Genomic DNA, 144,179 nt, shown 5'->3' with positions numbered 1-144,179 from the left:
AGAAATAGTTTCAGCCTGTCTTTTCATTGTAGCAGTGTTTCTTTAAACTGCGCCTTTTCCCTTGAGGTGGGTCTGAGATGGATAGGTGTTGCCCAAGGGGTTTAAAGTTTCTTTAATATCGGTTTGCAATAAGTTGGGAATGGGTATCCCAATAAACATGCGATTTTTGGGGAGGTTTGATGCTTGCATATTTCCGTAATTGACTAGGGTGTCTTTGTTCCTGTTGGGGTCTCAGGGGGATGGTTGAATTTAATTAGCTCTGGGTTGGAGCTCCGATCATGGGAGTCTGCAATGGGTGGATCTACTCTGACTGCACTTTCAATGCTCTGGTGAGTCATCCAGCTGCTGCTTACTTCAGGGTATTGTTGTTTCCCTTTTCTCCTGACTGTAAGGAAAGATTATTTGCTAATCTTCTCTTTGTCCTCTGGAACATTCCTGCTTGCAGATATTTGTCCAAATTCTACTGCACTCCCTTGTGGCACTTTGACTAGGTGAGACATCACCGTCACTGGTTCTCAGTCCTCTTGAGGACTTTCTTTGTCCCTGCAGGTTTCTGCAAATGCTGTTAGCAGCCCTAGTAGGATACTTCTATTGTCTGTATTTACATGGGAGGATGTGGGGTCAAATTTTTCCAACATTTCAGGGTTGGCTGACCAGACAGTAGGGGTTTTCATTTGGGAATCCTCCCAGACCTCCTTTAACCTGTCCTCTTTGTCCCTTTTTTCCTTTCCTTCTCTAACTCTCTGCCAGACCTGTGCCTGTCTGTCCCATTTTGTTCTTAGCAGGGGTCTCTTACAGTAGATCAGCCCTCTGCTGGAGGTTCCTCCAAACACCGGTGCAGGAATTAGGGGTGCAGACTTCACTGCAGGTTGGGTATTTCTCACAACCTGGCACATGTGGCAAGTTGTACAGTACTCCACTACATCTTTGTGGAGTTTTGGCCAGTCAAACTGCTGTCTTATGCGGGCTTTGGTTTGTCGTATACCGACATGTACAGCCATTGTCAACTCATGGGCCATTCTTAATGTTTCTCTCCGGTACCTCTGCGGCACCACCAACTGATGAACCACTGTCTACTCTTTGCCCTCAGGTTTGCGAGGAGAACTCCATTTCCTCATCAGCAGCTTATTCTTCAAATTTTAGCAGTCAGGGACTCCCCCTGCTTCAATTTCAGTCTGGGCAGCCTGTGCTAACTTTCTCAATACTGGGTTGGCTCACTGAGCCTCAGTGAGGGAAGATTCATTTACTTCATTCACTGAGTCCTCTAACTTTCCAAAGGTAGTTCAGACAGACAGACCTCATGGTCATCTGTCTGCAGTGCCAATGGGGGAGCTGGTTTGGCCCAGGTCCGATTCACTACACATTCAGGGGAACTGCAAGGGACCGTCTCTCTGACCTCCTTCGGTCTCGCTATCACTACTGGGAAAACTACCACCTTCTCCCCACCAGGTCATTACCCAGGAGCAGGTCATTGGTCCCGAAACTAGGTTGCACTCCAAGTGCACCCAATGTAAAGGTACGGGTGTACCCTGCCCCCCAATACTATTTACTATTATTCTGGTACTTACTCCACTCTCTGGAGGAAAGGTCATGCTTTTTCCCAGCAAAAGGGATCATGTGGCCCCTGTATCCCTGAGTTTGACGATTGGCTTGCTTGCCCTACTCAAGGGGTATGGGGTTACTCTCCCTTTGGATACAAAATCCTGATAACCTTCAGGGATCCTATTAAATTTTCCTGCACCCACAGCAGTATTTTATCTGGGTCTTAGTGCTGCTGCAGTTAAAGCCATAGCCTGCTTTGCTGTGCTTTCCATTAGGGTCCCTTTTCCTGCACTGAACGGGTGTGCCCTGATTAACTCTGCAGGCTTTCCCCGTCGTTTCCAGCAGTCAGCTCTGAGATGACCTGCCTTATTACAATGGAAGCACACAGAGCTCCGTGTCTCACTCCTGCTTTCAGCACTTTTTGGCTGGCGGAGGGCCAACTCTGTGTCCAAATTTTCTTTCTCTCCCAGAACTGGTTGGGCTCCCATTACCTTCCCACCCTTTGTCCTTTTCGGGCGTTTGGGGATGACTAGGAAAGGTTTTCCCTGGGGAACCGACTTGTATGTTGGAGTGAACTCATCAGCTAGAACTGCAGCTTGCCTCACTGTATGTACTTTTTGCTTCTCCACATAGGTCTTTATGGAGAGGGGGAGAGAGTTTTTAAATTCCTCAAGGAGAATTACCTCTCTGAAGTTTCATACGTGGGCTGTAATTTAAGAGCCCTCAAACACTGGTCAAAGTCAGCTGCTTACTTCTCTCAAACTCCAAGTAAGTTTGATCAGCTTGTTTCCTGAGGATTCAGAACTTCTGGTGATCACCTTCTGGTACTAGCTCATATGCCCCGAGGATAGCATTTTTAATCAGTTCATAATTTGATCAACTTTTGTCTGGCAGGGGATAAACCTCATGGGCTTTTCCTGTTAACTTGCTTTGTAGCAGGAGGGTCCAGCTGTCAGCCGGCCAGTTTAACTGCCTTGCAAGTTTCTCAAAAGTTACAAACAATGCTTCCACGTCTCCCTCACTGAACTTTGGAATCAATTGGGAAAATTTCAAAAGCTCAGCCCTCGACCCTGAATTACTTGTATTCGCTGCCTTTTTTGCACCTTCACTGGAGCCTCCATGTCAGTTTTAATAAGGAAACAATAATTGCGCACAGTACTCAAGTGTTGTCTTTCCGAACTTCTGTACAGGTTTAACATGGCTTCTCTGCTTTTCAATTCCAACCCTCTAGAAATGAACCACTGTGGTTGTTTTGCCTTTTTTATGGCATTATTAACCTTCACAAATACTTTTAGTGTAACTCTACCTCTAGATCACTTTGCTCCTCTACCCAATTTGGACTCTTATTATCCAAGCAGTGTACAGCCTCCTTATTCTTCCTACCAAAATGCATCAGTTGCTCCACTATTTTCCAGACCCAGGATTTACACTGCCAATTTAGCATTAGTGCAAATAAATTTGGCATTGATTCTAAATTGCATCTTTAAACCTCATCTCATCAAAAATTAATTCAACTTTTTTGTTAGTGATCAGTTGTTGCATTGTTAACAACGCTACTGCTCTCTGAAATGTCATTCACGTAGTCCCAATAAAGGTAGACTCCATGGTTATCCATTTTCCTGCATCAAAGTCACATCTGTTTATCCAGTTAACTGAGAAATCGATCTGTCCATTGCAACTGTTTGCCTTTTATTATTAGCTCTTTATTCAGTGTCTATCAGGGAGGTTGCCTACTGTAGAGCTGCCTTCCTTTCCATCTAACTCTCTTCTGTTGTCTCTGCACTTCCAGTCGCTGCAAATTAAAAAACTAAAATTTATGTGAATTCATATGTCTTCAAAGTTTTAGCATGTTTGTAGTAAGGGTCTACAATATAATGTTAATAATTAACTTAAAGGAATGCCAGCTGAGGATTTTATTATGGAACCATAAAGGTTTGCAGCACAGGAGGGCATTTGGCTAGGTCATTCCAAAATTGATCCCTCTGCCCTTCTCTCTCCACATCTCCATATCTTCCTAAACTTTGAATTTTTGATCCAATTTACCCTTAAAAACTGAACTGGTCTTTGGCTGAACCACTCCCTGTGGCAATGCATTCACCATGTTACTGAAAGCACTTTCTGATGTGAATTTCCAATATTTATTCCACTATCAATCTCTGGCTGTGTGAAGTTGCACAGTCTTTGCATGTGATTGTAATGTAGTATTTTTGTAACACTGCACCTGTCTTTCAGAGATGACTAGATGTTTTCTCTTTTTTAAAAATAGAGTTGTGCTATATTATTACTTAAAGGGACACAGTCCTGGTACAAAAATGTACAGAATTTTTAATTGTTTTGATTTTCAAAGACACAATCTACCAATAATCCATTCTTTTTCAAATGTATCACCTTGTTTATACATATTATATTCAACACCTGCTCTTTTCACCTGCTATTGGGAATATTTAAAGAGGGACACTTTTCATTGATTTTAAGTACTTGGTGTGAGGGCCGTAATGAGGCATAATTTCTGGAACCAACATCCTGCAAACCAAGGACAAAATTGGATCAGACCATTTTTTGGGCATTCCTGGCGGCTGTCAAGAACAGGTATTAGGTCCCTTATACGTGTAAATGATGGGCCTATTGTATTTTTTATGTCAGCTCACAGAAATTGGATTATGATGAAGGAGTTGCATGTTGGGCCTGCCCTGCTCAGGATTCTTCAATAGCCTGCTATAAAACACTTTCCTATGGAGCCAGCAGGAGGAGCAGGGGTGATCCTCGCCATCCCCACCCCACCGCTAACTCCACAACATTTCCCCCGCTATCCTCCCACCCGGCACTAAACTTAGTCTGCGGCCAGTGAGGCAGGTGATCTCAAAATCTCCAAAAGGGACTGCTGCATGTAGGGGTGCAAAAGGGCCAGTGGCTCACCCAGATTATTTAGATGAACATCAGGCCCAATTTTAGTCTGGTCTCGGGCCTCCGACTTCGGGCTCAAGTTGTGGCTCCATTTCCACCTTCCTGCCTGTAAAAGGGTGCTGATTGTCAACTGTTTCTTAATTGTGTTTAATTGTATGCAGCTGGTGGTCATTAACTGGGGTTTTACTTGAGAACATATAAAGACACTTATTGAAACTGTAGAGTGATTGAATTAGGAGGTATCTGCTTGTAATATTTAACTCTGAAAATAAATGTAAGTCTGAGGAAAGATTGGTTCCAGTATTATCCTTCACCAACTGCCTGTCTAGAAAGGATCATTGATGAATTTTCGTTTCAGTAACTCTGAGATTAACAGTGCGGATGTTGCTGATAGATCACTGGAGGTGAGGACATAATGCAGCTGTGAGGTCCTGATGGCAGGAGGTGTCATGGGCAAATTCAGCAAGGAATGTAACAATTAAACTAATGGTTTTGCTGGCAAGATCAGAACAAAAAAGGTGAACTTCAGTTACGTAAGACTTTAATTACCACCTGGATGATTGAAGACATTGATAATATGAACACAAATAATTAACATTCCATTGTATTTTAGAATGATAAAAAATGATTATTTAAAATATGCAAACGCATTCTCCACCCTGACATACATGACAATTGCATATTGTTAATAGAACACTAAACGGTCCCTGATAGGAGAGAGCATGTTGCAGCAGACGCACTCCAGGGTCTCCTTTTAAGTTGGCCCGGATTTTGCCGTAGTAATGATGGTGAAACTGTAAGCGTTCACCATCATTAATCTTCTGAAACTGACTCCTTTGGAGTTCGCACATGCACTGTTAAACATGGAAGTTCAGAAATTGTTGTCAATGATTCTATGCTTCCCCACAGGGTACACAGTTGAAGTCTCCCCAGTCCTCAATCAAGTAGAAGTCACTGGACCTCAGTAAGGCTTTTGATAAGGTCCCGCATGGGAGATTGGTCAAGAAGGTAAGAGCCCATGGGATCCAGGGCAATTTGGCAAATTGGATCCAAAATTGGCTTAGTGGGTGATGGTGATGGCAGAGGGTGATGGTCGAGGGTTGTTTTTGTGAGTGGACGCCTGTGACCAGTGGTGTACTGCAGGGATCAGTGCTGGGACCCTTGCTGTTTGTAGTGTATATTAATGATTTAGACGTGAATATAGGAGGTATGATCAGTAAGTTCGCAGATGACACAAAAATTGGTGGTGTCGTCAATAGTGAGGAGGAAAGCCTTAGATTACAGGACGATATAGATGGGCTGGTAAGATGGGTGGAGCAGTGGCAAATGGAATTTAACCCAACAAGTGTGAGGTGATGCACTTTGGGAGGACGAACAAGGCAAGGGAATATACAATGGATGATAGGACTCTAGGAAGTACAGAGGGTCAGAGGGACCTTAGTGTACTTGTCCATAGATCACTGAAGGCAGCAGCACAGGTAGAAAAGGTGGTTAGCAAGGCATATGGGATACTTGCCTTTATTAGCCGAGACATAGAATATAAGAGCAGGGAGGTTATGATGGAGCTGTATAAACACTAGTTAGGCCACAGCTGGAGTATTGTGTACAGTTCTGGTTGCCACACTATAGGAAGGATGTGATTGCACTGGAGAGGGTGCAGAGGAGATTCACCAGGATGACCAGCATTTCAGCTATGAAGAGAGACTGGAAAGGCTAGGGTTGTTTTCCTTAGAGCAGAGAAGGCTGAGGGGGGACCTGATTGATGTATACAAAATTATGAGGGGCATATGAGGTAGATAGGAAGAAACTTTTTCCCTTTGCAGAGGTGTCAATAACCAGTGGGCATAGATTTATGGTAAGGGGCAGGAGGTTGAGAGGGGATTTGAGGAAAAGAAATTTCACCCAGAGGGTGGTTGGAATCTGGAACACACTGCCTGAAGAGGTGGTAGAGACAGGAACCCTCACAGCATTTAAGAAGTATTTAGATGTGGAACATGTGAAATGCCACAGTATACAAGGCTACGGGCCAAGTGCAGGAAAATGGGATTAGAATAGATAGGTGCTTGATAGCCGGCATTAACATGATGGGCCAAAGGGCCTGTTTCAGTGCTGTATAACTTTATGACTCGATGGATCTATGACAGGAACCTGCCCTTTTATGCTATTAGTCTTGCTGTAAAAATCCTTAATAAAGTTACACCTTGTTGAATGAGATGTAACTAGGTTTGTAACAGAATCCTAAGTTCATAATTATTGCTGAAAACCTTTCTGGCCCTGAAAATAATAATTTTATATTTCTGGAATGTCAATTTTCTCTTTTATGGTAAAAGAACTGACATTTTTAACATAATATATTTTTAAAAGTTTGTTTCTGATATTTCAATTTCTACCTTCATACCTTCTTCTTCTTCTTTGGCCTCCATGTCTCGAGAGACAATGGGTAAACACTTGGAGGTGGTCAGTGGTTTGTGAAGCAGCGCTTGGAGTGGCTATAAAGGCCAATTCTAGAGCAACAGACTCTTCCACAGGTGCTGCAGATAAAATTGGTTGTCAGGGTTGTTACACAGTTGGCTCTCTCCTTGCGTTTCTGTCTTTTTTCCTGTCAACTGCTAAGTCTCTTCGCCGCGCCACACTTTAGCCCCGCCTTTATGGCTGCCCGCCAGCTCTGGCGATCACTGGCAACTGACTCCCACGACTTGTGATCAATGTCACAGGACTTCATGTCGCGTTTGCAGACGTCTTTAAAGCGGAGACATGGACGGCCGGCGGGTCTGATACCAGTGACGAACTCGCTGTACAATGAGTCCTTGGGGATCCTGCCATCTTCCATGCGGTTCACATGGCCAAGCCATCTCAAGCGCCGCTGGCTCAGTAGGGTGTATATGCTGGGGATGTTAGCCGCCTCGAGGACTTCTGTGTTGGAGATACGGTCTTGCCACCCGGTGCCAAGGATTCTCTGGAGGCAGCGAAGATGGAATGAATTGAGATGTCGCTCTTGGCTGACATACATTGTCCAGGCCTCGCTGCCGTAGAGCAAGGTACTGAGGACACAGGCTTGATACACTCGGACTTTTGTGTTTCATGACAGTGCGTCATTTTCCCACACTCTCTTGGCCAGCCTGGACATAGCAGCGGAAGACTTTCCCATGTGCTTGTTGATTTCTGCATTGAGAGACAGGTTACTGGTGATAGTTGAGCCTCGGTAGGTGAACTCTTGAACCGCTTCCAGAGCGTGGTCGCTGATATTGATGGATGGAGCTTTTCTGACGTCCTGTCCCATGATGTTCATTTTCTTGAGGATGATGGTTAGGCCAAATTCATTGCAGGCAGCCGCAATCCTGTCGATGAGTCTCTGCAGACACTCTTCATTGTGAGATGTTAATGCAGCATCGTCAGCAAAGAGGAGTTCCCTGATGAGGACTTTCCGTACTTTGGTCTTCGCTCTTAGATGGGCAAGGTTGAACAACCTGCCCCCTGATCTTGTGTGGAGGAAAATTCCTTCTTCTGAAGACTTGAACGCATGTGAGAGCAGCAGGGAGAAGAAGATCCCAAACAGTGTAGGTGCAAGAACACAGCCCTGTTTCACGCCACGCAGGATAGGATAGGGGTCTGATGAGGCGCCGCTATGCCGAATTGTGCCTTTCATATTGTTATGGAATGAGGTGATGATACTTGGTAACTTTGGTGGACATCTGATCTTTTCTTGTAGTCTGAATAGACCACATCTGCTGACGAGGTCAAAGGCTTTGGTGAGATCAATGAAAGCAACGTAGAGGGGCATCTGTTGTTCACGGAATTTTTCCTGTAGCTGGCGAAGGGAGAACAGCATGTCAATGGTGGATCTCTTTGCTCGAAAGCCACACTGTGCCACACTGTACCTTCATACCACATATATCGAAATTATTTATCATTTATTTCATTCTCTGCAAAATTTAAGAAAAGGATAATCAGTGCATTTTACTTCCTGCTTTGCTATCTGCAAGTATTCTTCAATGTGATTGGTTGCTTACCCTGCTTGATGACATCACTGTTGCTGGATGCCTGGAGATCCCTTTGACTTGGCACCAGATTCAAACTATTGTTGGAAATGAGAAATCCACGTCACAGCGATCGCTAAATCTTTTTGGGAAGCTTTCTTAGAAATCAGCAGCGAGTGCTGCCACTTCACTGATGACTGTGAAATTTGGGACAATGTATGTTACATTTAGAAAGAATGCTCCAGAGAGTCTGAAATGGAAGTGTTCATTATGTTACCACCCCAGGTGAATGCTTAGTGGGCTTAACAGTTGGGAACAAGGAAAATGGAGAATCTATTGTTATGATGATCCACATTGGACCTCTTTGTTACTAAGGTTATGGTCAACTTCATCAGTGCAATTTTATTTTATCATGTTAACATTAGTTGGAAATATCGAGGAGTACCAAATGGGATCTAGCTGGAGTGAACATGTGGAAAGTCTTAATTTTCATTTGGAGGCAAATGACTTTATAACATGCACCAAAGAAAAGAGCAGTTTTGTTGACTATCTGCAGACCTGCAATATATACGTTGATTACAAACCTTATTCTCTCCTGAAGACAAAACATACAAGTGCAAGTGGTCAAAGAACATCGAAGCCTGAAGCCACTCATTATTTTGGAATGCTTCAAGTTTAACCAGAAGAGGCAAAGTGATAAAAGGATGATAAAAATATTTCTAATTTTGTGGTAGAGCTGAAGAAAATTGTCCGAAACCATAATTTTGGTGAATTATATGGCAATATTGTCATGCAGGCCCCCACCTGCCAAGAATGAGGCATACTAATTTTGTCATGTGAACATTGATTTCAAACTGTTGCTGTAGTGAGGAAATGACTTGTTAAACAGATCAACCATGGCTGGTAAAAACATTTGCATACTGAAAGACAGTGCTTGGACGGACAAAGGGCCTATTCCCTGCTTCAATTTAACCCACAATGGAGTTTGAGCACCAGGTGTTGTGTATAAGAAGAGACATTCCAGGGTCGGCTAAGACAAGAGAATCCACAAGCAGACGTGGTCAGACCAGCTAGTCACATGACTACCCTGCTCGGTAACCTGGGTTTTTCTAAATTGTACAAAGAGTTTGAACTGAAAAATACTGTTTGCTCCTGGAGTGAGAAGACCTCTTCTGTCTGCTCCCATCTCTTTCTCACAAACCTCTGGACCCACTGAGAACACATGAACTTCAAGAGAGAAAAAAGAGAAAAGTCTCCTACATTGAACAAGGTTTAAGAAGAATACTAGGCCCCAACGAAAAGCAAGACCCACCTACAATGAAGGACTCTACAACGAGCTCGAAGAACAGTAACTAAAACCATCTTCAGAGATTGCCTCAAACTTTTCCACTTTGTTTTTTTCTGCTCTTTTCTGTCTCTGTCTGCATGTGTGTATCGTGTATGCATGCTAGCGTGGGTGTATCATGTATCCGTAGGCGTTGACCGAATTAGAGTTTAATAAAGTTCAAACTTTTTCTCTTTAAACCTAAGAAAACCTGTTTGGCTAGTTTCTTTGCCTTATAATTGGAAGTCCGTGAACAAGGATTCACTAACGGGGTGCTAAAAAACAGTGTGTTTAAAATTAAATCAGGTGAAGGCTGATAGGGAACCCCAGCCCCCTTTCTAGTCATAACAATATAATCAGAATTCACTTTGTCTGCAGTTTGCAGTAAATGCCAGTACAGAGGTAACAGTCAGTAGAAGACAAATGCATGTCTGCTGCAACTCTCGAAATAGTACTTGGCAAAGGCATACAAAACCATGGCAACATATTCATGTTGAGTTAGCCCAGGGATGGGCAACTTTATTACCTGAAGAGCCTTTAAAAAAAAACTTCCTTAAATAAAAACTATTGGGAGCAGCAAGATGAAAATTTGGCATTTCTAAAACCAAATACATGGAAAATTGCCAAGTGTCTCTGGTGGAATGCATAATTTGCATATATAATAAATAAAATTGAATTGTATTGAATTTTTGTATCAATAACAAAAGGAAATTAAAATAGACCTAACTCTGAATTATCACATTTTTTGATATTTGTTGTGCCTTTTTTGATATTTTTTCTTTGTATCTCTAGTATCTGCATGTTCAGGTTTAATGCATCAATTCGCATGAATTATGTATAAGTATTGTTCGAAAAGGAAATGTAAAAATGGTGAACCATATGAATTTAATGGAAAAACAGCACATTTCCACTTTGAATAAAAAGTAATAAATTTACATTTAAACCTGAAAGAATGCTTTTTGTCTTTGTGTTTTATAACAGATCTTGTAATAATTGGATTTTTTTACAATTTTGTCAGTAAAGTCATCTTTAAAGCAATATTTAATTTGAGATGCATAGAATTAGACAATTTTTTCAGCTAAATATTCTCATGTTAAAAAATAGCACATTCAGAATAATTTATCATCGCAGCTATATTAGAAACAATAAAACAGCAACCAAAGAGCCTGTTCCTTGAACCATATCTATAACAATGGTGTAGCGATACCACTCAAACAGGCTTATTTATAACATGATGATATTTTATTTTAAAATAATCATTTGAAACCATAAAATGCAGCTTAATGATGAGCTTTTTATCCACACAATAAAAACACAGCTCTTACGTTTCTTGACTTAACTTTTTTTAGTTTTTTCCATGATAATACGATCCAACTGAAAAAGGCTGGAAGCCGCAAAAGAGATGTTAAAGAGCTGCATGCAGCTCCAGAGCTGCAGGATACCGATCCCTGAATTAGTCGAACTGAAGACATGGAAATTTAAGACTTATTTTGGATTCTCATTCTAAATGGCTCCAAATGGTTTTTGATGTCATCAACAGGTCCAAATGTGATGTCTGATATGTTTTATATTTGATATTTGTTTGCCCAATATGCACTTTCTGTAGAGTTGGCCTCTGACCATAGGCCACCATTTCAATTATAGACTTCTTTCAGTTGATGAATAAGAATGGTGTGTTTCACACTACTTTACGGTCTGGACATTCACAGTCAAAACTCCTCCAAGAAATGGTTCTGCAAGATCCTGGTATCACACATCAGAAATTACTTGTACCTTCCTCGAGTTATCATATGACATCTCATACCATGACATTTTCTGAGTTATTCTCTGGAAAGAGGTTTTGCACTTGTTTTTAATTGCGACTTGGAAACATCAGTATCGAGAACGAAACTGCATAATGTTGCATTGGCAACTTCAAAACTTGTTTGGTAGAAAGAGTATTACTAAGTGGAGTACTGGTGTTATTGAACAGAAGATTACAATTGTTATGTTTTTCATTTCAGTGGATAGTATTTTTTCTGGAAGTGTCATTCGGGTCAATTACAAGAACTGCACTGATGAGCTGCCTTTGATGTACCAAATGGTAACATTGCATGTGACTCACCACAATGCCTAATTTCACCTGAGCAAGTAGTTGTTACAAGTTCTCAGAACGTTTCAGATGTTTCACCTATTCCCATGTGTAATGAACCAACCACGTCCTAGGACTGTTCCTGATTCTTTGTTAGCTGTCCAGGACAGTCTTCAAAGGAGGTTGTGAAATTCGATTGTTTTGCAACTGATTCTAAGAAAGATACCATCCACTGCTCCTGTTATTAGTCTCTGTTCACCCACTGTCGAATCAACTCGGAGATGTCCTCAAAGGTTGAGGAAGTCTCTCAATCATTTGGATTTATAGATAGTGATCAGTGTAGTGGCTTTCATTATGATTCTACTGCTGGCATATATGATGCTGTTGTGGCCATTAATTGGTCATTTAAGGGCCTCTTCCCGCCTCTGCTTCAATTAAATAGAAGGCGTAAGAGCCCGACACCGCAGGGAGACACTGCCAGGTAAAGCCTGGAAGCCTCCTAGCAGGGCTGGGGGGGTCCCGCCTTTGGGGGCAATCCAGGGACCTGGAAGCCCCCCTCCCAGCAGTGATCACCACCCCCCTGGGAAGACCCCCCCCACCCTCACTAACCCCACCTCCCAACCCGTCGCAGGGGCCTGCCTGAATGGTCCCAGAAATCCTGATCCCAATCACCTCTCCCAGGGTCTTCAGACTCTTTGGAACAGCAGCTCTTGGGGATGGGAGCTCGTCCCTTAAAGGGGCGGTGTCCCTGATGGTGGGCAGTTAATTTCCTGCCTGCTTTGAAATAGCACCAGGGGTCCGATGTCTCCCCCCACCTTCCAGCCTTCTGCTGGGACCTCCGTCTTCAGAACATAATGCAGCCCATAGTTATCATAGTCAATTATCAGGAGTCACAGAAAGTGTGAAGGAAACAAAACTGCTCCAGAGGAATCTGCCTCTGCTCAAGAATTAAAAACATTTAAAATTTGCAGAATCAAAATTGAATAGTACAGGCAAAGTGCAACTCAAAATTCAACAGATTCTGAAATTATAGTCGATATTTTGAGTAATTCTGCAGACAATATATAATTCTTTAGAGCAGAAAATTCAAATTTTGATTGAAATGTAACGACGAGTTCAGAAACAGTCAAAAGCTACATTATGAGCAGACCTCACTACACTTTAACGAATGACTACTGATTTCCAGACAGACTTCACCACTAATAAAAATTTTAGATTCAAAATAGTTTTCATGGAAAGCTGTAAAAATAATATAAATTGCAAAGATGGACCTAATAGAAGTTTGCAATATAATGAATGTACACAGGCTTAGGCAGGAAAGTAAATACTACCAGACAACAGGGTTGCTAGATTGATTGTCCCTCCATGTTGCAGATGATGCTAGCAAATGAAAAGCAGCTAACATTTGAGTAGCTGAGCAAGAGCATATTATATATGATTTCACAAACAGCAGTAAGATAGTTGACCAGATAATCCATTCTTAGTGCTATTGCTTGAGAGTCAAATATTAGCCTGGGCAATAGAAACATTTCCCCACTCTTCTTCAAATAGATCTTCAAAGGGATCTTTAATTGGTCTACTCCTGTTCCTATGTTCCTCTGTATCTAAGTACCAAGGGGGAAGATAGAACCCCAGTGTAACATCATATAGCATTAAGGCGGAATAATTCTGCATAAGTTTCTCATGATTAGCCTTTTTAAAATGCTTCACTAAGCTGAAGTGGCCTTTTAAAAAAGAAACTTTTCACTAATGTTTGTGAATCTATTTTTGGAGGATTAAGAATCCTTAGAGTACTGTTTAACAGAACTTTCAGTCATATTTATGCTTGTCAAGGCATTCCTCCATTCTTGCTCACATTAATTTTCACACAGAAATGGCTTAAAACAGTGGAGTCATAGAGTTATACAGCACAGAAACAGGCCCTTCAGCCCATCGTGTCTGTGCCAACCATCAAGCACCTATCTATTCTAATCCCATTTTCCAGCACTTGGCCCGTAGCCTTGTATGCTATGGCGTTTCAAGTGTTCATCTAAATACTTCTTAAATGTTGTGAGGGTTCCTGCCTCGACCACCCTTTCAGGCAGTACGTTCCAGATTCCAACCACCTTCTGGGTGAAAAAAAATGTTTCTTCAAATCCACTCTAAACTTCCTGCCCCTTGCCTTAAATCTATGCCCCCGGTTATTGACCCCTCCGCTAAGGGAAAAGGTTTCTTCCTAGCTATCCTATTAACGCCCCTCATAATTTTGTAATGTCTGCAGAAACAGTATAAAATAATAGAATCAAGTTGCAAAGATTTCTACACACAAAAATAAATCTATACTTTCACAAGATATGGTTGAATAGAAGAAATAGAAGTTTCCATGTATTGGATGAATAAGACAAGGGAAATTAATTAAATGGTTCACTGTGATAGCCCGCTTTTTCAATTGACTTGCTTATCTTCAGCTTCCTGGTGCAGAACATGTAGCTATCCATCACTGCTTATCTTATTGGTCATCCACTTTTTTGAACATGCACTAGATTTTTACATGTATTTTAATGTCTCATTTTACTGCTACTTTCAACTGTAGTACATTTATCAAATTGCATAAATTTTCTCAGCTTCTTACCTGGAGTTATCCACCTAAAACAATGGATATTTTAAAATAAGAATAACAATATATTGGTAGATAATACAATAAATGTCAGATATAGTGCAATAAATAGAGACATGCAGCCGTATATTATTTATCTGCACTTATAAAGTTATAGAACCAGGCCATTCAGCCCATCATACCTGTGGCAGCTCTTTGAAAGAGATATCCAAATAGTCCCACTCCCCTGCCCTTTCCCTATAGCCCTGCACATTTTTCCCTTCAAGTATTTATTTAATTCCTCTTTGAAAGTTATTACTGAATCTGCTTCCACCACCTTTTCAGGCAGTGGATTACAGATCATAACAACTCGCTAATAAAAAAAACAACCTTATTTCACCTCTGGTTCTTTTGTCAATTATGTTAAATCTGTGTCCTCTGGTTACCAACTCTTCTGCCAGTGGAAACAGTTTCTCCTTACTTACTCCATCAAAACCCTTCATGATTTTGAACAACACTAATAAATCTCCCATAACCTTCTGTGCTCTAAAGAGAATGATCATAGAATATCTAGTCTCTCCATGTAAGTAGCATCCTGCATCCCTGGTACCATTCTAGTAAATTTCCTCCGCACCCTCTCCAAGGATTTGGCATCCTTCCGAAAGTGTGTTGCCCAGAATTGAATGCAATACTCCAGATAGGGCCTAACCATTGATTTCCAAAGGTTTGGCATACTTTCCTTGCTTCTGTACTCTAAGCCTTTACCTATAAAGCCATGCATCTCGTATGCTTTTTTGACAGCCTTCTTAACTCGTCCTGCCACCTTCAAAATTTCAAAACTTCAAAAGTTCCTACATTGATTTTTAAAATTGTATCATTTAGTTTATATTGGCTCTCCTCATTCTTCCTACCAAAATGAATCACTTCACACTTCCCTGCATTAAATTTCATCTGCCATGAGTCTGCCCATTTCACCAGTCTATGTCCTCCTGAGGTTTGTTACTGTCCTCCTCACTGTTTACTTCATTTTCCAGTTTCCTGTCACCTGCAAACTTTGAAATTATGCCTGATATACCCAAATCCGTGTCATTAATATATCAAAAAGTACAGTGGTCCGACTACCAACCTCTGGGGAACCCCAATGTATAATTCTCTCCAGTCTGAAAAACAACCTTTTTTTATTCATTCATGGGATGTGAGCATTACTGGTAAAGTCAGCATCTATTGCCCATCCCTAATTGCCTATGAGAAGGTGGTGGTGAGTCACCTTCTTGAACCATTGCAGTCCATATGGTGTAACTACACCCATAGTGATGTTGGGGAGGGAATTCCAGGAATATGTTGCAGTGACAGTGAAAGAATATATTTGCAAGTTAGAATGGTGTGTGACTTGGAGATGGTACACACTGCAGCCAAGATGCGCCTGTGGTCGAGGCAATAAATGTTTAATGTGGTGGATGGGGTCTGTTAAGGTGGGCTGATTTGTCCTGGATGGTGTCGAGCTTCTTGAGAGTTGTTGGAGCTGCACCCATGCATAAAAGTGGGGAGTATTCCATCACACTCCTGATTTGTGCCTTGTAGATGATGGACAGGCTTTGGGGAGTGAAGGAGGTGAGATACCCGCCACAGAATTCCCAGCCTCTAATCTGCTATTTTAGCCACAGTATTTATGTGGTTGCGCCAGTTAAGTTTCCAGTTAATGGTGATCCCCAGGATATTTTTGGTGGGGGTTCAGCGAGGGTAATGCCATTGAATATCAAGGGAGATGGTTGTATTCTCTCCTGTTGGAGATGGTCATTGCCCGGCACTTGTGTGGCATGAATGTGACTTTCCACTTATCAGCCCAAGTTTGAACGTTGTTCAGGTCTTTCTGCATGTGGACACAGGCTGCTTCAGTGTCTGAGGAGTTGTGAATGGTACTGAACACTGTGCAATCATCAGCAAACATCCCCACTTTTGACCTTATGATGGGAGGGAGGTCATGATGAAGCAGTTCAAGATTTGGGGAATATGACATTGCCCTGAGGAACTCCTGCAGCAATGTCCTGTGGCTGAGATGATTGGCCTCCAACAACCACAACCATCTTCTTTTGTGCTGGGCATGATGTCATGTGGAGAGTTTTCCCACTGATTCCTATTGACTTCAATTTTACTAGGGCTCCCTGATGCCACACTCAGTGAAAAGCTCCCTTGATGTCAAAGGTAGTCACTGCTAGCTCACTTCTGGAATTCAGCTCTTTTGTCCATGTTTGGACCAAGGCTGTAATGAGGTCCGCAATCCAGTGGTCCTGGCAGAACCCATACTGAGCACTGGTGAGCAGGCTATTGGTGAGTCAGTGTCGCTTGATAACACTGTCGACAGCATCTTCCATCACTTTGCTGATGATTGAGGGTAGACTGATGAGGCTGTAATTGGTTAAATTGGATTTGTCTTGTTTTTTTGAGCAGAGGACATTCCTGGGCAATTTTCCACATTGTTGGCTTATAACCGTTCTCCATGACTCTCTACTATTTGTTCCATAGCCAATTTTGTATTCGTGCAACCACTGCCTCTGTAATCTCATGGACTTCAACTTTGTGAATATGTAATTATGTGGTGGTTATTTGCCAAATACCTTTTGAATGTATACACATCATCAACTGCACTACTTTCATCAAAACTCTCCATTACTTCATCAAAGAACTCAAACAAGTTAGGCAAACATAATTTGCATTTAAACAGTCCATACTGGCTGCTGTTATTAACCCATATTTTTAGAAGTGCCAATTAATTTTGTCTTGGATTATTGTTTCTAAAACTTACCCATCACCAACATTAGGCTAACTGGCCTGTAGTTGCTAGGTTTATCCCGCTGCCCTTTTTTAAACAGGGGTATAACACTTGCTATCCTCCAGTCCTCTGGCACCATTCCCATATCTAAGGAGGATTGGAAGATTGTGACCAGAGTGTCTGTTATCACAATCCTTACTTCTCTCAGTAACCTAGGGTGCCTCCCATTTGCATCTGGTGACTTTTCTACTTTGAGCACCACCAACCTCTCAAGAATCTCCTCTTTATCTATTTTTATCTTACCCAGTTTCTCTACTATCTCCTTCTATATTGCTACATTGCCAACATCATCTGTTCTAATATCGGCAGATGCAGAGTTCTCACTTTGTACCCCAGCCACTGCCTCCCTGAAAGTTCACCTTTTTGATCCCTAACTCTCATGGGCTCCACCCTTCCTTTGACTACCCTCTTACTATTTCTATGTTGCTCAAAAACTTTTAGATATATTTAATTTTGAGTTAATCTTAATTTTGCAGTACCTAAACTAATAACATTTATATTAATATAATGGTGTTTTGGACATGCCACACACATGCACATGTTTTCACCCTGAGTTGGGAGCCATCTATAATTGTCAATATTCTAACTGCAGTTCAATGAATACTCCAGGAGGGAGGAGAGGGGAAGTATGTTATGTCTGAAAAACTATGTAATTGGTGTGGCAATGTAATGGTCGCCTTTATTTTGGTCTCTTTGGACCATTCTCTTATTGTTGTGTTTTTTCTCTGCTTAACACAAACACAACCACACGAGGAGGATTGATAACTCATATAAATGGGCCCTTTACCTGAAGGGACGAAGCTCTGTAAAACAATAACTGGGAGGTTAATTAACATGTCTGGTCTCTAGGACTGCTCCTATCTTCTGCCCGCTGACTGCATGAGTATATACATCACATCCTGTCTGGTGATATACAGCAGTTTTAAACTCACCCCTTTAAGGTATACCATAACACCCCCCCTTTGTTCTAACCTAAAGTTATAATCAGAACTATTTACATTACATCAAGATAAAACTGTTGTGCTTCAATATATGATTGTATAAAGTGATAAGCTTATAAGTCTCTGAAGGGTAGTGGGTGGTTTGCTGATACGCCCAGACTTTGTTACTATGAATTTGGTTTGAGATTGCTGTATGTTCGCACAATTCTGGTTGTCTGTAGGAGTTTTGTACTAGGATCATGTCTTAGGTCATGTTCAACGTCTTGCTCTGGTACCTCCCTGATTTGGCATTGGTTTCTTCACAATGTCATGTCATTGGGTGTTCGTAAATGATGTGATCATGGTTCTGGACAGATACTTATGATCTCTACTGGATTCCATGTTCTATCGGTTGGGTGTTGTATTCGTAACTTTTGTCTGATGTTTATGTTGGGTAATTCTTTCCCCGCATGTTGGTTGTGTGTGTCCTTCATCTTCCACTGTTTTTCAATGAATGCATCTTGTACCCCTGGAAGTATCGACGAATGATGAATGGGAAGGGTTGCTCACACTTGTCTGCTGAACAATAATTCTGCTGGTGAAGGAATGGTTGCACTGAGTGGTGCCGCTCCAAGGTGTAGCATTGTGACATGGAGATCATGTTTGGTTTGCTGACATTTAATGATTAAGGACTTTATGGTATGTACCATATATTCTGCCATGCCATTGGATCTGGGATATTGTGGTGATGGGGTAGAATGGTCAACTACCACGTTTCACACAATGCCTTGAACGGTTTTCCAGTGTCTTGGGATCTGTTGCCCAAAAAAACTTCTTGCGGTGCCCCAGATAGGCTAAAAATTGCATTCAGTGTGTTTGCAATGGTTGTGATGGATGTGTCATGTAACTGATGGATAATGGGCGACTTCGAGAAGTAGTCAGTCACAACCAAGAAATAATCTCCACAGATGGTGAAGAGATCAGTTGCAATTATGATCCATGGATGTGTGGGTACTTTGTGATTAATAGTGGTTCTTTTTGGTGACTGGGCATGTCGGCCTGGTATGCTTCGCATTCCCTCATGGCTGTTTCAATGTCTTCATTCATCCCTGGCCAGTGTAATGTTTCTCTAGCCAGTCTGCTGGTTCAGTCTATCCCCATATGCACTTAGTGCAATTGTTGTAGGATGTCAGGTCTAAGGGATTCTGGAATAAGGACTTGCTTGCCCTTATAAATAACATCCTAGGATATCCCGAGCTCATTACTATAAGGCCAAAATGTTCGTAAAACCTCTGGAACGTTCTGGAAGAACTCTGGCCACCCATCAATCATGGTCTTCCATAACTCTTGTAACATGGGATCATTGGACATTTCTTGTTGCAGTTGCTGGCATTTACACTGCCCGAAACTAATGAGGTCGATATGTAAAACGTCTTCTATTTTGGTATCTTGGGATTTAGTTCCTCAAGGTTGGGAATTTTATGAAGCATTGTTTCAGTGCCACATTCAGGCACCCTGAATCCAGACAAACTCATATAGAGCCATCTTTTTTGATGACGCATGTGATGGAATTACACCAATCGGTGTGGTGCTGGACTTTACAGATTCTGCCACCTCTTTCCATCTTATCCAGTTCTACTTTCATCTTATTCTGGATATGGATCCTACACTTAAATAGAGGATCAATGGAAGGAATAGCATCTTCACATATCTGCAAAACTGCATCATCTTTGAAATTTCCAATCCTATCAAACCTATCTGGGTGTAATGATATAAGGTTGGCCATGGAGGCGATAGGGTTGTTCTTGTTGTCTGTTATCTTTGCCATTGTCATGTCGATGTTGTGAATGGTAACCAAGGTTAGGTCTCTGCACGCTGGTAGGCATACAATTGCTGGACCTGTAGTGTCCACAATAAAGAATATCTGGGATGACGATGGTGAGTTGTTGTAGTGGCATTCAAGTATGATGGATCCCAGGGATGGCATCTCCAAGCCGTTGTAGGCTGTGAGCTTGGCAGTGGTTGATTGAGCCATCACTTTCCACGACTGTATGTACATGCTTTTCAGTATGCAAAGTGGAAGAATATCAGCACTCGCAACTGTATTAATTTTTGTCCACAGCGTAAGTTTCCCAGGCTTCTGTGGGCATACAATGTGAATAGTGGCAAAGGCTTCAGATGGTACAATGGTGTCAATACATTCTGTGATGCTGACTATATGGAATGACTGATCACTGTGTGTGTTAATGCTCTGGCACCAAATTAAGAAGCAGAATCTCAAAGGTAATAATCTCTGGATTGCAGTAGGGCAAATGAGACTAGAGAAATGAATGCGTGGCTCAAAGACTGGTGTATTAGAAGTGGGTTCCAGTTCTTGGGACACAGGCACCAGTACTGGGGAAAGTGGGGGCTGTACAGTTGGGATGGTCTACACCTGAACTGTGCTCGGACTAGTGTTCCGGTGAGCTGCGTAATTAGGGAAGTTGAGACGGTTTCAAGTTAAATAGTGTGGGCAAGGGATCAAATTTGGGAAGATGTGGTAAATCAAAGGGTAGAGACAAGGCAAGAGAGAAAGGTATTAATATGGGAAAAGATAAACAGACTGTGACAGGAAAGGACAGTGAGTACAAATCTAAGAGTAAATCAGTAGACAAGGCTAAATGTTACAAGAATAATAAAAGGACAAAATTAAAGGCTCTGTATCTGAATGTACGTGGCATTCAAAACAAAACAGATGAACTGAAAGTGCAAATAGAAATAAATAAGAACGATCTGATGGCCATTACAAAGACATGGCAGCAGGACGACATAGGATCTGAATATTGAAGGGTACATGACATTTAGGAAGGACAGGAAGCTAGGAAAAAGATGGAGGGGTGGCTCTGTTAATTAATGATGTTATTAGAACAATAGAGAGGGATGACCGAAGTTCAGGAAACCAGGATGTCGAGGTGGTTTGGGTAGAGATGAGAAATGGTAAAGGCAAGAAGTCAGTTGTGGGAATCGTGTACAGGCCCCCTGATAGTAACCACACATTAGGACGGGGTATAAAGGAAGAAATAACAGGAGTTTGTCAGAAAGGTATGGCAATAATCATGGGGGGTTTAATCAACATATAGACTGGAAAAATCAGATGGGCAAAGGTCACCTGGATGAGTGCATAGAATGTTTTCGGCATAGTTTCTTGGAACAGCATGTTCTGGATCCAACCCGACAGCAGGCTATACTAGACCTGGTATTGTGCAATGAGACAGTATTAATTAATGACTTCATAGTGAAGGAGCCCCTAGGCTGCAGTGATCAGAATATGATTGAATCTTACATTCAGTTTGAGGGCGAGAAGAGTGGGTCTAAGACTAGTATTTTAAACTTAAATAAGGGCAATTGTGAGGGCATGAAAGCAAGGCTAGCAAAAGTGAATTGGCAAAGTAGGCTAAGGGATAGGTCAATACAGATGCAGTGGCAGACATTTAAGGGCATATTTCAGAACACACAGAATAGCTACATTCCAACGAGAAAGAAAAATTCCAAGGGGAAGACTCACCATCCATGGTTAACTAAAAATGTTAAAGATAGTATCAAACTTCAAGAAAAAGCATATAATTGTGCGAAGATGGGAGGCAGGTCAGAAGATTGGACAGCATATAAAAAGCTGCAAAGAATGACTAAAAGATGAATAAGGAGGGAAACATTAGAGTATGACAGAAAGCTGGCCAGAAATATAAAAACAGATAGTAAGAGTTTCTATAGATATTTAAAAAAAGAAGAGTTAACAAAGTGAACATTGGTCCTATAGAAAGTGAGTCTGGGGAATTAATAAGGGAAAATAAGGAGATGGCAGATGAATTGAACAGGTGTTTTGCATCGGTCTTCACCATAGAGGATGCAAATAACATACCAGAAATAGCTGTAAATCAGGAAATGGAAGGAAGGGAGGAACTCAAGAAAATTACAATCACCAGGGAAGTAGTACTGAACAAATTGTTGGAGCTGCGGGCTGACAAGTCCTGAGGTCCTGATAGACTTCATCCTAGGGTCTTAAAAGAAGTGGCTGGTGAGATAGTTGATGCGTTGGTTATAATTTTCCAAAATTCCCTAGATTCTGGGAAGGTTCCAAAAGGGAAGGAGACAGAAAGCAGGAAAATACAGGCCAGTTAGCTTAACATCTGTTATAGGGAAAATGTCAGAAGCTATTATTGAAGATTTTATAGCAGGGCACTTAGAAAAATTCAAGGTAATCAGGCAGTCAATATGGTTTGTGACAGGGAAATCATGTTTAACCCATTTATTGGAGTTCGTTGAAGAAGTAACATGCGCTGTGGATAAAGGGGAACCGGTGGATGCACTGTACTTAGATTTCTGGAAGGCATTTGATAAGGTGCCACATCAAAGGTTATTGTGGAAAATAAAAGCTCATGGTGTAGGGGGTAAGATTTTGGCATGGAAAGAAGATTGGCTAGCTAACAGGAAACAGAGAGTAGGCATAATGGGTCATTTTCTGGTTGGCAAGATGTAACGAGTGGTGTGCCACAGGTATCAGTGCTGGGGCCTCAAAATTTTATGATCTATATAAATGAGATGGATGAAGGGACCAAAGGTATGGTTGCAAAATTTGCTGATAACACAAAGATGGGTCGGAAAGCAAGTTGTGAAGAGGACATAAGAAAGCTACGAAGGGATACAAATAGTGTAAGTGAGCGGGCAAAGATCTGGCAAATGGAGTATAATGTTGGAAAATGTGAAATTGTCCATTTTGGCAGGAAGAATAAAAAAGAAGCATGGTTTGTTTATTCGTTTCGTGGGATGTGGGTGTCGCTGGCCAGGCCAGCATTTATTGCCCATCCCTAATTGCCCACGAGAAAGTGGTTGTGAGCTGCCTTCTTGAACCGCTGTAGTCCATCTTGGATAGGTAGACCCACACTGCTATTAGAAAGGGAGTTCCAGGATTTTGACCCAGCGACAGTGAAGGAACGGCAATATAGTTCCAAGACAGGATGGTGTATGGCTTGGAGGGGAACTTGCAGGTGGTGGTCACAGAATCATAGAGTCACAGAATTGTTACAGCGCAGAAGGAGGCCATTCGGCCCATCAAGTTCCCAAGTATTTGCTGCCCTTGTCCTTCTAGGTTGTAGAGGTCGCAGGTTTGGAAGGTGCTGCCTGAGTAGCCTTGGTACGTTGCTGGAGTGCATCTTGTAGATGGTACACACTGCTGCCACTGTGCGTCGGTGGTGGAGGGAGTGAATGTTTGTGGATGGGGTACCAGTCAAGCGGGCTACTTTGTCCTGGATGGTGTTGAGCTTCTTGAGTGCTGGTGGAGCTGCACTCATGCATAAAAGTGGGAAGTATTCCATCACACTCCTGACTTGTGCCTTGTTGATGGTGGACAGGCTTTGGGGAGTCAAGAGGTGGAGTTACTTGCCGTAGAATTCCTAGCCTCTGACCACCTGTTGTAGACATGGTATTTATATGGCTACTCCAGTTCAGTTTCTGGTCAATGGTAACCTCCAGGATGTTGATAGTGGGGGATTCAGCGATCATAATGCCATTGAATGTCAAGGGGAGATGGTTAGACTCTCTCTTGTTGGAGATGGTCATTGCCTGGCACTTGTGTGGCGCGTATGTTACTGGCCACTTATCAGCCCAAGTCTGGATGTTGTCCAGGTCTTGCTGCATATGGACATGGGCTACTTCAGTATCTGAGGAGTCATGAATGGTGCTGAACATTGTGCAATCATCAGCAAACATCCCCACTTCTGACCTTATGATTGAAGGAAGGTCCCGTAAAATACGGGACGGATCCCCAGGTTGGGCGGGAGCAGGATCGGCACCGACATTTACGACGGAGTCCAGCTCCCGTCCACCCAGGGTAAAACTCCGGCCAATGTTTCAGGTCAGTAATCTTTCATCAGAACACTGTAGGAAGATTATGCTTCAGTGATACCGGGCATTGGTGAGACCACATCTGGAGTATTGTGTACAGTATTGGTCTCCTTATTTAAGGAAGGATGCAAATGCTTTGGAAGCAGTTCAGAGAAAGTTTACTAGACCAATACGTGGAATGGGCAGGTTGTCTTATGAGAAAAGGTTGGACAGGCTGGGCTTGTATCTGCTGGAGTTTAGAAGAGTAAGAAGAGACTTGATTGAAACATTCTGAGGGGTCTTGACAGGGTGGATGTGAAAAGGATGCTTCGTCTTCAAGTCATCGAGTCATAGTCGTACAGCATAGAAACAGGCCCTTCGGCCCACCGCGTCCATGCCGACCATAATGCCTACCTATACTAATCCCACCTGCCTGCATTAATTCCATATCCCTCTATGTCTTGCTCATTCAAGTACCTGTCCAGATGCCTCTTAAATGTTGCTACTGTTCCTGCCTCCACCACCTCCTCAGGGAGCTTATTCCAGATACCCACTATTTTTGTGTGAAAAATGTACCCCTTTGATCGCCTTTAACCTCCTCCCCTCTCACCTTAAATCTATGTCCTCTAGTTTTAGTCACCCCTACCATCGGTCTGTTCAGTTGTATTATTTTTTGATGTTTCTGAAGTGGTTTGGTACAAATGAATGGCTTGTTAGGCTATTTCAGCTGGCAGTTAAGAGGCAACAACGTAGAAACATGGAATCAGCCGATAAATAATTCAAGAACTGTTTGACTCTTGAGTTTTGTGGGGGAATCTAGAAGTAGGGGTCACTGTTTAAAAAAAGAAGTCCCCTTTTAAGACAGTGATGAGGAGAATTTTTTTTCTCTGAGTGTCGTGAGTCTTTGGCACTATTTTCCTTATAAGGTGGAGGAAGCAGAGTCTTTGAATATTTTTAAGGCAGAGGTAGATAGGTTCTTGATAAGCAAGGGGGTGAAAGGTTATTGGGTTAGGCGGGAATGTGGATTTGAGGTTAAAATCAGATCAGCCATGGTCTTGTTGAATGGTGGAGCAGGCTCGGGGAGCCGAGTGGCCTACTCCTGCTCCTAATTCGTATGTATGTTCGTATGTACATGTGGTCATCCTCATCATCCAATCATACAGTCTGGCTGGTCATTTCGTGGATTTGCCATTTGTGATATTTGGCACACTTCTTTTGTTTGCTGCAATGCTGTACCTGTTTTGCATCCGACTGTTGCTTGTCCTGGTGTCGAGCCACCTGTTCTGCTTTTGGTTTCCTGCATTGGTGTTTCCATTGTCCTCTGGTGCCACATGCCTTGCATATTTGGTGAAAAACTGAACAAGTTCTGCCTGCATGGCTTACCAGGTTTGTTTGATTGGACTACAGTGCCAGTGGTGGATGTAGTGCACAGAGCCTATAAACTCAGTCCATCAATAAGGATTGCTTCATATTTACATTTGCTTTTGAGCAATGCTTCCAGGCTGTAATCTTTGGGATGGTCCAAGAGATCCTTTTAATATGCTTCAACAGGGGTAGAAGCCATCACAAACTTGATGATTCTATCAGCCAGTTCTGCCTCTGTTAAATTGCAATCATGCCCCTTATCTCTGCAGCGGCTCACAAACTTATCTATCGCCTCCTTGGGTTGCTGTCTGAAAGATGTAAATTTGAGACCGTGTATGTAGAAATTCAGCTTAACTCTTAACTGGGTTTCCAGTGGAGACTATATTTTGTTTGGGTCTTTGATATCGTCCTCCAATAGTCCTGATGTGTTCAGTCACGGAGACCTTCATTTCCTATGGCTATTTTTACTTAGAAACTTATCTGTCTGATTCAGAGACAGCCAGGTTCAGGAAACATAGCTCCATACGTTGCCTGAATTTAAATTCAGTAAGGAGGTCTGTCACCTTCCAATTCAGGGATGGAAATTTTTTGGTCATCCCGTCAGTATTCACAGAAGTTTCAATGAAATCTGAAATCTGGCAGAAACAAATATGCAAGCTTGCACAGTCATTAAGCGGTTAAAGTCTGGAACACACTGCCTGAGGGGGTACTAGAGGCAAGAACCCTCACATCATTTAAGAAGTATTTAGATGAGCACTTGAAACAGCATAGCATGCAAGGCTATGAGCCAAGTGCTGGAAAATGGGATTAGAATAGATCGGTGCTTGATAGCCGGCGTGGACATGGTGGGCTGAAGGGCCTATTTCTGTGCTGTATAACGCTATGACTCCACTGGCTTGCAGTACTCTAGACGGCCACACTTAGTTGTCGGAATTAGGAGTGATGGCACTGTTGCTGCTGTCCCATGCTTTTTGCTAGGCCATGCCCACGAAGCTGCATTTTGGCTCCAAAACTTTTAATGGCGATGAAGATCTTTTTCAGTCTTCGCAAATCTGTTGGAGCTGCCGCTCGACAGACCTCTTATTACTTTTTTATTTTCTGGCCCTGTCATAAATGTTTGGTCACTCCCCTGGCACTCCTGATCTGGTGCCCAATATCCTGTGCCACACCTCATGGAGTCAGTTATCTAAAATGTTTTCCTGTGCCAGCTGCATCGGCTGTTAGACTCAGACTAACGCTCCCCCAAATCACAGTTGTTTTACCGGGACCCAATGTCTGCCTGTTGAAGCAACAGCTGGATTTTACCAAGCCCTTGACCACATGATCCGTGGTGGGAGGCCTGAAGATGGGTCCGGATGAGGCCTGCCAGGAGGGCCTGACCCGAGACTCTGTGGCAGAACCCCCCCACCACGGGGCGATGGGACCTCAATCCAAATATTCAAATCAATAAAATTTATAAATTTACATATACTTATCTCCAATCTTGAAGGCCCGCCGTGACCTTCGGCATGGTAGCCGGCACTCTCCCGCCTTCAATTCCCGGTCCGGGGAAAGGCAGCATGACACTGGTGGGGAGGGGAAAGGCGGTAAAATTTTTAGTGCGTGGATTGGGGAACAGGGTCAACTGCATGTAATGGATGTAGGGGATGGTGTGAAGGTTTGGACTTCAAACTTTGTGCAGTTTGCGAGGGGATGGTCAGATGTTAAAGGTAAGTGTTTTGGGGGGGGGGAAGAGCAAATAGTTAATGTAATCATTATTAGGGGGGTAGAAAGGGGGCATAAGAAATGTATTTATTTAACTTTGAGGGTCTGTGTTTAAAAATTTAAATTAGGCAGCAGCGCTGGCTGCCCTTTAAAAATGGTGGCAGCACCTGTGCACAGGCAGATGATGCCATTGCCGGGGACGAACAACCCACACCTCCATAAGATTGGGGGTGGTGGAGGAACAGGCCAACCCAGCTTTTTAAATGAGCCGCCTCGCTTGAGATTGTGCAGGCCGCCATTTTTTGAGCTCGACACCTATGGCTCTTAAAAACTAGCCCAAGGTGTGGTCTCCTGACCAAACAGCTCTGCTGTGTAATGGATGCCTACACTGTTGCAGATTCACTTACACAGAACCTTCCATGCTGTAAGTACTGCAGAGGAACTTGTTGGGTCTTCAAACTGCCACACATCCGAGTTCTGTTGCATGTGGAGGGGTTCAGTGCTGCAGGTTCTGCACAATCTTTAATGCAATTCTTCGAACACCACCAGCTGCCACCATATTGTGTTTTCTCTCTACTTAGCACAAACACAACAACCACATGAGGAGGATTGGTAACTCAAATAAGTGGGTTCTTTACCTGAAGGGATGAAGCTCTGTAAAACAATAACTGGGAGGTTAATTAACATGTCTGGTCTCCAGGACTGCTCCTAGATCCAAGGGGGCGGAGCAAAGCATTCTCCGCTGCGTCGCTTTACGTAACCCTTTTTTTTATCGAAAAGAACTAAACTCCATTTTAAATGTTTTTTGGTATCCTTAGGATTTTCAAACAACAAAATCTTTAGTAACATTATTAACTTCAAAGGAAACCATCTCCATCAGGAAAGACAGCATTTTGATTAAACTCCAATTGTTTCCAAACTTTTAGCATCTTTTGTAAGAGGTTTCTAATCCAAGGATTTTTTTATAAAACAAAGATGATTCCAAATTCCAATTCACTGCAATAAATATTTAAAAATCAAAACTGCCGATGTTATATGAGTGAGTCTTATGTCCGGAACTTAAGACTCCCCCAAAACTCGACATGTTAAACCTGAAAGTTCATTGTGGTTGCAAATGACATTTCCAGTTTTTTTTTCAATTTAACGGGTCAATTAACCTTAACAGTATTAATTTAATTCAGACTTATTAACTTTTAATACTTATTAACTACACACAGAAAAGAATAGCATGTGGTTTTTTTAAAATATAGGTAAATTACGTCATTTTTCTTGTTCTTTCTTCAGGCGCCTTTACAAATGACTGTAATAAAATCAAAAACTAAAGAAAAAGTTATTTAACATTCTTATAACAAAAGATTTAACACCAGCTTTTTAAACAGACAGAATTTTTCCTGTATCTCCTTTGTTTATCCATCTCTCTCTCAAACCAATATCCAATTCCTGACATTTGCTACTTAAAACAGTCAGTAAAACATGTCTTTAATTTAAACTCCAAAAAAACTAGAACAGATTTTAAACTGGAACTCCGATTAAAGCAGGAATTGTAAACTTCAAATTGGATTTCTGCCAAACATCTTCAGACCTTCAAGGCTGAAGCTTATCTCTTAGAAAATTGTTCATTGCCTTTTCACAGTTGCAAAACCAACTTTGAAAATCAAAATAAAATTTTAACTTAAAATATAATTCAATTTTATATCCCATTCCTGGGTGCACAATCTTAAATCGAAATGAACACACTCAACAATCACTTTTCACACTCATTCAATTCCAAACAACTTAATCGACTCATGCTTTCAACATTAAAGCCAGACAACAAAGAGTTAATGACAGTCAGTTCTACAGAACACAAGCTGTACATCCCAGACATTCAATTCATTCGTGGACGCTTCCAACAATCACACATTCGAATCAAAGACACAGTAACTTGTTTTTACTCTAAAACATAGTCTTTTGTGTCACTCTGCCATAAACTTAGTGAATGCTTTTTTTTCCTTTTTGTTTCTCTGCCAGTTGGCAGGTAATGGACCCCTCCGGTCCCCACTCGAGCTTCATCTTTTCACTGGCCATACTTGGGTAGGATTAGAACCGTTAGAATCTACTCTCAGAGGTCCGCTTTTAACCTAGCGCAACTTGTAGTAGACCGTCTCCTGGCTAACTGTCGGGTCACAAGTCTGTCCGTATTTCATACAACAAGCTTATGATATATATACGCATACATATATTCCAAACCTTCTCAACAGTGCCTACGTCTCTTAACGAACTGCCTACCACCGTTTGACCATTGGTCAGATCCTGTTCACAAACTTGGCATTCGTCAGTCACGAAACACCACCTGGCCCCGGGATAAGCTTTAAAGATACTCACCCGGTATTCCTGATGGCATCAAGCGACCGCCGAATCCTGTTCTCAAGTTCGGGATCAGGCTCCAGCCAACTCCCCCTTGGCCCCTTCGGGGTTACAGAAGAGCTGACTTACACCTGATCCTGCCGACTACGCCAATTGTTAGCGGGAATGAATCTAGAAGAATCACTCGACACTCAGGTCTGCTCCAATGTCAAACAGTTTATTACGCCAGCGGGGAGCAGGTCACTAGTCTGTCCAGATGCCTCTCCACCGAACAAAGGAAAATCATCCATATTTATACATTTTTCAAACAGTTACTCAGCCCATCCTGGCTGGGCATGATCCAATCATAACGGTTATTGATTACATACATTACACATATTACCAATTAGATTACTCATTAGGCATCATGTGGCTATGTGATCAGCTCATAGCAAGCCCCCTGATCATCTTGTGATGTTTCCCAGACCCCCTTATCAACTATCCTTGAGTCTTCACAATTAATCCTTTTACCTTTATCAAGCTTGCATTCCTGATTACTTCGTGCAGTCTGCAGTTACACAACGCAGCTGTCTTATACACTGATATGAGGGGCCCTTCTTGGTCAGGCTAATTGCCTGTGCTAAGCAGTACCATGCTCAAGGCTGCAAGCTAACTAACTTGTCCCACAATGCCTTGGATAAATACTCCATTTTGTAACAATATGTGGCTATACTTTCATCTTATATATATATATATGTGTGTGTGTGTGTGTGTGTGTCTATTTAGCTGCATCGGCCACAATATTTTCCTTCTACAGCATTGAGAAGGCAAAAGGCACTCTGCCCTGCCTTATGACGCAAATATTATGCGTCGCCCCCACCCCCCCACCCCCCCAACCTCCCTTCCCGTCCTGAGGACACACATAAATTTCAGGTCTATGTCTCTAGAATTTAAGCATCACAAGTTTGTTTCTCTAATTCCCATTTATATGTATCTCATAATTCTTCATAACTTTGAATACATATAGTACAATTCAAGGATTCATAAGGTCATGGCAAAAAATAAATAATTTGTTTAATTTAGATTCTTTTCCTTACATTTGCTTTAATGTATTCTGTTTGTTAAACATTGGGTCAGATTTTTCTCTGAGTAGCAAACAAACACCAGTAATTTCTTATATTTGCAGTTGGCTGTAGACCTTCTATGGGCTTATATATACTGGAGATTTTTCTCAGCCAACCATCCAAACAATGCAATGATATCTAAAGGGCACTGGGGGCAAGCACTGTGTACCTCCTCAATCAAATTAAAGATTCGTTAATGAGCAGTGCAGAGTCTGAACTAGGAAATCTCAGTTAGAGTAGTGAATTTAATGTCATATTAGGTGGTGTCGGTTGGCCCAAGGGTAGTCTGCTGCTCTTTTTCTCCACCCAAGAGAGATGAGCATAATTAGAGAAGAGGGTATCTGAGGTGGTTTTCTATTGCCTCCCTCAGACCAGAGCAGGAATTGAACCTGTGCTATTGACATTGTTCTGAACCACACACTAGCCATCTGAGCTACTAGGTCCCCATTCATATTAACTACAGAAAGCAAAAAAAGTATAAGGAAAGAAAGATGGGATTGAGGGAGAGAACAAAAGAGACAATGAGAAAGTTAATAATTTTCATTGTCAGAGAGATTCTTTGACAGTAATTAAGAATTATCACACTGTTAAAAGGGTACTTAGACTGGAATAGACAAGTCCTAAATTTTTCTGGCACGTTTAGTCCGTATCTGAGTTAAGTTTAGCAGCTTCACAGCATTCAATGTGGCAAGTTTAGTCCGTATCTGAGATAAGTTTAGCAGCTTCACAGCATTCAATGTATTGAGTTGTGAGCCAGATAACAAGATGCTGTTTTTGAGAAGTTTACAGAGGAACGTCACATCTTGGACAGCAACTTCCATGTTTAAATGCGCAATTCGGTCTCTAGAAGTCGCTATCCAATTTGCATATAAATAACAGTGAGTGCTGTTCGCATTTTACAGAAAAGTCCAACCTATTCTACTTTCCAGCAGGAAGTTATATTTTGTTATGTTTCATAGCTATCCTATATATATATATTTAAGCCCCTTTGAAACAGACATTAAGGAAGCATTACTCGGTTGGAGTGCTTTTGTTAATTTTTAAATTAATGTTTACTATTTTAATTGAAAGTGAGATAGAATTGTTAAAACATATCATACTGTGGACTGTATCTTCCTTGCAAAATAACAACACTATTATTAATGTGAAATTGCCCAACAATCTCAGACAATTACGAGATATGCCTTGAGTTGCGAATCTCCAGAACCTACTCGACGATTTATACCTCTCCACTGTTAGTTTTGCACAACCATCATGTCATTCTTAGCTGCACAGATATTTTTTAAATCCTTGCTTGACTTGCACATTAGTTGTCCATTAAAGTCGCCGCAGAAGTTTATATCTGGTAATTAATAGTGCAAGGTTTAGATCAGCAATAGAGAAGAGCAAGGCACAATCTAAAGCAGAACTTTTAAATTGGAAGAGGGTTAGGTTCAATGGGATGAGAGGGGATCTAGATAGGGTAAAATGGAACCAAAGATTGACAGGAATAGCTGCAACAGAATAATGGGTGATCTTTAAGGTTGAAATATTTCTGGTATAGGCTAGGTACATTGCAGCAAGGGAAAAAGGTAAGAGAACCAAAGTCAAGACTCCTTAGATGACAGGGGAGATAGAGAGTATGATGAAACAACAAAGAGGTTGTATGATGCATGCCAGATGAATTCTTCAAGCAAGAACCAGGCCGAGTACAATAAGTTGAGAGGGGAAGTGAAGAGGAAAATAAGACTGGCAAAGAGAGAATGTGAGAATAAAATGGCTGTTAATATAAAAGGGAACCCAAAAATCTTTTGCTGTTATGTAAATAGCAAGTGGGTAGTAAGAGGTTGGGTGGGGCCTATTAGGGACAAAGAAGGTGATATATGCTTAGAGGTGCAGGGCAAAGTTGGAATACTTAATGAGTACTTTGTATTGGTGCTTACCAAGGAAGAGGATGCTGACAAAATATCAGTCGAAGCAGGGATGGTAGAGGTCATGTATGGGGTGAAAATTGAAAGGAAGGATGTTCTGAAAAAGCTGGCTATTCTTAGAGTAGATAAGTCACTGGTCTGGGTGGCTTGCTTTTAAGGTTGCGAAACAAATTGGATGTGGAGACAGCAGAATGTCTTGCCATAATCTTCCAATCTTCCCTCGATACGGGGGAGGTGCCAGAGGACTGGAGAGTGGCAAATGTGACAGCCTTATTAAAGAAAGGGTGTAAGGACATTCCTAGCAACTACAGGATGGTCAGTTTAACATCAGTGGTGGGTAAGATTTTAGAAACAATAATCAGAGAAATATCAACAGCAATTGGAAAGGTATGAGTTAATTAAGGATAGCCTGCATGGATTTGTAAAAGGCAGATGTCCTTGACTAATCAAATTGAAATTTTTGATGAAGTAACTGAGAAGGTTGATGAAGGGAAAGCAATGGAATTTGTCTGTATGGATTTTCAGAAAGCGTTTGACAAAATACCTCATAAAAGGCTGGTTAACATAATTGAGGCTCATGGAATAGGTGAGTCAGAGTCAGCTTAGATTTAAAAAAAATGGCTTAAGGACAGAAAACAGCGAAAAGCGGTAAATGGTTGTTTTTCAGACTGGAGGATGGTAGACAGTGGTGTTCCCCAAGGTTCAGTGCTGGGGCCATTGTTTCTTTGATATTTTATGTATGACATGGATATTTGGACATGGAGTAAAATTTCGTAATTTGCCGATGATACCGAACGTGGAGGTGTAACAGATAATGAGGATGATACCAATCAACTGCTGCAGAAGATAGATGGGCTAGCATTATGAGCAGACAAGTGGCAGATGGAATTTAATACAGAGAAGTGTAAAGTGAAGCATTTTGGCAGAAGGGATATGGAGAGGCAATAGAGATTTAATGGCACAGTTCTAAAGATTGTACAGGGACAAAGAGACCTGTAAGTTCATGTGCATAGATCTATGAAGGTAACATGACATATTGAGAGAGTTGTTAGCAAAGCATATGGGATCTTGGGCTTCATAAATAGAGGTATTGAGGACAAAGGTGGGGTAGTAATGCTGAACCAGTATAAAATTCTGGGTAGGCCACAACTAGAGTATTGTATCCAGTTCTGGTCACCACATTTTAGGATGGATGTGAGTGAGAGTCCTTGAGGGGGTGCAGAGAAGATTTACCAGAATGCTTCCAGGGATGAGAATTTTAGCTACAGGGTTAGGTTGGAGAAGTTGGAGTTGTTCTCTTTGAAGCAAAGGAAGTTGAGGGGAGATTTGATAGAGGTGTACAAGATTCTGACAGGTTTCACAGAATCGCAGAATCGTTACAGTGCAGAAGGAGGCCATTCGGCCCACCATGTCTGCACTGGCTCTCTGAAAGAGCAACTCCCTCAGTTCCATTCCCCTAACCTCTGCTGATAACCCTGCACATTCTTCCCTTTCATTTAACTGTCTAATTCCCTCTTGAATGCTTCAACTGAACCTGCCTCCATCACGTTATCAAGCAGTGCATTCCAGACTTTAACCACTCGCTGTATTGAAAAAGTTTTTCCTCATGTCACTTTTGCTTCTCTTATCAAATACTTTAAATCTGTGCTGTCTCATTCTCGATCCTTTCACGAGTGGGAACAGTTTCTCTCTATCTACTTTGTCCAGAACCCTCATGATTTTGAATACCTCTATCAAATCACCTCTCAGCCTTCTCTTCTCCAAGGAAAACAGTCCTTACTTCTCCAATCTATCTTCATAACTGAAATTCCTCATCCCTGGAACCATTCTCATGAATCTTTTCTGTACTCTCTCCAATGCCTCACGTCTTTCCTGAAGTGTGGCATCCAGAACTGGACGCAAAGCTCTAGCTGAGGCCGAACTAGTATCTTAGACATGGTCAACATAATTTCCTTGGTCTTGCACTCGATGCCCTTATTAATAAAGCCCAGGATACTGTATGCTTTATTAATCACTTTCTCAACCTGTCCTGCCACCTTTAATGACTTATGCACACATACACTTAAGTCCCTCTGCTCTTGCCGTCTTTTAGAATTGTACCCTTTATTCTATATTGTCTCTCCATATTCTTCCTACCAAAATGAATCACTTCATCTTTCTCTGTGTTGAACTTCATCTGCCGCCTGTCTGCCCATTCCACCAACTTGTCTATGTCGTTTTGAAAGTCTACACTATCCTCCTCACAGTTCACAATGCTTCCAAGTTTCATATCATCTGCAAACTTTGAAATTGTGCCTTGTGCACCAAGGTCATTAATTTATATCAGGAAAAGCAAGGGTCCCAACACTGATCCCTGGAACACTCCACTACAAACTTTCCTCCAGCCCGAGATCCTGTCAGTCAGCCGATTTCATATCCATGTTGCTACCATCCCTTTTATTCTATGAGCTACAAGTTTGCTCACAAGTCTGTTGTCTGGCATTGTATCAAATGCCTTTTGAAAGTCCATGTACACCACATCAACAGCATTGCCCTCATCAACCGTCTCTGTTACCTCCTCAAAAAACTCCAGCACGTTAGTTAAACATGATTTTTCCTTAAGAAATCCATGCTGGCTTTCCTAAATTAACTCATATTTGTCCATGTGACTATTGATTTTGTCCCAATTATTTTTTCTAGAAGTTTTTCCACCACCAAAATTAAACTGACTGGCCTGTAGATGCTAGGCTTATCTTTACACCCTTTTTTGAACAAGCGTGTAATGTTTGCAATTCTCCAGTCTTCTGGCACCACCCCTGAGTCTAAGGAAGACTGAAAAATTATGGCCAGTGTCTCTGCGATTTCCACCCTCACTTTCCGCTGTATCCTTGGATGCATCTCATCCAGCCCTGGTGCTTTATCCAGTCTAAGTACAGACAACTTATCTAATATTTCCTCTTTATCAATTTTAAACCCCTCCTGTGTCTGATTTACCTCCTCTTTCAACATTGCCTGGGTTGTATCTTCTTCCTTGGTAAAGACAGGTGCAAAGTATTCATTTAATATCTCAGCTATGCCCTCTGCCACTATGTGTAAATCCCCTTTCAGGTCCCTAATTGGCCCCACTCCTCCTTTTACTATTTATGTGCCTATAGAAAACTTCGGGATTTCCTTTAATGCTAGCTGCCAGTCTCTTTTCATGCTCTCTCTTTGCCTCTCTTATTTGCTTTTTCATTAATGATTAATGATTTAGACTTAAATGTGGGAGGCATGATTGGGAAATTTGCTGATGACACAAAAATTGGTCGTGTAGTTGATCGTGAAGTGGATAGCCGTAGACTCCAAAAAGATATCAATGGTTTGGTTGAGTGGGTGGAAAAGTGGCAAATGGAATTCAATCCAGAAAAGTGTGAGGTAATGCATTTGGGGAGGGTGAATAAAGCGAGGGAATACACAATAAACGGGAGGATATTGAGAGGGGTAGAAGAAGTGAGAGACCTTGGAGTGCATGTCCACAGGTCCCTGAAGGTGGCAGAACAGGTAGATAGAGTGGTGAAGAAGGCTTATGGAATGCTTTCCTTTATTGGCCGAGATTTAGAATTCAGAAGCAGGGATGTTATGCTGCAACTGTATAAAACGCTGGTTAGGCCACAGTTGGTCACCACATTACAGAGAGGACATAATTGCTCTGGAGAGAGTACAGAGGAGATTTACAAGAATGTTGCCAGGGCTTGAAGGTTGCAGCTATGAGGAATGATTGGATAGGCTAGGGTTGTTTTCCTTAGAACAGAGGAGGCTGAGGCCTGGCTTAACAGAGGTGTACAAAATTATGAGCAGCCTAGATAGAGTAGACAAGAAGGACCTGTTTCCCCTAGCAGAAAGGTCAATTATCAGAGCGCACAGATTTAAGGTGATTGGTAGAAGGATTAGAGGGGACATGAGGAAAAAACATTTTCACCCAGAGGGTGGTGGGTGTCTGGAATTCACTGCCAGGAACGGTGGTGGAGGCAGAAACCCTCAATTCTTTTAAAAGGTACCTGGACATACACCTGAAGTGCTGTAACCGGCAAGGCTACGGACCAGATGCTGAAAGGTGGGATTAGATTGGGCTGCTAGTCTTATTATCGGCCGGCACAGACACAAGGGCGGAATGGCCTCCTTCTGTGCCATAATTTTTCTATGGCTCAATGGTTCCCCTCTGGACCTTCTATATTTTTAGCCTGGTTCTCAATAGTATTTTCTCCCTGGCATCTGTCATTAGCACACTTTTTCTTCTTTATCTTAATCTCTACCTCTTTTGTCATCCAGGGACCTCTGGATTTGTTTGTCCTACTTTTCCCCTCAAAGTAGAGGCCTGTTCAGGTCGGGAAAAAAGAACCCGACCCGAACCTGACTGAACCACAGCGGACCCAAGTCCGACCTGGCCCGAGTCCCTCTGATTTTGCCCGGAGCCCGACCCGACCTGAACCTGCCCCGACTTGACCTGACCATCCCTTTACTTGCCTTCCGACTGGGAAGCTCCACAAAACTGAAGCACATGCGCGATGATGGCATAGTGATATCACTCACTCACTGCACAGACTCAGTTTCGTCCTGCACTCCCAGCTCAGTTAAGTTTTTAAATTTCAATACTTACCAGCAGAGCACTACCGTGTGTGTCCGGCCTGACCCGACCCGACCCGGCCTGGACTCGGCTTGACCCGATCTGAGCCCGAATGCCATACCCTCAAGATGTGCCCGAGCCAAACCGACCCAACATCGTCGGGTCCCGTTGGGTTTGGGTTGGGTAGCAGGCCTATACGCCGAGGGAACATACCTTGACTGTGCCCGAACTATCTCTTCTTTGGAGTTGGCTATTGTTCATCCAGTGGTTTTCCTGCCAGCTTTTGACTCCAATTTAATCGCCCCAGCTCCATTCTTACCCCGTTGAAGTTAGCCTTACCTCAGTTAGTTATTCTTACCCTGGATTGCTCTTCGTCTTTTTCCATAGTCAGCCTAAACCTTATGATACATTGATCACTATCCCTTAAATAATCTCTCAATCTTTAGATAAGGTAGACAAAGAAAAGCTGTTCCCGTTAGCTGATGGTATAAGAACTAGGGACATAGATTTAAGCTTTTGGGCAAGAGATGTAGGGTGGTGTGAAGAAGAACTCTTTTACACAGCGAGTGGTCATGACCCAACGTCAGGGGTTGTGGCAGAGGTGGCACGGAAAATGCCTCTGGAAGAGGCCTGCCACCGGCCTCGATGCCGGTAATGCCCCGCCCCATATTACCAGAGGTGGCGAGGCCTCGTGGCAGCCGCCCCGCCCCTCAGCGTTGGGGCCGCAATTTCAATATGTTAATGTATGGCCGCTCGGCTCCAATATTGAGGTAGTTTGCCAGGACTCCTGCACCTTCGTATCTCCATTTGGAGATCCAAGGCGGAACATTGGTTGTGAGGGGGGAGCTGGTAAGTTTTCAGGGTGGGGGCAGGGGGAGCGGTGTTAAATGTTTTCGATTTGTCTCGGGGGTGGTGGGAAGGGGTAAAGTTCGTAGTTTATAAACTTTTGGGGGAGGGGAAAGTCGGGATCGCAAGGTAAGTTTTTGTGTGAGGCAGAGGGCAAGTAATAAATTGTTTAGTCATTGGTGGGGGGGCTTGGGAGAGAGGCTTGAATCTTTTATTAAATTTTTAACGTTAAATTTATAATGGCTTTAACTTTAAAAATTCAAAGTTAATGTGAGGGCTTGAAGCCCTTTATAAAGGGCGCTGGCGCTTGTGCAGTGGCGCCAGATGCCTTTGCCGGGGATGGAGCGCCTGCCCCTGCACGTTATCGGGTGGTGGGGGGGTTGGTCCGCCCTGGCCATGTAAATGAGCCGCTGCTTTTAATATCGCGGCAGCTCTGTGGAGCAAATACCACGCGTGTGCCCCATCATCTTTGAAGCTTGCTGCTGAGATCGGTGGCGAGCTGGTAAAATGCAGTCCATTATTTCAGATGGTAAGCAGTTCTTAAGAAATATGAATGTCAATTTTTAAACTTTTACTTTTTTGCAGTTTTCCTTTCTGTCTCTTTTTTTCTCTCTGTTAAGCCAAAATTTCTTTCCCTCTCTTTATTCCCTTTCTGTACCTGATTTGGTTCTAATCCACCCTTCTTCTCAGTAATCATTGGTTAAGGAGATACATTGTTGGTCCTGCTGTACACTAAGGTCCCAGATGCCCTGTTGTCCATCTGCACTGATATCAGCTCATACCGAGAGCAAATTATTGGCTATTACAAAAATCTCTTTGAACTGAAGGAGACAGTAAAGTGTTTAACTAACAGGGCACGTGCAAGGTTCCCTGCCACAACAAAATCCAGCTTTATGAATATTTGTGTTCTATACAAAAGTAGTTAAAATTAAAATGGGCTGTCATCAGGATGGAGTAGCTTCACCATACTTTTTAACAATTATACAGTTACAAGAAATATATTGGGGCAGATTTTCCGAGCCTCCTCTGTCACCACCTCCGAACAAAAACAGTGTACTACAAATACACTGCACCTGTCCAAGCCCGGGATGCTGTTATTTCCTCTGCAAGTCCTTTTACAGCCATGATATAGACCTAGCACTGACTAAAAGAGAAAGGAGTTAGATATAATGCTGTGTTCCTGGCTGCTGGTATGAATCTTATGGATGTTTCTGGAGATAAGCTCCCAGAAGGCCCCAAGGCCCAAAGATCAGTAAATGTTAAAAACTATCCTTGAGACTCAGCTTTGGTTTGCTTCCCAACTCTTTCAGGATCTCTTGTTTGAGGAGGGTTTTCAGTTCAAGCTCAAACATGGCATTTTGTAACATCCCCGCATCTAGGCGATGCATGGGCCAGGAAGTCCAGGAAGAAGAGGGAAGATGAGGAAAGCTCATTTGCATACCAACACTGGGCTTGCACCATTTCAGTTGTAGGACCAGTTCTGTCACCTGCATGGAAGCTAAGAACTTCTAGGGTGATGTGAAAGGGACAGAGGCTTGGAATTATATATCCTTGCTTTTGTTTCCTGGTATTTGTGCCTTGGGGCAACTGTTTTGCTACTTTCCTGTGTCTATTGTATTTTCCCCCTAAAGATTATGTAACATGCTAACATTTTGGGATAATTGACTTTGAAAATGTACCCAGCTCTAGTAGCAAGGTGTTTCACTTGCTATCATTGGAATCATTAATGATCACTTTCTATTACAAGGTGCCTTTGTCAAGAATGCTATAACTGAGGTGATATGCCTTTTGAGGTTTGCTGGATTTTTGGTTCAGTTGGTAACAATCCGAAAGCTGTGAGTTCAAGCCCTACTGTGGAATTGGGCACCTCATCTTGCTTGATGCTTTACAGAGTTTTTTTTTATGAGGTGATAAACAGAGACCCTTTCTGCCAACTCAATTGAATGTTAATCCCATGGTACAACACATTATTCTAAGAAGAGATGTAGTTCTCCTGTCCAACACTCTCCCTCACCCAACACCACCAAAGTTATTTGGTCATTCATTTATTTGCTGTTTGTGGGGATTTGTTTTTCACAAATTGGTTATTTTACTTGCCTACTGCACTTCAAAAATAATTCATTTACTATGGAGCACTCTGATGCATCCTGAAGACGTGAAGGATGCTATCTTCTTCTTTGGCCTCCTTATCTCGAGAGACAATGGGTAAGCGCCTGGAGGTGATCCATGGTTTGTGAAGCAGTACCTGGAGTGGCTATAAAGGCCAATGCTGGAGTGAAAGACTCTTCCACAGGTGCTGCAGATAAAATTGGCTGTCGGGGCTGTTACACCGTTGGCTCTCCCCGTGCGCTTCTGTCTTTTTTCCTGCCAACTGCTAAGTCTCTTTAACTCGCCACACTTTAGCCCCGCCTTTATGGCTGTCTGCCAGTTCTGGCAATCACTGGCAACTGACTCCCACGACTTGTGATCAATGTCACAGACTTCATGTCGCGTTTGCAGACGTCCTTAAAACGGAGACATGGACGGCCGGTGGGTCTGCTCCCAGTGATGAGCTCGCTGTCCAATGTGTCCTTGGGGATCCTGCCATCTTCCATGCGGCTCACATGGCCAAGCCATCTCAAGTGCCGCTGGCACAGTAGGGTGTATACGCTGGGGATGTTGGCCGCCTCGTGGACTTCTGCGTTGGAGATACGGTCCTGCCACCTGATGCCAAGGATTCTCCGGAGGCAGGGAAGATGGAATGAATTGAGATGTCGCTCTTGGCTGACATACGTTGTCCAGGCCTCGCTCCGTAGAGCAAGGTACTGAGGACACAGGCTTGATACACTCAGACTTTGTGTTCCGTGTCAGTGCGACATTTTCCCACACTCTCTTGGCCAGTCTGGACATAGCAGTGGAAGCCTTTTCCATGTGCTTGTTGATTTCTGCATCGAGAGACAGGTTACTGGTGATAGTTGAGCCTCGGTAGGTGAACTCTTGAACCTCTTCCAGAGCGTGGTCGCCGATATTGATGGATGGAGCTTTTCTGACGTCCTGTCCCATGATGTTCGTTTTCTTGAGGCTGATGGTAAGGCCAAATTCCTTGCAGGCAGCCGCAATCCTGTCGATGAGTCTCTGCAGACACCCTTCTGTGTGGGATGTTAATGCAGCATTGTCAGCAAAGAGGAGTTCCCTGATGAGGACTTTCCGTACTTTGGTCTTCGCTCTAAGACGGGCAAGGTTGAACAACCTGCCATCTGATCTTGTGTGCAGGAAAATTCCTTCTTCTGAAGACTTGAATGCATGTGAGAGCAGCAGGGAGAAGAAGATCCCAAACAGTGTGGGTGCGAGAACACAGCCCGGTTTTTAGATTAGATTAGATTAGAGATACAGCACTGAAACAGGCCCTTCGGCCCACCGAGTCTGTGCCGAACATCAACCACCCATTTATACTAATCCTACACTAATCCCATATTCCTACCAGACATCCCCACCTGTCCCTATATATTTCCCTACCACCTACCTATACTAGTGACAATTTATAATGGCCAATTTACCTACCAACCTGCAAGTCTTTTGGCTTGTGGGAGGAAACCGGAGCACCCGGAGGAAACCCACGCAGACACAGGGAGAACTTGCAAACTCCACACAGGCAGTACCCGGAATCGAACCCGGGTCCCTGGAGCTGTGAGGCTGCGGTGCTAACCACTGCGCCACTGTGCCGCCCACAAACTGGGTTTCACACCAGTCAGGATAGGAAAGGGGTCTGATGAGGTGCCGGTATGCTGAATTGTGCCTTTCATATTTTCATGGAATGAGTTGATGATACTTAGTAACTTTGGTGGACATCCGATCTTTGCTAGTAGTCTGAAGAGACCAAGTCTGCTGATGAGGTCAAAGGCTTTGGTGAGATCAATGAAAGCAAAGTAGAGGGGCATCTGTTGTTCCCTGCATTTCTCCTGTAGCTGGCAACGGGAGAACAGCATGTCAATGGTGGATCTCTCTGCTCGAAAGCCACACTGTGCCTCAGGGTAGACACGCTCAGTCAGCTTCTGGAGCCTGTTTAAAGCGATTCGAGCGACTCGATACAAATTCTTTCTTACTTTCTTTTGTGAGGCCCTCAGATAGTGGATTCCATTCCTCTGTGTCCATCATGTTCACTTTTCTCTTCTTTCTCTGCATCATGCCCCTTAAATGCAATATTGATGGGAGATATCAGAGGTGGCTTCTAAAATAGGTAAGTTATATGTTTGAATACGTTATGATGTAAGCCAGTTTTTAAAGACAGCATAATATAAGACATTGAACTTTTATTTACAAAATGGTAAAAAGAAAATAAAAGTGGAATATTTACATTATGGGGTAGAGATCAGTCTAGTCCAGTTTTTGAGCAGTGTGTGTCTGAACAGAGGCATGAGGCCATCTCAAACTTAGGCCTCAGGGCAGATGTAGCTTTTTGGGGCAAGCTGCTGGTGCCTGTTGTTATGTTTTGTACCCCAACTCGACTCACAATTTCTGTGTGCATGTTTAGGCTTTTATTCAGATGGCTACCTGGATCTGTCTTATTTTCACTTTTGAAACCACACCCCCTTAGGGTTGACTTATGGCAGAGTGAGCAGTCTTACAAACAGAGCACAGATCAATCAATCACTGAGCAAAGATATTTTCCCCTTTGCAGACTAAGGAGCTTATTTTGAATTATACCTTCATAAAAATCAAGCAGGTATATTTTGAGTCATTTCTTAGAGTCTGTTTGTTCCTCTAAGCACACAATAATCTTTGAGATATGGAGATCTTTTATATTGACACTGAGATTGATGAAGACGTGGTTGTAGTTCAGCATTATTATCTTGATGAATTAGGTGATCAACATTACGATCGCTAATCAGAAAAGGAAATGTATCCACGTTGTCACAGTCATTGAAACCGCCAGGTCTACTTGCAAACAAACACCTCGCATTTCACTTGGTGTTGTCATCCAAGTGATAAGCATTGGTATCGAGCATCTGCTTGATCTGCTTAGGTCGCAACAGAGACAATGCAAGCTTGTGGTTGCAATTTGAACGTTTGATGTGAATCCAATCTCCAATTGTGAATTGTGGCTTCCTTGCACGTGTTCAGTTATTGGAGTACACTTCTACTTTGTCTTGTCACTTCATGATTTCTTCTGCTTTTGCTCTGACATTCGTGTTGCATGGCGATGTTGGCTGAAGAATAGTCAGCAGCGTGTGCATGCTGCAACCAATCATAAGCTTGGTCGGTCAGAGGGTGAGGGGTGGATCGGTATGTGCGACGTATGATATGAATGGATTGTACAAACATTTTCCCCTCCAACATGCTGGCTCTCAAACTGTCCCTGCTCACCCTGTTGAAACATTTGATGCCGCCATTTTATTGCAGGTTGCATTGCGATGTCAAATTGTGGTGAATTCTGTAGCTTGTTAGCAACTTTGTGAACTGACTGGAAACAAACTGCAGTCTGCTATTTGTAGTGATAGTCTCCAGCAAACCCCACTTTGTAAACAACTTGTCTTTTTTTAATTCATTCATGGGATGTGGGCATCTCTGGCAAGGCCAGCATTTGTTGCCCAGCTCTAATTGTCCTTGATAACTGAATTGTTTACTAGGCCATTTCAGAGGGTAGTTGAGAGTCAATCACGGTGCTGTGGGTCTGGAGTCACATGTAGGCCAGACCAGGTAAGGATGGCAGATTTCCTTCCCTAAAGGGCATTAGTGAACCAGATGTGTTTTTACAATCGATGATAATTTTATAGCGCCATTACTAAGACTAGTTTTCAATTCCAGAGTTTTATTAATTAATCAATTAATTACATGTAGAAACCAACTGCCACATTGCTGCCACATATTGGGCTGAATTTTACCGTCTCCTTGATGCTGCGGGTGGCGGCGTGGGGACCAGCAAAATGCTGCAGAGAGAGGCCCGCCTTGACCCGTGACATCGAGAAGGGCCCGCTGCATATTACCGGCGGCGGCGAGACCTCGGTGTTTCCCCCCGCCGCACGGTGGCAGCACCACAATAAGAGTAAAGATTACTTACCTTTGCTGGTTATGCAGCCCGTCGCCTCTCCACTGACACGTCTGGATTTTTCGCCGAACGGGCGGCTGTGACGTGCTGTCCCGTTCACAAATTGAAAAGCCGGCGAGTCCTCAGTGGCAGAAGTTATCACCAGTGAAGGTCAGTTCTGTTATTCAGGGGTCTCACTCTGCATTACGGAAGGGAAGAGGGAGGGGAGATATTCAGAGGTCTAACTCTGCATTCCTAAAGGGTGGAGGGATATTCAGGTGTCTAACTCTGCATTCTGAAAGGAAGGAGTGAGGGGGGGGGGTGGTATACACAGGGGTCTAACTCTGCATTCTGAAAGGGAGGGGGTCTGGGATTACTGGAGGGAAAGCTGTGCTGGCATGAAGGGAGGTACCGTGTACCATCCCTCCGTTAACAGTGTACGTTTGTGAAGGGGCAATGGCACACTAGGCACCCTGTGTGTGTGGAGGGTGCCAGAAAGGGCAGGAGCATTAAGGTTATATGGATGGTGGGGGCAATCAATTCAGCTGGTAGGATCTTGATATGGTCATGCTGTGCCGCTCTGAGTGTTGGTCAAGGTGGGCAATGCTATGGCACGCCACATAGTTGATCCAGGAAAGCAGCTGATGTACCCGTTAACACCAATCCCTGCTCTGTTAGGAACCTTCGAATATATGCAGGGTTAAACTTTATTTCTCACATGGAAATAGGTATGGCTCATCCGACATTGTGTGATCCTCTGCACGTGAGGATCCGTATGCGCCAGAGGCAATACCTACACGCAAGTGTGATCCACGTAGAGGCCCCGGGTCATGAGCAGAAGCCCCCAAGGGGAGCTCACCATTACAGTTGCCGTGCATCTACAGGCCCCACATGACATGCCATTGGATGTCAGAGCACCAGTGTCAGAGGAGATTGTGCATATAGAGAGGGTGCTGATGCGTCTCTGTGCCCTGCTCAAGGATGACCTGCAGCCCATGGGCTCTGGTGGACATCCCATGCCTTTGTTCCTCATAGTGGCAGCGGTTCTCAAGCCTGATGCCTCTGCAGCCTTTTAGGGGCCCACCAGAGACCTCTGCGGGGTCACACAGTCAGCAGTGCACCGCTGCATCAGGGAGGTCACCAATCCCAGTGGGAGGCCAGTGAGGATGTTCACTTCAGGATGGACTCTCACAGCCAGGCCTAGAGGGTCATTGGTTCTGGCAGCATTGCCGGAGAACCATAGGTTGTAATGTTCATAGACAGCACTCGTGTGGCCATCAGGCCTACTGCCAGACTACCACCTGCAGACATTACCATTAAAGGAGCCCTCTCAATAGGTGAAGCTGGTATTTGATCACTGCAGATGCTTGCAGCGAATGTGTGACCGCTTTTCAGACAGCTACCATGACACCTGGGTTCAGGTTGCCACTGCTATTCACTGAACTGGCTCATATGGAGGGATGGCTTCTTGGAGATAAGGGCTATCCTTTGCAGATATGGATCCTGACACCAGTGAGAGACTCCACCACTGCTGCAGAGGAGAGATACAATGCCAGCCACTGAGCTACCTGAGCCAGCATTGAGAAGGAGATTGGCATGCTGAAAGAGCGCCACCAATGCCTGTATGGATAGGGTGATGCACTGTACTAACGGCCGAAAAAGCCAGCTCCTTTCTTTGCTGCTCTGCACAACTATGCACCCAATAGCGGCCAGGCCTGGCATGATGAGGAGAGACGTCAACAGGATTCCTCCTCGGACTTTGGGGACGCTGAGGACCTACAACATGAAAGACGCATGGGAGGGAGATGGCACCCAGGCTCTCCACGCAGGGCTAGCAGTGAGTTTGGGATGTACGGAAGTGGCTTATCAGGCAAAGGTTGTCTGCTCCATAAGAACCAACATTAGCTCTGCAAGCCACACATCACCCTCGCTCACCTGCTGTGCACCAGTCCACATCTGCAGCATCCCTGTGTAAACCATTAAAGGTAGCAGCTGACTGAGCCAATGTCCATGTCACTGAATCCATGGAGATGCTCATGAGTAATGGTGGCATGGCAATGATGTTATTGCATACATTGCCTCTCCTGAAGGGCCAACGATGCAAAGGCATGTGACATTGGCGCTACATGCTGGCACACATCATTCACACAGAGAAAAGGACACACATGTTGGTGAGGAACATTTAGTGAAAGACGTATTTACATTGCTGTGACACCCGTGCATAACCCCTTTCATCCCAGGAATCAGTCAAGTGAACCTTCTCTGAACTGCTTCTAAGGCAATTATATCCTTTCTTAAGTAAGCAGAACAAAACTGTACACAGTACTCCAGATGTGGTCTAAGTAAAGCCCTGTACCACTGTAGCAACACTTCCCTGCCTTTATACTTGATTCCCTTTGCAATAAATGCCAAAATCCCATTTGCCTTCCTCATCACTTGCTGTACCTGCATACCAACTTTCTGTGATGTTCTTTTAGTGATTATCTCATATTGATGGCCTCTAGTTTTGCTGTTCCCCACAAGTGGATACACTCTCTGTAATGAGTTTTTTTTTATGTTGTCTAATGCAACATAATTGAGATGCATGGAGTCCAGTTGGTTGAAGATCTCAAACAGGTTTATTTACAGCTAGACTATTATATACAGTACAGAAGTAACTATTTTCAGAACCTTACTCCAGGTGTTACAGTTGCAGAGTGACTCTGGCTGTGAGTCACATGACTGCATTCTGGTACTTAGCTCATTAGTATACGAATATCTTAAAGGGACATCAAACTCTTAAAGGCAATCATACAACATTCCCCTTCTTTCCAAAAATGGGCTGGATTCTACAGATCCCCCTGACGTCGGGTTTTGTGGCTAGGTACCGGAAAATACCTCTGGGAGAAGGCCGCCACAAACCTCGATGCTGGGAGGGCCCGGCCCGATATTGCTGGTGACAGCGAGGCCTCATAGTGGCCTCCCACGCTGCTCATTGACGGGACCCCCATTTGCATATTTAAATAATTTTAAATGAATGCATTAATTATACTTATGTCCCTGCCTGAGATCCTGCTCCGATCTTCGGCCCAGTGGCCAGCACTCCCGCACCTTCGAATCCCCATCCGGGGAAACGAGGTGGAACACTTGTGGGGAGAGGGGAAGAGGTATGTTTTTCAGTGCGGGTGGTGGGGGAGGAGTGGGGTCAAACTTATCTGCGATGACGTGGAGGGGGCGGGCGAGCCACCATAGCCAATGGCATTCGGTGCCAATGCGCAGGCGCTGGCGCCATTTTTAAAGGGCTTACAGCCCTCAATGGACATTTAAAAATTAAAGGACAGTTAAGTAGAATTTCCATAAAACAGATTTAAATGACCTTTAAATGCATTCCCCGTGCACCCCCCCAAAAATGGCATTTTCAGACATTTGTGCTCTTCTGCCACCCCCGGAATTCAAATATTGACAATTTAACCTCCCCCACCCCCAAAGTTCGGCAACTTCGTCCTTTACGCCTTCCCATCACCACCACCCCAGCCAATCCACAGTGATGTTACCCCACTCCCCTCCTCCCGCACAGAGAAAAAAATCCTCCTCCTCCCTCCCCACAGGTGTCACGCCATGTTTCCTGGGGATTCAAAGGCACGGCATTGTTGGCCACCCGAATGAAGATCGGTACGGCGATTAAGGAGGTGGCGGGACCTTCATTAAATCAGGTATGTAAATTTGTTTACATATTGAAATGGGGGTCCCGTCGGCAAGAAGTGGGGTGGCCACCACGAGGGCTTGCCGCTGCTGCCGAGATCGGCACGGGGCCTGCTGCCATTGGGGTCGGTGGTGGGCCTCCGCTGCACCGATCTTCATTGCACCCCCCCCCGCCACCATTCCCGACGGCAGAGGGGCTTTAAAATCCAGCCCATTCGGTTTGAAAGGAATCCTGTACACATTGTACAAATTCCATTCCCTTATGCCCTCTACCTACCTCTTCTGGTCAATTAATTTTGGGATAGTTGAAATCCCCATTATTAATTCTTCGAAGTTTTTTTACTAATTTCCACAATCTGTACACACATTTCTTTCTTCACCTCCCTTCTACAACAAGGTGCTATACGTGTGATTGATCCTTTCTACCTTTTATCTCTATCTGTTTGAATTCTATTCCTGTCTTACTGATGGCTGTGTCTCTATTTTCTCCTTCCATTATGTTATTGCTAATAGTACAGCTATTCCACCTCCCCTTTTCCTTATCTATATTTCCTAAATATGTTGGACCCTGCAATGTTTAACTGGATTATTAAAATGTCCCTGATGCATGAAATCCTTTTTGATTTTGGTCTATTTTTGCCCAGGTGCCTGGACATTCAGTTAATGTAGACATCTGACTTTTTGATCCCATAATTGCTTCATTCAATTATATAACTCATTTCGTTAAACATTCAGCTCATTCTTCATTCATATAGCTCACACCTCAGTGGTGTATTGCATGACATTTTACTTTGTGACCATCAGCAGGAGCAAAGTCTGAGTCATTACCAAATGTTAAGCTTTCTTTTACATTGATTAATTTATATAATTACATTCATCTTTCCATTAGCTTGCTTAACTATATCACTAGCAATAAAATACCAAATTCAAAAGCAATACCTTATATGTTGCTCTCATTTACTACCAAAACTGTCCTAACTGCTCAGAGGATGATTATCCTCTTTCAGGATTATTTTGACTTTGTGTGATAGTGTAAAATGGGCAACAGCGATTCATCCATCAATTATACATCTCTCCTGATTTTCAGGAGAGATGAATAACTGGCAGCTGACTTCATATCACCCATTTCATGTTATCACCCAAAATCAACATTACCCTGCTTTGTCTCTGTTGATGTTAATACAGTTTTCTTATACAGTTAGGCTTTGTGACTTCTCATTATTTTTTCCAATTCTATCAGCAATCTCCATTCAAAAACAAGAACAGATAGGCAAATGAGTGTTAAAGCAAATAAGAGTGTTTTTAGAGGGCTATTACTAGTGACATTTGAGTTTTGAACAATAATAAATTTATTTTTCCAGTAAGAACAGGAGTAGGTCATTCAGCCCCTGAAGCCTGTTTTAACTTTCAGTTAGATCATAGCTGATCTGTACCTAGAATCATAGAAGCATAGGATCATAGAAAGTTACAGCATGGAAGGAGGTCATTCGTGTCCACGCTGATGTACAGTAGCCATTCAGCCTAATCCCACTGTCCAGCTCTCGGTCTGTAGCCTTATGGGTTACGACATTTCAAGTGCATGTCCAGGTACTTTTTGCATAGTGTGAGGGTATCTACATCTATCACCCTTTCAGGCAATACACCCCAGCTACTTGGGGGTGATGGTGGCATAGTGGTAATATCACGAGGCTAACAATCCAGCAACCTAGAGTAATATCCTGTGGCCACAGGTTCCAATCCCACCATGGCAGCTGGTAGAATTTTAATTCAATAAATAATTATTAAAGATCTTAGTAATGGTGCCATGAAATTATCATCAATTGCCATAAAAATCCATCTGGTTCACTAATGTTCTCAAGGGAAAGAAATCTGCTGTCCTTACTTGGTCTGGCCTGCATGTGACTCCAGACCCACATCAATGTGGTTGACTCTTAACTGAAATAGCCTAGCAAGCCATGCAGGTGTCAAGGGCAATTAGGAATGGGTAACAAATGCTGGCCTTGCCAGTGATGCTGGCATCCCATGAAAGAATAAAAAAAACTCTCTGGGCAAAAAATATTTCCCCTCGAATCCCCTTTCAACCTCCTACCCTAAATCTATGACCCTGGGTTAGGGGCCCCTCAACCAAGGGGAATAGGACCTTCCTATCCACTTTATCTAAACTACTCATAATTTTATACATTTCAATTAGGTCTCCCCTCAGCCTCCTCTGTTACAAAGAAAACAACCCTCGTCTATCCAATCTTTCCTCATAACTACGATTCTCCAGTCCAGGGAACATGCTCGTAAATCTCCTCTGTAACCTCTCTGGTGCAATCACATCTTTCCTTTCGTGTGGTGACCAGAACTGCACGCAATATTCCAGCTGTAGCCTATCTCCTGTTTTGTACAGTTTCAGCATAATCTCCGAGTTCTTACATTCTATGCCTTGGCTAATAAAGGCAAGTATTCCATTTGCCTTATCGACCACCTTATCTACCTCTCCAGCCACATTCAGGGATCTGTGAACATGCACTCCAAGGTCTCTGTGTTCCTCTGCACTTCTCAGAATCCTACCATTTAATCTGTATTCCCTTGCCTTGTTAGCCTTCCCCAAATGCATTACCTCACACTTCTCTAGATTGAACTCCATTTGTAACAGTTCCGTCTACTTGACAGTCCAATGATATTTTCCTGCAGTCTACAGCTTCTTCTTCATTATCAACCACATGACCAATATTTGTATCATCTGCAAACTTCTTAATCATATCTCCTATATTGAAGTCCAAATCATTGATATATGCCACCAAAAGCAAGGGACCCAGTACTGAACCCTACAAAACCCCATTGGAAACAGCCTTCCAGCCACAAAAATACTCATTGACCGTTACCCTTTGCTTCCTGCCTCTGAGGTAACCTTTGATCCAACTTGCCATTTGGTCTTGGATCCCATGGGCTTTTATTTTTGTGACTAGGTTGCCATGTGGGACCTTATCAAAGCCTTGCGAAAATTCATATAGCCTACTTCAAATGCAGTATCCTCATTGGCCTGCCTTATTACCGCCTCAAAAATTTCAAACATGTCAGTCATACGCGATCTTTCCTTAACAAATCCATGCGGACAATCTTTGATTAATCCATGCAGTTTTATCCTGTCCCTCAGAATTTTTCCAATAATGTTTCCACTTCTGAGGTTAGGCTAACTGTCCTGTAATTACTCGGCCTATCCCTTTCTCCCTGTTTAAACAACGGTACAATATTAGCTGTCCCCGGTCTCCTGACACCATGCCTGTAGCCAGAAAGGATTGTATATTGATGTCCAGAACCTCAATTATTTCTTCTTCTGCTTCCCTTAACAGCTTAGGATATATTTCATCTGGATCTGGGGATTTATCCACTTCCAAAGATTTTAAACCCCTTAATACTTCCTCTCTCACTATGTTAATTTCATCCAATATTTCACACTCCTCCTCCCAGATTACAATGTCTGTATTGTCCCTCTCTTTTGTGAAAACAGATGCAAAGTATTCATTAAGAACGATACCCATGTCCTCTGCCTCCACACACAGGTTACCCTTATGGTCCCTGATAGGCCCTACTCTTTGTTTACTTATCCTCTTGCTCTTTATGTATTTATAAAAAAAAACCTTTGGGCTTTCCTTGATTTTACTTGCCCTCTCTTTGCTTTCCTAATTTCCTTTTTAATTGCACCGCTACACATTTTATACTCCTGTAAGTTTTCTGCAGTATTTGAGCTTTAGGTATCTGTCATAAGCTTCCTTTTTTTCCTTTATTCTGTCCTTTAAGCCCCTTTACATCCAGGGGGCTCTGGATTTGCTAGTCACATCCATTTTCTTTAAGGGAACATACTTGCTCTGAACCCTCACTATCCCGTCATTGAATGCTTCCCACTGATCTGGCACTGATTTATATTCAAATCGCTGTTTCAAGTCCACTTTAGCTAAATCACATCTCAGCTTAGTAAAATTAGCTTTTCCCCAATTGAGACTTTTTATTCATAGTCTCTCCTTGTCCTTTTCCATAACTATTCTAAATCTAATTGAATTACGATCACTTTCACCAAAGTGCTCCTCAGCTGATACTCCTTCTACCTGCCCAGCCTAATTCCCTAAAACTAAGCCCAGAACCACTCCCTCTCTTGTTGAGTTTGCTACGTACTGGCTAAAAAACTCCATTTACCTGCCTTTGCTTCATAATCCTTGGTAAAATGTCAGCTGTGGCTCAGTGGGTTTAATCTCTACTCCGGATATTTGAGTAAAATCTAGGCTGACGCTCCCAGTATAGTGCTGAGAGGATGTTGCACTATTGGTGGTGCTGTTTTCTGGACTGGTTCTTAAACCAAGGTCCTTTCCTCTCAGTTGAGCATAAAAAACCTCTCAGCACTATTGAGCAGGAAAGTTCTCCATGATGCCCTAGCTAATATTTATCTTTCAAACAATATCACTAAAAACACGGAGTATCTGGTCATTATCATGGTGCTGTTTGTAGGAGATTGCTATGTGCAGATTGACTGCTGCATTTCCTACATTACAACAGTGACTATACGCAAAAGTATTTCAGTGACCGTAAAACACTTTGGTACGTCCTGAGGTTGTGAAAAGTGCCAAATAAGTGCAAGTCTTTCTTTTCATTCATGATCCTTACTTAACAAAAATCCATCACGCTTAAGTCTTGAAAGCTTCAATTTATCCAGCATTCACAGTCTTTTGAGGGATTTCCAATACCTTTTCTCAATCACAAGGAAGAATTTAGTCATGAGGGTGGGGCTGTGCAGGGAAGGGATAGCGTTTCTATCCACATTCAGTCATTTAATGTTTTTGATGTTGTTTAATATTCTTTACTAACATCTTCAGAATCTCAAACTAATTCTCACAACTCTTCAATCATACTGATAAAAGGGTAGTCCTGTGTCAATAATGTTGTCCCTTATTAGATAAAATGACATGAAAATATTTTAGTAACAACAACTTCAGATGGTTGGGAAGTGACAGGCTGTTTGAGATTAGTATTATGAAAGGCTTTGCAGATTTGATACTAATGACATTTTTTTCTTGAGGAATATATAATGCACTATAATTTTAACAGGAAGAGAAATAATCAATACAATAGGTCACTTTGCACAAAAAAATATATCTTGTATTTGGCTATTATTCACCTTTGCTGGTTTACAGCAGTAGCCTAATGTGGCTTTGAATACCAACTGTGTAAATGTAATTTAATTCTGAGTGAATCATATAATAATACGCAAGTATAAAAGGAAAGAGTCTTAGGAATCATTAGATTTCTAACTGAGGTAGGTCTAGCTGATTAAGTTGAACATTTTTTTCTTTAGTGCAGTAAGTTTTGAGGCATCTAATTGACCTCCAAAAGTGTTTCATTTTGTTTGTGAACAAACACTAAAAGTTTTGTTTTCTTAATGTAAGTAACATTTTAAGAAATATTCAGTTTTAATTCATAAAAATAGGTTTTTGCTCAGCAGAATGTTGGCGCTCTGTAATTTGATGAATATTCCATCTTGAGATGTTAAAGGTTGTCTTAGCATTGTCTTCCTACAGCAAATCTATTGAACCTGTAATTTACAGTGCTGGCAAGGCTGGCATTCATTGCCCATCCCTACACAACTGAGAGGCTATTTCAGTTAAGGGTCAACCACATTGCTGTGAGTCTGGAGTCACATATAAGGCAGCCTGGGTAAGGATGGCAGATTTCCTTCCATAAAGGACATTAGTGAATCATATGAGTTTTTACAACAATTTGATATTTCCATGGTTACCATTGTTAGCTCTTTTAATGAACAGATTTATTGAACTAACTTAATTTGAATTCCCACTTGCTACGGTGGGATTGGAACTCATATGCTCTAGATTATTAGTCCAGGTCTACTAGATTGGTAGTCTAGTAATATAACCACTATACTACCATTATCCCTCAAATATTTGATACTGGCAGAGTGGCATCGGTGATTATCTTAGATCAGGGATTTATGGCCTGACATACCTTTAATGTCCTGGCTGGCAAAGTGTAAGCATTGAGTAGTGCTGAAAAAAGAGACATGCTGTTGCAGCATTTTGTAATCATCTGGATAGACACAAGAATGACAAATTTCAAAGGAAGCAACAATTTATACTGCATGAGAAAAGGGTGCTGATTGGTTGGCAAGTCGACTCTGATTGGTCAAGGCATTGCCATGGCAATTGCACCAGGGAACTATTGTTCCCCAAGCTTTTGTTTAATTCAAAAAGGTGCAATGTTCCTTTTGCCTGCAGAGGACAGGTCCCTGTGTATGAATATATGTAGCTTCTAACAAGCGTAAGTGATCCACACTGCGAGCCCAACTAATAATCTGAAAGTGGTTGTTCTTAGAACACTGGGATTGTTCGGTAGGTGCCGTCCAATCTTTGGAATCATATTTAACGTTAGGCATTGTGTTCTGAGTTTTGCAAGTATGGGCTGGTTGAGTATGGTCAGTACGCTGCCTATTGCGAACAGCTGAAGGGACATGCTGCTTGATACGATCCACCAGTTATTGGGACGTACGGCCTTTGTACCTGGCATTGCACCGACACTGGAATTCATAGACCACATTACTCATTTGTGTGCTAGGCAGAACGTCTTTTTCATTTTATGGCAACATCCTGTTAGTGGAAAATACCACTTGTGTTGCTACTGCATAGTAGCTGTGTGAAAAAGCAAGCTTCACCTGTTGCTCAAATTGTTGAGATACCTTGCCCTTCCAGAGGAATTTAAGGTATGCGGGCCACTTTTCAGATCCAAAAGTGGTGACCTTAGGCCCATTTGTGAGTATGTGAGATACATTATGAACAATGATCTGATCAGGGTAGCCATTATCCCACAGGATAGCTTTGATTTGCCTTATTTCGGTGTCAAGTGTGCACAGTGAGCAAATGGCTTGGGTCCTATTTATGAGATTGCCGATAAGACCAATCTAATATCATGTGGAGCTGTAGAAATATGCAGATCTTTCCTTTATCCTAGCCTCTAAGATACATGCATTATCAGTATCTGATCTGGTACCTGCAGGTGTAAGATCGAGCAATGGTGTCTCTTCATCTTCACTGTCTTCTTCCTTTTCCTCCATTGCGTGGGAAGACTCCAGTTCTTGGTTACTTGAAAGGGTTGGGTTGTGGTAAGGGGAGTGGAGAAAAGTAAGCAGTGAGTGCTTACACAATCTGAAGATTCTAAGTGGGAAGAGATTTTGGGATGAGGATGAAGTGGGCTGACAAAAAGGATTACATTCCTCATCTTTGATTAAATCATGCAGACACACTTGTCCTCCTCCAGTTCTGTGCTGCTGCCTTTTGTAATGCATCACCTTCTCCTGCAGAAATAGGAGGGAAATATGCCAGTGAGTGTCTTGCAATATGTTTGCATGATGTAGCTGTCATGGTGTAACAGCTGCCAGTGTGATTGAGCTGTGAGTTGTGGATGCGAGTGTTGCAAAAGCAGTAATTGTGTGAGAATGAAGCAAAGCATATGAATTTTAGGGTGGTGTCCCGATTGATAGATATTATTGGTAAATCGCAATTGGGTTGTCGTGAATTGAGCTCTGGATGAGGCTAGTGGTGCAGTTGGTAGAATATACCATTTGAAGATGAACTCACTCACCTTGACAACATGTGAGAGACCATTAAATCTTTTCCTGCGCTGTACCCACTGTCTCCTGAACATGTGGCTAGAGGCCTCTTGCCACCCACACCCCCTGCTGATAAGGGGCATCTCCTTTCTTCCACATTTTCCACCAAGACCTCAAGTGCATTGTCTGAAAACTTTGGTTCTTGGTCTCTTGTATGTTCAGCCATACAGTCATAGAGTCATAATGGGCATATTGAGACCATACTGCCTCTCTGTAGAGCAATCCAGTCAGTCCCATTCCCCTGCTCTAGCCCTGTAGTCCTTTAAGTTTATTTCCCTCAAGTGCCCATCAAATGTTCTTTTGAAATCATTGATCCTCTCCGCTTCCACCATGCTCATAGGCAGTGAGTTCTAAGTCATTACCACTCGCTACATAAAAATGTTCTTCCTCACATCCCCCTGTAACTCTTGCCCAAAACCTTAAATCTATGTCCCTTAGTCCTTGTACCATCAGCTAATTGGAAGAGCTTTTCTTTGTCTACCTTATCTTTTGAATCTTGTACACATCTATCAAATCTCATTTCAACTTCCTTTGCTCCAAGGAGAACAACTTCAGCTTCTCCAACCTAACCCTGTAACTAAAATCACTCATCCCTCGAACCATTCTGGTAAATCTCCACTGCACCTTCTCAAGGACCCTCACATCCTTCCTAAAGTGTGGTGACCAGAACTGGATGCAGTACTCTAGTTGGGGGCTAACTAGAGCTTTATAAAGGTTCAGCATAACTTCCCTGCTTTTGTGCTCAATGCCTTGATTTATGAAGCTTAAGATCTCATATGCTTTGCTATTTTCTCGATATGTCCTGCAAGGTACTTCAAAGATCTATTCAAAGGACCCCCTGGGTTCTTCTATCCCTACACAGTCTTCAGAACTGCACCAGTAAGTCTATTTTGCCTCTCCCTATCCCTTCTGCCAAAATGTATCACCTCACACTTCTCTGTATTAAATTCCATGTGCCAGTTGTCTGCCCATTCTACTAGCCTAACTATGTACTTTTGCAGTGATTGGTATCATCCTTACTGTCTGCCACACCCCCAAGTTTGGTATAATCAGCAGATTTTAAAATTTTATCCGCTATTGCAATATACAAGTCATATATATCAAAAAAGCAGCGTTCCCAGCACTGACGCTTGAGGAACACCACTGTCTACCATCCTCCAGTCTGAAAAACAACCAATTACTATGACTCGCTGTTTTCTGTCCTTAAATCAAATTTTTATCCAAGCTGAGACTGACCCTCCTATTCCATGAGTCTCACTTTTGTTAACCTGCCATTGCTCTAGTTATCAGAGATCAGCATGCCTTTTGAAAAACTCCCACCATTTATTTATATTTAGGAGATGTGAAAATGATTTCAAGGAAACTATCGTATTTGTGATAGCTCTGAAGCAGTTGTGCTTCACTCTGGTGTCTTATGATGTCCTTCAAGTTTCTTGATGAAGTTAGTGATTTGTAAAGGCTCTCAATACTTGTTGACCTTTGCTTTGGGAATAACCTTCCTGTGGCTATCAGTTGCAGGTATTCCTCTATTTATCTCTAGTATACCATTCATTTTCATGAAATCTCCTTGGTTCGAGAGTTTTGTGTTTGAAGGCACCTAGGAGATGGTACTATTCCCTACAGGTTAATATTGACTTTTCTTTCCAATCAACGACCATGATGTGTGACTTTCCATTACACTCCCAGTAATCTTTATGGTTTCTTTAAATGAAGCTGTCAATTTACTACCAATTAGTGTAGGATTATGGCCTGCATTGGTCAGTTATTGTACTATGGGCTCATATGCACTTGGAATAAGAGTAAAATAAAACAGAAAACGCTGGAAAAACTCAGCAGGTCTGAGACAATTAGGGCCTTTCCCTTTAAAAATTGTGTCGTGTCACTGAAGCTGGTGCAGCGTGGGGTTAGGACCCAGAAATGATCTGGTCATTGGGTTCCCGACCTCGGATTGAAAATCCAGCCCCTTGTCACTGACTGCACAACCAGGGAAAATAATCTTACTATATTCACTCTATCAAAACCTTTAATAATTCTAACAATTTCTGTTAAATCTTCTCTAAGCCTTTCCATTGGGTATATACTCCTATTCATTTTTTTCCTGCCAAAGGATTTTCCTTCACATTTCTCCATAATAAATTAAATCTGCATATTCCACTAACCTGTTTATGTCATTTATATATAAGACAGTCACTAATAAATCTAGTAATGAATTCAGAAGAACATTTTTTACGCAGAGAGTGGATAGAATATGGAGCTTACTACCAATGCAGTAGTTGAGCTGAATAGCATAGATGCATTCACGGGAAAGCTAAATAAATACTTAAAGGAAAAAGGAGTAGAAGAAAATACTTATAGGGTTAGATGATGTAGTGTTGGAGGAGGCTTGTGTGGAGCATAAACACTGGTACAGAGCAGTTGGGTCATGTGGCCTGTTTCTATACTGTAATTTCCATGTAATTTTGCATCTTCCTGAAGTTTTCTGCAATTCACCTTTACCAAAGTCATATCATCAGCAAATTTCCATATGGGCTAAGTCCAAATCATCGAGAATAATACTGGACCTCGCACTGACTCTTCGGCTGCACAAGTTCCAAGCAGCTTGACGCCCTCTTAGAAAAACATACACTTTCCCTCTGTGCCTCTCTGAAGGGCCCATCAAGGCACTAGTCACTGCCTTCTTATGAGCAGCAACATCAACTCCCCCATCCTACTCTGTCGCCGACTTTCCTATCCAGCCCATCTGCTGGTAGCTAATCTTTTCTACCTCCTATCTGTTCCACTCACCCCTCCAAATGTTGACCATCTGGACTCTGCCAGTGCGTCAGCTATCACATCCCCTCTCTACCAACTACTTCCAGAATGTCCGTTCACTTGTGAACAAGGCCCTTGCTACCTCTAGGCTTATTGCAGATGATTGCATTAAAATCATAGTCTTGACAGAAACCTGACTGAGTGGTGATGACACCTTCACCTTAAATAAAGCCTCTCTGCATAGCTATACCTTCCACCAGTAGCCCCGTCAAGACTGTTGCAATGGCAGTGTGTGTCTTTTGTCACCAAATCAGCTTGATTTGTCCCTTTACTTTTCCTTTGAGCATCTCACATGTTTCCACCCCTCTCTTCATTCATTTAAAATCCTCATTTCTTACTGCCCATATAAGTACATGACAATTTTCTCATTGTGGTACCTTCACTGCTATCCTCCCTCAGCCTCTGCACTGAATGACTTCATATTCTTGGTGATTTACCTCCACATCAACTTGTTACCCTCCCTCCCCCTGAGTTCACTGCTCTCCTATCTTACCTTAATCTTTGTCTCCATATAAACTCCACTGCCCATTTTGACCATGCCATCTTACATAGCATCACTGCTCCCATTGTGTCAATCACACATAAGCCCATTTCTGATCATTTCCTTGTATCGCTTTCCACCCACATCCCTTTCCCCTCCCCCCCCCCACTCCCCAACAATGCTTCCTTCTGTGTGCACCACTGGAAAGAACTCTCTCTTACAACTTCACTTTCAGAATCCCAACTATTTAGCCTTTGGTCCTCCATTCACCATGATGCTTCTGCAGCTACTGATCTGCTCAACCACTTCTACCTTTGATTCCCTAGACTCAATTAAAACCATTACTCTCTCTCACCCTGGTCATTCATCCATTATGGCCCTGACCTCCACTCCCTAAGTCCAAGGGGCACTGACTGAGTGTACCTGTCAGACAACTGGTTTAGCCATTCATTGCCAGATACAGCTAGACCCCAAATAGCACTATTGGATCCTGCTCTCGTATAACAATTGGAATGCAAAGATAACTCCCAGCTTCATTTCCCTACTACAAACCATCTTCTTAAACCCCTCTCTTCTGCCTCCTTCACTCTCACTTCCAATAACAAGTGCAAAGAACTCATGGATTTCTTCTTAGCTGCCTCGAGTGCTTCCCCCCCTACCCCTAGACCAGTTGGCTAAACTTCCTCTAAGGTTCGCCCTTGCTCTCGCCCTGAACTTGCATTTTCCTATTGTTTCTCTCCTATCTCCACTCATGCACTGTCCAAGCTCATCTTTTCCATGAGAACCACATCTTGCTCTCTCGACCCTGTCCCTCTAAACTGCTGAGCGTCCAACCTCTCCTCCGGAACCCCATTTTAGCTAACATTGTTAACAGTTCTCTCTGCTCAGGAACTGTACCTCTCCACTTCAAATCTGCTATCATCACCCCTCTCCTCAAAAAAAACATCTTGGTCCCTCTATCCTTGCAAACTACCGCTCCAACTCCAATCTCCCTTTCCTCTCCAAAGACCTTGAACATGTTGTCACCGTGCAAATTTATGCCCATCTTTCCCAGAACTCTATGTTTGAATCTGTCCAATTAGGTTTCCACCCCTGCCACAATATCGAAATGGCTCTTATCACAGTCACAAATGACATCCTATGTGACTGTGACAAAGGCAAACTATCCCTCAACATCCTTCTAGACCTGTCTGCAGGGTTTGACGTAGTTGGCCACACCAACTACTTCCTCAACCATCTCTCCTCCATCATCCAGCTGGGTGGGACAGAACTTGTTGGTTCCATTTTTATCTATCCAGTCATAGCTAGAGAATCACCTGCAATGGATTCTCTTCCCACTCCTGCACCATTACTGCTGGAGCCCCCAAAGATCTGTGTTTAGCCCTCTCCTATTTCTCATTTACATGCTGCCCCTCAGCAACATCATCTGAAAATACAATGTCAGGTTCCACATATAGTATTACGACCAGGTGAGAAAGGGGTCTACAGGTTCCCTCTCAGGCTTTGCCTGGTTTGACCGTAACAGAGTTAATTTTAAAAACATTGTGTTTTTAGCTCCCCATCAATGAATTATTGTTCACTGCTTTCCAATTGTAAGGCAAAGAAATAAATCAGACAGGTTTTCTTAGATTTAAACAAGAAAGGTGGAAGTTTATTAACCTTAAACTCTAATCCGGTTAACGACTACAAATACGCGACGTGACCATGCTAGCATGCATATGTGATAAACACACAGGCAGATAGAGACAGAAAAATTAGAAATAATAAAGGGGAAAAGTTTGAGGCAATAGCTGGGTTGTAGTTACAGTCCTTCGAGCTCGATGTGGAGTCTTTGGTTGCCGGTTAAGTCTTGCCATTCGTTGAGGCTCAGTGCACACCTGAACTTGTTTCGATGTAGGAGTCTTTTCTCTCTTGAGGCTTGAGCAACTTCAGTGGGTCTGGAGGCTTGTGAGAAAGCAAGAGAGAGCCAGCCAGGAGACAGCCTCTCTTGTTCCAGGTTTAGTTGCAATCTGCAGTCTGTCTTCAAACTGTCCTGTGTGTCGTTCAAAAAGCCTGGACCAGCAGGTTAGTCATGTGACCAGCTGGTTTAACTACTCCTGCGTTCGTGGATTCTCCATCTTAGCAGACCCTGGAATGCAAGCTTCCTTACACCCTCAATGTCTGGTGATCAATATCCATTTGGGTTAATTGGACCAGGGAGTAGTTGCTTTGTCTCTCCAAGCACAGGCTCTTAGTATGCAAATGTCCTCCGGTCAAATGTTTGGTGATCTTTTTAAACAAATCATTTCTTCACTCCAGCAACAGTTTAAAATTAATATTCATGTAATGAAATTAATATGCCTCATTCTTGGTAGGTAGGGGTCTTCATGACACATATGCTGACAATACCCAGCTCTATCTCACCACCACCTCTCTCGACCCCTCCGCTGTCTCTAAATTGTCAGACTGTTTCTCTAATATCCAGAACCGACTGTGCAGAAATTTCCTCCAACTAAATATTGGGGAAATTGAAGCCATGATTGGTTCCTGCCACAAACTTCATTCTCTAGCTATCCCTCTCGATGGCAACTGTCTGAGGCTGAACTAAACATTTCATGACCCTGAGTTTGACCCTGAGATGAGCTTCTGACCACATATCTGCACTATCGCGAAGATCGTCTATTTTCATCACCGTAACACCACCTGACACCACCCCAGCCTCAGCTCATCTTCTGGTGAAACCCTCATTCATGCCTTTGTAACTTCTAGACTTAGCTATTCCAATACATTCCTGCTGGATTCCCATCTTCCACCCTCCATGAACTTAAGCTCATCCAAAACTCTGCTGCCCATATTCTAATTCATGCCATCACCCATCATCCCTGTGTTCGCTGACCTACATTAGATCCTGGTTAAGCAATGCCTTGATTTTAAAATTTGCATCCTTGTTTTCAAAAACATCCATGGCCTCGCTCCTCCCTATCTCTGTAATCTCCTCCAGCCTTACAACACTCCGAGATATCTGCGATCCTGCAATTCTGGCCTCTTGAGCATCCGCGATTTAAATCACTCCACCTTTTGTGGCCATGTCTTCAACCACCGAGGCCCTAAGCTCTGGAATTCCCTCCCTAAAACTCTGCCTCTCTACCTCTCCTTCCTCCTTTAAGATACTCCTTAAAACCTACCTCTTTCACTAAGCTTTTGGCCAAATGCCTTAATATCTCCTTGTGTGACTCCGTGTCAAATTTTGTTTTGGCGACACTCCTGTGAAGTGCCTTGGGACATTTTGCTATGTTAATTATGCTATCTAAATGCAAGCTGTAGTTGCAGGTTTTCCCCCCCATTTCCAAGTAACACTCATTGCAGCAGATTTTGACTTGCGGGCACCCAAATATACATTCCATTTTCACTTGCTGGATTTAGGTTGACATAATATCAGGTGGCTCAGGAGCCATGCAACCAGCAGCTAGTTAAATCCTGAGGAGTGTTTGCGACGGGAGATGGGTGGAAACTGTGATCTTCTTGGCTACCCAATTATAATTTAAAGCTTAACTTTTTGGGGCCCTTTTTGCTCCACCACTAGTAAAATGGGTTGAATCATACACAATGCGGCCAGTTGTCTCCCAAAATGGTAATCAGGGTCCTATGTACAGCATTGAACATCTATTCATATGTTATAAAAGGTCTTACTGCCAGAAGCCCCTGGACATTATGGTTATCCTGTGGTGTGCCTCATTGAAAATAGCCTTGGTGTTAATGTGGCATTAATTGAGCCCCATCTTTAGACTGCTAGCAATGTGTTAATGCTGACTTTACCAAGTTAAAATCATTAATCCCAACCATTTGATTCTGTCAACTACCATTTTTACCCAGGCTGCTACATTTTCTCTTATAGAATGTGCTTGAATTTTTGTACGAACCCTTCTGTGAGCCACCCTATCAAACACTTTCTGAAAATCCAATAATGCTACACCTACTACATTCCATTGTCTCACGATTAGTTATTTCTTATACTCACTCATTTGATCTCAAATTATGGATGCTATAAATTTTTCCATGACTGACGTTAAACTAGCTAGCCTAGATGTTAAAACATTACTATTGGGCTGAATTTCACCAGTCCCCTAAGGTCGGAGGTCATGGCGGGGGGCGGGGGGGGGAGCTGGAAAATACCTCCGGAAGAGCCTGCCATGGGCCTCAACACCAGGAAGGCCCCGCCGCATTTTACCGGTGGTGGCGAGGCCTGATGGCAGTACCCCCCCTGCTGCTCGATGATGGAACCTGAATTTAAATAGTCAAATTAATGTTAATGAATGAATAATCACTTACCTTGTCCTGACGGCCGTCCCAGATCAATATTCCAGCAGGATGCCGGAACTCCCACTCCTTTGGATCTCTGTTCAGAGATCCAAGACGTAACACTGGTGAGGAAGGGGAAGGAGTGAAGTTTTCAGGGCAGTGAGGGGGAGCGGGGAAAACTGTTCCTATTGGTTGCGGGGATGATGGGAAGGGGTTGAGGGTCAACGTTTATGAAGTTTGGGAGGGAAAGTTCGGGATCACAAAAAATGTTTTATTTGAGGCAAGAGGGCAACTTACATATTGATTACTCATTGGGGGGTGGGAGAGGGGATTCAATGTGCAATTAAAAGTTTAAGTTTATATTTTGGACAGTGGGACCTTTAAAAGTTTGAATCTCACTGAAGGGCACGGTGACGCCGAATGGCATTGCCAGGGACGGAGCACCTGCCCTCTCTATGTCATCAGGGGCAGTTGTTACGCACCCCCTCCATGTCAATGAGTCAGCGTGCAAAATATTGCGGTGGCTCTGCGCGCACATCTCGCACACGTGCACCACGCCTCGGCAGCAAGCTTGAAAAATCCAGCCCATTATTGCTTCCCTTTAAGCAATTTTTGCCCAGTGCTTTCTTTGCGAGCTGAATTGCATATTTTAAAATGAATGTAACCAGCTACTTCATTAGTATTCATGTGAGGATTTAATTGAATGAGCCTGCCTCCTGCACCTTTTCCTTCATTAACAGTTGTCTCTTTTCAACACGCCGAATGGTTCAGAACATTGCTTGGAATGGAATAAATAATCTTATAAACCTGCAGGTGGTCACAAGATCACTTGGTCTGAGTAATGTTGCTTGATACAAATTCTTTTTACAAAGGCTTGAATTTTGAGGTAAAGTAATGGTGAGGCCAACAGTGCTCACCATTATTTACTTGGAAATCAGACAGCAACTTCCGCTGACCACATATACACAGTTAAATGTGGAAATCAGGATGTTACTGTCTGAGATGCCTTGTTCCTCCAAAAGCTGTGTGATCCTAAGTACACTTTAAAGCCATGTTAAGTTTTAATTACTGCCAAACAATCTCTCTGGCACTGACACAAGTGTGGAGTCTTATTCCTTCAGACTTTAATTATTGTTAGAGATTTAAAAGAATAACAACATGCAAATAAAGGTTTTTATTTGCTTTTTCTTTCTACCTCATCTCTTTCTCTCTTAATGTAATCTTTCTTCCTATCGACTGGGATTTAGAAGAGTAAGAGGTGACTTGATTGAAGCATATCAGATCCTGAAGGATCTTGACCGGATGGGTGTGGAAAAGATGTTTCATCTTGTGGAAGCATCTAGAATTAGCAGTCACTGTTTAAAAATAAGGTGTCACCATTTAAGACAGAGATGAAGAGAAATTTTTTCTCTCAGAGGGTTGGGAGTCTTTGGAACTCTCTTCCTCAAAAGGCTGTGAAAGCAGAATCGTTAAGTACTTTTAAGGCAGAGGTAGATAGATTCTTGATAAGCAAGGGGTGAAAGGTAATTTGGCGTAAGGGGGAATGTGGAGTCGGAGTTACAATCAGTTCAGCCATGATCTTATTGAATGTCAGAGCAGGCTCGAGGGGCCGAGTGGCGGCCTCCTGCTCTTAATTCGTAAGTTCGTATGTTCCTCTCTCAATACTGGGTCCCCTGTTTTTTGAGGTATATATTAACAATTTGGATGTAAATGTAGAGGGCGTGGTCAAGAAATTTGCAGATGACACAAAGATTGGCTGTGTGGTAGATATTGAGGAGGATAGCTGTAGGTTGCAGAAAGATATTGATGGTCTGGTCAGATGGGCAGAAAAGTGGCAAATGGAATTCAACCTGGAGAAGTGTGAGGTGATGCATTTGGGGAGGTCAAACAAGGCAAAGGAATACGTGATTAATGGGAAAATACTAAGAAGTGTAGAGGAACCTTGGAGTCAATGTCCACAGATCCCTGAAGGTAGCAGGACAGGTCAATAAGGCGGTTAAGAAGGCATATGGAATCCTTTCCTTGAGCCGAGGTAGAATTTAAGAGCAGGGAGGTTATGCTGGAACTGTATAACTCATTGGTTAGGCCACAACTTGAGTACTGTGTGCAGTTCTGGTCACCTCATTACAGAAAGGACGTGGCTGCACGAGAGAGGCGACAGAGGAGATTTACGAGGCTGTTGCCAGGACTGGAAAAATGCAGCTATGAGGAAAGATTACATAGGCTGGGGTTGTTCTCCTTGGAACAGAAAAGGGTGAGGAGAGATCTGATTGATATGTACAAAATTTTGAGGGGCCTGGACAGAGTGGAGGTGAAGGGCCTATTTACCTTAGCAGAGAGGTTCGTGGCTAGGGGGCGTATATTTAAAGTGATTGGTAGAAAGATTTGAGGGGAGATGAGGAAAATCTTTTTTACACAGAGGGTGGTGGGGTTCTGGAACTCCTTGCCTGAAAGGGTAGTTGAGGCACAAACCGTCAACTCATTCAAAAGGAGTCTGGATATTCACCTCAAGTGCCGTAATCTGCAGGGCTACGGACCAAATGCTGGCAGGTGGGATTAGAATGGGTGGAACGTTTTACGGCCAGCACAGTCACGATGGGCCAAATGGCCTCATTCTGTGCTTTAAACCTTCTATGATACTTTGACCGGCGTGGGGTGGGGGGTGTGTAAAATTGAGTGGGAGGCAGGGGGTGCCATTCCCATTGCCTTCCCGCCCCTGCTCCAATTTTACAAGTGGCGGTGGTGGTGACAAACAGTCCACCCACCCCAGGACAATTAAGTGGCCAATTAATTGATGAACAATTCTGTTATTGGTAGAATTAAAAATAGATTGAGTGAAATGGATTGAATCTTTCATTCAGAATATTGAAACATTGCCAGCGATTGCTGGATTGGAAACCAGATATCACTGTGTACAAACAGTAGTCACTTTGTTGATAGTACTGATGGGCATGTTAACCTGCTGTGATCTGTTCTGTGAAGTCAACATTGTTCAAACATTACAGTGAAATCTATTGGATTTCTGATACTTGCAATCTTTTACTATTTTAACTCCTAAATTTTATGCTTCTGAAGACAGCATCCATAATGTTTTTAACTATTTTCTCATAATTTTTTTTTTAGAATTAGAACATTACAGCGCAGTCCAGGCCCTTCGGCCCTCGATGTTGCGCCGACCTGTGAAACCATCTGACCTACACTATTCCATTTTCATCCATATGTCTATCCAATGACCACTTAAATGCCCTTAAAGTTGGCGAGTCTACTACTGCTGCAGGCAGGGCATTCCACGCCCCTACTACTCTCTGAGTAAAGAAACTACCTCTAACATCTGTCCTATATCTATCACCCCTCAACTTAAAGCTATGTCCCCTCGTGTTTGCCATCACCATCCGAGGAAAAAGACTCTCACTATCCACCCTATCTAACCCTCTGATTATCTTATATGTCTCTATTAAGTCACCTCTCCTCCTTCTCTCCAACGAAAACAACCTCAAGTCCCTCAGCCTTTCCTCGTAAGACCTTCCCTCCATACCAGGCAACATCCTAGTAAATCTCCTCTGCACCCTTTCCAAAGCTTCCACATCCTTCCTATAATGCGGTGACCAGAACTGCACGCAATACTCCAGGTGCGGTCTCACCAGAGTTTTGTACAGCTGCAGCATGACCTCGTGGCTCCGAAACTCGATCCCCCTACTAATAAAAGCTAACACACCATATGCCTTCTTAACAGCCCTATTAACCTGGGTAGCAACCTTCAGGGATTTATCTCCCTGGACACCAAGATCTCTCTGTTCATCTACACTACCAAGAATCTTCCCATTAGCCCAGTACTCTGCATTCCTGTTACTCCTTCCAAAGTGAATCACCTTGCCCGAAAAAACTTTTAAGTTCATGAGGACAGCAGCTTGTAACTGGGCTCGTAATTTGCTAGGCCAGTGCAGACTAGGTGCAGGAAATAACCTCTGCACTTCAACTGATTGGTCCAAGACACAAATGAAATTGGGCTTCAGGCCTCACCTGAATAATTGGCCTGCTTTTTGTGCCTCCGGAAGAAACTCTGTGCTGAATTTTACCAGCCCCTAACATCAGGGGTCATGGCGGGGGTGGGGGGGGGCTCAGAAAATACTTCTGAGAGAGGCCCACTGCGGGCCTCGATGCTGGGAAGGCCCTGCCCCATTTTACTGGCGGTGGCAAGGCCTCAGGGCAGCCCCCCGCTGTTCAGCGGTGGAGCCTTCATTTAAATATTTAACTAAATTTAAATCAAAGCATAAACACTTACCTTGTCCCGACGCCCATCCCACGCCGATATTCTGGCTGGTGGCCGGAACTCCCGTGCCTTTGGATCTCCGTTCGGAGATCTGAGGCGTGATACTGGTGGGGAGGGGGAAGGAGTGGATTTTTCATGGCCGGTTGTGGGGTGGGGGGGGGGCGTGGGTGGCGTGGTAGCAGCAAAAACGAGCGTGATTGGTTGAGGGGATGGTGGGAAGGGGTTGAAGTTTAAAGGAAAGAAATTTAGAGGAGGAAAGGTCGTGATCGAAAACTTACTTTTTTCGGGTGGGTGTCATTATCAGCATAATTCAAAACATTAACATAGCAGCAGAGATCTAATAAAATAAAAAGACTGACCTCAACAATTAATACATTCTGTTGCCCAGGGATGCGAGGAAGGGAAGAGAAAGGAAAAATGCTTAAATGCTAAACATTTTATTGCATCACATGTCCAACAATATCAGATAGACTGACAATCTTTCACTGAGTGGGTACCCTGCTGCACAACATTCTCACAAAGTATGCAATAGCTTTTCCATGTCATTGAGAGCCGGATGTCCGCCATCTCCATGCTAATGAGCCACTGTGCGAAATATCATGGCACACATCTCGCACGTGCGCCACTGAAGCTAGAACAGTGGCAAGCTATGAAAATTCAGCCCTCTATGTTGAGGGATGTAATTTGTGCTGGAAGCGAAGGGAACGAGGGTGGGAGTTAGGCGTGGAGGTGGGACAGGATGCTGGTGGCCCTTGAGAGTTTGTGGAGCACTCCTTCTCTTCCTAGCTCCACAAAAAAAAAACTCGTTTATCGATGGCTGCTCCTCAAAAGGTAGCATCCAATGCAGGAATATCTAAATGGAGCAAGTCTGCTCAGGGCAGCCCAATTTCACAGAGATCTTAAAACAGGCAGAAGACCCCCAATTAACATGTGCCAGTTCTAGGTGACTGCCAGGAATGACTGAAAAATTATATGTGTGATCAAAGGTATTTCAGCTGGTATTTCTGACATAGTCTGTGAAATTGGTCCTAATTCCCTGTTTTCCAAATGAACGCTTTCTGTAGAACTTAACTGATATGGATTTTTAAAGGTGATGACCAAACTTATTAAAGAACTGATGTGCATGGAGAATAAAGTAAATTAGATAAATCAATAGTCCTTGCATGTTGTTATTGATCATAAAACAGTAAGGGAAATGATCCACTAATAAAGCTGAAATATCTCTTTTATTGAGATTTGCAGGGACCATGATTAAGAAGTTTGCAGATGATACAAACACTGGTCGTGTGGTTGATAGTGAGGAATAAAGCTGTAGACTACTGGAAGATATCAAAGGACTGGTCTGATGGGGATAAAAGTGGCAAATGGAATTCAATCTGGAGAAGTGTGAGGCAATGCATTAAGGAAGGGCAAACAAGGCAAGGGAATACACAATAAATACTGAGAAGTGTAGAGGAACAGAGGGACTTTGGTATGCATGTCCACAAATCTCTGAAGGTAGCAGGATGGGTAGATAAGGTGGTTAAGAAGGCTCACGGGACACCTTCCTTCATTTACCGAGGCACAGAATGTAAGAGCAGGAAGGTTATGCTAGAACTGTATAAAACGCTAGTTAGGCCACAGCTAGAGTACTGCATACAGGTCTGGTCACTGCATTACTGGGAGATGTGATTGCACTGGAGACAGTACAGGAGATTAACAAGGATGTAGCTACCATTGGAGAATTTTAGCTATGTGGACTGATTGGATAAGCTGGAGTTGTTTTCTTTGGAAGAGAGGAGGCTGAGGGAAGATTTAATTGAGGTGTATAAAATTATGTGGCTAGGAAGAGCCTATTTCTCTTAGCAAAGATGTCAATAACTGGGGGCATGGGAACATAGGAACAGGAGTAGACAATTTAACCCCTCGAGCCTGTTCGCTGTTCAAAGAGATCATGGCTGATCTGTGACCTAACTCCATCAAACCACCTTAGCCCAAATCCCTTAATATCGTTGGTTAACAAAAATCTATCAATATCAGATTGAAAATTAACAATTGATTGAGCACCAATTGGGGTTTGTGGAAGACAGCTCTAAACTTCTACCACCCTTTGGGCTGGGTTTTAACAGCCCGCTGCCGATCTTGGCAATGAGCTCAGAAAATGGCAGCCTGCCCATGCGGGCCACACGCCAAAGAGCCACCGCAATCCCCTGCGCAGCAGCTCATTTAAATGGCCAGGGCAGCCTGCACCAGCACCAACGTCCCCCCCCCCCCAATCACATGGAGGGGGCGGGCTGTCCATCGGTGGCAATGGCGTCAGCTGCCTGTGCGCAGGCAATGGTGTCATTTTTAAAAGGCAGCCAGCCCTGCCGGCACATTTAAATTTTTAAAGAAGCAACCCTCCAAAATTAAATAAATATATTTCTAATGCCCCTTTCCCACTCCCCCCAATAACAATTACAATAACTGTTTGCCCTTTCTGCCAAAAGACCTTTTATATCTGACCTTCCCCTCCCAAACTGCACAAAGTTTAAGGTCAACCCTTCCCATCATCCCCTACACCCATTACATTTATTTGACCCCATTCCCCCCCATTCCACAATGGAAGTCTATCCCCTCCCCCCCTCCACCAGTATGGCGCTGTGTTTCCCCAGATGGGGATTTGAAGGCACGGGACTGCCGGCCGCTACACTGAAGATCGCAGCGGACCCTCAATATTGCAGATAAGTCTATTTAAATGTATTCATTTTATTGATTTGAATATTTTAATTGCAGTCCTGTCGCCCACCAGTGGGGGGCCACCACAGAGTCTCACTGCTGCTGGGAGGATTGGTCCGGGCCCTCACAGCATCGAGGTCCATGGCAGCCTTTTCCAGAGCCATCTTCAGGCACCCTCCTGCCTTCTTCCGCTGCCATAGAACCTGACACCTGGGGGAGAACAAAATCCAGTCCTTTGTGTGTAGAGGTGTTTCCTAATTTCCTGAAAGGTCTGGCTCTAATTTTTAGACTATTCTTCCAGTCCTAGACTCCCCAACCAGCAGAAATAGTTTCTCTCCATCTATCTTATCTGTTCTGCTTAATATCTTGAAAACTTCGATCAAATCACACTTTAAGATTGTAAATTTCAGGGATTACAAATCCAATTTTTGTGTTGATTTTGATATCCCCTGCAAGTTTCTTTTCATACTCCCTTTTTGTGGTTCTTCCTATCTGTTTTGCCACCCTTTACTGTCTTTGTACCTTTCCAATTCTCCAGGATCTGTGGTATGTTTTGCATTTTTGCATGTTTTTTCTTTTAATTTTATGTTGCCCCTTACCTATTTAGTTCACATGGCTGTCTTGTTTGACAAGTAGAGCTCTTGCCTCTTAAGGGTATAAGCTGGTTTGATATCAAATTAAATCTTTTCTGAACAGTTCCCACTGATCTTTTGTTGTTTTACCCATTAACAGATTTGCCCAGTTTACTTTCGACATTCTCTATATCATCCCATTGAAGTCTGCCTCACCTAAATCTAGAATCTTCGTAGCTGTTTCACATTTCTCCCTTTCAAACACTTTTGAACTCAATCATATTTTGATCACTATTAGATAAATGTTCACACAACATTAGGCTGTTAACTAAATCTGGCTTATTATTTACCACTAAATCTAATATGACATGCCCCCTTGTTGGTTCTAGGACATACTGCGACAGAAAAATATCCCAGACACACTCAAGAAATTCATTACCTTTCTGATATTTGCCCTCCTGCTTATCCCAGTCAGTATGAAAGTTAAAATCAACCATTGAAATGACTCTTACCTTTGCGATACACTTGTCTACTCTCTGCATTTACACAATCTACTGTTTCACATTATAAATTTAAAAAGTAATTGCCAGGAGGATTAGAGGGGAGTTTAAGAGAATTTTTGTTTCACCCGGAGGGTGGTGAGGCTCTGGAACCCATTGTGTGAAAGGGTGGTGGAGGCAGAAAGCTCTATTCTTTTTTTTTTAATACTTAGATATGCATTTGAAGTGTTATGGACCCAGAGCTGGAAGGTGGGATTAGGCTGGATAACTCTTTTTTGGCTGGCACAGACACGATGGACTGAATGACCTCCTTTTGTGTCATAAATTTTCTATGTTTCTATGTTCCTAACCCTTTCCGTACATCAATATATGCCATGATTCTTGGAATTATTCCCTTCCTGCTTGAAGCTTTCTTTAGTGGTATATGAAATAGTACCATGAAGACCCAGGGAGTTGTATTTCATTGCTGCTATCCTCTAGTAAACATTAAAAATTAGGAACAACACAGTCTTTATAAATTTGCTAAATCATACTTCATTTGATTACTGACATTCTGCTGATCAGAGTAGTTGGTTAAAAAAAGTAAAAATAAAACTGATTCAAGCATTTTTCGTAATAATAGGGTCAAAACTGTATAGTAAATTGTGATTAAGGATAGATAGTATGATTAAAGGTCAATGTTTCTGGTGCCGGGATCCTTGTCCCTTTAAAGACAGGGATCCCACCTGCAAGAGCTGCCGGACAATCACAGGGTCGACAGCTCAGCAGTATCAGCAGCGTCACTGGGAGCTGTGGTCACTGCCGGTTCTGCAGAGGCCTGGACCCAGGCCCAGTGCTGGAACTGCGGACATCAGATAAGTGAGGTGGGGTCACTAGGGCCAGTGCAGGAGACCCCAGTGAGGCGGGGGTGTGGTGGGCGTTAAGTCAGGGGGCAAGGAGGTCCATGAAGGTGGAGGCTTTGCTGGCGGGGGTCCTCTGTGAGCCACAGATTTTCCAAAGGAGGGATCCCCACCAAGCCTGCAAGGAGGCTGCCTCGTATTACAAAGTACCCCCCGCCGCTGGTTAAATCTAAGTGGTGGGGGAAGAGACCCATTTCTCTCTCTTAAGGGCCTCAATTGACGTCTGCGTGGGAAGGCCATCATCGGCCTACCCCATCCTCCGAAAAATCGCTTGGCAATGGGGTGGGGATGGGCTCTCTGGCGCCCCCCACCTTCCATCATGATTCCCCGCATCTGACCCCATCTCAGGAGGGCCCATAAAATCCAGCCTTGCATATCATTTACAAACTAGGACCTGAATTCAAGAAAAAAACTGGTTTTCATCAAAATTTGTGATCCACCAGCAAAATTCTGGGCACATGCACTTTAGAATGGCACAGTTTCACTGAATGCTGCTTTGCTAGAAAGAATGAAAAATGCCAGGCACACCTCATCTGCAATAATTAAAATTCTGAAACAGCTTATGAGCCATTTGGCAGGTATAAATGTGAAAAGTTCATTCACCTAACTACAATTGTGAGAAATGTCTCAAAGTCAAACTTAATGATCATGTTTTACCAACAATGTTGGAGTAGAGTTTCTGCTAAGACACAATTTATGATTCTGCAGCAAATTGCATCCAAAATTGTGCCCATTTTGAATGGAGCTTTTTTTCTCCCAAGTTTCGACTCAACCCCATTTGCATATCAACGAATGCAGAAGTTACCTTGAACTAATGCATTTTAAAAAGTTTATTTTTTAAATTTTGTTTTATACTTTGCCTTCATATATTTCAGTGATAACGGTGAAGTTTATTAAAACAGCTGGAAAGGGTTTTATCACAAAAAATAAGCATTTTTCAGCAGCATCAACCACCACCTCTGAGTAATCTGATGTTAAATTACAGAAATTTACCTTTAGAAATATGTAAAATTATTTTTAGTTATATTGAGGTGCAGAGAATTATAGAATGGTTACAACACAAAAGGAGTTAGTCAGTTTCTTATTAAATTAAAACTAAAGCCACAATTAAAAGCTTTTAATGCATACCTTTCAGTGTCCTTGCACCCAAAACAACCAGCTTAATTTTTAAAGCCTTCTTGAAGGCCTTCAAATGAGCACAATTCACTCCTGATGGTGATTAATTCAGGCTGGGACATGGCCAATTTTTTAGGAAGGGCCTGCTACCAGTGCAATGTTTTTAAAACTAGCGCAGCAGATTGAGGAAACTCAAGTTGTATCGAATGCAAACTGCACTTAAAATTCCGCAATCTTTTGTGCTGACTATGCTAATTTCGGCCAAATAAACAACGACCAGCAGGAGGAGGCTCCAAGATGGTACAGCCCAGCATGTAAGTGCAAAAAAAGGTTGAAGCTTTCACAGCCATCTTCAGCCAGAAGTGCCTCCTCCCGAAGCTTCCACGATCACAGATGCCAGTCTGCAGCCAATTCGATTCACTCCACATGATATCATAAAATGGCTCAGTGCACTGAATACAGCAAAGGCTATGGACCCTGACGAGATCCTGGCGGTAATATTGAAGCTTGTCCTTCAGAACGAGCAACACCTCTAGCCACGCTGTTCTCGTGCAGCTGCAATACTGGCCTCTGTTCTAAAAAATGGAAAATTGCCCAGGCATCTCCTAGCCACATTAATTAGGACAAAACCCATCCAACTAATGACTGCCCCATCAATCTACTATCAATCATCAGCAAATGGCTAGATGGTGTTATTGATAGTGCTATCAAGTGGCACTTTCTCACCAATAATCTGCTCACCGATGCTTAGTTTGGATTCCTCTAGCACCACTCAACTCCAGACCTAAATACAGCCTTGTCCAATCATAGATGAAAGAACTGAATTCCAAAGATGAGGTGAGAGTAACTGCCCTTATCATCAAGGCAGCATTTGTCTAAGTGTTACACCAAGAAGCCCAGCAAAATTGAAGTTAATGGGGATCAGAGGGAAAACTCTCCGCTAGTTGGAGTCATACCAAGCACAAAGGAAGATGGCTGTGGTTGTTGGAGGCCAATCATTTCAGCCCCAGGACATTGCTGCAGAAGTTCCTCAGAGCAGTGTCCTAGGCTCAACCATCTTCCACTGCTTCATCAATGACCTTCCCTCCATCATAAGGTCAGAAGTAGGGATGTTCATTGATGATTGTAAAGTGTTCAGTTCCATATTCAACTCCTCACATGATGAAACAATTCATGCTGACATGCAGCAAGGTCTGGACAACATTCGGGTTTGGCCTGATAAATGGCAAGGAACATTCGTGCCACACAAATGCCGGGCAATGACCATCTCTAACAAGAGACAATCTAACCACTCCCCCCTCCCTTGACATTCAATGCCATTGCTATTGTTCAGTCCCCCACTATCAACATTTGTGGGTCACCATTGACGAGAAACCTAATTGGGTCAGCCATATAAGAACAAGTCAGAGGCTGAATACTCTGTGGTAAATGACTCACTTCGTAATTCCCCAAAGCCTTTCCACCAGGTACAAGGAACAAGTCAGGAGTGTGATGGAATACTCTCCACTTGCCTGGATCGGTGCAGTTCCAACAACACTCAAGAAGCTCGACAACATCCAGGACAAAGCAACATGCTTGATCAGCACCCTATCCACCACCTTAAACATTCACTCACTCCACCTCCAGTGCAACGTGGCTGCAGTGTGTACCGTCTACAAGAGGCACTGCAGCAAGTCACCATAGCTTCTTCCACAGTACCTCTTAAACTTATGAGCTCTACCACCTAGAAGGACAAGGGCAACAATTGCATGGGAATACCACCACCTGCAAGTTCCCCTCCAAGTCACACACCATCCTGACTTGGGCAAATATTGTTCTTTCTTCACTGATGCTGATCAAAATCCTGAAACTCCCTACCTAATGGCACTCTAGGAGTACCACAAGGCTCACCACCACCTTCTTACGGTCAATTAGTAATGTTGGCTTTACCAGCAATTCCCACATCCGTGAATGAATTTTAAAAAATCCCCTGCAGCTAATTTTCTACCTCACTGCAAGTGTAAATAAACCCTAATTTATGTTTGAATTAACTTGTCTACATTTTTATTTCAATTTGCATGCTGCTCTGTTGTGCTTGATAATGCATCATTAACGTACATAAAAAAGCTTGTGGTCAAGCAGGCAGGAATTCTACTGTTCAGTTCAAAAAGGCAGCTGCATGGCCCTTGCTGGGTTTTCTGGCCAGCAGGTGTGCTAGATGCCAAAGCCATTGCACACATAGAAAACCTGATGGAAAGGGTGGCTTGGGATGCACCTTCAGATGGACGGGCACTTGACAGGCCAGCAACAATTTAGCTAAGCATTTTGGGGTCATATCTGGTTTCTTTTTTATTCCTAATGGCACTTAGACTTTGCACCATGCTAACTAATGTTAACTATTCTTATTTATCTTACCCACAAAAAGTTAATTGAAGTCAATGGGGTTTTCAATGGGAATCCTCCAAATCTGACTTGTTTAAACAAAGAGGTGACCTGCAGAGGGATACCAGACTGCCCTATAGGTGCCCAATGCCTTCTCACTGGTCTTAGCACACACTTTTCTGCAGTGAAAGATAAAATTATCTCATTTTGGCAAACCTGCTGATGGGGGAAATATTTCATTCTCAAGAAAACTGCACCATCCGATGACAGATTGCATTCCAAGGTATCTGAATTGCTGACTACCTGTAATGCTGGATGGTTCTTCAGAAGACCCCCAAATCACATCATGTCATGTTTTATGTGTTACCACGTAAAAAAAAAGTATGGCAGGTAGGAGAAGAGTTGGTGTTGGCTGATTGGTTGCATTTGCCAAGTATCACTAGCCATTTCTTCATACCTGACACACCTACCTGTGATAGACAACAATAGGGAGACTTTTCATGATCTGAGTCAGCTGAGAGGCAAAGAGTCAAAGCTGTGCTGCTCATTGCAGGGTGACCTATGGCTGCTATGCAGCATAGTTTTGGCATATTCAGGGACAGTAATGGACAACTGCAGCAGAAAATGTGACTGCAGCTCCTTGGATGCTTGCTGCAATGCAGTTCTACCTTCTATTCCTTTCTCCATCATGCACTTATCTAACTTCCCCTTACAAGTATCTATGCTTATTGCCTCAACCATTCCATGTGGTAGTGAGTTCCACATTCTAACCACTCTCTGGGTAAAGAAATTTCTCCTGAATTCTTTATTGCATTTTTAAAATTTGTCTTTGTGGGATGTGGGAGTCTCTGGTAAGGCCAGCATTTGTTGCCTATTTCTAATTGCCCTGGAGAAGTGGGTGGTGAGCTGCCTTCTTGAACTGCTGCAATCCATCTGGTGCGGGTTCACCCACAGTGCTGTTAAGGAGGCAGTTCCAGGATTGTGATCCAGCTACAGTAAAGGAACAGCAATATATTTCCAAGTCAGATGGTGTGTGGTGTGGAGGGGAACTTGCAGATATTGGTGTTCCCAAGAGTCCGCTGCCCCTTGTCCTTCTAGGTGGAAGAAGTCATAGGTTTGGAAGGTGCTGTCGAAGGAGGCGTGGTGAGTTGCTGCAGTACATCTTGTATATGGTGCACACTGCTGCTACTGTGCATCGGTGGTGGAGGGAGTGAATGTATATTAGTGACAATCTTATACTTATGGTCCCTAATTTTGGATTCTCCCACAAGAGGAAACAGCCTTTCTACATCTACCCTGTGAAACCCTTTCATAATTTTAAAGACATCTCAGTCTTCTCTTTGCCAGAGAAAAGAGCCCCAGACTGATCAATCTTTCCTGATAGTTGAAGCCTCTCAGTTCTGGTATCATCTGTGTAAATCTTATTTGCACTTTCTTCAGTGCTTCAACCTTTTTGTAATATGGAGACCAGAAATGTACATAGTACTCTAAGTGTCATCCAATTAAAGTTCTATATGAGTTTAAAACTTTTGAATTCCATTCCTCTAGAAATGATCTCCAGGGCTTTATTTACATCTTTTATGGCTTTGTTAAACTCCTTGGCAACTTTTAATGATTTGTGAACCTCTACCCCTAGATTTCTTTGCTCCTCTACTCCATTTAGACACTTTTCCCAAGGAGTATGCAGCCTCTTTATTCTTCCTACCAGCATTCAACATCTGACACTTATCTATATTGAAATGTATTACCATTTACACACCCATTTTCCAAGTTTGCTAAAACCTCTTGTATTTTGTTGCAGTCTTGCTCAGTATTAACTATATCCCCAATTATGTATCATACTCAAGTTTTAATATTGTACTTCTGATTCCTCAGTCCAACTTGTTTTTGTAAATGAGGAACAACAATGGTTCCAACATTGATCCCTGTAGTACATCACTGCCCACCTTATGCCACTCTGAGTAACTATCTTGAACCAGTTCACTATCCATTGTCTGCTGACTCCACATGCTCTGGCCATGGTCATGAGTCTACTACGTGGTACCCTATCTCAAGTCTTTTGGAAGTCCATGTATAATACGTCTACTGCATAACCCATATCTACTCTTTCTGTTCCTTCCTGAATGTGTTATTAATGTGTGAAGCAAAGATTTAATTTAGTCTTTCATTAAAAAAGCCTTGAGTTCTCTGAGCACAGTCTAAGGCTGCAGTTATACCATCACTTGTTTGGTTACTGTAACATAGTTTCCACAACGCAGAAGTAGCAGTATAACTTTAGAGTGCGATTTAGGTAGGAGAAATGAAAACGCAGTATCTTAGAGTTTCAAGCTGAAAGTCTGGGTAGCAGGTTACACAGTAACTCTGTTTTTTCTGGACTTCAGTTGCACAGAAGAACATCTGCTGCACGTGCAGTGTCACTGATAAAATGGCATGATGTCAGGACTGCTAAAAATAAATACTAGAAAAATAATGCTGGCTGCTTCCTGTCACATAGCATAAGAACATCTTGAGGTCTGGAACTGGCTCCAGAATTTCAAAGGAATTGAAGATATCAGAATGGCTGTACAACTATGAGGTACGTGGTGACTATGGCCACAAAGATGAACTGCTCCTACATTTCTATGTGCTTTAAACGACATCTGAATGGCCAAGAGAGAATTGAATCATCTGCTCAAGGCAAAGGAGAGGAAGTATTTCAAATGTATACCATTACAAACAGGTGAGAGATGATAGGGATGGCTGCTCCTTTTCTACCTCTCGACTGACTGAAGATGGCGTGTATTTTTTAAAAATGTTTTAACCCTGAGTGCTTTAGAGCATGCAAATAACAGATTTTCTCGTAAGTTTTAAAAGAAAAATAAATGTTTATTATTCAACACCTGAAAGTACACAATTACACCCTCTCTCACACTCATACAGATACACACACCCAAGAAGAGATAGAAATTATAAAGTAACATGTGGTTAGGTCTTATGGACTTTTCAGAGTTCTCTGTTGCACTTGCTTTTTCCTGGAGTGAAGACTTGAAACGGTACAGGCCTTATTCACTGAAGAAAAACTTGGGAGGTTAAGGAGGATGGATGCACTGTAGCAGATTTTTCTTGTTATATTCCGGTCACAGTTCCATGGCGAAACCCTGATACAATTTCTCAGGTGGATGGATTCAAGACCAACTCCAGTCTCTGCCTTAAACCTGGTGGTGTTAGGCAGGGTCCTTTCTCTTCGATGGGTTACAGATTTTTCTCTCTCTCTTTAGTCTGCCCAGAATATACCTTTATTAAAACTTCTTATCGGAAACCTAGTTTCTGTCATGTCATCAGAGTTTCACTTCCATTGAATTCATAAATAGATTCTGATGGTTAGGCCATTGTCAGACAATGGAGTTCGGGTGTCACTCAATCATATACCATCGTGATAAAGTAGAGATTTACACACCCATTCTCTCGAGTTCAAGCTTGGAGTCAAAAAGTCTGCCACAGTATTGTTAACCCAATTGGTTGGAGAGCTGCATAGAATGGGCCATTTGCATCTTAATGACTTATCAGTGATATGTCCAGAAAGATCATTTGTATTTTAATGACTTTGCCAAGACTTGTCCAGACATGAAGATTAGTTTAGGGTTCTTTCAGTTCCATGTGTATTGGCAGGAAAGAAAAGGTCATCTGACCTGTCAACTCCATCTTGTTTTACAGGACTAGTGTTTGTTTTGGTTTTATTTCATAAGTTCACTCTTTGTTTGTCACACCCATCGTAAATGTAATGATATAACAATCATGGACTAACGCCGAAGAGTTATGAAAAACAGACTTTGCCTTTAAAAAAATTAACCCTCATTTTAAAAAGTGAACAATAGTCCAAAATGGGCACCAAAGAAAAAGGGATTGGCCTTTTCTGTATTCAAACTGTCTGACAAGGGCAAAGGACAAAAATTCAAAGCTAAGAGGTGTCAATTGAACCCATCATACACCTATCCTAAAGTATTCTGGAATTGAATATATTCTTCTGAATAAAAGGAGATGTGAAGTAGCCATGTCCTGGGTCATTGTGCGATCACCATGGAAAAGAGACCAGAGTTTCTCCTAACAGGAAGTGAGAGATAACAGCTTCATCTTAAAAAAGGATAGCCAGAGAGAGAAAAAGAAGCAACATCCGAACAGCTTATGTTCCAGGCAAGCCAGAAAGCACATGCCCTTGTGCAGAAACTGACATCCACATTATACAGCAGTGAGAGCTAGAAGTAACCCACTGCCTTCAATGGAATCGTCAATCAAGAGAGAAATCTACAATCATCTCAGGCCTGCATCCATCGAGAACTTGATTTCCAAGAGAATTCAGCAAGTTTATCATAACCTTCTCCCCCACTAAAAGTCACCTTCCTTTTTCCCTTCCCTATATGTCTCTTTGTGTGTGTGTGTGTATGTGTGTATGTGCATGTGTGCGAGCGAATGCATGAATGGATGCAGTTGTGACAATTTCAGGATAACACATATTGATCAATAAAGAATTGATTTTCTGGTATTTAAAACCTACAAGTAAACCTGTTGCTGTCTGTTTATTTGAAAAATAAAACACCAAGGGGCTAAACTCTAATACAAATACACTTGCTGCTGTCAGATAAGGAGTAGAAAGTGGGAACCATCCCGGTCACACCACGTGATCGTAACAAGTTCATAAGTTCGGATTACGTGAGTGTGACAATACTCGAATAAACTGGTAAATGTATCGAATAGACAAAAATGCTGCTACTATTAAATGGTATTAATGCAAAAATTGAGGTCTTGCAATACTTCAGCTTCAGTATTCAGAAACTTGAGCATAATGATAGTTGTTTCGTATTATTGGGATAGATCTTGACTTTGTGCGGTAGTGAAAAACTGATGACAGTGAGTTGGCAGCCCGTTTTACATCTCTCCTAACTCTTGAGTCTGGGATAGGCCTCAGGCCTCTGTATCTGTTAATATGGGAGTTGGCACCAGATGTGCTTCAGAACACTGTATGTCAGCCATCGCATTATAGACCCCGTTATGTTACTGTCAGTGCAATAATGGACTGTGTGTTAACACCAGCATGATCTTGGAGTACCTATAACAAGAGGGGTATAATGTTGGAGTGAATGTGTTACTGTCAGTTTGATGTTGTTGTGTTTCATAATACCAATGTGATCTATAATAATTGCAGTATGATGTTGCAGTAAGTGTTTTACTATATTGTAAAACTCAAGCTGCTGTGTCTTACCTTTCGCCCCTTCTTCTCTTGCAGCTGTTGCCCCTTCCCACAAGTAGACATGTGGGGATGCAGGCTAGGAGTTTGCTGTGAATAGTCAATGAGGCTGACTTCAGTAAATCACATAAGACCAACCCAATGCTGAGTACTAAGTTTTGATGCTCCATGGTCTCTGCAGAAAGTATCGGAATATTCACCCTCAACACATTTGCATTAACCAATCAGTGGGATGTAGTCTCATGAATGGCGTGCACCCTCCTTTACCTTGTCCAAGTGGCCATTGTTCATTTTACTTTTCATGATTTATTAGTAAGCCTTGTAAAGACAGTAGACTAGTATATGGCGGCATTGCAGCTCAAGAAAAACACACCTTCAATCGATATCCACATAGGTGCATTTCCAACTGGATTTGCTGGGTGGCAATTACGAACAGTAACTCAAGTTGTTTTTTTCCCTTACTAATCTAGATGCTCGTTACAGTCCCCCCAGTACTGCTCCAAATTGAGACCAGCTACATTCATCATCACCGGAGATTGACCTTTGGATCTTTCTAGTCTGTATAACTCGACTACTAAATATATATAGTCTCTGAACCTTTGGATACCTTTTCTGAGCTTAATAAAAGTATGTGCTGTGCTTTGTAACAGATTCGGGCATGATGACAAATGGCTTTCAATGTCTTGATCATTACTCATTAAATCAAACATCGAAAAGTATCAAAAAAATTAGAAGACAATAGTGATAGTGCAGCGATTAAAACAACATTTGGCTACCTCAACAATATTAGAGATGAACTCAGCAGCCTTCCGACACGGATGTGCCACCACCGAGCCATCGCGATATTATGCGTGGGGGCTCATTTAAATAGGAGGGCAGAGCAGCTGCCCCCAAATGACGTAGAGGGGGCGGCTGCCGTGTCCCCGGCAATGGCATCCGGCACCACCATGCAGGCGTGGAGCCATTCTTAAAGGGCTTCTTGCCCTTCAGTAACATTTTAACATTTAAAGGTCCCGGTCTCCAGGAAACAAAGAAAAAGTTTTATTTCAACTGAAAATCCCATCTCCCACCCTGCCAATGGGTAATTTATATATAAATTGCCCTCTCCCCAGTTAATAAACTTTTATTCCCATCCCAAACATCCCCCCCAGAAATTTGTTCCCTTTGATCCTCAACCCCTTCCCACCATCCCTACAGCCAATAAAAATTGTTTTATCCACTCCCCAATCCCTCCCGCCGTGAAAATTTTATTCCTCCCCTCTCCCCACCAAGTTCTCACCTCGGAGCTCCGTACAGAGTTCCAAAGGCGAGCTGGGTGCGATCGGCAGCTGTAAAATCGGCGTGGATGACCACTGTCAGCAGGTAAGTTCATTTACATCTAATTTATGTTAATTTAAATATTTAGATGAAGGCGGCTGCACCAAGGTCCCCCCGCCACTGGTAATATGCGACGGGCCCTTCTCGACGTCGAGGGTCGAGGCAGGCCTCTCCCCGCAGAATTTTACAGGTATTCCTTTAATATTCTTACAGTCTTAGCTTACTTTAAAGACAGTATTCGATATTGTAACAATGACTGTTGGAGCATATTAATACAAAGTGCTATAAAGTGTAAAAGAGTGCTTTATGCCCAATTTTATTCTTGTCACATAGCAGTTCAGTTTTGTCATGAATTGGCTCCATTCGAACAGCCCTAAGTGCACTTTCCTGAAGTCAGCAAGGTTTCCTATAATGCCCTTTTCGAAGGACAAAATATTGAGTTTTCAGGATTTCTGATGGATAACGCCACACGCCATTTGTCTCAAACTTTGCAAAAAAGGCTGAAAGATCACTTTACATGCACTGAGGTTGCAAATGGAAAGGGCATTGTGTGGTGCTTCACTCAGCTGAAGGAATGACTGAATATCATCATCACTGTGCTCCAGCGGTTGCACCACTTAACAGTTCTCAGCACTGCAAACCTTGTGCAGATTTTAAAAGCACTTCTCACTTTTTTTGCATTTGTTTTATTCATTCATAGGATGTGGGCATCGCTGGCTATGCCAGCATTTATTGCCCATCCCTAATTGCCCTTGAGAAGGTGGTGGTGAACTGCTGCAGTTCAAGAAGGCAGCTCACCACCACATGAATTGGAGTGGGGGGGCAAGTTATATTATAGGTTTGGGTCTGGTGTTGGCTGACATATACTGAATCAAAATGTTGGACCATTATCCACCAGCCACCTCCCCTAGCACCACCCACCAGCCACCACCAAACCCTCCCCCCCACAACTTAAGCAAGTTGTCAGCTACAGCAGTCGATAGCGTTATTGACATATTTTGCTGAAAGGGTCTGAGAATTTCTTAATGCATTTTCCCCTCCCTTTTCTCCCCCTTACTGCATAGGAATATAGGAAGATAGGAAACAGAAGCAGGGGTATACCATTCGGCCCCTTGAGCCTGCTCCGCCATTCAGTTAGATCACAGCTAATTTTCAACCTCAACGCTATTTTCCTGCATTCTCCCCATATCCGTATATATCCCTTGATGCCTTTAATAGCTAGAAATCTATCAATCTCTGTCCTGAACATGCTCAATGACTGAGCCTCCATTGCCCTCTGGAGCAGGGAATTCCAAATAATCACCACCTTCTGAATGAAGAAATTCCTCCTCATCTCAGTCCTAAATGGCCTACCCCTTATTTTGAGACTGTGTCCCTGGTTCCAGACTCCCCAGCCAGGGGAAACACCCTTCCTGCATCAACCCTGTCGAGCACTGTAAGAATTATGCATGCTTGAATGAGATCATCTCTCATTCTTCTAAACTCTAGAGAATGCAGGCCCAGCCTCCTCAATCTCTCCTCATAGGACAATCCTGCCATCCCAGGAATTAGTCTGGCAAACCTTCATTGCACTCCCTCTATGGCAAGTATATTCTTCCTTAGGTAAGGAGACCAAAACTGTACACAATATTTTAGAGGCGGTCTCACCAAGGCTCTATACAATTGCAGCAAGACTTTTTTACTCCTATACTCAAATCCTTTTGCAAAAAAGGCCAACATACCATTTGCCTTCCCAATTGCTTGCTGCAGCTGCATGTTAGCTTTCAGTGACTTGTGAACAAGGATACCCAGTTCCCTTTGGACATCAACACTTCCCAATCTCTCACAATTTAAGAAATAGTCTGCTTTTCTGCTTTTCCTACCAAAGTGGATAACTTCACATTTTTCCAACTGCCATGTTCTTGCCCATTCATGCAGCCTGTCCAAATCCCATTGAAGCTTCTTTGCATTCTACTCACAACTCACATTTTTGTGTCATCAGCAAACTTGGAAATATTACATTTGGTCCCCACATCTAAATCATTGATATGGATAGCTGGGGCTCAAGCCCTGATCCTTGCAGTACCCCACTAGTCATAGCCTGCCAACCTGTGAATGATCCATTTATTCCTACTCTCTATTTTGTGTCCATTAACCAATTCTCAATCCATGCCAGTATCTTGTCCCCAGTCCCATGTGCTCCACCATAGAACCATATAAAAACTGCAACACAGAAGGAGGCCATTCAGCCTGTTGTGTCCATGCCGGCCAGAAAGAAAAACAAGCCGCCCAATCTATTCCCACCTTCCAGCACCTGGTCCATAGCCTTGCCGGTTACCGCACTTCAGGTGCATGTCCAGGTACCTTTTAAAATAATTGAGGGATTCTGCCTCCACCACCATTCCTGGCAATGAATTCCAGACACTCACCACCTTCTGGGTGAAAAAGATTTTCCTCATGTCCCCACTAATCCTTCTACCAATCACCTTAAATCTGTGCCCCCTGGTAATTGACTTCTCCACTAGGGGAACAGGTCCTTCTTGTCTACTCTATCTAGGCCCCTCATAATTTTGTACACCTCTATTAAGTTTCCCCTCAGCCTCCTCTGTTCTCAGGAAAACAACCGAGCCTATCCAATCTTCCTCATAGCTGCAACATTCGAGCCCTGGCAACATTCTTGTAAATCTCCTCTGTACCCTCTCCAGAGCAATTATGTCCTTTCTGTAATGTGGTGACCAGAACTATACGCAATACTCCAACTGTGGCCTAGCCAGCATTTTATACAGTTCCAGCATTACATCCCTGCTTTTGATTTCCATATCTCGGCCAATAAAGGAAAGCATTCCATATGCCTTCTTCATCACTCTATCTACCTGTCCTCTACATGCAGTCCAAGGTCTTTCACTTCTACTCCTCGCAATATCCTCCCATTTATTGTGTATTCCCTCACTTTATTTGCCCTCCCCAAATGCATTACCTCACACTTTTCTGGATTGAATTCCATTTGCCACTTTTCCGCCCACTCAACCAAACCATTGATATCTTTCTGGAGTCTACAGCTATCCTCTTCACTATCAACTACGCGACAAATTTTTGTGTCACCAGCAAATTTCTCAATCATGCCTCCCACATTTAAGTCCAAATCATTAATATATACCACAAACATCAAGGGACCCAACACTGAGCCCTGTGGAACACCACTGGAAACAGCTTTCCATTCACAAAAACATCCGTCGACAACTACCCTTTGTTTCCTGTCGCTGAGCCAATTCTGGATCCAACCTGCCAGATTCCCCTGTATCCCATGAGCTTACATTTTACTGACCAGTCTGCCATGTGTGACCTTGTCAAATGCCTTACTAAAATCCATGTAGACCACATCCACTGCACTACCCTCATTAATCCTTCTTGTTATTTCCTCAAAAAATTCAATTAAGTTAGTAAGACATGAACTTCCCTTAACAAATCCATGCTGACTATCCCTGATTAATCTGTGCCTTTCTCAGTGGTAATTTATCCTGTCCCTCGGAATAGATTGTAACAGTTTACCCAACACCGAGATCAGACTGACCAGCCTATAATTATTTGGCCAATCCCTCACGCCCTTTTTAAGCAATGGTACAACGTTAGCAGATCTCCAATCGTCTGGTACCTCTCCTATATCGAGTGAGGATTTGAAAATGATCCTCAACGCATCTGCTATTTCTTCTCTGGCTTCCTTTAATATCCTGGGATGCAATCCATCCAGTCCTGGTGCTTTATCCACTTTCAAGGATGTCAGGCCCTCTAGTACTTCCTCTCTCATTATGCTTATCGTATCCAATATTTCACACTCCTCTTTAGCTACAATGTCTACATCAACCCTGTCCTTTGTGAAGACAGAGGCAAAAAGCTCATTACGCACCCTACCCACATCTTCTGCATCCACGCATAAGTTCCCTTGTAAGTCTCTGATAGGCCCTACCCTTTCCTTAGTTATCCTCTTGCTCTTAATGTACTGATGAAACATCTTTGGGTTTTCCTTGATTTTACCTGCCAATAATTTTTCATGTCCTCTCTTTGCTTTTCTAATTTCCTTTTTTACTTCACTCCTGCACTTTCTATACTCCCCTAGGCTTTCTAAAGTATTAAGATTTTTCTGATCGTTATAAGCTTTCTTTTTCTGCTTTAACCTACCCTTTAAGCTTCTAAATAACCAGGGGGCTCTAGATTTGGCAGTACCACCCTTTGACTTTGTGGGGACGTGCCTACACTGTGCCTGTAGAATCTCGCTTTTGAATGCCTCCCACTGGTTTGCCACTGATTTTCCTTCAAGTAGCTGTATCCAGTCCACTTTCGCCAAGTCACCTCTCAGTTTCTTAAAATTTGCCTTCCCCCAATTTAGAACTTTTACTTCTGTTTTATCTTTGTCCTTTTCCATGATTATGCTCAAATTTACTGTATTATGGTCACATTCTCCAAAATGGTCACCCACTGTTACTTCCTCCACTTGCCCAGCTTCATTACTGAAGATTAAATCTAGAATTGCACCCCATCTCGTTGGGCTTGTTATGTGCTGGCTATGACTTTGGACAGAATCTTGTAATCAACATTAAGCAGTGAGATGGGCCGCCAATTTCTGATTTCTACCCTCTCCCCCTTCTGCTTGTAAATGAGGGTGATGATGCCTTTTCTCATGGATTCTGACATGCTACCGGCCAGGAGCATACTCTCGTATACTTCCAGCAGGTCCGGGCCGACCCAGTCCCACAGGGCCGAGTACAACTCGACCGGTAAGCCGTCGCTCCCGGGAGTTTTACTCGCCTCGAAAGACTCGACGGCCTTTGTCAGCTCGTCCAGAGTTAGCGGCTTGTCCAGTCCCTCCCTCCTGCTGTCATCTAAGACCTCTGTGATAGATGACAGGAAGGACTGGGAGGCTCTGCTGTCTGTGGGCTTCGCGTCATACAACCCAGCATAAAAGGATTTGCTGATCCTTAGTATGTCGGACTGCGAAGACGTTACCGAGCCATCTTCTTCCTTCAGGCTGCTGATAACAGAGCTCTCTCTGTGTACCTTTTGGAAGAAGTAACGCGAGCACGTCTCATCCTGCTCGATGGAGCGGACTCTGGACCGGAAGATGATCTTGGAGGCCTCCTTGGCAAAGAGCGAGGCCTGCTGGCTCTTCACCTCTTGGAGGTCCTCCTTGACCTCGACCCCCATTGACTGCAACCGGAGTAGATTTTGCATAATTTTCTGGAGTCGGGACAGTTCCCTCTGTCTCTCTCTCGCCTTCTGAACACCTTTGTGGATGAAGAACCTCTTGATGTTCTCCTTAATCGCTTCCCACCAGTGAACTGGAGACTCAAAGAGGGGTTTCACGGTCCTCCAACCATTGTAATCCCTTTTGAGTTCCTCAACGTTCTCTGGGGTAAACCTCCCTGTACATGGATGACGTCGCCGTCTTCTGCTCGGATCCGCTGTCCGTCCGCAGACTGATGAGCATCTGCGACCAGTTCGAACTGGCCTCGGGAGCCAAAGTTAACCACGGCAAGAGCGAGGCCATGTTCTTTGGGAACTGGGCTGACCGATCCTTTGTCCCCTTCACCGTCAGGTCAGATTACCTGAAGGTGCTGGGGATATGGTTCGGAAGGGCCGGGGCGTGCACCAAGACATGGGAGGAGCGAGTAGCCAAGGTACGACAAAAGTTGGGCATGTGGGGGCAGCGATCTCTCTCCATTGTGGGTAAGAACCTGGTCATCAGGTGCGAGGCGCTCACGTTGTTGCTCTACGTGGCGCAGGTCTGGCCCAGACCCCACTCCTGCGCCGTGGCAGTCACCCGAGCCATTTTCCGCTTCGTCTGGGGATCTAAAATGGACCGGGTCCGGAGGGACACGATGTTCAAATCTCTGGACATGGGCGGGAAAAATGTACCCAACGTGGCCCTCATCCTGATGACCACCTTCGTGTGCGGCTGCATCAAGCTATGTGTAGATCCCCAGTACGCAAACTCCAAGTGTCACTACGTGCTGAGGTTCTATCTGTCCCCGCTGTTGCGAAGGATGGGCCTGGTCACATTGCCGCGGAACGCTCCGTGCAGTTGGGCGGCGCCGTACCACCTATCCTTCGTGGAGCAGTTTCTGCGGAAAAACACCTTTGACCACCGGTCCATCAGGCAGTGGTCTGCACAGAATGTCCTCAAGGCCCTACGGGAAAAGGAAACGGTGGATCCTGTCGGATGGTTCCCCGAGCAGACCGTCAAAGTCATTTGGCGGAATGCCTCATCACCAGAACTTTCAAACAAGCACCAAGACGTAGCTTGGCTGGTGGTGAGAAGGGCCCTCCCCGTCAGATCCTTCATGCACACCCGAAGTCTCGCCCCCTCCGCACAGTGCCCCCGCGTTGGCTGTGGTGGGGAAGAGACGGTCGCCCACCTCCTCCTGGAATGTGCCTTTGCAAAGCAGGTGTGGAAAGAGATGCAGTGGTTTTTGTCAAGGTTCATCCCAAGCAGCTCTGTAACACAGGAGTCTGTGCTCTACGGGCTGTTCCCAGGGACGCACACCGAGACAAACATCAACTGCTGCTGGAGGGCTATCAATTCGGTGAAAGACGCCCTTTGGTCTGCCCGAAACTTGCTGGTCTTCCAGCGCAAAGAGTTGTCCACCGCCGAATGTTGCAGACTGGCACATTCCAAGGTCCAGGACTACGTGCTGAGGGACGCACTAAAGCTTGGGGCAGCCGCAGCAAAGGCTCAATGGGGAAAGACCACAGTGTAAGGTTCCCCCACCAAGCTGGACTGAGGGGCTGGATCCATGGGAAACCCCTCGAACTGTATCGTTAATATTCTGAATTGCTGTAAATGTAAAACTGTAATTGACATGACAATTGTGAAACGGAAGGGTTGGGAAGAAACTCATGACAGTATTGAAGGAAACTGATATCCCTTGCAATGTTTGTATTTTTTGGTGCTGTTTGGAAACTGTTTGGCAATGTAATTTTTACAGATTTTTATGAATAAAGTATATTTTGGAAATTAAAAAAAAGCTTGTTATGTGCTGGCTAAAAGAATTCTCTTGAACGTAGTTCAAGAATTTTGTCCCCTCTGTGCCCTTCACACTGTTTGTATCCCAGTTGATATTGGGGTAGTTGAAATCCCCAACTATTATTGCCCTATCGTTTTTGCACTCAGAAATATGCCTACATATTTGTTCTTCTACCTCCCTCTCACTGTTTGGGGGTCTATAGTACACTCCCAGTAGTGTGGCTGCCCCTTTTTTATTTCTGAGCTCCACCCATATGGCCTCATTTGATGATTCATTTAGCATATCATCTCTCCTCAAAGCTGTTATTGATTCCTTAACTAATAATGCTACACCCCCTCCTTTTTTATCTCCCTCTCTACCCCGCCTAAAAACTCAATATCCTGGGATGTTGAGTTGCCATTCTTGCCCCTCCTTAAGCCAGGTTTCTGTTATAGAAACAATATCATGTTGCCATGTGTCTATCTGTGCCCTCAGCTCATCGGCTTTATTTACTGTACTCCTTGTATTTAAATAAATACCTTTTAACACTGCCGAATTCCTGTGCTGCACACTTTTTAACCTTTGCTTCTTCTGTCTTTCAGAGTCACTTGCTAATTTTCTGCCTCCTGTTCCCTGCCCTGAAATTGTCCTATCTAAGACTGCGCTCAGGTTCCCATCCCCCTGCCTAGCTAGTTTTAAACCTTCTCCAACAGCACTAGCAAACCTTCCTGCAAGGATCTTTGTCCCAGTCCTGTTCAGGTGCAGACCGTCCGGCTTGTACAGGTCCCACCTTCCCCAAAACCGGTCCCAATGCCCCAGAAATCTAAAGCCCTCCCTCCTGCACCACCTCTCCAGTCACGCATTCATCTGGGGCATTTTCCTATTTCTATACACTAACACATGGTCTTGGGAGTAATTCGGAGATTATTACCTTTGAGGTCCTGCTTACTAATCTCATTCCTAACTCCCTAAACTCAGCCTGCAGGACCTAATTCCTCTTTCTTCCTATATCATTGGTACCAATGTGGACCATGACCTCTAGCTGTGTACCCTCGTCCTCCAGAATGCCTTGTAGTTGCTTGGTGATACCAAGCCTCTTTTGCCAGGGAGGCAACATACCATTCCGGAATCACGTCTGTGACCACAGAAACGCCTATCTGTTCCCCTAACTATAGAATCCCCTATCACTATTGCTTTCTTGTCCTTTCTCCTCCGTCCCTGCACAGCTGAGCCACCCATGGTGCTCTGGTCATGACTCTCGCTGCACTCTCCAGAGGAACCCTCTCTCCCATCGGTACTCAGAACCGAATACCAGTTAGAAAGTGGGATGCCCTCTGGGGACTCCTGCAATACCTGCCCACAGTTGTCTTTGCTAATCTTTTCCTTTTTACATACCTATAGTAGCTTTTACAGTCTGTTTTTATGTTTCTCGCTAGCTTGATTTCATATTCTATTTTCTCTTTCTTTATCAGTTTCTTGGTCCTCCTTTGCTGAATTCTAAACTGCACCCAATCCTCAGGCTTGTTACTTTTTGGCAACTTTATAAGCTTCTTCTTTTGATCTAATACAATCTTTAACTTCTCTTGTCAGCCACAGTCGGATCACTTTTCCTGTTGGGTTTTTGTGCCTCAAAGAATTGTATATTTGTTGTAAACTACATATTAATTCTTTAAATGCCAGCTATTGCCTGTCTACCATCCATACCCTTTAATGATGTTTCCAAATCTATCACAGCCAACTTGCCACTCATACATTTGTAGTTTCTTTCGTTTAGATTTAAGACTTTAGTTTTGGATAGAACTACATCACTTTCAAACTTAATAATACATTGCTGTAACTTCACCTTTGTTGCTGGCCAGTGAGGAGATCATAGCTACAAGAAGAGGCCAAGCACCAGAGTTTGCATACAGACCTTTAGTGGTGCTGGCGGAAGAAATCCAACAAAGGATAGTTATCCAAAGGATCATCCTCCGCCATTTCCGCCGCATCCAGCGTGATGCCACTACCAGTCGCATCTTACCCTCCCGTCCCCTGTCAGCATTCCAAAGGGATCGTTCCCTCCGCGACACCTTGGTCCACTCCTCCATTACCCCCACCACCTCGTCCCCGTCCCATGGCACCTTCCCCTGCAATCACAGGAGGTGTAATACCTGCCCATTTACCTCCTCTCTCCTCACTATCCCAGGCCCCAAACACTCCTTTCAGGTGAAGCAGCGATTTACTTGTACTTCTTTCAATGTAGTATACGGTATTCGCTGCTCACAGTGTGGTCTCCTCTACATTGGGGCGACCAAACGCAGCCTGGGTGACCGCTTTGCGGAACACCTCCGCTCAGTCCGCAAGCAGGACCCTGAGCTTCCGGTTGCTTGCCATTTCAACACTCCCCCCTGCTCTCATGCTCACATCTCTATCCTGGGCTTGCTGCAGTGTTCCAGTGAACATCAACGCAAGCTCGAGGAACAGCATCTCATTTTCTGATTAGGCACACTACAGCCTGCCAGCCTGAACATTGAGTTCAATAATTTCAGAGCATGACGGGCCCCCCATTTTACTTTTATTTTTAGTTTTTTTTTCTTTTTTACATTTTTTACAACTTTTTTTCTTTTGTTAATTTCATTTCATTGTAGGTTGTTCACTTTGCTTACCCACTGTTTTTTCATGTTTGTACTTGCTGCTGTTCAATCCTCAGTTCGTTAACTGTACTAATGCTTTGTCTTTCAACACACCATTAACATATTGTTTGCCTTTGCTCCATGACCTCTTGGTCAGCTATGTGGCCTTGTCCAATCTACACCTTCTCCTTTGTTATCTCTTGCCCCACCCCTGGCTCACTTGCTAATAACCTTTGACATTTCTAATATTTGCTAGTTCCGAAGAAGGGTCACTGACCCGAAATGTTAACTCTGCTTCTCTTTCCACAGATGCTGCCAGACCTGCTGAGTGGTTCCAGCATTTCTTGTTTTTATTACAAAGGATTGTTATCCTTTTCAGGATCTCAAGGCACACTCCTCACAGAAGAGTTGCTCAGACTGCACAGCAAGAGGAGGCTACCAGAATAAATGCAGAAGCATACAACCAGAAGACATGGGAGCAGATGAAGTAGTAGGTTAATAGCCTTAGGATGTCTGCCCAAGTATGCTGAGCCAATACTCTATCAAGTAGATACACAAGGGTGCAAATATGCAGGGTGCAAATACTTCCATATTGTACCATGATTAAGCCTGCATGTTAAGTCCTCACAAAATAATTCTTTCCACATGTTATGCATTTGCATGGTGCAGCACTGTCACTTCACAATGCAACTGCTGTCACCTGACCATTTGGAAAGGAGCAGAGTGTTAATTTTAATTGACCATGTTCTGAAAGCATCTAGTTCTAGTGTGGGGTTGTTTTTGATAAGAAAAATTTGGTTCTGGGATCCAGTTGGAGTATATTGGACTACAAGTTAGAAGAAGTTTCGCACTGACCTTGGACAACTCAATAATAAGGTCAATCTGAAATTTGCCATGTGTTTTTGATTTCTCGACCTGAAAAAGATAGAGGGAGCAAAATTGGATACCGTCTGAAAACAAGCACAGGTATTACAAAGCGGGATTAGCCCGTACCCGTTCCTTCAGATAAAGGTAGCACGTAGACTTTGTGCTTCCTGCTAATTTCAATGACAGTAGAGAGCAGCCAGCACCAAATGCCCTGTTGAGTAATTGTACACCTCAGCAGGGTGTCCAGGTTTGTGTGAGGTGAACACTAATTCAAGTTAGCCTGCATTACTTAAAGCCAGCCTCCATCTATTAGAAAGGGGAGTTGTGTTCTGGCTGAAGCAGGTGCTGGACGAGGCTTGGGAAGATACTCTGAGTAGGGAGAACACTGATTAATGGCACAACAGAACAGAGAGTGTGCTTCAAGATTCACAGACATAGCACTGAGGTCTTGGCGCAGGAGGACAGGAGGAGGGAGGCCCTCTGACCAGTGTGGGCCAGGAGGCCCTCCAGACAAACTCTCAGAAGGAAATGGACCAGATAGCTGTTGTGATCAATGCAAGCAGTGATCTGGGTTGAGTGTTACAAGAAGTTTAATGACGAAATGCAAGTGGTCAAGGTCAGTGAGTTCATCTTCAAATCCCTTACAGCTGAACCATTAGCCTCAGTCACAAAAACAAAAAATGCTGGAACCACTCAGCAGGTCTGGCAGCATCTGTGGAAAGAGAAGCAGAGTTAACGTTTCGGGTCAGTGACCCTTCTTTAGCCTCAGACACTGCTCAATGCATGACTCACCTACCAATATTCTCAATCAATCATGACTTACACACACACAGAGCTTCACCTCACTGTCACACACTTAGTGATGCTGCAAGCCTCACACCCACATTTCAAAGCTTGCACACACTGCAAACTATTCAACCATGACAGGCACCTCACCCAAACAGATTTTACCACACTCACTTGCCCACTTCCCACTTTGTTACATAACAGGGTGGCACACAGCCAGAGGCAGCAGCACCAAATCGGTGGGGAACAGGCATGATTACATTCCTCATCCCTATGGAGGAGGCATTGCTTGGCATTATTAGAGTGGCCATAACTGAGGCTGTAACTAGTGGTGGGGCTGAAACAATCAAAGATGAAAATAAACTCAAACCTAATCCTCCTTCTAACATTTCACTTACCCCCGATTTACAAACTGTCATATGATTTCCTGAATTTTATGGGCCATTGGGAGACAGACTGGGAGGTGGGGGGGTGGGGGGGAGGATGCCCATAAAATAGCTATGGAAGGCAGGGGTGGAGTGCCCATCGCCAGGACCCTGCATCAAGGTAAAATTCAGCCCGATGTAAGCATGTACCTCTTGCTTTCCCCTTCTCCTCACCACAACTTTCCCTTTGGTACATTTTCCTTTCAGATCCTCAAGAACTGACTCCTGGTTAGGCAGTGGCGGATCAGCAACAGATGGCAGACCAGGAAAACAGTGATGATGAAGAAACACCATCATTCATTCTCACTTGCAGCCACCAGCTCAGATATTGACATTGTGCATACTTTAGAGGGTAGCTTAGAGGCAGGATCTACAAGTGGTGACACACCAGGCACAAGTGGCTTGCAGTCAGGGCAGGAAGCAAGGAACAGGTGCCACTTCGCCTGAGGATGAGGTCGCAAGTGAATTCTACTGCAGAGGACTCAGATGAGGACTTCGATGGGACAGCCTAGCAAAGAAGGCTGATGGGTATTGTCATGCCCACTAAAGACATATCATAGTCCTACTTTTAAGATACAAACTTTATTCAAGATAGACTCTTTAAAATTGACTTTACCTTTTAAAAAAATTGGGCAATGCTGCAAAAGATGGCCACTGAAGGTCAGACTACCTGGCCTGTGTATTTAAATACCGCCTCACTGTCTGTTAAGGACAAAAGGATACATTCCAGGCTAAGAGGTGTCAATTGCACCCATCCTGAAAGCATCAAGAGACATTCCTGAATTGAATGGGTTTTTTATGAAACAAAGAAGATTTGAAGTATCCACACCATAACAAGATTACAATCATCCAGACATTAATGGATGGCCATGGATTCCAGATCCTGGTCCATTGTGTCATCATACCAGGGGAGAAAAAAACATGGGCTAGATTTTACCATCCCCCTCCCCCGAAATCGGGGGTCATGGTGGGGAGGGGTGGGCCAGAAAAATACCTCCAGCAGAAGCCTGCCATGGACCTCAACGTCGGGAAGGCCTGGGCCAATATCGCCGGCAGCAGCGAGGCCTCGTGGCAGACACCCCACTGCTTGGTGAGAGGAGCCAAATTTGTATAGTTAAGTTTATTTAAATCAATGAATTGAGTACTTACTCGCTCCCGCCTTCCATTCCGGTGCCATATTGGTGCTGGTGGCTGGCACTCCCACGCCTTTGGATACCCATCCCGGGATCCGATGTGTGACGCTGGTGGGGAGGAGGGAGCAGGCAAGTTTCTCAGTGCTGCAGGTGGTGGGGAGCGGGGTCAAACTTCTCCGATTGTTGTAGGGGATGGTGTGAAGGGGTAAAGTGCATAGTTTACAAACTGTTGGGGGGAGTGGTGGGGTTAGGTCAGGTGCACAAGCTAAGTATTTTGGTGGGGAGAGGGCAAGGGATGAATTGTATGGTTATTGGGGGGTGGGACAGGGACTAGACACATTTATTTCATTTTGTTGAATCCATTTCAATGAACTATATCTTTAAATATTTAAATGAAATGGGACACTTGCCTTTATCAATCGAGGCATAGATTACAAAAGCAGGGAGGTCATGTTGGAGTTGTATAGAACTTTGGTAATGCCACAGCTGGAGTACTGTGTGCAATTCTGGTCGCCACATTATCGGAAGGATGTGATTGCACTGGAGGGGGTGCAGAGGCGATTCACCAGGATATTGCCTGGGATGGAACATTTAAGCTATGAAGAGAGGTTGGATAGGCTTGGGTTGTTTTCGCTGGAGCAGAGAAGACTGAGGGGTGACCTGATCGAGGTGTACAAGATTATGAGGGGCATGGACAGGGTGGATAGGGAGCAGCTGTTGCCCTTAGTTAAAGGGTCAGTTAGGAGGGGACACAAGTTTAAGGTGAGGGGCAGGGGGATTTGAGGAAGAACTTTTTTACCCAGAGGGTGGTGACAGTCTGGAATGCACTGCCTGGGAGGGTGGTAGAGGCGGGTTGCCTCACATCCTTTAAAAAGTACCTGGATGAGCACTTGGCACGTCATAACATTCAAGGCTATGGGCCAAGTGCTGGCAAATGGGATTAGGTAGACAGGTCAGGTGTCTTTAATGCATCGTTGCGGACTCGATGGGTCGAAGGGCCTCTTCTGCACTGTATTATTCTGTGATTCTGTGATTCTGGAAGGGCTAAAAGCCCTTTAAAATGGCGTCAGCACCTATGTAATGGCGCCTGACACCATTGCCGGGGACGGACCGCCCACCCTCTCCACGTCATCAAGGGGGCAGTCTGTCTGGCCATTTAAGTGTGCCGTCGCGCTGAATACCACAACAGCTCTGCGATGTGCATGCCACGTGGGCGGACAGCCATTTTTGAAGCTCAGTGGTGAGCTTATAAACTCCAGCCCCATGTGTCAGCTGCCAGAAATGCTAATGATGAATTGTGACCTTAAAAGGTAGCCCTCTGGAGAGAGAGAGAGAGAGAGAGAGAGAGTAAATCACAGCAACATCATACAAAAGCAGTTCAGCAAGAGGCTGTGGAAATATCCAGTCAAAACAAGGAAGGAGCCCTGCTGCTAATTCTTCACTTCAACTTGGTGCAGCAGAGAACTGAAAGTGACCCACCACCTCCAATCTGACATCTTAACCACCAGAAATCTACAACATCTTAACAAGTCAAGACTACAAACAACCCAGGCTTGCATCTTTAAAATAAAACTATTCTACTTAGAATATTCAACAGGTTTACTGTAAACCCACGAACACCTACCACACCTTGAACCCTTACCCTTTACCTTCTATCTATCTTCTCTTGAGAGTACATGTGAGAATGAATGCATGCATGAATGGTGCTGCGAACATTTGGGGGAATGAATATTGTTCAATAAATATTTAATCTTCTGTTTCAAACCAACAAAAAACCTGTCACTGAATGTTTATTTGACAAGTAAAACTCAGGGGCTAACTCATCATTTTAAACAAAACACAATTGCGGTCAGTTGGGAAGTGAACATTGGGAACCACCCACACCTCTTATCACCTGTCCACAACTGTATGCATTGGCAGGCCTGCAAGAAAGCCTGTGGTCATTGTCAAGCAGCATGGAGGAGTCCAGCACTAACTTGACACAGGGCTTTACACAGAACTTGGAGCCCATCCTTTCTAGCAAGGAAGTGGTGGCTAACTCCATGAAAACCATGATGTAGCATCTCATGGCTGATGTCTCAACTTCCATTGCAACACAAGCAGAAAGCATCCAATGTCTGGGTGCAGCACTGGGTGATCAGACTGCTTTCTTGCAAGCTCAGCTTGTTGCCAAGCAAGGTCAGACTTCTGCCATCATGGCTGCATATACCAGTGTGCAAAGGGGCTTGCAGACTCTCACAGCAGTCCAGCTTTCTGTCCTCAAATGCATTGTTAGGATTACTGAGATGCCACCCCAGGAGAGTGGCAATGGCTCCGTGGAGCACACATATGCTGTCCTCTCCCAGGATATTTGCATTCATTCTCCCACTACTTCTAGGGCCCTTGCTGTTGCTTGGCATCCAGCCAACCCAGTCTGAGGCTGGGCATTTTGGGACCAGTACTGGTTGAGGTTGTCCTGAAAGACCATTTGTAGAATCCCTCACTTGAAGTCTGCAGTTTTTCACTAGCCATGCTGCAGCCACTGAAATAGTACTGCATTGGAGCACTAGGACAGGCAAAGGCACATGAAAGACAGGCACTGAGGGAATGCATAAGGATGAATATTTGGTTTAATTTGTAAAAGTTGTTATGGAATGTTTGTCTTGTGGTGGCTTTTGTTTTGGCATTGTGTCTGAGAAGTTGCTGTGATGGTCAGTAACAGAGAGATGGCGATGTGTGGGACTGCTAGTAAATGGGGAATTAGGGTCGTGTTCACTGGTACCGCAGTCAGATGAGTCGATCACAGACAGCCTGACCAGAAAGTGGTTGTCTCCTCCCTTCTTCCTCCTCCTCCTCTTCTTCTTCCTTCTTCTCTTCCTCCTCCTCCTTCTCTTCAGATGCTCACCATATACCTTGTGGCAAGGGCTGTGCCGTTGTGGTGATGAGGTTATGCAGCATGCAACAGACCACCTTGGCATGCTGCAGGGTTCCTCCAGAGTGGAAGCAGTGTTTCAGCATCTTAATTGTCTGCTTGATCACATTTCTTATACCAGTATGGCTTTTGTTATGTGTATGCTGCCCATGTGTGTGTGGGTTGCATACCAGAATCATGAGCCAGGATAGCCCTTGTTGTCCATTAGCCACCCTCTGGTTTGTCATGGTGATTCAAAGGCAGATGGTACAGTGGACTGGCACAGAATGAAGGTATTATGACTGCTGCCAGGATATTGGGCATTCACCTGCATTATATGGTGCATATGGTCTCACACCAGCTGGATATTGAGGGAGTGGAATCCCTTCATGTTGCGGTACATCTCAGAATTTACGCACCACTCACTTGGCAACTTGTGTACAGCCAATAGCACTCTGCACCATTGGGAAGCTAGAAATCATTGCAAAGCTGCATGCTTGCTGTGTCTGCTTTTCACTTGCAAGACAATGCAATGTATTCAGCTCTCATTGCATATAGAGTCTCAGTAATCTCCCTTAAACAACAGTCGATGCGAGATGTTGCAATTACCATCTGCTCCAGCCTGGAAGGAGCCCGATGCATAAACGTTCATGGTCACAGTCACCTTCACAGCCGCTGGTAATTCCATCCTCGCTCTGCTCTGAGGTTGCAGTTGAGAGTGCAGTGGGTTTCAGAATTCAGTAAGCACCTCCTTAGTGGACATGCCTGATACAATGGGCTGCATTTTTACAGCCCTGTGGAGACGGGGTTAGAGGTGGTTTGGGGGGAGCGAGGTGGGAGGGGGAGGATGGTGGTGGTTGGGAAAATAGTGGGGAGCTGCATCAGGATGGCTCCCTGACGCTTTACCACCGCCAGGGAAATTTCCTTGGGGAGAGTTGGGAAGAGGATGGGCTACCCGAACTATAGAAGTGAACAGTAAATTAAGGTGATTGAGACCCCAATTAGGACCAATTTTGCAGCCTCCCCAGCATTTTGCTGCCAGCAGAGTGAGCCCCTGCTGCTTGTGGAGGCCCCCAGTTCAATGGACGTGGCCTCTGTGCGGATGGCTGGGAAGCCACCAGAGACAAAGGTTCCATGCCCCATTGACGGGGCCTCAAGCATGAAAGGCCACAATCACAGCTGCTGCAGATCCAGCGGAGGGGTTTCCCCTCCATCCTGGTGGACCTGCCAGTCTCGATCATGTTAATTTTTGTACTGCTCTACAGGCCAGCGAGGGCGCCTCCATATTGAGGCACCCTCACAGTCCCTGACCTGCCTCTGCAGTCCCCACCCTCTCCCAGTGGGATTGCCAAGGCACCAGAGCTGCCGACTTTCTGATTGGGCCTGCAACATCGATAACCTGCCCGCCGGCCTTTCTGTCTGCGAATACGAGCTCATGACCCCCATTTGATGTTGATGTAGGGGTCCCAAAGCCTGTGGGCAAATCCAGCCCACTGTCGCTCACAGAGAGAGGTAAGATAATTGCTGCCTAAAAACCCTGGATGGAAATGACCTCCTGCTGAGAGCCCTTCTCCCTCTCCTCTTCCTCGTCCTTCACACAGCTGTCCTCCTCTGTGTCACCTCTAATCATTCCCCCTGTCATGCTGCTGTTCAAGGGTGATACAAACTATTGCATGTCTGGGAGAAAGTGGTCTGAACAGAACTCTTAATGTCAGGACCAAATCCTTTAGTATGTGCCACACTATTCCCGGAAGACTTCAGCAACTTTAAATAGCAGTACAAACCACCAAACACTTCTGCAAACTGAATAGAAATCAATCAACAACTAACATAATAGTAGTTGACGATCTCTTTAAATAGCGTCGGTGGGGTTTCCTTCCTGCTGCTGAACATATGTTCAGCTGTACGAGGTTAAGAGGGGACATTACCTGGAGTATTGAGGTTGAAAATGGCAGCACTGATGGAAAATCAGTGTTGCGTGCTGATTGACATCATGATTGCCCTATTCTGTGTACTTCCACAGCATGCCCCCTACACCCACACTAATGCCCTTACCGGAATGTCATCTGGTGTAATCCCACCAGAGGTGTGTACAAGCACTGTGGAAGCCATTTTGGAACTGAACCGACACCCATAGTGTCGAAAATCCAGTGCCATGTAACCGAATTTTGCAACAGTATCTGCATTGGAAAGAGTTCAGAGGAGAGTAATCATGATGATCCCAGGCATTAGGGCATTTACTCGTGGAGAACTGCTTATGCAACTACATTTTTTATATAAGTCATTTGTTTTAAAAGTGTGAATCCAGGTAAACGAAGCTCTGGACTGTTTTTAGTGAACCCACCTTAGGTCCATCTTCAGACCCAGCCAAGAATTCATGCATGCAGCAGAAATGATGGTGCATGGTAGTTTTGGTCTTCACAAGACTTTTAACGTTCCCTCCCCCACAGACACCCAGCTATCCATTCTACTTGATCACCAGGAATGATGGCTTTATATAAAGGATAATAAATTTTAGAAGTATACTACAATTCTGCAACACCTTAAGAGGTCAATGTCGTCAGAACCACAAGTTGTACCTTCAAACATGTTCTTATAAATATTTTAATTCTTTATTATGTATACAAAGCCAAAATATGCATCAGTGATGTAGAAATGTTACATTGGTAGAAATGAATAGCAACACACTCAATTGAGAGGGCACTGAAAGACTCAAGTCTTTTGAGTCAAGTAAACAGAAAGCTTTTAGTTAGCTGGTTGATACGAGAGAATGTCAGGCTTTGTGTGTGCTGTAATCTGAATACAGATTGTCAATTAGGGACATTGCAGCTTAGAAAACATCAATATTCCAATACTTTCTCATTTTTTTAGTTGTCATGATTTACTGTTCAGAAATGGTGCATTCACATTTTATGCATTTTTCTTAAATGGACAAAGCTCTATGGAGACCCATTGTACTTTACCTGTCCATTCAATTATATGTCACAATTTTAATAGGTAATGCTTCAGAAAGCTTCAGTAGAGATGACCTGCTCATGCATCACAAATCATTTTTATGATAAATACCAGGCGCATGTAAAACAACACAAGATCCATGCTGATTGCTATTGTATGGCACGAATTGTAGCTCCTCACAGAATAAAGTACAGGTTGAATCAGTCCTACAATGATTTATGTAAGTGACCTACACATAAAGGTTCCCCATGAATGCAGGTTCAAAAATTCTTGGTGCTTCATACTTTATCATCCAAGTAGAATAGTGATTAATGTCATTGCCTAACCATATTTTTATGTTTTCTCAGAAGCTTGTTTTGCATACTGTTTCAAGTGATACTCGTTTCTAAGTTAATATTTTAGCACAAAAAAATCAGTTTCCTTTCCCTGTAAATTTTGAAAACTTTTGACAATATTAAGAAGAAAATTTCTAAAATCCAACAAGATGAATTCAAATTTTCATTTTTTTATGCTGTCTGATAATGTTCAAAGAATCACACAGAATTAAAATATATTGGCCTAGAACTTAGATTCTGACTGAAAGTGGGAATGCAGGGGTTGGGGCGAGCTACTGTGACTGTTCAAATGGTCGCAGGACAATGTGTAATTGGTGCCAGCAACTCATTATAATCAGTCAGGTGTGAAACCCTTCCCTCTCCTACAATACCTATACTATTCTTTGGCTGCACACCTATTTGACCAGCTGGAAAAACAGGCTTGACTTACACCACTTAAAGGTAGCCTCTACCTCTTAAAGGGGTGGTACATTCTCACTGCAGGCAGGAAGGAGTGATTCTGAAGAAACAAATGGCGGCAAGGTCTATAGATTGTGCTCCTGGGTTCTCCAATGCAGCATTGGAGGCCTTGGTTCAGGTGTTGAACAGGAGAAAGAGATCCTGCTGTCCTGGGGGCAGAAAGTCCTTGAGGCAACACCTGCATTGCAGGTTGCAGTAAAAGGTTAATGTTGGGAGTTTAACTCTCAGAATATGATTGCAATGTAGAAAATAGTTCAATGACATCACCAGTGCTAGCAAGGTAAGAATATTGCTTTCTTACTCTCATTTACAGTTCCACCAATCACAGCCTCATGACTCACACCACACCTATCCCTTACTTTCCTTTACCCTTCTACAATCACTGCACCACACATCAATCCACCTCTTTCTCCTTATAATTACAGGCTTACACCTCCTACTTTCTCCATTCGTACAACCTTCACTTCCTCACACCTCATACCTTAAACATAACATGCAGCACATTTGACCACTCTCCAAACACTTGACAAGGATGTCACCAGCGCAATCCTATCTTTCTTGTCGGAGAAGGCTGTGCAGAACATCTGACAGAAGGCTTTGGCTATAGGAAGCCGAGTACATTGGCACTTCTTGTGCCTGGTGGAAGAAATAGTGCTGGCATCATGGGCAAGGGGCGATACATGGCTGTGGAAAGTGACAACACTGGACAAGACATCATGCGGGGTTCCTTCCCACCTCATCCTTCTTTTTCTTTCTTATTTCTATCTCACCTGCCAGAAGCTTCCCGACAAACTGCAGCTACTTTCAGCAGCCAATCAACTTTCTCTACTCTCCTCCTGCAGTCAGAACTCACTGCCCCTTTAAGAGGTTTTTAAGTGGCTCCAGTCAAACCAGTTCTCCTGGTTCCCAAAACAGGTGCTCTGCCAGAAAGGGGAGACCAGCTTTCCTGAAGATGCAGCGTGATTCGTTATGACCCCAGCAAGTTTGAGGTCAGAGATTAGACCAAGCGTCCTTTCGGCGATAGGTTTTGTAGTGGGATCGTCACGTGATAAATCACTGGGCACAAGTCTGTAGCGGCTAGGCAGTGAGATAAGATGGCACAGGTGGCAGCTTATTGGAAGGTGATATCACACACTAACACTGCTGCAGAAGACTCAAATACAAATTTCTCGGGCCCATACTACCAAAGAAGACTGATGGGCATATGCTAGGAAATGCTTGGTGCACTGGGCAGCCTAACAGTGAACTTGCAGCAATGGTTCAGGACATGGAGGAGTCCAACTCGAGCTTGTTTTGACATGTTGTACAGATCGTGGAAACTATTCTGTCCAACATGGAGTGGTCAGCTCTACAAATACAACAATGATGCCCACCATGATGTAGCCTCTGATGATAGCTCTGACAGTTTCTTTGGTGCCTCAAACTGAGTGTGAGTTCATTTGTAAACCTATTATATTGCTTCTTTGTCCATAGGAGATTTTTTGAAATGTTAACTTTGATAGTGTTGAGTAAAAGTCATTCCAATTAATTATAGAGTCTCCCTGGCAGTACATGGCCTTCAACCACTTCTTCTTCTTCCTGGCTGCTACTTCTGGTCCTCTTACTACATAGTTACTCCCCCATGTACAATGAAACTGCAAAATACTGCAGCAGCAGATAATGTCAGGACCATAGAGCTTACCGGTAATTCTGCTTCCCCAATTTCCCCAATCTGTCCAATAAAATGATCTCTGCTTCAGCATTGTATATCCCTTGGAATTCAGGTCAAAGCTTGAGCTTTGTTGTATCTGCATTCTGTCTCTGTTTGGAGGTTTCTCAATGGGATAATTAGCTTAGGCTGCAGATGGCATGGATCTGTGGGGCCAAATAGATTGTTTTATTGTGCTGTTAAATTCTTTGTTATTCTATGCAATAAAATAGCATTGATGATGAGAAATACATTGGCAATTACAGAAATGGTGGTAATGGTCTGGGAGTGGGAGATTTAAGAATACATTTTCTGCTTCATTTTTTTTTCCATTTCAGCTAGCACTGCTTGTGTATTATCATGTGGCAGATATCATAGACATTTTGTTCCTTCCCCCTTCATCTGAGATGGATGAATGAGCAGCAGTGGTCAGCAAGATGGAGGGTTGGCACCCTGCCACATTTCCTGCTTGTGCCTGGCCAAAACTTTGCAGGAAATCCAGTTCTTTGTGTTACCTATGTTTAGCCACATTAAAATCTATCTATCATTAATTTGTCTGGAAGCCATCAATTTATCTTATGCTCAGCACATAGCTTGGTGTGATCAGCAAGTTTTATAATATTGCTAAAAGTACCCCGCTCTATATTATTTATGTATAGTGTAAAACACAGGGAACCTAAAGCTGAACCTTGCAGAATTTCTACAGTCACCATCCCTCAACCGAATGTTCTTGTCTTTATCAGTCCTTTCAGCTTTCTACTGATAAACCAGTTTTGAACCTATATGGTTAATTAATGGCACAGGGAAACCCTATAGCTTGACTGGAAGAAGCATGAATGTTTACAGCAAAAAGTCCTATCAGGATCTGAGAGGCTTTGCAGTTAACATGCAATAAGAGCACCTTGCCTTTGGATAGCATTTCATTCAGCTTATGACTGTCAAGATTCAAGCAAAGTGATTAGCAGGCAGTCTTAGGACACTGAGTCATGGTTCCTTGCTTGGGACCAAGCTACCACACCATGCAGTCAATGTACCCGCTAATTGTTTTTTTGGAGTGCGCAGGTGATTTGTTTAAGTGCATGTCCCCTTTACATTTTCTTGCACGGCCTAACACACTCGGTAACTTGAAAGGGTGGACTTGTGTGTGACCTGCACGAGGAATTTTGGGTTGCTTGGCCGACAGCTTACAGGAAACATTGCATGATTAGCTCAGATTTTGCAGTCAGCGGCAAAGCGATGGCACTTATCACTGACAGATAGCGAACTGGCAAGTAAGATGCTCTAATTATTACCATGCAAGTGGAGGAGATGCAACAACTGTCCTTTACCTTCTCCCTTCTTACCATCCAAGGCCCCAAACACTCTACCAGGGAAACAGTGATATACTTGTACTTCTTTCAATTTAGTATACCTTATGTGCAGCTCAAATATATCTTGGGTGACTGCTTTGAGGAACACCTCCATTCAGTCTGCAAGCATGACCCTGAAACTCCTGTTGCCTGTCATTTTAATTCTCCACTTCAATCTCTCTCTAATCTTTTTGTCCTTGGCCTCCAACACTGTTCCAATGAAACTCAATGTTAGCTCAAGAAACGGCACTTCATCTTTCAATTAGGCACTTTACAGCCTTCTGGACTCAACATTGAGTTCAACAATTTCAGATCATAACCTCTGCTCTCATTTTTTCTTTTTTTTATGATGGATGTGGTTTTATTTCTGGTATAGTAATGGTCTGAAGGGCAGAGAGGGGAACGTGCATTCAGGAGAATGTTGTTGATCAGTATGTTTCTGGCCCAGCGAGGAAGGATGTATTGCTGGATCTGGTTTGTCAAATGAGGTGGGTCAAGTGGATCAAGTGTCAGTGGGGGAACATTTAGGGAACAGTGATCATTGTATCATAAAGTTTAGGTTATTAATGGAAAAGGGCAGGGAACAATCTAGAGTAAAAATAACTAGCTGGAGGAGGGCTAATTCAGTGGATTGAGAATGGATCTCTCCCAGGTAAATTAGAATCAAACACTGGCAGGTAAAGGAACAATGGCTGCCTTTAAAGAGGAGATGGTTTATGTACATTCCCACCAGGGGGAAAGGCAGGGCAATCAAAACCAGAGCTCCTTGGAGGATGAAAGAGATACAGAATAAAATGAAGCAGAAAAAGGGGCATATGACAAATTTCAGGTTGATAATACAAATGAGAACCAGGCTGAACATAAAAATTTCAGAGCCAATTGAGCAAGAAAATAAGAGAGGCAGCGAGGGAGTGTGCAAAGCGACTGGCAGCTGACATAAAAGGGAATCAAAAGTCTTCTATAGGTATATAAATAGTAAAAGGGTAGTAAGTGAAAGGGTAGAGCCGATTAGGGAACAAATTGGGGACATATGCATGGAGACAGAGAGCATGGCTGAGGTTCTAAATGAGTGCTTTGCATCTGTCTTTACCAAGGAAGAAGATACTGCTGAAGTCATAGTAAAAGAGAAAATTGTTGAGATATTGGATGGGCTAAAATTTGATAAATGAGGAGGTATTAGAAAGGATGGCTGTACTTAAATTGGTAAGTCACCAGGTCCAGATGGGATGCATCAAAGGATGCTGAGGGACTAAAGGTGGAAATTGTGAAGGTACTGGCCATATTCTTCCAATCCTCTTTAGATATGGGGTTGTGAAAGAGGACTGGAGAATTGCAAATGTTGTTCAAAAAAGGTGTAAGGATAAACCCAGTAACTACAGGCCAGTGAGTTTAACCTCGGTGGTGGTAAAGCTATTGGAAATAATCTGGGACAAAATGAACAGCCACTTGGACAAGTGCGGATTAATTAAGCCAAGCCAGTATGGATTTGTTAAAGGCAAATCATGTTTAACTAACTTGATTGAGGTTTTTGATGAGGTAACAAAGAGGGTCGATGAGGATAATGCAGTTGATGTGGTGAATGTGGACTTCAAAAAAGCATTCAATAAAATGCTAAATAATAGGCTTGTCAGCAAAGTTGAATCCCAGGGAATAAAAGAGATAATGGCAGCATGGATATGAAGTTGGATGAGTGTTAGGTAACATAGAGTATTTGTGAACTGTCGCTTTTCAGACTGGAGGAAGATATACAGTGGGATTCCCCGGGGTCGGTAGCAGGACCACTGTTTTTCTTGATATCTATTAATAGCCTAGACTTGGGGGTACAGAGCACAGTTTCAAAATTTGCAGATGACACAAAACTTGGAAGTATTGTGAACTGTGAGGAGGATTGTGTTGTATGTTTGGTTCGTCTTACTTGCAGAGATTTCTGAGATTTTGGTAAAGTTTAACCATAACTGTTTATTACATAATAGGAGAGTATATACACTTTACATAAACATGTCTAGCTCCTCTGATGGTCATACTGCTTCTTCTTCTCAAGTCTCTTTCACATGTGCTCTCTTACATCATCACAGTGGGTGGTGTTACTCATACAGTCCCAGACAATAATCCTTTCAAACCCTTATACTACATGTCCCCCCAACTCTTTGCCCATATATATAATATATATATGTACATTCACTTTTACATTTACATACTATCCCATCTCCACCCAAGTCTCTGAAATCACAGATTCAATCTGTCAGGACACTTCACGACTCTCCCTGATCAGTCCTCATTCTCTAAACTCTTATTTCTTGACTTGGAGGCCTTCATTGAGGTTTGTAGTATCTGGTGCTTTCTGAATTTCAGATTCAACATCTGGTTCGTCCAAATGTATGACTAATTGACATTTTTGATAAATAGAAATAAGATTTCACCTGTTTCTTCTTATAGTACCTTCTGAAGTATGTACTGAATAAGATCTCCGTTGATTCTCATCTCTCTGGACGAATAATCCTTCTCTGCCTTGGTCTCAGACCCATACCTTTTCTCCTTCATATATAATATAAAAGCAAAACACTGCAGATGCTGGAAATCTGAAATAAAAACAAAAAGTGCTGGAAATACTGAGCGGGTCTGGCAGCATCTGTTGGAGAGAGAAGCAGAGTTAATGTTTCAGGTTAGTGATCTTTCATGAGAACTGGCAAAGGTTAGAAATGTAATAGGTTTTAAGCAAATAGAGTGGGGGTGGGCAACAGAAAACACAAAGGAAGGTATTGATAGGACAGAGGGTCACAGAGAATAACTGACAAGGAGGTCATGGGGCAAAGGCAAAGACAAATAGTGCATTAATGGTGTAGTGAAAGACAAAGCATTAGTGCAAATAGGGTGTTAAATGGCAGAAGAATGAAAGCTCTAGCCAAAAGCATAAACATGAAAAAAGTGGGCAGGCACATAGTAAAAAAAAAATTGAATGATGAAACAAACTAAAAATAAAAATAAAAACGGTGGGGGGCGGGGGGTGGTGGGTGCAGTCATGCTCTGAAATTATTGAACTCAATGTTCAGTCCGGTAGGCTGTATCATGCCTGATCGGTAAATGAGGTGCTGATCCTTGAGTTTGTATTGATGTTCACTGGAGCACTGCAGCAAGCTCAGGACAGAGATGTGGGCATGAGAGCAGGCAGGTGTGTTGAAATGGCAAGCGTCAGGAAGCTTGGGGTCATGTTTTTGCATTGAGCATCAACTTGGGTAAGTTTCTGGTACGCTATCTTCTGTTATTGTAATAAGCTTGTTGCTTTCGCTAAGACTTTTCTCTGTCTTGAACTCTCTGATAATCCTGGACTTCTATCCCTTGAAGTAATTTTTTGGGTAGGATTGGAAGTTGTACTCTAAGCTTCCTCCCCATTAACAGTTCTGGTGCTCATCCACAAAGCAATGGAGAAGATATGTAGTTCCGGTATGCCATTTGAAAATCTTCATTCATCTTTAATACTGTTTTGATAGTTCTGACTCCTCTTTCAGCTTCACCATTAGATTGAGGATACCTCGGGGAACTTGTAAGATATACAAATATAGGCCGGAATTTTACACTGGGCGGACAGGAGCCGGACTCCGACGTAAATGTCGGTGCCGAACCCACTTCTGCCCAGGCTGGGGATCCATCCTGTATTTTACAGATCCCCATGCTTTAATTGCCCCGAGGCGGGACTTCTACCCACTTGAGGGAAGAGGTCCCGCCTCAGTGAGCTCCTGGCCAATCAGCGGGCCAGCAGCTCTTAGTCTCAGCAGCGCCACCGGGAGCGGTGGCCATTGCTGGGACCGCAACCCAGCAGGCCGAGGAGGATACCAAGGAGCCGGGACTGAAGGTAAGTTTGGCTTGCCTCACCAGAGGAATCGGTCATGCCCTGGTGAGGCTAGGGTGGTTGTTTGCGGGGGAGGGGGCGTCTTGGATCCCGGGGTTGGGTTGGGAGGCGGGGGGCAGCCCTCAATCAGGCACCCTGTGCTGCCTGCCTAGTGCGCTGTTAGAAACAATTTTGTACCATTTTTAAGGATTGCTCACCAGATCCCTGACTGTTGCTTGGTTCTCCAACTCGAAACTTGTGATTGCTGTACTGGGATTTTTTCACAGACCACCACGCTTCTGTGGTGCAGCCTGAATGCCTCTGCATCCGTCCACAATGCATCTCTGGATCTCTGCACAGCCTCTTCTCGAGTTATGCAATTTTGGTGCTTTTTCAGGTCTGTACTTTTTCAGATTTTTCTGTGTGTTGTATGGCAAGAACAACCACTGTTTAACATTGCCACCATATTGTATGTTTGGTTAGTCTAGCTCACAAATTCTTCAGTAAGGTTGAACCATAACTGTTTATTACATAATAAGAAACTATATTAACTTAACTTACACATGTCTAACTCCTCTGATGGTCATGCTTTTTCTTCTTCTTCTTAAGTCTCTTTCACATGTTATTCATAGGCATTATGATCACTGAATCCGCCACTATCAACATCCTAGGGGCTACCATTGACCAGAAACTGAACTGGAGTAGCCATTTAAATACCGTGGCTACAAGAGCAGGCCAGAGGCTATGAATCCTGTGGCGAATAATTCACCTCCTGACTCCCAAAAGCCTGTCCACCATCTACAAGGCACAAGCCAGGTGTGTGAAGGAATACAGTCCACTTGCCTGGACAGTGGCAGCAGTGTGTACCATCTACAAGATGCACTGCAGCAATGCACCAAGGCTCCGTCGACAGCACCTTCCAAACCCCCGACCTCTACCACCTAGAAGGACAAGGGCAGCAGATGCATTGGAACACTACCACCTGCAGGTTCCCCTCCAAGTCACACACCATCCTGATTTGGAACTATGTCGCCGTTCCTTCACTGTTGCTGGGTCAAAATCCCGGAACTCCCTTCCTAACAGCTCTGTGGGTGTACCTACCCTACATGGACTGCAGTGGTTCAAGAAGGCAGCTCACCACCACCTTCTTAACGGCAATTGGGAATGGACAATAAATGCTGGCCTAGACAGCGACACCCACATCCCATGAATTATTTAAAAATAGTGATCTGTTACATCATCACAGTGGGAGGTGTTACTCACACTGTCCCAGACATTAAACCTTTCAAACCCTTATACTACAGTTAGTGATAGACTTCAGGAGGCCATAGACAGGCTGGTGAAACCAACAAACACATGGCAGATAAAATTTAATGCAGAGAATAGTGAAGTGATACATTTTGATTGGGGGAATGAGAGATGCAGTATCATCTCAAGGGTACAATTCTAAAGCGGGTGCAGGAACAGAGAAACTTGGGGAATATATGTGCCCAAATCATTGAAGGTGGCAGGACAGGTTGAGAAAGTAGTCAAAAAGGTATCCGGGGATCCTGAGATTTATAAATGGAAGCATAGAATACAAAAGCAAGGAAGTTATGATGAACCTTTATAAAACATTAGTTCAGCCTCAACTGTGACCAATTCTGGACCCTGCATTTTAAGCAGGATGTGAATGCTTTTGAGAGGCTGCAGAAAAGATTTACGAGACTGGATCCAGGGATGAGAGACTTTAGTTATAAGGTTAGACTGGAGAAGCGGCGTTGTTATTCTTCACGAAGAGAAGGTTGAGAGGGGATTTGATGGAAGTATTCATATTCATAATGGGTCCAGACAGAGCAGATAGGGAGAAACTGTTTCTGTTGGCAGAAGGGAACCAGGGGACACCAATTAAAGGTGATTGGCAAAAGAAGCAATGGCAAAGTGAGGGGAAAACTTTTTATGCAGTGATTGCTTAAGATCTGGAATGTACTGCCTGAGAGTGTGGTGGAGGCAGTTTCAATTGTGGCTTTCAAAGGGAATTGAATAAATAGCTGAAGAGAAAAAAAAATCTGGGCTATGGAGAAAGGGCAGGAGAGTGGGATTTGCAAAATTACACTTGTAGAGAGCTGGCATGGATATGATGGGCTGAATGGCTTCCTTCTGTGCTGTAACCATTTTATGATTCGATGTTTATTTTTGGATGGAAGCTATTGGTGATGATTCTACTTCTCCTATTTACACCTCCTCTGGATCTATCTTCTGTTTCTTTATTTGTCCCATTACCATCTCCTTTCGCCACACACCCTCATTCCTTTTGTCATTTACTCTTTTCTACCTTTCACCCTATGGCAGGCCTTCCCCCACACCTGCTCACCCCTTTCCCTGACTTTGTTCTTACTTAAAACCTGTTACATCTCCAACTTCTTCCAGTTCTGACAAAAGGTCATTGACCTGAAATGTTCGCTCTGTTTCTCTTTCCACAGATGCGACCAGACCTGCTGATGCTGAGTATTTCCAGCATTTTCTGTTTTAATTTCAAATTTCCAAATTAGTTTGCTTTTGCATTGATTATCCATCACTTTTAATTATTTTTTACAGAGAGCAAAATAAATGACTGGGACATACATATGGGATCAAGGTAAAAGTTGATATATCAGAAAAATCTTCAAAAATTATTTTAAAAGTGTGAAATGTTTTTATCATAATGAAGAAATTTGACATTCAATAGATGTAAAATTATTTTTCTAGGGCTAGAAGGAATTTTCAGCAGTAATTATGGACTTCATAGCTCTTAAAAACCCAATTACACCTAATTCAACAAGGTATAACTTTTTCAATGGTTTTTGCAGCAAGCCTAATAGCGTTAAAGGGCAAGTACTCGTCAGTTCTGTGATTTCTCCTTGAGCGCAGTCTGGGAGGACTTCAACTGAGTACCCACTGGAGAATCGTAGAATCATTGAAAACAATGTCTCAATTTCCATGTTTGACTGCACATGCGCAAACTCCACAGGTTGCTATCAGTTTTAGAGGGGTATCAACAGCAAACACTGATAGTCTTGCCATCATTACTACCGCAAAATCTGGGCTACTCTGTTTAGTCATATATTTCTTGCCTATATCCTACAGTTTGGAAATGGAGGCATGTACCATTTGGGGGCTGGAAGACTGAATGGCTCCATTGAAAAGCAATATAATTGTCAGTTAAATGCAGTTATCTGTTCAGAATGAAAACATTAAAAACAGAATTAAAATATAATAAATAAATAATAAATATTTAGAAGTAATTACAAGGGCTTTGGGCAATGTTGTAAACTGCAGAAGTGCTATTTTTTAAAGGATGCAGCAACATTCCAGCTTTAAATTAGAATACTGAACTAACTTGAGAATACACAATTAAAACAGAATTTATGTAATCACTATTATTTTAATTTGAGGATTTTATTCCTTTTCACCAGTCTCAGTGTTAATATTGTTGCTCAATGCCCTTGATGTCAATTGATATTCACATTTTTTTTTTCAGGGGATGTGGGTGTTCTTGACAAGGCCAGCATTTATTGCCCATCCCTAATTACCCTTGGGAAGGTGGTGGCAAACTGAGTGGCTTGCTGGGCCATTTTAGAGGGAGGTTAAAAATCAACATTGCTGAGGCTCTGGAGTCATATATGGCCCAGACTGTGGAAGGACAGCAGATTTCCTTCCCAAAAGGACATTAGGGGACCAGATGGGCTTGCAAAACAATTCATTAGTTCATGGGAATTGAATACAGAAGTAGGGAGGTTATGCTTCAGTTATACATTGGTGAGACCACATCTGGAGTACTGTGTACAGTATTGGTCTCCTTACTTAAGGAAGGACGTAAATGCATTGGAATCAGTTCAGAAAAGGTTTACTAGACTAATATCTGGAATGGGCGGGCTGAGTTATGAGGGAAGGTTGGACAGGCCAGGCTCGTATCCGCTGGAGTTTAGGGGAGTAGGATGCGACTTGATTGAAACATATAAGATCCTGTGGGGTCTTGACAGGGTGGATGTGGAAAGGATGTTTCCCCTTGTGGGAGAATTTAGAACTGGGGATCACTGTTTAAAAATAAGGGGTCGCCCTTTTAAGACAGAGATGAGAAATATTTTCTCTCTTTGAAACTCTCTTCCTCAAAAGGCGGTGGAAGCAGAGTTTTTAAATATTTATAAAGCGGAGGTAGATAGATTCTTGATAAGCAAAGGGTGAAAGGTTATCGGGGGTAGTCGGGAAATGTGGAGTTAAGGTTACAATCTGATCAGCCATGATCTTGTTGAATGGTAGAGCAGGCTCGAGGGGCCGAGTGGCCTACTTCTGCTCCAAATTTGTATGTTTGGATTGTCACGGAACTGTTTCTTCTTTTCTTCCTGGATTAAAAAGAGTGTGTGCCTTTAAGACTCTGTTTGAAAACAGTGTGCCTTTAAGACTGAGCACAGGGTGCTAGCTGCACTTATCCCTAGGCCACAGCAGGGGAGAGAGGTCACATGGTATAATGTTTTGATTTGACTGTGTGTAAAACTGGCAAAAACCAGTCTGAACCAGTTTTGAGAGACTCACCAGTAAGTGTGAAAATTCTACAAGAGCTACAGGCCGAGTTAATTGCCTAAGGAGGACATAACCCTTTGAAGAGACCTTTTGTATTGCTGAAATAAAATTTCGACTGAGAGAGTGTTGGTTTTAAAATTTAAGTTGGCCTATTGCTATGCTCATTGTTGAAAGAACTGTTTGATGCCTGCTGCAGCCAAAATGTTTGAATGCCTATCTACTAAGAGACTATTACATCAAATCCGTGTGGAAACATCGACTGGCACTTGATTATTTTCACATTAGAATACCTCACCCATCAGGAACATAACTCACAAAGATTTGCTTATTTACTTATTCTTAAGAAACAGATTTTTTTTTAAACACCACTTTTAAAAACTGGTTAACTGTTAGTTTTGAATGTATGTGTGTGAATGGGGAGTTAGGTTAAAAATAAGAAATTATAAAGTCTTTAGACATAGGTTTATCTCAATAGTGTTTAAGATTTAGCTTTTTAAATTTAATTTCGGTCAAATAGTTAATGTGTTGTTGTCTAAAGATACCTGGTTTGGTCTGTTTTATTCTGGGGGTTACTAGAGTGTTTAATTTGGCTGTTTTCCTGTTGGGTGGGAAAACTTTAATAATATGTTGTGACCTATGCAATAATAAGACCTAATTAACAGTGTATTGCTCCAGCCTTGGTTGTAACAGTATGTATTGATATAGTGCTTTTTCCCAGATTTATTTCATTAATTGAATTTAAATTCCCAGCTGCTGTTGTGGGATTTGTACTTACACTCCCAGGTCATTAATCCAGACATACTAGATTACTAATGAAAATGCTACCATACCCCTTGAGGGGAATCAATGAACATGATGACCCAGTCTTTAGAATTCTTGAAAAAGAAAGTATAGTTATTGACCAGAAAATTCTCTATTCAGCATACATATAATGAAACAATGTTATGGCTCTGAATCACAGAACTTCTTACACAATATGCACAGGAATATTGGGACTTTTGCTGCCAATGTGGAGTCTCGGTCAATGCAAGTGCAGATTTTAAAATTGGGTGCAGTCAGTGAGTGGCCTAATTTATAGTTCTTCCAATTTTCCAAATTACTCTTTCTGTTGCAAAATAAGGAGTGCTGTGAATATTGTGCCTAAAGTAGGTTCTCCGAGAAATTTACCCTGTTAAACTTTTGCAAAACTTAGAGCACATCATGATAAACTGTGCAAAGTGTTATGCCTCTATAATAGTTCATCCGAGCATTCTATTTATGAAAACTATAAAATTACTTGTCAGTCGGTAAAATCAATCTTAAAATCAATGCATATCAAATCACAAGGTAAAATACCAGTTTTGTTCATAACATAGGGCAACACCTCAGTGCTGTATTAATGGAATGGTGTGTTTCAGATGAAATGTTAAAACGATTTCAGTGGTTCAAGTGGATGCAGAAGATCCCATGGCACTATACAAAGAAGAAGGGATTGCTCCATCGGACATGCTCCATCTACTAATACCATACAGAATAAAAGATAAACTGGTTGCTTACATCATTACTGTTGGTTGAAGTAGCAGTTGCTGAACGGTTGCCCACTTTGCTTACATGACAGTTTTGATAAAAGCTTGGAGTTAATTTTTCATTATGGTGAGGCGCTATGTTAACTGCAAGTGTTACTGTAATGATACTTGATTGTGAAAATTTGCCTCCTGTAATCTGCTAAAACCCACTGCTAGCAAAGCAAAAGAGGAGAAATAGTAAGAAACTACTGTGATTCTGTATAGCGTACCGAATAACAAATTCTGGAGTGTTAACAATAAATTGATAGTTTGAGGCCAATTACCTGGTCCCATTGCAGTGCCAGAGGGACTGCAATGCATTATGCCAATAGCACCTAAGTAACACAGAGAGTGATTTCACATGGTTGTTTCATTTTAATAATGAACTGATGCTCCCTGCACAGATTGACTGATGTTCTGGGAGTACACTGGCTGCATTTGATGGATCTTCTACAGGTCGACAGCTGCACACGAACTAAGCTGAGCTATGCATTGAAAAATGAAAGCTTGGTAATACCAGTTGAATAAAGAAGCAAAGAATGACAGAAACCGGACTGCTATTTTTGAGGATTTTGTGCTGGAGGTGCCATAAAAGAAGATTGTAATTTTTGAGGTTGAAAAGGCCCCTCTAATCAAATCTACCACGGGGAATGTCTAGCTTGAGGCAGCAAAAGGAGTAAATACAGTTTCTCACATCTGTAAATCATTGGATTATTTTAGAAGACATTTTCTCGAGTCAGGAATATTGCCATGGTAAGAATATGCACAACTTGCCTTTTTTGGACGAATGCCAACAAGAGTGAATCTCTCAATTTAGTGTTGCTTCATTGAGGCACCGTGCAAAGCAGTCAGACAAACTTTCAAATATGCACATGCATGTGCACATTAGCTTCTAATTTGACACATAGATCTTGCAAGTTATGAAAACAAAGCCTGCTGCCGACAGAAATTTTTTGTATGCTGCACGCTTGTGGACTACACATAGTGGCATGCAGACGGAATACTTGGGTTACACTGTATCTGCCCTTCCACATTCCAACATATGTACATTTTGTACCTATTTCGAAGAAAAAGATTGCAATTAAGTAACGAGAATAACTCTGAAGCAGAAAAGGCCCACCCAACTCTCACGCTACTGATCTTAAATGTTAACATCGTTTTGGCCTCAACCACTAATCCTGGAAGTGAATTGTACAGACTCACAACTCTCGGCATAAAGAAATTTCTCTTGCCCTTGGTTCTAACTCTCATTTAATCTTGTGTCTATGGCCCCTCATTCTTAACCCCTCAACTACTGAAATAATTTGCACAATGCACTGCACCTGAATTGACCTGAACCTGTATATGTTTGCACTTTGAGGATACTTAAATAGCCCAGAGTTTCCCATGGTACAGGACTGTCTCCTGGCAGGGTTAATGTTTAAAGTGGACAGCAAATTCTCAAATTGCTGCATGACTGAACTCCACTTATTCTCGGGACCCCAAAATGGGTAGAGGACTGACAAAGGTACATAAAAAATGAGCTGGGGTGCATTGCGAATACCTCACTGAATGACTCTTCCTTGCTTGTATCTATTGCAGGTTTGGGATGCTTCCCCTCCCTTAGGTAAGTATCCAGACATCATGAGTCTGCCTGAGACCTGACAGTGGTAGCACTTAATGAGTCAGCGGGTCATGTTTTTGTTCGAAGAGACTTGAGCACATAATCCCAGCTGCTACTTCTATGCATTGCTAAGGGAGAGCTGCACTATTGCAGAAGAGACATTAGATTGACGCCCCAACTGCCCTCTCACAAAGGGCGCATAGCATTATTTCATAGAAGAGTGGGGAATTTCTCTTATCTGATCAATATTTACCCCTCAACCAACATCACTAAAATGATGATCAGGTTATGTATCTCATTGCTGATTGTAGGATTTTGCTGTATATAAATTGACAGCCATTTTTTCTACAGCAGAACAGTGACTACATTTAAAAAGTACTTGATTGGCTGCGCAGGGCTCAGGGATGTTCTGAGGTCATGAAAGGTACCACATAATTGTATATCTTTTTGCTATAACACTCATGGAATAAGCGCTAAACACAGAAATGTAAAAATCCTTTAAAATGATAATTTTGAAGTCGAATTATTTATTGCATTATAAATGTGCTGTAATTATCAGTATGATAATAGAAGTAATAAAACATCTTCCTCTACGTTCCTTTTGTCCAAATAAGGAATCATGTTATGCAAGAGTGCAGTAACTAAATGTAGTTTCATTTTGTTAGTCATTCTCTGAAAATATCCAGTGTCATTGCAAATGGAGTGAAATAATTGGGCTGAATTTTACCAGCCCCCCTGACATCAGGAGTCGTGGCGGGGTGGGGGGGCGGAAATACTTCTGGGAGAGGCCCGCCATGCTGCCTGATGCTGGGAAGGCCTCGCCCCACTTTACCGACGGTGGCGGGACCTTGGAGCGGCCCCTCGCTGCTCGGCAGCGGCACCCCAATTTAAATATTTAAAGCACTACTTAACTTGCCTCATTATGTACCCCGCTGCCTCTCAGTCCACAGTTCCACATTTTTCTGTGAACAGGCGTCTCTGATGTGCTTTCCCACTCACGACTAAGAAAAGCCGGCAGGACAGCAGAAGTAGCAGTCACCGGAGCCTGTGCAGATAAGTCTTGCGAGATCGGTCTCAACTCTGCATGCATGTGTACGGAGGTGGGAGGAGGGATGGTATTACTTGGGGCACAACTCTGCAGACATGAAAGGAGATGGGAGGATGGTTTGTATTACTGGAGGCACAACTCTGCAGGCATGAAGGGAGGTCCTGCGTACCCTCCCTCTGTAAAGGGTGGCCGCTCTGTGCCATTGTTTTTTTGTGTGTTTGAAGGAACAATGGCACTCCAGTCACCCTGTGTGTGGGGAGGGTGCCAGAAATGGTAGGCATATAAATGTTATCTGGCTGATGGGCCAATCAATGCAGCTGTTACAATCTGAATGTGGTCATGCTGTGCTACTCAGTGGGAGCTAAGATGGGCAATACCATGCACACCACAAAGCATCTGATATACCTGTCAACATCAATCTCTGCCTGTTAGGTACCTTCGAGGAAGTGAAGGAACCGAGTAGAATTACATCATGGAGATGGGGATGGTTCACCCTATATTCGTTGATCCACTTGTCATGAGGATCCATATGTGGTGCAGGCATAATCAACAGGCAGGTGCAACCCACATAGAGGCCCCCATCGTGAGCAGCAGCATCCCCCAAGGAGAGCTCGCCACTACAGATTGCAGCGCCTCTACAGGTCCCACATGATATACCTGCGTGCCAGTGTCAGAGGCGACTGCGAATGTCGAGAGAGGAGGGTGACACATCTCTGTGCCCTGCTCAATGATAACCTGCAACCGATGGGCTTTGGTGGATATCCTATGCCTGTGGCCCTCAAAGTGACAGCAGCTTTTAACTTTTATGTCTCTGCATCATTTCAGGGGCCCACTGGAGACCTTTGTGAAGTCACACAGTCAGCAGTGTACCACTGCATCAGGAAGGTTACCGATGCCGTGTACCGGAGGGCTGGTGACTATGTCCGCTTCACAACAGACCCTGAGTTAGGTCCAGAGGGCCATCAGTTTTGGCTCCATTGTGGAATTCCCACAGGTGCAAGGGTCATAGACTGCACCCATGTGGTCATCAAGGCTGCCGCCAGGCGACCAGCTGCATACGTAAACCATAAGGGCTTCCACTCAGTCAATGTATAGCTAGTATGTGATCACCTTAAGTGCTTTATACAAATCTGTGCCCGCTTTCCGGGCAGCTGCCATGATACCTTCATTCTGCGCTACTCCCAGCTACCATTGCCGTTCACTGAACTGGCTCAAATGGAGGGGTGGCTTCCTGGAGACAAGGGCTATCCCTTGCAGATATGGCTCCTGACACCAGTGAGAGACCCCACCACTGCTGCAGAGGAGAGATACAATGTCAGCCACGGAGCTACAATTGAGCAGGCAATCGGCATGCTGAAAATGCACTTCCGCTGCCTACATAGATCGGCTGGTGCCCTGCAGTACGAGCCGGAAAGGGTAACTTGTATCATTGCTGTTTGCTGTGTTCTACACAACTACGCACTTAATAGTGGGGGAGGCCTTGCAGGAGGAGGACCGACGTCAGCAGGACTCATCCTTGGACGCAGAGGACTTACAGCAGGAAAGGCGCATGGGAGGACAGAGAGCATCCATGCGCCACATACAGGGCGAGCAGCGAGCAAGAGATGCACAGCAACACCTTATTGATCAAGGGTTCTTAATGCCATAGGAACCACCATGGCTCTCTGCTCAAGACCAGAGACAGAGGGAGAGAGAGAGAGGGGAGCTTGGCGGGAGTGGAGGTTTAGAAAGCGTGCCAAAAGCTCAGTGTCAGGAACTGGAGACAGAGTAAGAGAGAGAGAGAGGAGCACAGCAGGAGCGGAGGTTAGAAAAGCATGCCAAAAGCCCAGAATCGGAAACCGGAGACAGGCAGACAGAAAGAGAGAGAGGAGCACGGCAAGAGCAGCAGAAGAGGAGCAGGACAAAGAAGGTGATTCTGCATAGTCAGTATGAGGAACTAGGCGCCAAATTAAGAAGCAGAACCTTAAAGGTAATAATCTCTGGATTATTACCTGAGCATGGTAGAAGTGGGTTAGGGTTTGTGGGGCATTGGCACCAGTACTGGGGAACGTGGTGGCTGTACCATTGGGATGGTCTACACCTGAACAGTGCTGGGGCCGGTGTTCTAGCGAGCCATATAACTAGGGAAGTAGAGACAGTTTTAAACTGAATAGTGGGGGCAAGGGATCAAAATTGGGAAGATATGGTAAATCAAGGAGTAGAGACAAGGCAAGAGATAAAGGTATTAATATGGGAAATGATAAACAGACTGTGACAGGAAGGGACAGAGCGTACAAATCTAAGAGTAAATCAACAGATAAGGCTAGAGGTTACAAAAATAATAAAAGGACAAAACTAGAGGCTCTGTATCTGAATGCATGTAGCATTCAAAACAAAACAGATGAACTGAGAGGGCAACTAGAAATAAATAAGTATGATCTGATAGCCATTACAAAGAAATGGCTGCAGGACGATATAGATTGGGACCTGAATATTGAAGTGTACATGGGATTTAGGAAGGACAGGAAGCTAGGAAAAGGTCGAGGAGTAGGTCTGTTAATTAATGATGGTATTAGTGCAATAGAGAGGGATGACCTAAGTTCAGGAGACCAGGATGTCGAAGCAGTTTGGATGAGAAATCATAAAGGCAAGAAGTCACTTGTGGGAGTGGTGTACAGGTCACCTAACATTAATAACGCTGTATGATGGGGTAATAAAGGAGAAATAATGGCAACTTGTCAGAAAGGTACAGTGATAATTATGGGGGATTTTAACCCACATATAGACTGGAAAAATCATATGGGCAGTGGTAGCCCAGATGAGGAGTACATAGAATGTTGTTGAAATAATTTCTTGGAACAATATGTTCTGAAGGCAACCAGAGAGCAGGCTATACTAGACCTGGTATCGTGCAATGAGATAGGATTAATTAATGACCTCATAATTAAGGCACCCCTAGGTAGCAACGATCATAATGTGATTGAATTTTACTTTCAGTTTGAGGGAGAGAAGAGTGGGTCCAAGACTAGTATTTTAAACTTCCATAAGGGCAATTATGAGGGCATGAAAGCACAGCTAGCTAAAGTGAACTGGTAAATCAGGGTAAGGGATAGGTCAATAGCGATCGAGTGGCAGACATTTAAGGGGATATTTCAGAATACACAGAATAGATACATTTAAACGAGAAAGAAAAATTCCAAGGGTGGGATGTGCTATCATGGTTAACTAAAACAGTTAAAGATAGTATCAAACTTAAAGAAAAAACCTATAATTGCGCAAAGATGGGAGGCAGGTCAGAAGAGTGGACAGAATATTAAAAACAGCAAAGAATGACTAAAAGATTGATAAGGAAGGTAAAATTAGAGTATGAGAGAAAACTAGCTTGAAACATAAAAACAGATAGTAAGAGTTTCTATAGATAATTAAAAAAGAGTTAACAAAGTGAGTTTTGGTCCTATAGAAAGTGAGTGTGGGGAATTAATAATGGATAATGAGGAGATGGCAGATGAACCGAACAGCTATTTTGCATTGGTCTTCACTATTGAGGATACAGGTAACATTCCAGTATTAGATGTAACTCAGAAAGTGGAAGAGAGGGAGGAGCTCAAGAAAATTACAATCACCAGGTAAGTAGTACTGAATAAATTGTTGGAGCTGTGTGCTGCCAAGTCCCCGGGTCCTGATGGACTTCATTCTAGGGTGTAAAAAGAAGTGACTAGTGAGATAGTTGATGCGCTGGTTTTAATTTTCCAAAATTCCCTAGATTCAGGGAAGATTCTGGAAAATAGTGAATGCAACTCCTTTATTCAAAAAGGGAGGGAGACAGAAAGCAGGAAACTACAGGCCAGTTAGCTCAACATCTTGCAAAGGGAAAATGTTAGAAGCTATTATTCAAGACATTATAGCAGGGCATTTAGAAAAATTCAAGGTAATCAGGCAGAGTCAACATGGTTTTGTGAAAGGGAAATCACGTTTAACCAATTTATTGGAGTTTTTTGAGGGAGTTACATGTGCTGTGGATAAAGGGGAGCTAGTGGATATATTGTACTTAGATTTCCAGAAGGCATTTAATAAGGTGCCACATCAAAGGTTATTGCATAAAATAAAAGTTCATGGTGTAGGGGATAAAAATTGGCATGGATAAAAGATTGGCTAGCTAGCAAGAAACAGAGAGTTGGCATATATGGGTCATTTTCTGGTTGGCAAGACTTTATAAGTGGAGAGAGAAGCAGAGTTAACATTTCAGGTCAGTGACCCTTCTTCAGCTCTGAAGAAGGGTCACTGACCTGAAACGTTAACTCTGCTTTTCTCTCCAGAGATGCTGCCAGCCTGCTGAGTATTTCCAGAATTTCTTGTTTTTATTTCAGATTTCCAGCATCTGCAGTATTTTGCTTTTATATAAGATTTTATAAGTGGTGTGCCACAGGAATCTGTGCTGGGGTCTCAACTGTGTACAGTATTGGTCTCCCTATTTAAGGAAGGATGTAAATGCGTTGACAGCACAGTGAAGGTTTACCAGACTAATACTTGGAATGGGTGGGTTGTCTTACGAGGAAAGATTGGACAGGCTAGGCTTGTATCCACTGGAATTTAGAAGAGTAAGAGCTGACTTGATTGAAACATATAAGATCCTGAGGGGTCTTGACAGGGTGGATGTGAAAAGGATGTTTGCCCTTGTGGGAGAATCTCGAACTAGAGGTCACTTTTTAAAAATAAATGTCGCCTATTTAAGACAGAGATGAGGAGAAATTTTTTCTCTCAGAGGGTCGTGAGTCTTTGGAATTCTCTTCTTCAAAAGGCAGTGGAAGCAGAGTCTCTGAATATTTTTAAGGCAGAGGCAGATATATTCTTGATAAGCAAAGGGGTGGAAGGTTATCAGGGGTCGGTGGAAATGTGGGTAATCAGTTCAGCCATAAACTTATTGAATGGTGGAGCAGGCTCGAAGGGCCGAGTGGCCTACTCCTGTTCCTAATCCATAGGTTCGTAAGCCAATGATGTAATGGGAGGAGACATGATTGGTACCTGCTGGCACACTTCATTCACACAGTCAAAGCAGCACACATGTTAGTGAAGAAGATTTAGAGATTGAATATTTGACAGTGTTGTATCACCCGTGCAGACCCATTTGTGTCACGGTGTTTTTTGGAAATGTTTGAGGATGCTCCTTTGCGGTGCCACTTCTGCACTAGCAGCCTGACTGGAGGAAGGCTGCTGATTAGATTGCCTTTTGGTTGTGGATGATTTTGGCTGTCGTCCTCTGTGCGCACGAGGCCTGGATGGCCCCGGCTGGCTGGGGGAATCCTTTATCACTACACAACTTTCCTCAGATGTTATGGCTGCTGGTGCTTGACTCACCAGGTGGAGGGGCCGGTGGCCACAATGGATGCACCTTGAAGGGGACCCCAGATATGGTGTGCAGCTTCGCCTCCTCCAGCTCAAGGCTTATTAGAACCTCTCTGCTCTCCTGGGAAGGACCAGGGGCAGGGACAGGGCTGCCCCTGGTCCCTCTCTTGCCTTGCTACTGATCTGTGGATCTGATAGCTTTGGTGAAGGATTGCAAGTTGGCGCTGATTAATGAAAGCTGGCTCACCAGGAGGGCCACCACCATCTCCATGTATGGTGCCATGTACTCATATGCCTCAGACACAGCAGCTGTCATGGCCTTGATGGACTCCCCCATCGACCGCTCAAGGTTGCGCATGGCCTGTGGCATCTCCACCAGATGTTGCCATGACTAGTGCTGCAGCTCCAGCATGCCCTGTGCTGTCGACAACACAGGTTCATCAGTAGCCTTGGGCTCAGCTTGGGCCTGGCTACTCAGAGACCTCCAACTGTCAGTGGTCTCTGCTGTCTCAGCCTCAGTCAGTTGTTCGGACGTGTGTGCAGTGCTCTCACCAGCTTGTGACAAAGACTCGAAGGCCGACTGGATTTCAACCGAGGTGACTGTATCTTTGTTGATGGAGATGTGGGAGTGTCATGGGACACTGCTTGCTCAGAGGATGTCTCTTTCTCTGAGGTGTCCTGGGCCACCATTGCCGACTTAGGGCGTTGACCTGCAAGATACAATGAGAAGAGTACACTGTCAGTCTTTATGGTGAGCATGTAACGATTATGACAGCATTGTGTCAAACAGCATGATTTTCACACTGATTATTGTGTATATCAAATGGCTGAATATTCACCCAGGACCCCGAGCTCAATGTCACCGATGAACAGTCCACATGTGTCGCAGCCAGTCCGAGGGCCTCCTCTTCAGCCTGTGTCATCGTCCGCAAATCTGGCACTCCTCCACCAGTCCGACTCACCTCACAAGCATTGTGGGCCCTCTTTGTCTGGAGGAGCAAGGAGGCGGAGATTAAGGATGGCAAGGCAACAACCCAACACATGTCACAAGACGATTGCTGGGTCCAATGGTGGGGAAGGCTTGGTCACTGATCTGAAATGTTAACTCTGTTTATCTCTCCCCATAGATGCTGCCAGACCTGCTGAGTATTTCCAGCATTTTCTGTTTTTATTTCATATTTCCAGCATCTGCAGTATTCTGTTTTTAGGTAAGTATTTGGCAGTTGTCAGGAAGCAGGTGCTGGGGAGCTTTAAATAGGGCCCCAGCACCTGCTCCTTAGATGAGCTGACGCCAATAACGGTGTCGGAAATCCCGTCCCCACCATGTCATTTGGGGGGGCTGCGCGTCACTTTCATTCTAATGAGCCGCCATGCTGAATATCACGGTGGCTCCGTGACGGCCAGTCTGTCCATTTTAATAAAATTCAGCCCAATGACCTCATCATCTGATTCTAATTTATAATTCGTTTTACTTTCTTACCATTTTGTGAATCATCGTCATGTAACGTTTAGTATTAGGAGTGTACCAAACTATCTTTCTGCACCCTTTATGCAATGAACCAAATTGTGTGTTATAGTATAGTACTTGGAGATGCACTTCTTATCACCTTCCTCTGGTTTAGAATGGGGATATGTGGAGCTACATTGTGAATGAGACCAAGCTACACAAAATTCCTCATGTAAAAACAAAGTAGCCTTAATTCTTCACGGTGACTTATACCATGAAAAGCCACAACCAAATCTTGAGGTTCAGGGCATAATTAGAAGCTTTTAAGCTTCACTCCTGTGGTCTACAAGTACGACTGAATCCAAATCCCTTATAATCATCTTCATTGTTGCTATTATCGTTTCTATAATATATTTTAGTCCATTTTCCACCAAACTCCTGCTGATTACAACAATTGCACTTGGATTACAATTATACTGTTTCATTCTGAGGTTGGCATTTGAATTACAGTCTCAATAGACATTGACAGCTGTTCACCGGGGAAAAGTTTGCTAGACTGGATTACATGTGGGAGGGAAGGAACACTGGCTGGGTAGTCCATCACAAATGATTCAAATGCAGGTCCCAATGGACTAATCTGGATTGACACTGATGATGTATGTGGTAACGCCAGTCCTATCCTCCTGACTGTGACAGGGAGCATTGATACAAGGGACGATAGCTTGAGTGGAGATAAAAATATATATGTTTACAAAACTCAAAAGGAGGTGGACTTTCAAAGCACATTACTGAAATTCCTTGGTATCTGCTCCACTGGTGCAAGTACAACAGAGTGGAACCTTTGTTTTTCCATGCCCATGGCCTGCAAGGGCACTTAAGTGGCACCCATCCTGAGCTGCTGTCTGGAAGAGATGTGGAGAAGAGGCACTGTGAAGACCCGATAAAATCCTCTTTTCACATCTTTTGTTCTCAAATCCTCTTGGAGAAGGCAACTGATCCTCTCCGGGTGTGAATTACATTACCCCAGTAGAGCTGTGGAGATTGAAGTCCACAACAAGTCTGAATCTCCTGCTGAGCGTTGCTTTCCCATCTGGATAGTTACGTAGTCCCTCAGAAAGACAGATTAATTTCCCAGTAGAAAATAGGGAAGTAGAGTTATTGTGCAGTGCCAGTGCACCAATGAGGGAAGCTGAGTTCTGACTTGATGTGGACGCCAGTGAATGGGATTGCTGGTGGGTTTCTGTTAGCAGGTTAGGCTGCGCTGGATCCTGTATGAGCATGGTTGTGGTAAAGTTCCCAAACACTGGCTGTTTTAGGTAAGCACTTATACTAACTTTTCTACTCCAATTAATTCCCCTTTCCATTTGTCTCTTCAACTTCATTGGATATTATCCTCTGTCTGTGGCCTGTGAAGGAAGTATCAGGTCATTTTGGGGAATTAAATGATTGGAAACCACTGTTGGACTTATTTTCTCCTTTCTGAATTCATTTTTCCATGTCATCTTTTAATTGAAATGGAATGTGAAATGGTGTTTGAATTCCCTGGTTCCACAAACTGGAAGTAAAGTACTTTGCAATCAACACCTGAACTACAGTCAGGGAAATGAGGAATAATTAATTTAATCTTAATGTTGGAAAACCTCCAAATATATTAAAAATAATTGGAATTATTTCAATTTGAAAATCTCTTAGGTTTACTAAAGTAGGGGCAGGGGTCTGTAGTTTTGGTTCTCTGGTTTCTGTTTATTTCATTTATTACAGGTTCCTGAATTCCCTGATCCAAACATGATTCTCCCCAGCCCTTCCAGCCCTGGTCTTAATAGGATCCATTTGGCAATTCCGGGGGTTAATGGCAGATCTCTCTCTCCAGAATGCATGGTGTGCTAGAAAATCTCGTAACCATTTTAGAAGAAACTGCCGCACAATTGCTGTTAGTGAATTTAGTGACTCATAGGACTGAATTTTAATCTAAAATATAACGGCTGACTTTGGGCCGGATCGGGGTGGTGGGGGAGGGGGGGTTAACGTCTCAAAAATCAAATTCCCGACCTAAACCCACCTCCAACCAGCCTATTTTCAGCTACAACTGAGGCCAGAAGTAGGGTGGGTGACTAACCTGCTCCAAGGAGGCGGGTAGCAGCTTTAAATATGATCATGAGTCTGCAAGCCTCATTGTCATGCAGGTTTTGAAATTTAACTGCTTTCAGCCAGTTTTCCCTAGCGTCAGAGAACCCAGCAGCATCATCAAGGTGAGGATTTGGTGGATTCAGGAAGTACATTCCTTCACATCTACCTCCTGGTTCCTGTCTGAGGAGCCACGACCGAGCATCTTGCCAACAACCTACCCCTGAGCCCTCTAATCTCACCACAAGGCCTTCGATGTCCTCCTACCACAACCAGCCCTCCAATTGTCTCCCCAGCACCATCACCACAAGGCTTGGGATTCTCCTCCGCTCCTCTCAGACCTCTGATATGCCCATCACGAGGTATCCAACCTCCCCCGTAAGATTAGCAGCCCACCTGATCAACCTCCCCCACTCCATCCCACCTGGTTCACCATCCCCCCATTGATCGATCCTACTCCCCTACTGGTCATCCCCTCCCTCCAATCGAGCACCGCTCACCTCCCCCCACCCCACAACCATTCAAGCCCCCCTCTGACTGACCCCCACCCCCAACGGCTGACAGCCTCCCCCCCACCCCCCACAACTCCCAATGTCACGGACTTACCATCTGTTGTGGTCTTCACTGACTGGCCCGCTGCCCAACTCGAGGCCAGGCCTGTCATGCAGGCTGACAACATTCTGACTGACGCTCTCCCTGTGGGTCAGGTGAGTACTAATTCTGCCCATAAACTTTTCTGTATGATGACGAAGAACTGTTTCATGACTTGACAAACATTTCTTGCCATAAACATCAAAAGTAGGCAATTTGTACTCTGAAAACTGTAGAAAATGACTTCTTCAGAAAGTTTAAGCACCTAGAAACAATCACTTCACGCTTATCTACATTAAATTGCATCTGCCAAGTGTTTGCCCATTTCACCAGTCTGTCTATCTCCTCCTGAAGTCTGCTGCTATCCTATTCACTAGTTACTGTATTGCACATTTTGTATCATCCACAACCTTCAAAATTATATTCCATATACCCAAGACGAGGTCATTTATATATAACAAGATGAGCAATGGGCCTAATACCGACTGTTAGGAGACCCCACTGCATACTCCCCTCGAGTCAAGAAACCATCTGTTCACTACAATTCTCAGCCTCCTATCTCTTTGCCAATTTCAGACCCAAGTTATCACCATCCCTTTAATGCCATGTGTTTCTATTTTTCAGATAAACCCATGATGCAATACTTTATCAAATGTCTTTGAAAGTCTATATATAAATCCATTGTGCTGCCTTTGCTAACCCTCTCTGTCACTTCATCAAAGAACTCAATCAAATTAACAAATCCATGCTGGCCATCCTTTATTGACCCATGCTTTTCGAAATAGTTTTCCCACTACTGATGTTAAAATGATTGGCCTGTTGTTACCAGGTTTAAACATCTTTTTTTGAACAATTGCAATACCCCAGTTCTCTGGCACCATTCCAATATCCAAGGATGATTGAAAGATTATGGTCAGAGCTCCTTCTATCTCCTTGATAGATTCCCTCAGCAGCCCAGGATCCATCCATTCTGGGCCAGGTGATTTGTTAACTGGGAGCAATGGCAACCTATTCAACACCACTTTTCTATCCATTTTTATCCTATTCAGTATCTCTCCTTCCCCTCCTCAAGTGCAACATGAACTTTGTGTACGTCTTTTGTGAAGACAGATGTGAAGTACTCATTCAGTACCTCACTTGTCGCCCTCTGCCTCCACACGAAGATTTTTGGTTTTTGTACCTAATTGGTCCCAACATTCTTTAAATATCTTTTTAAACAAAAGATTTTTGTGTTCCTATTATGTCACTTGCTAATCTTTGCCCTTCTTATATCCTTTTTCAATTTTCCCATCACTCCCTGCATTCTGCAGGATTTTCCATAGAATTCTGTACCAAACATTTGCCATAAACCTCCTTTTTCTGTTTTATTTTAACCCCAAATGACATGCTGCGAATGGAAATATGTTGGAAGGACTGCCATTGCTCATTCACTGTTTTCTTGGCCAATCTTTGTTTCCAATCCAGCTGTGCTAAATCCCTTCTTAAATCACTGAAATTGTCTCTCTTGCAGTTGGGTATTTTAACTTTAGATTTTTCTGTATCCCTTTCAGTCTTTGAATTCTCTAGATCAATACTTCCTGTATAGAAAAGTTACGACATAGAAAGAAGCCATTCAGCCCATCGTGTCTGCGCCGGCTGACGAGACTAGCCGCCCAATCTAATCCCACCTTCCAGCACCCGGTCCATAGCCTTGCAGCTTACAGCACTTCAGGTGCAGGCCCAGGTATCTTTTAAATGAGTTGAGGGTTTCTGCCTTCAGCACCGATCTGGGCAGTGAATTCCAGACACCCACTACCCTCTGGGTAAAAAAGTATTTCCTCATGTTCCCTCTAATCCTTCTACCAATCTCCTCAAGTGTACACGTGTAGTGTCTCCCACCCACCCTCCTCCTCTAACCAAAAAAAAAGGACTCTAGTGTGTTGATAAGGTAAGCTTTTTATTTAAAAAGTTCAGTCCGTCGGATTGCTAAGCGAACAAGTTTTGACTTTTTTTTTTCGTTTGGTTTTTCAGTAGATTTATTGGGAATCTAGAATAGTGGGAATGGAGGTAAAGGCAGTTGTATGTTCCTCCTGCAGAATGTGGGAGGTAGGGGTCGCCAAGAGTGTCCCTGCTGACTGCATCTGCGGGAAGTGCACCCAACTCCAGCTCCTCGCAGACCGCGTTAGGGAACTGGAGCTGGAGCTGGATGAACTTCGGATCATTCGGGAGGCGGAGGGGATTATTGACAGGAGTTATAGGGAGGCAGTCACACCTCAGGTAAAAGAAGTAGGTAGATGGGTTACCGTCAGGGGAAGGAAAGGGAACCAGCAGGCAGTGCAGGGATCCCCTGTGGCCGTTTCCCTCAACAACAGGTATACCGTTTTGGATACTGTTGGGGGGGACGACTTACCAGGGGTAAGCAATGGGGTGCAGGTCTCTGGCACAGAGTCTGTCCCTGTTGCTCAGAAGGGAAAAGGGAAGAGGAGCAGAGCATTAGTCATTGGGGACTCCATAGTTAGGGGAACAGATAGGAGGTTCTGTGGGAACGAGAGAGACTCACGGTTGGTGTGTTGCCTCCCAGGTGCCAGGGTACGTGATGTCTCCGATCGTGTTTTTGGGATCCTTAAGGGGGAGGGGGAGCACCCCCAAGTCGTGGTCCACATAGGCACCAACGACATAGGTAGGAAGGGAGATGGGGATTTAAGGCAGAAATTCAGGGAGCTAGGGTGGAAGCTTAGAGCGAGAACAACCAGAGTTGTTATCTCTGGGTTGTTGCCTGTGCCACGTGCTAGCGAAGAGAGGAATAGGGAGAGAGAGGAGTTGAACACGTGGCTGCAGGGATGGTGTAGGAGGGAGGGTTTTGGTTTCCTGGATAATTGGGGCTCTTTCTGGGGTAGGTGGGACCTCTACAAACAGGATGGTCTTCACCTGAACCAGAGGGGTACCAATATCCTGGGGGGGAGATTTGTTAGTGCTCTTCGGGGGGGTTTAAACTAAATCAGCAGGGGAATGGGAACCTAAATTGTAGTTCCAGTGCACAGGCTGTTGAGAGTAGTGAGGTAGGGGATAAGGTTACAGGGACGCAAGAGGGCACTGGCAAGCAAGAACTTGGTTTAAAGTGTGTCTACTTCAACGCCAGGAGCATCCGGAATAAGGTGGGTGAGCTTGCAGCATGGGTTGGTACCTGGGATCCTGATGTTGTGGCCATTTCGGAGACATGGGTAGAGCAGGGGCAGGAATGGATGTTGCAGGTTCCGGGATTTAGATGTTTCAGAAAGAACAGAGAAGAGGGTAAAAGAGGGGGGGGTGTAGCATTGTTAATCAAGGAAAGTATTACAGCGGCAGAAAGGACGTTTGAGGACTCGTCTACTGAGGTAGTATGGGCCGAGGTTAGAAACAGGAGAGGAGAGGTCACCCTGTTGGGAGTTTTCTATAGACCTCCGAATAGTTCCAGAGATGTAGAGGAAAGGATAGCGAAGATGATTCTCGACAGGAGCGAGAGTAACAGGGTAGTGGTTATGGGGGACTTTAACTTTCCAAATATTGACTGGAAATACTATAGTTCGAGTACTTTAGATGGGTCTGTTTTTGTCCAGTGTGTGCAGGAGGGTTTTCTGACACAGTATGTGGACAGGCCAACCAGGGGCGATGCCACATTGGATTTGGTACTGGGTAATGAACCCGGCCAGGTGTTCGATTTAGATGTAGGTGAGCACTTTGGCGATAGTGATCACAATTCGGTTAGGTTTGCCTTAGCGATGGGCAGGGACAGGTATATACCGCAGGGCAAGAATTATAGCTGGGGGAAAGGAAATTATGACGCGATTAGGCAAGATTTAGGATGTGTAGGATGGGGAAGGAAACTGCAGGGGATGGGCACAAACGAAATGTGGAGCTTATTCAAGGAGCAGCTAATGCATGTCCTTGATAAGTATGTACCTGTCAGGCAGGGAGGAAGTTGTCGAGCGAGGGAGCCGTGGTTTACTCAAGAAGTTGAAGCGCTTGTCAAGAGGAAGAGGGCGGCTTATGTTAGGATGAGACGTGAAGGCTCAGTTAGGGCGCTTGAGAGTTACAAGCTAGCCAGGAAGGATCTAAAGGGAGGGCTAAGAAGAGCAAGGCGAGGACACGAGAAGTCATTGGCGGATAGGATCAAAGAAAACCCTAAGGCTTTCTATAGGTATATCAGGAATAAACGAATGATAAGAGTTAGAACAGGGCCAATCAAGGATAGTAGTGGGAAGTTGTGTGCGGAATCAGAGGAGATAGGGGAAGCGTTAAATGAATATTTTTCGTCAGTATTTACAGTAGAAAAAGAAAATGTTGCCGAGGAGATTACTGAGATACAGCCTACTAGGCTAGATGGGATTGAGATTCACAAGGAGGAGGTGTTAGCAATTTTGGAAAGAGTGAAAATAGATAAGTCCCCCGGGCCAGATGGGATTTATCCTAGGATTCTCTGGGAAGCCAGGGAGGAGATTGCAGAGCCGTTGTTGTTGATCTTTAAGTCGTCATTGTCGACAGGAGTAGTGCCGGAGGACTGGAGGAAAGCAAATGTTGTCCCCTTGTTCAAGAAGGGGAGTAGAGACAGCCCTGGTAATTATAGACCTGTGAGCCTTACTTCGGTTGTGGGTAAAATGTTGGAAAAGGTTATAAGAGACAGGATTTATAATCATCTTGAAAAGAATAAGTTCATTTGCGATCGTCAGCACGGTTTTGTGAAAGGTAGGTCGTGCCTCACAAACCTTATTGAGTTTTTCGAGAAGGTGACCAAACAGGTGGATGAGGGTAAAGCCGTGGATGTGGTGTATATGGATTTCAGTAAGGCGTTTGATAAGGTTCCCCACGGTAGGCTATTGCAGAAAATACGGAAGTATGGGGTTGAAGGTGATTTAGAGCTTTGGATCAGAAATTGGCTAGCTGAAAGAAGACAGAGGGTGGTGGTTGATGGCAAATGTTCATCCTGGAGTTTAGTTACAAGTGGTGTACCGCAAGGTTCTGTTTTGGGGCCACTGCTGTTTGTCATTTTTATAAACGACCTGGATGAGGGTGTAGAAGGGTGGGTTAGTAAATTTGCGGATGACACGAAGGTCGGTGGAGTTGTGGATAGTGTCGAAGGGTGTTGTAGGGTACAGAGGGACATAGATAGGCTGCAGAGCTGGGCTGAGAGATGGCAAATGGAGTTTAATGCGGAGAAGTGTGAGGTGATTCACTTTGGAAGGAGTAACAGCAATGCAGAGTACTGGGCTAATGGGAAGATTCTTGGTAGTGTAGATGAGCAGAGAGATCTTGGTATCCAGGTACATAAATCCCTGAACGTTGCTACCCAGGTTAATAGGGCTGTTAAGAAGGCATATGGTGTGTTAGCCTTTATTAGTAGGGGGATCGAGTTTCGGAGCCACGGGGTCATGATGCAGCTGTACAAAACTCTGGTGAGGCCGCACCTGGAGTATTGCGTGCAGTTCTGGTCACCGCATTATAGGAAGGATGTCGAAGCTTTGGAAAGGGTGCAGAGGAGATTTACTAGGATGTTGCCTGGTATGGAAGGAAGGTCTTACGAGGAAAGGCTGAGGGACTTGGGGTTGTTTTCGTTAGAGAGAAGGAGGAGGAGAGGTGACTTAATAGAGACATACAAGATAATCAGAGGGTTAGATAGGGTGGATAGTGAGAGTCTTTTTCCTCGGATGAGGATGGCAAACACGAGGGGACATAGCTTTAAGTTGAGGGGTGAAAGATATAGGACAGATGTCAGAGGTAGTTTCTTTACGCAGAGAGTAGTAGGGGCGTGGAACGCCCTGCCTGCAACAGTAGTAGACTCGCCAACTTTAAGGGCATTTAAGTGGTCATTGGATAGACATATGGATGTAAATGGAATAGTGTAGGTCAGATGATCGGCGCAACATCGAGGGCCGAAGGGCCTGTACTGCGCTGTAATATTCTAATTCTAATTCTAAAAAAAAAAGTCTGTGCCTCTGGTAATTGACCTCTCCACAAAGGGAAACAGGTCCTTCCTGTCTGCTCTATCTAGGCCCCTCATGATTTTGTACATCTCAATTAAGTCACCCCTCAGCCTCCTCTGTTCTAAGGAAAACAACCCTCGCCTATCCAATCTCTCCTCATAGCTAGAATTTTCAAGCCCTGGCAACATTCTTATAAATCTCCTCGGTACTCTCTCCAGTGGAATTATGTCCTTCCTGTAATGCACAATCAAAGGGAGTGGAACAAAACACGGAGTTGAGTTCCGGATATCTGAATCCTGACCACAGCAGAGGAGGAGGCTGAACAGATAGCTGGAGAGGAGGGAAGAAAAGCCATTGCAGATGGCAAGGCAGGATTGTCAAGGAATAAGGATGAAGTGTCAACCTTACTGTTGCAGACATATCAATACACAGGAGAATGGCATGAAAATGTGACTCATGCTGTGATGATGCTTAATGTGTTTCTGGTTGTTTTCCACTGCAGCTGCCTGCACTCGCATGATAGGATGCCATGATACTTTGGCGGTACCACTATCTGATGAACTACCGTCCATTCTTCGTCTGCAGGTCTGTGAAGAGGTCTCCACTTCCTCATCAGAATCCCATCTTTCATGTAGTAGCTTTCTGGAACACCTTTTGCCTCAGCATCAGTTAGACCTGACTGTACCACTTTATTTAACTCTGGATCGGCTGGATGAGCTGCGGTCAGAGAAGACTTATTAAACATTTCCTTCAGATTATCCAAATCCCCAAAGAAAGTTCCAGATATTCGGCTATCTGTCTGTGGTGCCAATTTCACCTCCGATAAAGGAATTTGTTTAGCCATTGCCCAGGCTACTACACATGAAGGAAAAATTCTTGGAACCTTTTCCTGCAACTGTTCTGTCTCTTCAACTTCACTTGGTTTTTCCATGACTACTGGAGAAACTGCTACCTTCACTTTGGCCAAATCATTCCCCAGGAGCAGGGCAACTCCGTCTACATAAGGTCACACTCTAGATGCACCCGAAACAAAGGTAGGGGTATATACTCCCCAGCAATGCCATTCACTAAAACCTTGGCATTCAGTGTGCTCTCTGGTGGAAATGTTATGCCTTTCCCCAGCAAAAGAGTTTGGGTGGCTCATGTACCCCTAAGTATAACTATAGGTTTACTTGCCTCACTTGAGGGATAAGGAGTTACTTTTCCTACCGATAAGAATTCTCTATAACTCTCAGGTATCTTATTCACAATCCCTGCACTCTCTGTGTTTTTTGTATTTCGTCTTACAGCTGCAGTCAGAGCTACAACCTGATCTGCCTTACTCTCAGTTAGGACCCCTTTTTCTGCATTGGCCTTGTGTACCCCAATAAGTCCCCTGGGTTTACCCCGCAACTTCCAGCACTCTGCACGAAGGTGTCCCACCTTGTGACAATGGTAACATTTAGGCTTGCGGACCTCACTTCCACCCTCAGCATCTTTCTTTCTGGCCTGAGGAAGAGATCCTGAGGTGTTCCCAGCTGTCCCTTCTTGTCCCTGGTTACTTGCTTTCCTTTCTTCCTCCCACCTTCTGTCCTTCTCAGGTTTATGGGGGTGACGGACAAAGGGTTTGGGCTTATAAACAAGCTTGTAATCATTAGCAATTTCTGCTGCCTGTCTGGCTGTTGAAACCTTCTGTTTCTCTATATTGGTTCTTACTAATGAAGGAAGTGGATTTTAAATTCTTCCAAGCGGATTAGTTGCCTAAGATTCTCATATGTGGCTTCTACCTTTAGTGCCTGCATCCAATGATCAAAATTTATCTGCTTTACCCTCTCAAACTCAATGCAAGTCTGCCCTGAAAATCTCCAGTGGTTCCAAAATTTCTGTCGGTAATTTTCAAGCACCAACTCATAACCAGTGAGAATAGCCTTTTTTGCCATCTCATAATGTGCAGAAGCCTCCTCAGAAAGAATGGCATAAACTTAATGAGCTCTGCCCATCAACCTGCTTTGCATAAGCAGAGTCCAGCTTACATTTGGCCACTTCATCTGTTTGGCTATCTTTTCAAAAGATATGAAAAATGCCTCTATGTCCCTTTCCTCAAACTTCAGGAGAGCCTGTACAAATTTAAATGGCTCTCCAAGACAGATCTTTCCTCACCATAATTTTCCTTGAATTCAAGGCCACCCTGTTGTCTTAGTTCTAGCTTTTTAACTTCAAATTCCCTTCCTTCTCTTTCTCTTTCAAATTCTAGTTCAAGATTTTTCATTGTCAATTCTTTTTTCTCCTCAAGTTTTCTCATTTCTATTTCTTTTTATTTTACTTTGTCAAGTTCAAGCTGCCTCATCTGTAACCGAATTTTAGCTATTTCAACTGCACTACCCTCTAGTTTGCTTTCTTCTTCTTCCAATTGCAAATTTTTTGCGATTGCTTCAATTATGTCTGGTTTCTTAGCTCATGGTTTTAACTTGAACATCAACAGTTCTGCCAAGTCATTTAGGGATACATCCTCCTTCCCCAGAAAGGTCACAGCAACTGACAGAGACATTCCGGTACAGTAAACTTCAATCTACTGCACAAGAAACCTGTTTTGTTTTTCCTTTTCCTTTCCTTCTTTTCAATTATTATTACGTCACTTACAATTATATGTCGTCAGCAATGGGTTTATCCCGGACGAGTCCCTTGAAAACTGGTAGGCTTTTTCAAATTGCCGGAACAGACTGAGTTGGGGTGGTTTGTCCTTCTTGGCAAGTTTTCTACAAATGTCTTTTCAATCCATTGCCCATATCCCAACTCACTGTCCAAAGCGAAACCATAAACAATGTCACAAGAGACAAGCCTCCGGACCTCTATAAATCTTGACCTGTCACTTCTCTGTAAACATCTTCCCCATGTCAAAGACAACCTCTGCTGGGTAATTATTTGAACATATGCGCCTTCCAGTAACTGTTTTTTTCAAAGCCACACCTCTCAGTGACCCTGGTAAAAACCCATCCATGGAGTTTTTTCAGTTTTCCCAAAATTCACCACTTCCCAGTTCTAAAATACATGAGTCCTCAAAAAAAAACTTAAAATATAGAAGCACTCATAACAATGGCCATTGTGGTCTTAAACGTGGAGGCTTGAGCCTTTAGTCTTCACTGACAACTAGTTGTAGCTTGATGTATTGTAATTTTTCTGTAGCGACATGCCTTCATGTAGGCCCTCCCTTCAATGCTTTACATAGAGTTTGTTTCAGCTCCATCACAACCTTTAGAAGGTGCATGTCTATTCAAAGTGTTGTAATGGTGTAGCTGCTTCTGATCGAGGGGTTATGCCTGGATGCAAGACACTTGCTCCAGTGAGCCACAGGTTGTGTAAAATGCAATTTCCACCAGACAGTGCATTCAGCTCCATTGCAGGAGCAATTTCCAATGGTACAGGATGCCTGCTTTTAGATTTCAGCAACATTTAAGCTTACAGAGATATGTGAACATACTAGGAAGGTAAAGTAGTTTTTGCATTGGAGCTGTAAATATTTTCATGCCTCACTCTTGGCTAAAACAGGTAAGGTTTAGTTTAGTTTAGTTTAGAGATACAGCACTGAAACAGGCCCTTCGGCCCACCGAATCTGTGCTGACCATCAACCACCCATTTATACTAATCCTACACTAATCCCATATTCCTACCACATCCCCACCTGTCCCTATATTTCCCTACCACCTACCTATACTAGGGGCAATTTATAATGGCCAATTTACCTACCAACCTGCAAGTCTTTTGGCTTGCGCGAGGAAACCGGAGCACCCGGAGGAAACCCACACAGACAGAACTTGCAAACTCCACACAGGCACTACCCAGAATTTAACCCGGGTCGCTGGAGCTGTGAGGCTGCAGTGCTAACCACTGCGCCACTGTGTCTCTGATGTCTTGTGAATATCTCTCCATGGCCCTAGCATCCATTAAATGCTCATTCTCATTAATGGCCTCCTCCTCAGGTTCTTCAATTCTCCCTTTCCTCCCCCTGCAAAAGATGTCCTGATGCATTGCCAGGTTGTGCAGTGAACAGCAGACTATGATTATTCGTGACATCCTCTGAGGTGCGTGCCCCTCCAGATTGGTCAAGCTAGCAGAACTGCATTTTCAGGAAGCCAATGGTGTGTTCAGTTATGGCTCTGGTGGAGGCATCAGCTGCATTGTATTGCTGTTCAGCTGCACTTTGGGGATGTCTTACTGGTATCATTAACCATGTACAAAGAGGGTAACCCTCGTCACCCGGGATGCAGCTGTCAACTTTGGCTTCTGGTTCAAAAATTCCTGGCAGCTGGAGTTTTGAAAATGTATGAGTCTTAACAGCACCCTGGGAAGCAAGCACAGACCAGCATGATTTTTAGCCTGTGGTCGCAAACCAGTTGAACGTTCAAAGAGTGAAAGTCTTTGCGATTAATAAATGCTGCAGGCTGATCCCAGGAAGCTCTCATGGCCACATGAGTGCAGTTGATCACCCTTTGCACTCTAGGTAAATGAGTGATGGCACCAAAGGCCGCCGACCTTGCTGCCCGGCTTTCCTTGTGTACTTGGAAATAGATGAAATTATTGACACAATGGAACAGGGCATTGGTCACCTGTGCGGGGCAGCCTATGAGATGCCACATATGTCACTTGTTGAGCCCTGGAAAGCATCGCTAGAGAAAAAATTGAGTGTAGCAGTCACCTTGAGGGTTCCCACCAAATCCACACAGTTGCAGGTCCTGCTGAATGAATTTCAAATTTCAGTGACCATTTCACATGACACCCTCAGGCATCACTTGCGTTGCCTCCCCGACATCTAAAGGTAGCTTGTCCTAGTCCTGAGGATGCGTTGACACGTCAGCGCACGTCATCTATTATGCCTTCCCTGGATCCCTGGATGGCCTCATTCTGAGCAGCCTCCCACTCATGTGCTGCTTGCTGCTGGTGTTGCGGCATCTGCCGCTGAGCGACAAGAACCTTCCTCAATCGTATCCTCTGCTCTTGTTCCCGAGGTAGCTGAAATATTGGGTGGAATCTTATGAGTGCCGTAGCATTCCAATGGCGGGACCTGAAGTTGTCATTGCTTCCACTTCTGCGGCAAATCCTGTTTCCCATACGATTTTGTATTTAAATTAGCCATGTGGCGATGGGCACGGGAACATGTGGGATCATGCAGTGGTGGTGGCATTTCATTGATGGAACCCGCTGGCACTGCCCCAAGCGCCATGATATATAAACATATAAAACTTTCTGTGCTTGCAGCCTCAAGGAGCAGGAGCTTTCCTTTTATGTAAGTATCCTCAGAATAACTTAAATTGGTGCTTGTATTTAAATCAAATTGTTTTTGCCTCCCTTATTTTGTGAAACTCACAACCAACTTCATATCATTTATTTTCTTACAGGCAAAGTGAATGACATGGCAAACAGCAGGCAGCATCCCGCCCCACGGGTCAGTGATACCTCCATGCAGGTTCTCCTCCAGGCTGCCAGGGAAAGCCAGGAGGTCCTCTACCCTGCAGATGGAGGCAGAAGGCCTTCCCACCTCACCAAGGCAGCCTGGATGGAGGTAGCAGAGGAGGTCTCAAATTGTGGTGTCACTTGGAGAACATTGGTGCAGTGCCGTGAGCGAATCAATGACTTGCTCAGACCGGTGAGGGTACGTGTTGCTGGTGAAGCAGCTCCAATGTTTTCTTCCATGGTTCCATGTCTATAAAGCAGAGGGTACACAAGGAATGCAATGGATTACATGAACAGCCTTGGTGGCATTCACTAAATGATTGTGTGCCAAGATGAAGACCAGCATTGTTTATGTGATTTGATGTATTGTGCGAAAGCCAATGCAGAATAAGTGATGTTGTTGCATGTATGCAATGGTTGTGATGCATCATTTGCCATGTCATTAAATCTGCACTGTCTGTTGCAGGAGAAACGAAGCCACAACCAGAGTGACAAAATGCATCTTCACCATCAACATCAACCATTCGAAGACCTGGACACTCCACTCCACGCTGTCCTGCTCCTCGATGCACCCGATCAACCTCACCCTTCTCTCCCGACTACCCTGCCCTATTCCTCCGTGCACCCGATCAACCCACCCTTCCCTCCCTGACTACCGTCCCCTGCTCCTCCATGTTGCCCCCGCCCATGCCGTTGCCACCATTTCCTGAGAAAATGCTAGTGCCGAGCCTGGAGGCAAACATCGATTCCAAAACTGGCATTAGTTTAGCAGATGGGTTAAAGAGAGAAGAACACAGTTCTGAGACTTAACTGCACAAATCTGACTGTTGCACACAACGTTAAAACATTCATGAATCGGGTGGCAAGGGAATATTGCTTGCCATTCACTTAATCTAGTAGGTAGGACTAAATTGTAACTTTACGTAGAGTAATCAGTATTCATGTTATTTAAATGAATGCAAAGCTGCTGGAACGCCGCAAACCCACCGCTGACTTAATTCCTCTAAGATATCCCGCCATCCCATCATCCGGAATCCATATAAACACCTCCCTCCTAATTATATCACCCCGCTTGTCACCAAATCCGCCATGGTGGACAGCATAAAATTCCCCCTGATTGGGTGTATGAGACCTATGTCTTTGCAGTTTTGCAACAATTCGAATGAGAAAAACATTAAACTTAAACCTTGTTTTCCCACAAAGCCCAACCATTGAAGTTGTGAGTTGATAGCCTGTATGTGTCTAACATTGTACATAGTCTCAAATCCACCCACCCAACACTGGTCTCCTCCTACTTCAATTTACATTCCCACAATGACCACATAGTTTATAGAATCATTTGGAAAAATGGTGCGGATAACATTCAAGGCAAGTTTCCCTACCTTCCACTCTCCTCCTGGCATCTCCCAGCCCGCTCGCATCACCCTGGACCTACCCAACATTACCTTGAACCTTCCCTTTGTGACCCTTGAACCTCTCCTGATTACCATGGACTGAATCATTATTGACTTATACATACCATCTCTCCCCCCCGTACCTACACCCATCACCATCAATATGTCCACTCTAGATCCTCAAGTTCTCCACCTCAATGTCATTGCCAAGCCCCATTCTCCTCCCTATGATTCCATCAAAGACCCAACCCGAAGTCTAGACCTGTCCCCTACTGAATCCAACTGCTCCCTATGACTGTGACCGCTCCCTCTGTTAGCCAGCACCATGAGAACGCCCACAGGAACCCAAAGTTGGCAGCACTCACCCCTCCCTTTAGGCCCGTCATGACCATCACATACATTATCTGCTCCAAACATCTCAGCATCACCTAGTGCACACCCTGAATGTTAGACCATTCCCTCCCCTGCACCGCCAGGCAACTGAGACCCCACCCTGTGTCCTCCCCAACTTCCCTCCCTGGCACCTCCAGGAACCCAAGACCCTACCCTTTACATCTCCCCCCCATGCCTTCACCACCACCAGTGAAAAATAATATCCCTTGCAGGTCCCGAGCCTAGAGCCAAACATCCATTCAAATGTTGGCCTTCCTTGTGCCAAAGAGTTCAAGAAATAAAACCACTGACCTCAGACACAACTGCACAAAGCTGACTGGTGCATGCCGCCGTAAAATGAACTTGAACCGGGTGCCGCAAGATTCCCGAATGCAGGTCAGACTTAATTTGAAATAATTATAAGGTAATGAGTATTCATGCTGTGCAAAGGTATGGGAAGCTGGAACCCAACACAGAGCGGCGTGAACCCTGACATACCGCAAACATGCTGCTGACTTAATTTCTAAAATTAAAACCCACCGTTTGGAATGCGAAATACCACCTAAATAAATCACCCCACCCACCACAAAAGCCGTTGTCACATGTCATATAAAATTCCCCTTCTGCCCTGCTTTCCTGCACAATGCCTACGACAATTGCTGTGTACTTTGTGTGTGCTCTTCCTGCCTAAATCCGTATATGAAGGATGGGAAGAAAACTGGCCGGCCAGCTTTTCCTGACCACTCTTCATAATTTATTGTTATTAGAACATGACTTCTACTATCTTATCAAACTGCTATTACACTTGAATGCAGTCAGTATACTTCTCTGCAAAACAATGTTTGTTTGAGATTGACTAATCATTGATCGACATGCCATAAGTACAACACTGTAGAAAACAGAGAGAACGAAAGCATAAATTTGATCTTTTTCTCTTTTGCTTTGCCAAATTAATTTAAACCCTCCCCGAACAGCTTTCGTTAACCTACCCATGAGGACCTTGTTCCCAACCTTGTTTATGTGGAATGTAACATCCATTTTGTACGGGAGCCTCCTGCCCCAGAGCTAAAGTATAGAGATCCAGCTCTTTGAATCTATTTGGATAAATAAGATGCTGTGTTCTGGACATGAGTTTTGTGGCCTTCCTCTGCACACTTTCTAAAACCGCAAAATCATCCACCATTATTCTAACTGAGGCCTAACCAGGACCTTGTACAAGACAAAATGGTGTGCTTTGTTTTATAGTAAATTGTGCTGTAAATAAAACCTAGCACCCTATTTACTTTGGCTGTGGCTTTACGGCATTGGTCCTCAGTTATTTGACATTCCCTAGTTTCACCAGGACTTCTTCCATGTGAAACACTAAGCAGATGTCAGTCTCTGTCAAGTCTGGATGGAGAAAGGGTCTGGTGTTCCTTGGGATGAATATAAGAAAATAGAGAATCACATTAAAAGGGGGATCAAAAGGGCAGTGAGAGACCTGGATAAAGCATAGCCAGAGGTTAACCAGAGAGTTAAAAAAAATATATTGTGCTACAATAGTAAGAGGACCATCAGGGACAAGGTGAAAACCATTAAAAGTGCAAAAGGGTTTGAGACTGGGGACAAAATGAATCATTACTTTCTCCAAGTATACCCAAGCGATGACTTGAGTAACATACCATCTCCAAAAAGATAATCTATACAAAATCAATAACTTCGATATAAACAAGATAGAAGTGCTAGATAGGCTAAAAAGGTTGAAACAAATAAATTGTTGGAGCTGCATCCATCCAGGCAAGTGCAGAATATTCCACCGCAAACCTGACTTGTGCCTTGAAGATGGAGGACAGGCAATGAGGAGACAGGAGGTGAGTTCCTCGCCACAGAAATCCTAGCCTCTGGCCTGCTCTTGTAGCCACAGTATTTATGTGGCTTGTCAAGTTCAGTTTCTGGTCAGTGGTAACTCCTAGGATGTTGATAGTGGGGGATTCAATGATGGTAATGTCCTTGAACATCAAGGGGAGATGAGGTGGTTAGATTGTTTCTTGTTTGAGATAGTCATTCCCTGACACAATGCTGGGTAGATGCCAGTGTTGTAACTGTACTAGAACAGCTTGGCTAAGGGCGTGGCTAGTTCTGTAGCACGTCTTCAGTACTGCACCTGGGATGTTGTCAAGGCCCATAGCCTTTGCGGCATCCAGTGCCTTCAGCTGTTTCTTGATATCATCTGGAGTGAATCAGATTGGCTGAATACTGGCATTGGTGATGCTGGGGACCTCAGGAAGATTCTGAGATAGATCATCCAACTGGCAGTTCTGGTTGAAGATGGATGCAAATACTTCAGCCTTGTCTTTTGCACTGATGTGCTGTGTTCCCCCATCATTGAGGATGGGGATATTTGTGGATCCTCCTCCTCCTGTTAGTTGTTTAAATTATCCATTACCATTCATGACTGGATGTGGCAGGACTGCAGGGCATAGATCTGATCTGTTGATTGTAGGATCACTTAGCCCTATCACATGCTGCTTCTGCTGTTTGGCCTGCAAGTAGTTCTGTGTTGTAGTTTCACCAGGCTGACGCCTCATTTTTAGCAATTACTAGTGCTGATCCAGGCATACCCTCCTGCACTCGTTATTGAACCAAGGTTGGTCCCCCAGCTTGATGGTAATGGTAGAGTGGGGGATATGCCAGGCCATGAGGTTGCAGATTGTGGTTGAATACAATTCTGCTGCTGCTGATGGCCCACATCACCTCATGGATGCCCAGTTTTGAGTTGCTAGATCCATTCGAAATCTATCCCATTTAGCATGGTAGCAGTGCCACACAACACAATGGTGAGTATCCTCAATGTGAAGACAGGACTTTGCCTCTGCAAGAACTGTGCGATGGTCACTCCTGCCAATACTGTCATGGACAGATGCATCTGCGGCAGGTAGATTGGTGAGGATGAGGTCAAGTAGGTTTTGCACTCTTGTTGGTTCCCTTACCATATGCAGCAGACCCAGTCCAGCAGTTATATCCTTTCGGACTCGGACAGCTTGGTCAGTAATGGTGCTGCCAAGCCACTCTTGGTGATGGACATTGAAGTCACCCACCCAGAGTACATTCTGTGAGTTTGCTACCCTCAGTGCTTTTTCCAATTGGTGTTCAACATGGAGAAACACGAATTCATCAAACGAGATGGGGTGTGTGGTAGGTAATAATCAGCAGGTGGTTTCCTCGCCCATGTTTAACCTGATGCCATAAGACTTCATGGAGTCCGAAGTCGATGTTGAGGACTCCCAGGGCAACTCCCTTCCGACTGTAAACCACTGTGCCACCACCTCTGGTGAGTCTGTCCTGCCAGTGGGACAGGACATACCCATGGATGATGATGGTGGTGTCTGGGACATTGTCTGTAAGGTTTTATTCCATGAGTATGACTATGTCAGGCTGTTGCTTGACTAGTCTGTGGGCTAGCTCTCCCAATTTTGGCACAAGTCCCCAGACTTTGCAGGATCGATAGGGTTAGGTTTGTCGTTATTGTTTCCAGTGCCTAGGTCAACGCCAGGTGGTCTATCTGGTTTCATTCTTTTTCTTTGACTTCGTAGCAGTTTGATACAACTGAATGGCTTGCTCAGCTATTTCATGGTCACCATTAGATTCATTTTTAGTTCCAGATTTATTAATTGAATTCAAATTCCACTATCTGCCATGCATTAGCATGGGCCTCTGGATTACTAGTCCAATGACATTACCACTTTGCCACCATCGCCTAGATAAATGAGTTCAGATGGGCTGAAAGGCCTTCCTCATGCATAAGCATCTTGTGATATTGTGAATACATTTAGTTTATGTTAATTTAATTAATACTGCATTGTCTCCTAACTGTTAAGGCCTAACACCATAGGTGATGACTTGGATTCTGGTAAGGCCAAATTAATCCCAGGGCCAGTATCTCCTGAACCTCCCTATCCTTTTGTTCCTTCACACTTTGGGTAAAGGGTAGGTACAGTAGTATACTAGCCTTGAAGTGCTTGAGGCTGAAAATGCACAACCCCGGCATGATCCTGGGGCACAACTCTGGAACAGAGGCAGGAACTCTGATTGGATCCAGGAATGCCAGCTCTCCATTCAGAATCTTGCCAGCTTCAAATTTTGACAGAAATGTCTAACTGCTGAAAATATGGCCCCTGATTCAGTGGGTATGAGGGAAGGGAATTCCCATGCTGGGTTTTTCCTCAGCCCTAGAGTACCTACTGCCTCGAAACCTGGATGATCCAGTCATATAGCACTATATATGTGGAAATGGTGCTCACCTCAGGATTCAGGCTTGTACCTAACCCTAAGCTTGTTACAATGTTGGCATGAGGATTATTTTTGACCCCCTTACAGTAGTATTGTTTGGTGCTGGTGTCTGCCACTGGCATTTAAATTATATAACTCTGCACTGACCTTGGAGCCTTTGCCAGAGTCAGAGGCAAAGGACTGTGGTGCCCACTCAGCTGTACTTATGCCACAGAATGGGGCCAATAATTCTCACCTTGAACCCGAGATTTACTACCTTTATCGATATTTAGCAAAGCCATGCAGTAATTTCCTGGCTTAGTGTTTTGGAATGGGAGATAACTGATCTGTTGGCACAATCTCAGTTATTGAAGAACCAGTTTTAATCCTGGGCAAGAGATCTGTAATCATGCCTTCCCAACATATGCAAGATCCTTCTATCTGCTCAGTTATCCATGTGGTAACAACACGCCAATAAATTGCTGCTAGATTTTTGTTCATTGTTCTCAGGAAAGACAGGAAAATGTCTGCAAAAATGCAACAAAAAATCAAGCAATCAGAAT

This window comes from Heterodontus francisci, chromosome 5 (assembly GCF_036365525.1).
Source record: "Heterodontus francisci isolate sHetFra1 chromosome 5, sHetFra1.hap1, whole genome shotgun sequence".
NCBI classification, from domain to species: domain Eukaryota; kingdom Metazoa; phylum Chordata; class Chondrichthyes; order Heterodontiformes; family Heterodontidae; genus Heterodontus; species Heterodontus francisci.
The sequence above is the reverse complement of the archived record's forward strand: the minus strand, read 5'-3'. Positions refer to the sequence as shown.